General features: G+C 45.5%; 1 long non-coding RNA gene across 1 annotated transcript; it reads left to right on the top strand.

Annotated features, from left to right (window-relative positions):
* The first annotated feature begins 53,944 nt into the window (after positions 1–53,944).
* On the top strand, positions 53,945–140,351 carry LOC143809999 (uncharacterized). The gene is made up of 3 exons (XR_013222583.1): positions 53,945–53,961; positions 140,139–140,221; positions 140,295–140,351. It is a non-coding gene; the product is annotated as an uncharacterized LOC143809999 (long non-coding RNA).
* The last annotated feature ends 3,828 nt before the right edge of the window (positions 140,352–144,179 follow it).

Genomic DNA, 144,179 nt, shown 5'->3' with positions numbered 1-144,179 from the left:
CATTTTAAAAATTGAAAAATAAATAAAAATATACCTAAATTGTATTGCATATTTTAACAAATATTTAATAGGTTACAGTAGAGTAGGGCCTGGCCAAAAGTGTCTACCTTGTCTTTTTGGTGGCTTAAAAAATCTTTTGGCCAAAACAAAAGCTGCCGGCTAAATGTGTGATCTGGTGATGGGAACTGTCAATGTGTGATAGGTGAGAAGTGGAGATTTTCCAAGAGAGAGCGGTGGGACTGTGGACAGTTCGAGGGGTGGAGCGTGGAGGCGGGGCTGGGGTGGAGCCTGGGCAGAGTCTCAAGGGGGCCCCGAAAATTTTGCCAGTATGGGGCCCCAAAATTTCTAGTGGCAGCCCTGCTTGGATATGCGACACTCAGTGACCTCTGAAGCTTGGTCATAGCCAAAAGTTCCAACATAATGGGAACAGGATGTCCATTCTGAGGACTAGATGGTGAGCAGTGAGCAACAGAGGGGCAGGAACAGGTGAGCAGTGATGCAAGTTTAAATATTTTTTTAGTTCTTTACATCTTACATTCCTTATGCTTTGAGATATGGAGAGTAGTGTTGAGCATTCCGATACCGCAAGTATCGGGTATCGGCCGATACTTAGCGGTATCGGAATTCCGATACCGAGATCCGATACTTGCCGCGTATCGGATACCGGAATCGGAAGTTCCCAGGATTCAAACTGCACAAATTTGCACGAAATCAGCCAATGAGAATGATTCCAAGTGTGGGCACATCCTGTTCAGCATGGAGGGCATGAAACTACTGGCAAGGCTGTGATTGGCTGCTGAAATGATGTCATGATGCAGTTTAAAAGTCGCTGGCGCCATTTTGCGCTCACTCTGCTGTGAATTCAGTTAGTGACAGGACGCTGTTTGCTGACTGAGGGCCAGTTTAGAGATAGCGATTTGCTTCTTTGTGCTTTTCCAAGGCTAATTTAGCAACCGCTGTGTTCACCTACTAATCACCTTGCTTTTGCCTTGCAGCGCTGTTTTCACAGCGATCTGCAAGGTCTGTGTGTGTGTGTGTGTGTGAGTGCAGCCCACTCTCTAGTCTGTGTGCAGCCATAGGCCATCCATAGCTGGTTGTATTCAGTTCAGGGAGGGTGGTTCATTGCCTCATACTGTTCTATTTTTTTTTTTTTCAAGTAGTGTGGTCTGCTGCTCATTTTTTCTAATAATTCCTATTAGTGACTTTCCACCCGTATCCAGCTAACTTGTGGAAAAACAAGTTTTGTAGTCTGTGAGCAGCCATAGCCTGGTTGTATCCAGCTCAGGGTTGTTCACTGCGTCATACCGTAAAATCAATTTTCCTTTTGTTTTAAGTAGTGCAGGCTGCTGCACATTTTTTCAAAAAATTCCTATTAGTGTCTTTCCACCCGTATCCAGCTAACTTGTGGAAAAACACTACATAGGATAAAGTAGAGGAGGTTTTTTGGGCCTTGCAGCGCCGTTAACGGCTGTCTGCACGGTCTCCGTGTGACTGCAGCTCACCCTGTAGTCTGTGAGCAGCCATAGCCTGGTTGTATCCAGCTCAGGGTTCTTCACTGCGTCATACCGTAAAATCAATTTTCCTTTTGTTTTAAGTAGTGCAGGCTGCTGCACATTTTTTCAAAAAATTCCTATTACTGTCTTTCCACCCGTATCCAGCTAACTTGTGAAAAAACACTACATAGGATAAAGTAGAGGAGGTTTTTTGGGCCTTGAAGCACCGTTTACGGCTGTCTGCACGGTCTCCGTGTGACTGCAGCTCTCTCTGTTGTCAGTTCAGCCCCCAAAAAATAAATAAATAATAAAGTTCACCAAACACACCACTTTACATTTGTGTAGGCCACATTAGCTCATATTAAAGTCTAGTCCACACTTTAGAAAATTATTGTTTCCTATACCTGTTAGGACTTGGAGCTTTTCAGGAATAAGCACACAAAGCCGTTAGTACTTTTCTGCTTATCTTTATCAGTCAACCAAGATGAAGAAGGCAGGGAGTAAGGCACGTGGGCGTGGGCGCGGAGCAGGGAGAGGACGTGGGGATTCTGTGCCTGCTGCGGGCACCGGTGACTCCTCAGCACCCAGTTTCACCAGGGAACAGTCCTTCATGCGCAGCTTTGTCGCAGAGCGCCGTACACCGCTGCTGCGTGAAGACCAAATTGAAGCCGTTGTCGGATGGATGGCAGCTAACGCATCGACTTCAATTAGTGCCACATCCTCTCAGACACAGAGCACTGGAGAGCAGCCATCTGTCTCTTCACCACCTGCCAAATTGGCCAGGCAGACAGAGAGCCCAGGACAGGAGCCGTCTCTACTTCTGTTCTCTGAATCTCTTGGCTTGGAAACAGGGGGCCAGCCAAGCAGCACTGGAGAAATGGAAGAAGAGGCAGGGTGCAGTGATGCCCAACAGCTTTTTCTCTCTGAGTCTGAAGAGGCGGGTGGGCCAGTGCCTCCGGTCACCACATCGCAGGCCGCATCCGCTGATGATGACACTCAGGTGCCACTTTCTGGTGCGTGCTCTGCTGCTGAGACTACCCAGGAGGAGCAGTTGGTGGCAGAGGGTAGTGTAGATGATGAGGTCCTTGACCCATCGTGGCGTGAGGGACAGGAAGGTGGTGGGAGCAGCTCCGAGGAAGAGATTCCTAGGGCCAAAGAGGTAGAGGGAGGGGGAAGACTGCGCAGCCTGTAGCCTCCACTTTGGCACCCGTTAGGAGCATGTCTGTTCCAAAAGCCAAAAAGGGCGCTCCCAAGACTTGCAGTGTCTGGCCCTTTTTTGACACAGTTGCAGATGACATTTGCTATGTCAAATGCAAGGTGTGTCATCACAAAGTCAAAAGAGGTCGAAATGTCAGCAACCTCAATACCTCCAACATGTGGAAACATGTGCGCAACAGGCACGCGGCGGAGTTAGAAAAACACACTGAAGAGCTTGGCCAACCAACAGCGGCAGCTACCACCTCTTCAGCTCGTGTTGCCTCTTCCTCCAGCTCACACGCAGCTGGTTTGGCTTCCTCCCAGGATCGCCGTGGAAGAACCTCTGGCCCTGTTGTCCAGAGACCCGCTGTAATTCCACCCGCAGCACCACTTTCCCAGTCATCCACACACTCCCAGCCCAGTCTACCGCCATCGGTAGTACAGGCATGGGAGAAAAGGCGGCCTTTCTCGTCAAACCACCCACGAGCACAGGCTCTGACTGCAGGCATTGCCAAACTTCTGTCACTGGAAATGCTGTCATTCAGGCTGGTGGAGACTGACAGCTTCCGTGACTTGATGTCATTGGCAGTCCCACAGTACAATGTGCCCAGCCGCTTTTACTTCAGCAGGCAAGCTGTCCCTGCCCTGCACAAGCATGTGGAGGGACACATAAAACACGCGCTACTGAATGCCGTCAGTAGCAAGGTCCACCTCACCACCGATGCGTGGACCAGTCAACATGGACAGTGGCGATACCTTTCCCTCACTGCCCATTGGGTTAATGTTGTTGAGCCAGGTACAGATCGTGCGAGTGGCACAGGACGTGTCCTGCCCACTCCAAGGATTGCAGGAATCCATTCTGTACGCATTGACTCCTCCTCTTACACCAGTTCCTCAGAATCATCGCTGCAGGAGCCGTCACAGTCCACCTCCACATGGACCCGTGATGAACGTTTACCTGTTACGACCGACATGAGCACAGCCGTGGCCAAACGTCAACAGGCCGTCTTGAAATTAATTTCTTTGGGGAATCGAAGCCACACAGCGCAGGAGCTCTGGAATGCCATCAAGCAGGAGAGCGATGTGTGGTTTGTGCCAGCGAATCTCCAGCCAGGCATGGTAGTGTGTGATAATGGCCGAAATCTGGTGGCATCTCTGGGCCTCGGCAACCTCACTCACATCCCATGTCTGGCACATGTGCTCAATTTGGTCGTGCGGGACTATCCGGATCTTGATGCACTGCTGCACAAGGTCCGCCTAGAGTGTGCTCACTTGCGGCGTTCCAGCACGGAAAAAGCGCGCATTGCGGCTCTGCAGCGCCGACACCACCTGCCGGAACATCGCATCATATGTGACCTACCTACCAGGTGGAATTCCACGTTACATATGTGGGAGCGGTTGTGTGAGCAGCAGCAAGCTGTAATGGAGTACCAGCTGCATCAGGCGCAAAGAAGTCGCACTCCGCGCCGTTCAGACTTCACAACCACAGAGTGGGCCACTATGAAGGACGTCTGCCAGGTTTTGCGTCCCTTCGATTATTCCACGCGGATGGCGAGTGCAGATGATGCACTAGTCAGCATGACTGTCCCCCTTATCTGCCTGCTTGAAAAATCACTGCAAGCGCTAAGGGATGATGTTGTGGAAGAGGTGAAGGATGAGGATTCACCATTTCCATCATCTTCTGGACAGTCAGCGCCACGTGGTTCCTCACAAACGCGTAGGCAGGGGACACTTTGTGAGGAGGATGAGGAGGAGTCAATGGAGGAGGAAGACATCCGTCCAGAGGAGGGAGTTACACAATTGTCCAGTACTCAGTGTGTACAGCGAGGGTGGGGTGATGACGAGCGGGCAGAGATCACGCCTCCAGCAGGGGACAGCGTTTCTTGGCCAGTTGGCAGACTGCAGCACATGGTGTATTACATGCTGCAGTGCCTGAGAAACGACCGCCGCATCGCCCACATTCTCAACATGTCTGATTATTGGGTGTTCACCCTCCTCGATCCTCGCTACCGGGACAACGTAGAAAGCCTCATCACACCGTTGAACCGGGAGTGAAAAATGCGGGAGTACCAAGACACACTGGTGAATTCCATCATCTTCTCCATTCCAAGTGAGAGAAGTGCTGCTAGTGCATTACAAAGCAGCTCAGTGCGTCCAGGCAGTGGTGGAGGCTCTGCACAAAGAGGGAGCAGAAGCAGTGCCTCTGCCCAAGGCAAGACCAGTATAGCCCAACTGTGGCACAGTTTTCTGTGCCTGCCACAAAAGTCTACACCATCACAGACGGCTCCAGTCAGCAGGAGGCAACGGTTCCGTCAGATGGTGACAGACTACATGTCTTGCCCTCTTGCTGTACTCCCAGACGGCTCTTCACCTTTCAAGTTTTGGGTCTCAAAGCTGGATACATGGCCAGAGCTAAGCCAGTATGCATTGGAGGTGCTGGCTTGCCCTGCGGCTAGTGTATTATCGGAACGCGTCTTTAGTGCTGCAGGTGGTGTACTAACTGACCGTCGCATGCGACTATCCTCCGATAACGTTGACCGGCTTACTTTCCTGAAAATGAACAAGGCCTGGATCTCGCAGGAATTTGCCACTCCTCTTCCTGATTAAATAATTAGGTGACTGTCTGCGTTATCCAGGTATCCTGTTGTGTTCATCTTTCTACCACCTGAACTTAAATTCCTGGGCTCCAACACCGCCAGTTGAGGCTCAGAAGTGCCATCTGCACAGTCAAAACATACGACCCAGTGTTATTGGGTTTCAGTAACGTCAGCTGATCCCCAGCTGTGTAGCCGGCAATGTGTCCTGCGACCGCCACGCTGACACAACAACTGAAATGTAAGGGAACCTGTCCCCCCCCCCCAAGGCGTTTGTTACTGAAAGAGCCACCTTGTGCAGCAGTAATGATGCACAAGGAAAAGGTAGCTATTTTTATTTAGCTCCTTGCACACGCAGAACTTAACACTTATAAAATGTGTCCACTGATACCGTAAAACCGTCCCGGAGGTGGGACTTTCCTTCGTAATGTGACGCAGCACAGCCGTCATTCTTACCCCCCCGGCGCCGTGCGCCGGCTCCTCAGCGTTGTTTGATTCTGTCTTGAAGCCTGTGCTGTTATGTTATCCCTTGGCCAGGCACACTTAGCGCTGCCCCTCTTCTGACATCATTTGGTGTCAGGCTGGCTGCGCCTGTGCGGCCGCGCTGGACGAGAGCCCGCCTCGCAGTGTCTTCTGATTTAATCCCACTGCGGGCCTGAGATCCATGGACATGCGCAGTGCATATCTCAACCTCCGCCTCTCACTCATCTCCCTACGCCTTCTTCAGACTATGCGCCGTCAGCTGATCCCTAATAGCATGCCACGGCCGTGACGCCGCACAGTCTGAAGAAGCCGTAGGGAGGGGAGTGAGAGGCGAGGATATGCACTGCGCATGGCCACGGATCCCAGGCCCGCGGTGGTCTTACATTAGACGACACTGCGAGGCGGGCTCTCGGCCAGCGCGGCCGCACAGGCGCAGCCAGCCTGACACCAAATGATGTCAGAAGATGGGCAGCGCTAAGTGTGCCTGGCCAAGGGATAACATAACAGCACAGGCTTCGAGACAGAATCAAACAACGCTGAGGACCCTGGGCACGGCACCGGGGGGGGTAAGAATGACGGCTGTGCTGCGTCATATTACGAAGGAATGTCCCACCTCCGGGACGGTCTCACAGTATCAGGGGACACATTTTATAAGTGTTTAGTTCTGTGTTTGCAAGGAGCATAATGAAAAGAGCCACCTTTTCCTTTTGCATCCTTTGTGCTGCACAAGCTGGCTCTTTCAGCTACAAACGCCTTGGGGGGGGTTAAAGGTTCCCTTTAGACTTTCTCCAATCAGGCTTCGGCCTACACTGTGTTCCTCTGCTCCTCCTGCTGTCCCTGGGCTCCAACACCGCTAGTTGCCGTCCAGAAGTGCTGTCCGCACAGTCCCAACAGTCCCTCCTCTGTTATTGGGGTTCAGTAACGTCAGCTGTTCCCCAGCTGTGTGTGTGGCAATCCCTCCTATCTCCTCCACCTCCTCCTCCTGCTGCTGTCCCTGGGCTCCAACACCGCTAGTTGCCGTCCAGAAGTGCTGTCCGCACAGTCCCAACAGTCCCTCCTCTGTTATTGGGGTTCAGTAACGTCAGCTGTTCCCCAGCTGTGTGTGGCAATCCCTCCTATCTCCTCCACCTCCTCCTCCTGCTGCTGTCCCTGGGCTCCAACACCGCTAGTTGCCGTCCAGAAGTGCTGTCCGCACAGTCCCAACAGTCCCTCCTCTGTTATTGGGGTTCAGTAACATCAGCTGTTCCCCAGCTGTGTGTGTGGCAATCCCTACTATCTCCTCCACCTCCTCCTCCTGCTGCTGTCCCTGGGCTCCAACACCGCTAGTTGCCGTCCAGAAGTGCTGTCCGCACAGAGCCAAACACCTTGCCAATGTGTTAGTGGGGTTCAGTAATGCCTGCTGCTCCCCTGCTGTGTATACGGCAACGTGTCCTGCGACCGCCACGCAGGCACAACAAGTTAAATTTAAGGGAACCTGTCCCCCCCCCCCAGGCATTTGTTACTGAAGGAGACACCTTGTGCAGCAGTAATGATGCAAAGGGAAAAAGTGCCTCTTTTCGTGGTGCTCCTTGCACATGCTGAACCTAACACTTATGAAATGTGTTCCCTCACACGGTTAAACCGTCCGGTCGGTGGAACTTTCCTTTGTCATGTGACGCAGCACAGCCGTCATTCTTACCCCCTTGGCGCCGTGCGCCTCCTCCTCAGCGTTGTTTGAATCTGTCCCGGAGTCTGCGCTGTTATGTTATCCCTTGGCCAGGCACACTTAGCGCTGCCCGTCTTCTGACATCATTTGGTGTCAGGATGGCTGCGCCTGTGCGGCCGCGCTGGACGAGATCCCGCCTCGTAGTGTCTTCTGATTTAATCCCACTGCGGACCTGTGATCCATGGACATTAGCAGTGCATATCTTAACCTCCGCCTCTCACTCATCTCCCTACGCCTTCTTCAGACTGTGCGCTGTCAGCTGATCCCTAATAGCATGCCACGGCCGTGACACCGCACAGTCTGAAGAAGCCGTAGGGAGGGGAGTGAGAGGCGAGGATATGCACTGCTCATGCCCATGGATCACAGGTCCGCAGAGTGATTACATTAGATGACACAGCGAGGCGGGATCTTGCCCAGCGCGGCCGCACAGGCGTAGCCAGCCTGACACCAAATGATGTCAGAAGACGGGCAGCGCTAAGTGTGCCTGGCCAAGGGATAACATAACAGCGCAGACTCCGGGACAGATTCAAACAACGCTGAGGAGGAGGCGCACGGCACCAAGGGGGTAAGAATGACGGCTGTGCTGCGTCACATGACAAAGGAAAGTTCCACCGACCGGACGGTTTAACCGTGTGAGGGGACACATTTCAAAAGTGTTAGGTTCAGCATGTGCAAGGACCATCATTGAAAGAGCTAAGTTTACCTTTTCCAGCATTAGTGCTGTACAAGATGGCTCTTTCAGCTACAAACGCCTGGGGGGGTGGGGTTAAAGGTTCCCTTTCAACTTGCTCCAGTGCAGGCTGCGGCCTACACTCTGCTCTACCTGCAGAGCCCGGGCTCCAACACCGCTAGTTGCTGTCCGGAAGTGCTGGCTGCACAGAGAAAAACACCCGCCAATGTGTCAGTGGGGTTCAGCACCGCCAGCTGTTCCCCTGCTGTGTAGCCTGCAACGTGTCCTGCAACAGCCACGCAGACACAACAGACCCAAAGCTGCCGCCAGTGCAGGCTTTGGCCTACACTCTGCTCCCCCTGCTCCTCCTGCTGACCCTGGGCTCTAACAACGCCAGTTGGGGCCCAGATGTGCTAGCTGCACAGAGAAAAACACACGCCACTGTGTCAGTGGGGTTCAGCACCGCCAGCTGTTCCCCTGCTGTGTAGCCGGCAACGTGTCCTGCAACAGCCATGCAGACACAAGAAATGAAATTGAAGGGAACCTGTCCCCCCTCCCCCAGGCGTTTGTATGTTTTACAGCCACCTTGTACAGCGGTAATACTGCATGTGTGCAAGGTGGCTCATAAACTTATTCTCCTTGCACATGTGGAACTGAACACGTCAAAAATGTGTCCTCTGTGACCATTTAACTGTCCCGGAGGTGTGACTTTCCTTTCTAATGACACGCTGCAACCCCCTTGGTAGCGCTGCCCGTCTTCTGGCATCATTGTTTGGCTGGCTGCACCTCTACGGCCGCCCTGACCCACACAACGCCCCTCGGTGTCTTATTTATTTTGACTGCGAGGGTGTGATTGATGGGCATGAGCAGTGCATATGTTCGCCTGTCCCTCATCTCCTTCCGCCTTCTTCAGACTGTGCGGCTTCATGGCCGTGGCATGCGATAAGGGATCAGCTGACGCCGCACAGTCTGAAGCAGGTGTAAGGACCCGAGTGTGAGAGGCGAACATACAGTTAGGTCCATATATATTTGGACAGAGACAACATTTTTCTCATTTTGGTTATAGACATTACCACAATTAATTTTAAACAAAACAATTCAGATGCAGTTGAAGTTCAGACTTTTAGCTTGAGGGTATCCACATTAAAATTGGATGAAGGCTTTAGGAGTTTCAGCTCTTTAACATGTGCCACCCTGTTTTTAAAGGGACCAAAAGTAATTGGACAATTGACTCCAAGGCTATTTCATGGACAGGTGTGGGCAATCCCTTCATTATGTCATTCTCAATTAAGCAGATAAAAGGCCTGGAGTTGATTTGAGGTGTGGTGCTTGCATTTGGAAGGTTTTCCTATGAAGTAAACATGCGGTCAAAAGCGCTCTCCATGCAGGTGAAACAAGCCATCCTTAAAGGGAAACTGTCACCTGAATTTGGCGGGACCAGTTTTGGGTCATATGGGCGGGGTTTTCGGGTGTTTGATTCACCCTTTCCTTACCCGCTGGCTGCATGCTGGCCGCAATATTGGATTGAAGTTCATTCTGTGTCCTCCGGAGTACACGCCAGCGCAAGGCAATCTTGCCTTGCGCAGGCGTGTACTCCGGAGGACAGAGAATGAACTTCAATCCAATATTGCGGCCAGCATGCAGCCAGCGGGTAAGGAAAGGGTGAATCAAACACCTGAAAACCCCGCCCATATGACCCAAAACTGGTCCCGCCAAATTCAGGTGACAGGTTCCCTTTAAGCTCTGAAAACAGAAAAAACCCATCCGAGAAATTGCTACAATATTAGGAGTGGCAAAATGTACAGTTTGGTACATCCTGAGAAAGAAAGAAAGCACTGGTGATCTCATCAATGCAAAAAGACCTGGGCGCCCACGGAAGACAACAGTGGTGGATGATCGCAGAATAATCTCCATGGTGAAGAGAAACCCCTTCACAACAGCCAACCAAGTGAACAACACTCTCCAGGAGGTCGGCGTATCAATATCCAAATCTACCATAAAGAGAAGACTGCATGAAAGTAAATACAGAGGGTTCACTGCACGGTGCAAGCCACTCATAAGTGTCAAAAATAAAAAGGCTAGACTGGACTTTGCTATAAAACATCTAAAAAAGCCAGCACAGTTCTGGAAGAACATTCTATGGACAGATGAAACCAAGATCAACCTCTACCAGAATGATGGAAAGAGAAAAGTATGGTGAAGGCGTGGTCCAGCTCATGATCCAAAGCATACCACATCATATGTAAAACACAGCGGAGGCAGTGTGATGGCTTGGGCATGCATGGCTGCCAAGTGGCACTGGGTCACTAGTGTTTATTGATGATGTGACACAGGACAGAAGCAGCAGAATGAATTCTGAGGTATTCAGAACCATACTGTGTGCTCAGATCCAGCCAAATGCAGCCAAACTGATTGGTCGTCGTTTCATACTACAGATGGACAATGGCCATTAAAAAAAAAAAATTAAAAGAGCAACCTTTGACTTGTGCTGCTCTACTGCTGCATAAGGCGTGGCTCTTCTACTTTGTAACACCTGAGGGGGGGTTAAAGGTTACCTTTAAAATTGGTTCAATTAGGCTTCGGCCTACACTCTGCTCCCTCTCCTCCTGCTGACCCTGGGCTCTAACACCACCAGTTGGTGCCCAGTACTGCTAGCTGCAGAGAAAAACACCCGCCAATGTGTCAGTGGGGTTAAGCACTGCCAGCTGTTCCCCTGCTGTGTAGCCGGCATCGTGTCCTGCAAAAGCCACGCAGACACAAGAACTGAAATTGAAGGGAACCTGTCCCCCCTCCCCCAGGTGTTTGTATGTTTTACAGCCACCTTGTACAGCAGTAATGCTGCATGTGTGCAAGGTGGCTCATAAACTTATTCTCCTTGCACACGTGGAACGGAACACGTCTACAATGTGTCCCCTGAGACCATTAAAACGTCCCTGAGGTGTGACTTTCCTTTGTAATGACACGCAACAACCCCCTTGGTAGCGCAGCCCTTCTTCTGACATCATTGTTTGGCTGGCTGCGCCTCTGCGGCCGCCCTGCCCGACACAACGCCCCTCGGTGTCTTATTTATTTTGACTGCGAGGGTGTGATTGACGGGCACGAGCAGTGCATATCTTCGCCAGGCTGTCACTCAGCTCCTTCCGCCTTCTTCAGACTGTGCGGCTTCATGGTCGTGGCATGCGATAAGGGATCAGCTGACGCCGCACAGTCTGTAGCAGGTGTAAGGATACGAGCGAGAGGCGAACATATGTACTGCGCCAGGCCATAAATCCCAGCCCCGCAGTGTGAAACACTGTAAAGACACTGCGGGGCTGGGATTCATGGGCATCACGAACCACACCAGCCGACATGAAATGATGTCAGAAGACGGGCAGCGCATGGCCAAGGGATAACGCAACAACGCAGACTCCTGTACATCAAAATGCGATGCTCAGGAGGCCGCGCCAAGCACCAAGGTGGTATTTTTGCCAGCTGTGCTGCGTCTCATTACGAAGGGAACTCCCGCCTCCAAGACAGATTGACTGTATAAGGGCCAAAATGTTGTACGTGTTTCATTCAGCTTGTGCAAGAAACAAAATTAAAAGAGCAACCTTTGACTTGTGCAGCACTACTGCTGCATAAGATGTGGCTCTTCTGGTTTGTAACACCTGAGGGGGGGTTAAAGGTTACCTTTAAAATTGGTTCAATTAGGCTTCGGCCTATACTCTGCTCCCCCTGCAGATCCTGGGCTCTAACACCGCCAGTTGGTGCCCCGAAGTGCTGGCTGCACAGAGAAAAACACCCGCCAATGTGTCAGTGGGGTTCAGCACCGCCAGCTGTTCCCCTGCTGTGTAGCCGGCATCGTGTCCTGCAACAGCCACGCAGACACAAAGCTGCCGCCAGTGCAGGCTTCGGCCTACACTCTGCTCCCTCTCCTCCTGCTGACCCTGGGCTCTAACACCGCCAGTTGGTGCCCAGTACTGCTAGCTGCACAGAGAAAAACACCCGCCAATGTGTCAGTGGGGTTCAGCACTGCCAGCTGTTCCCCTGCTGTGTAGCCGGCATCGTGTCCTGCAAAAGCCACGCAGACACAAGAACTGAAATTGAAGGGAACCTGTCCCCCCTCCCCCAGGTGTTTGTATGTTTTACAGCCACCTTGTACAGCAGTAATGCTGCATGTGTGCAAGGTGGCTCATAAACTTATTCTCCTTGCACACGTGGAACGGAACACGTCTACAATGTGTCCCCTGAGACCATTAAAACGTCCCTGAGGTGTGACTTTCCTTTGTAATGACACGCAACAACCCCCTTGGTAGCGCAGCCCTTCTTCTGACATCATTGTTTGGCTGGCTGCGCCTCTGCGGCCGCCCTGCCCGACACAACGCCCCTCGGTGTCTTATTTATTTTGACTGCGAGGGTGTGATTGACGGGCATGAGCAGTGCATATCTTCGCCAGGCTGTCACTCAGCTCCTTCTGCCTTTTTCAGACTGTGCGGCTTCATGGTCGTGGCATGCGATAAGGGATCAGCTGACGCCGCACAGTCTGTAGCAGGTGTAAGGACACGAGCGAGAGGCGAACATATGTACTGCGCCAGGCCATGAATCCCAGCCCCGCAGTGTGAAACACTGTAAAGACACTGCGGGGCTGGGATTCATGGGCATCACGAACCGCACCAGCCGACATGAAATGATGTCAGAAGACGGGCAGCGCATGGCCAAGGGATAACGCAACAACGCAGACTCCTGTACATCAAAATGCGATGCTCAGGAGGCCGCACCAAGCACCAAGGTGGTATTTTTGCCAGCTGTGCTGCGTCTCATTACGAAGGGAACTCCCGCCTCCAAGACAGATTGACTGTATAAGGGCCAAAATGTTGTACGTGTTTCATTCAGCTTGTGCAAGGAACAAAATTAAAAGAGCAACCTTTGACTTGTGCAGCACTACTGCTACATAAGGCGTGGCTCTTCTAGTTTGTAACACCTGAGGGGGGGTTAAAGGTTACCTTTAAAATTGGTTCGATTAGGCTTCGGCCTACACTCTGCTCCCCCTGCAGATCCTGGGCTCTAACACCGCCAGTTGGTGCCCCTAAGTGCTGGCTGCACAGAGAAAAACACCCGCCAATGTGTCAGTGGGGTTCAGCACCGCCAGCTGTTCCCCTGCTGTGTAGCCGGCAACGTGTCCTGCAACAGCCACGCAGACACAACAGACCTACAAATGCCTCCAGTGCAGGCTTCGGCCTACACTCTGCTCCCCCTGCTGACCCTTTGCTCCAACACCGCTAGTTGGGGCTCTAGGAAGACAAGCTTGAATAGGTACCCATCCTGGTTCCAGCACCGTCAGCTGGTTCCGGGCAGAGCCTTTGGCTTAGGTGCCTCCTTCTGGGTATCCGAGTTCCACCAACGTCAGGTGGTCCTTGGTAGTGCTTTCAGGCACGGGTACCTCCTGCTTAGTAACCGGGTTCCAGTAACGTCAGCTGGTCCTCGGTAGTTCCATTGGCTTTTGGACCTTCGGCTACCCATCCGGGTTCCAGTACCGTCAGCTGGTTCTCGGCAGTGTCTTTTGCTCTTGTACCTTCTGCTCCCCATCCTGGTTCCATCAGCTGTTTCTCGGCATTTTCTCAGCCTTCTTGTACCTTCTGCTACATTTCCAAGTTCAAGACCCTAAAGACGACGACCCGGAAGACCACCCCTAAGATGACGACGACACCAGAGACGACAACCACTGAGATGAGGACGACAGTGGAGACGATGACCCTGAAGACCACCCCGATGACGACGACCCTGGAGACGACGACGACCTGGAAGACCGAGAAGCAGAAGAACAAGAGGCTGCAGAACAAAGAGCAGAAGAACATTAAGCATGAGACTAAATATCAGAGCAAAAGATATTATCTAAATTATAAGCAGAAGAAGACTAAGCAGTGTATGGGGGTGAGTCCGTTCCTCCTCGTGGTGCCCCTGGATAAAGCCTGATGCTGCAGGTCAAACTGAACGCGGACAAATGTAACTGTTTTGTGACAGGCAGAACGGAAGGTGTAATCTTCAAACTTTTATAGATAACAACTACGGGAATGCCTGTCACAAATAAGAATATGATGAAGAAGTTGAATATGAAGAAGATAATAGTAAAATAAAAAGAATATGAACAATGTAACAAAAAAATAATAGGTAGAAGATGAAGAAGAAGATGAATAAGGTGAAGAAGTTGATGTCAAAGAAGCTGACGATGAGGATAAGGGCTCATTTCCACTGGCGAGGAAAACGGACGAGTGCAATCCGATAAAAAATCGGATTGCACTCGGACCAATGTTATTCAATAGTTGTCTTTTCATTTGCGATTTTTTTTCTCAGCCGAAATCGGACTGAGAAAAAAATCTCAGCATGCTGCGATTTGCTGCGAGTCTCGGATGAGACTCGCCAATGCAAGTCAATGGGTGCGAGAAAAAAATCGCACAGCACTCGCACCATGCGAGTTCTGTCCGATTTTTAGGCACCGGTGTCCTTTGAAAAGCAGGTAATTCAGCGCGGTGTACAGTAAAATCACACTGACAGGTTAGAATAGAGTAGATATATACACATAGAATAGGTATATATACATATATATATGTCAGTGAGACACCTATATATGTATATTTATATTTAATGCAGCGCAAGATAGCATTAAAGCCGCTAATTCAATTGCCGGCTTTACATTTCTCCTTCCCAAACCCGACATGATATGAGACATGGTTTTCATACAGTAAACCATCTCATAGCCCCCTTTTTTTTGCATATTCCACACTACTAATGTTAGTAGTGTGTATGTGCAAAATTTGGCCGCTGTAGCTGCTCAAATAAAGGGTTAAATGGCGGAAAAAATTGGCGTGGGCTCCCGCGCAATTTTCTCCGCCAGAATGGTAAAGCCAGTGACTGAGGGCAGATATTAATAGCCAGGAGAGGGTCCATGGTTATTGGCCCCCCGTGGCTAAAAACGTCTGCCCTCAGCCACCCCAGAAAAGGCACATCTGGAAGATGCGCCTATTCTGGCACTTGGCCACTCTCTTCCCACTCCCTGTAGCGGTGGGATATGGGGTAATGAAGGGTTAATGCCACCTTGCTATTGGAAGGTGACATTAAGCCAGATTAATAATGGAGAGGCGTCAATTATGTCACCTATCCATTATTAATCCAATTGTTTGAAAGTGTTAAAAAACACACACACACATGATTTAAAAGTATTTTAATGAAATAAACACAGCGGTTGTTTTAATATTTTATTGCTCTCTCAATCCATTTTCAGACCCTCGCTTGGCAAAACAATAAACACACAATATACATACCTTCTGCTGACCCGTCACGTCCCACGAGGTAATCCATCTGTAGGGGTTAAAATAATTTACAAGCAGGAGCCCTGCAAAAGCAGCTGTGCTCGTGCTTGTAATTCCCCGGCGAATGAAGGAAATGTAGGTCATTGACCTACATTTCCTTCAGTCGCGGTGATGCGCCCCCTGGTGGATGTCCTCATATGACCTGGAGCGTGGGAAAAAGTCCAGGTCCAGGCGCATCACCGCGACTGAATGTAAGTATAGATCACTGCTTTCCTTTCAGCACCCGGGGATTACAGGCATGAGCGAGTGGTTTATCGCAGCTCATGCCTGTAATATAAGTTAACCCCTTCAGATGGATTACCTCGTGGGACGTGACAGTTCATCAGAGAGGGTATGTATATTGTGTGTTTATTGTTTTGCCAAGCGAGGGTCTGAAAATGGATTGAGAGAGCAATAAAATATTAAAACAACCGCTGTGTTTATTTCATTAAAATACTTTTTAATCGTGTGTGTGTGTTTTTTAACACTTTCAAACAATTGGATTAATAATGGATAGGTGACATAATTGACGCCTCTCCATTATTAATCTGGCTTAATGTCACCTTCCAATAGCAAGGTGGCATTAACCCTTCATTACCCCATATCCCACCGCTACACGGGAGTGGGAAGAGAGAGGCCAAGTGCCAGAATAGGCGCATCTTCCAGATGTGCCTTTTCTGGGGTGGCTGGGGGCAGATGTTTTTAGCCACGGGGGGGCCAATAACCATGGACCCTCTCCTGGCTATTAATATCTGCCCTCAGTCACTGGCTTTACCACTCTGGCGGAGAAAATTGCGCGGGAGCCCACGCCAATTTTTTCCGCAATTTAACCCTTTAATTTCATAGCTAGAGACCCCAAATTTGACACACACACACTAGTTACATTAGTGAAGAGGAATATGTAATAAAAGACGGGATATGAGATGGTTTACTGTGTGTAAACCATGTCTCATATCCTGTCGGGTTTGTGAAAGAGAAGGAAAAAGCCGGCAATTGAATTAGTGGCTTTTATGCTATCTAGCGCTGCATTAAAAATAAATATACATATATAGGTGTCTCGCTGACATATATATATGTATATATACCTATTCTATGTGTATATATCTTCTCTATTCTAACCTGTCAGTGTGATTTTACTGTACACAGAGCTGATTTGCCGTCTTTTCAAAGGACACCGGTGCGTAAAAATCGGACAGCAATACGGATGTCATACGGATGTCAGACGGATGTTGCGATAAAAAATCGCATGATACTCGCATGATTTTCCTCCGTTTTTTCGGTCCATTAATCGGACCGATTTGTCTCTCGCCAGTGGAAATGAGCCCTAATGAAGAAGAAAGTGTGGGAGAAGTAAAAAAGAAGGTGAAGGGCGTGGAAGTAGTGAAGCATCAATATCTGACAAAATAAAAAAAAAATTAACATAGTCAAAATCTTTCTAACGCCGAACTTCATAAAAAACAAAACAAAATCCTGCTATTCTATTAGATTGGGCTAAACCTCTGTGCCTTTAATGTCTCCGCCACGTCCCCCAATACATCCTACATTATTCTTAGTTGTTTTCCTTCATGTAGAATGAACCTACAAGTTAAGAAAGGGTTTATTTTAATTCCGATATTTTCGTCCCATTGACTTGCATTGGGATCGGGTATCGGATTAGATCCGATACTTTGACGGTATCGGCCGATACTTTCCGATACCGATACTTTCCGATATCGGAAGGTATCGCTCAACACTAATGGAGAGACTTGATAGCATAATAAGGGATGTTCAATTTGCGGAGAATAATTTAGCAGAAAATCAAATTTCCTAGGAAAATCCGTGCAATTTGACAAATATAAATTTTGTCAGGTCCACTCATCTCTACTATTTATCATATCTATAATTTAACACTAGAAAATTTGATTCAAGGAACAAGCCCACCACACTAGTATATATGCTCCCAAGCATCCCCTACATCTACAACAATATGTTGGGGAGTCTAGCCACATTTTCATATAACCTTTTTGTATCACTTAGGCCCACTTAACATGTATGCATTTCTGGTACGTGCGGTATAAGTTTTTTCATGGATACCACGCATACTTATTATAACCTATGCTGCTGTGCGCATGTGTGAGGGGCAGAGATGGAATGCCCACCAGGGCAGTGGGGTCTTAAAGGGTATGTCACGGTGGCTATGACCCGGTCCGTGGCCCTGGGTGCCCAATTAAAGGGGGAAGGTCTTTTAAAGGGGTTTTGGTATAAAGTCTATTTTCGTAACGCCAAGTGTGGTTCTCGGTCAGTAGGGACCAACGCCGCATAAAGGGGTCATCTGGGGTGATGGTATGGTGGCTGGATGGTGACGCTTCCCACAGGTGAAGCGGGGTCCCAAGGGCTTCCAAGCTGTGTGGCAAGGATGTTGTATGCTGACGAATAAGTGGAGGACACAAGTTGTAATGTCTTTACCTGGTTTACTGGTGGTAGTAGTCCACAGTCCAGGGTACCAGGCACAGGTGGTGATGTGGTCCGGCCGGCTTGGAGGCAAAGGTGACCCCTCTCCCAGGTGAGGTCCATAAGCCTTTCCTACTTGAGCTAAGATGGCGAGGCCCCTGCTGTTTGTAGCTTACTAGCAAGGTATCCTCTCTCTCCTGTCCTGGAACAGCTGCTTGCACAGTAGGCAGCTTGAGCCTTTTTATAGGGTCTCTACCATGACCCGGGCTCTTAGAGTACTGCTGTATCTCAGGCTTGGTGTGGGCAGTTAACGTATAGTTTAGTGTCCTCCGGTTCTATTATGTGTCTTAAAGTCCAACTAAAGCCTCATGCTCCCGGTGCCCGGTTTCTGCGCTTCGGCTCTGAGGGTGCCCGGTTAAAGTTCCCCCCTGAGCCCTTTGTCCACTCCTGTGCTCCATTCCTCAATGCTCCACTGCATACAGCAACCTTTCAGGTTCTCTTCCTTCCCAGGAGCTGCAGCTCAGTCCTGGCTGCATGGCTCCGCTGTCTGCCTCACAGACTTCCTTCTGTCTCCGTGTCTCTCTCAGACTGCTCTCCTTGGTCTCCCTGGACCAACTAACTAGCTCCTCCTCCAGACCTGGATACACAAAGCTGGGGAAGCTCCACTGAATTCGGGTCCTGAGCTCCCCCTCCTGGCCTGGAGTCAGAATGTGTTGCATGTGTGTGCTTACCTGGTAAAAAGAATCCTCTTTGCCTCCATGCATGATATCACCCTTCCTGAAAGGAAGGTAACATCACTGTAACATCCGGTAACCTGGGGTGTTACAGAGACAGGGCCGTAGTCATGGCTGAGAGCATATGCGTTAGCGTGCCCTGGTCTCCCTTCACATGAAAATAGTGTCCCAACTGCAGCATACCTTGCAATTCACCTTCTGTATAGTGTTGAGCGATACCTTCCGATATCCAAAAGTATCGGTATCGGATTGGATATCCAAAAAATATCGGATATCGCTGATATCGATACCCGATACCAATACAAGTCAATGGGACAGAAATATCGGAATGTAAATAAGCCCTTTCTGTGCTTCTACATCCTGTTCCGGAGGGGGGAAGAGTGTGGGCGGTGTGTGGGCGGACACTGTGCGTGTCTGTGTGTGCGGACGGGGTCTGTGCGGGCCTCTGTATCTGCTGCCGGTGGTCTGTGCGGGCCTCCCAGGGCTCTGTATGTGCTGCCGGTGGTCTGTGAGGGCCTGCCGGGGCTCTGTTTGTGCTGCCGGTGGTCTGTGCGGGCCTCCCGGGGCTCTGTGCGGGCTCCCGGTGGTCTGTGCGGGCCTCCCAGGGCTCTGTATGTGCTGCCGGTGGTCTGTGAGGGCCTGCCGGGGCTCTGTTTGTGCTGCCGGTGGTCTGTGCGGGCCTCCCGGGGCTCTGTGCGGGCTCCCGGTGGTCTGTGTGGGCCTCCCGGGGCTCTGTATGGGCTCCCGGTGGACTGTGCGGGCCTCCCGGGGCTCTGTATGGGCTCCCGGTGGTCTGTGTGGGCCTCCCGGGGCTCTGTATGGGCTCCCGGTGGTCTGTGCGGGCGTGCTGGGGCTCTGTATGGGCTCCCAGTGGTCTGTGCGGGCCTCCCGGGGCTTTGTATGGGCTCCCGGTGGTCTGTGCGGGCCTCCTGGGGCTCTGTATGGGCTCCCGGTGGTCTGTGTGGGCGTGCCGTGGCTTTGTATGGGCTGCCGGGGCTCTGTGCGGTGTGCAGGCATCGTCCGATGGGACTACAAGTCCCACCGGACGATGCCTGCTACAGTGACAGTGATTGACACATTAGCCAATGATGGGACAGTAGTAGTCCCATCATTCGGCTAATGTGTTGAATGTAAAAAAAAAAAAAAATACTACATACATGCTACATACATACTACATGCATACTACATGCATGATACATACATGCTACATACATGCTACATACAACATACTACATACATACTACATACATACTACATACATGCTACATACATACTACATACATACTACATGCTACATACATACTACATACATGCTACATACATACTACATGCTACATACTACATACATACTACATGCTACATGCATACTACATACATACTACATACATACTACATACAACATACATGCATTACATACATACTACATACATACATACATACAACATACATACTACATACATTACATACATACATACTACATACAATACATTCATACATTACATACAATACATACATACAGACATACAGTACATTAAACAGATTACATACTCACCATTACTTGTCACTTTGTTCCCCGAAGCCAGTGTCATCTGTAAAAAAGATTAAAATAACAAACAACCAATATATTCCCTGTCCGCAGAAATCCACGAGTGTCCCACGACGATCTCCCGTGGAGATCGGAGCATCAGCTGGTGCGACCGCTCTCCATGGGCTCCAGGAACACAATGACGGGAGGAAGGTATCCTTCTGCACTGTATTCCTCCGCCGCTGAAAAAAAATAGTCCCTAGTTTCACTTTATGCCATTGCTGTGTGAGAAATTTTCCCAGGCAGCAATTGCCATAAAGTGAGACTTTGAACTCAGGTAACCTCAGTGATACACTGCAGGAGCCATTGTCTCCTGTCAGTGTGTCACTGAGGGTCCTATAGAGCAGTGACATCACCCGATGTCACTGTTCTATAGGGGAGATCGTCGTGGGACACTCGTTATTAATTGGACTATGGCGGACAGGTAGTATACGGTTTATTATTTTATGTTTTTTTGCAGGCGGTGAAGTATGGTAAGTATGGTTAAATGAAGAATATTAAAATAATTTTTTCTTAATGTGTGTGTGTTTTATTAACCCTTTATTACTATTGGATTAATAATGGATAGGCGTCTTATTGACGCCTCTCCGTTATTAACCCGGCTTAATGTCACCTTACGATAGCAAGATGACATTAACCCCTTATTACCTCATATCCCACCGCTACACGGGAGTGGGAAGAGAGGGGCCAAGTGCCGGAATTGGCGCATCTTACAGATGCGCCATTTCCGGGGCGGCTGCGGACTGGTATTTGTAGCCGGGGGGGGGCCAATATCCATGGCCCCTCTCTAGGCTATGAATATCAGCCCGCAGCTGTCTGCATAGCCTTTCTGGATATAAAATATAGGGGGACCCCACATCATTTTTTTTAGGGTCCCCCTATTTTAATAGCCAGTAAAGGCTACGCAGACAGCTGTGGGCTGATATTCATAGTAGGCTACAAATATTGGCCCCCGGCCGTCGGCTTTCCCCCTCTGGCACAGAAAATTACGCGGGAGCCCACGCCGTTTTTTTCCATTTTTTTTTAAATTAAACTCTCATTGAGGCCTCTTTCACCCTTGTGTCGGTACGGGTCCGTTGCTATGCGTCGCGCCGACGTACCGACACACGTTGTGAAATTTGTGCACGTCGTGGGCAGCGGATGCAGTGTTTCAACGCATCCGCTGCCCATTCTGAAGTCCAGGGAGGATGAGGCAGAGTTTCGGCTGCGCATGCGCGGTAGAAAATGACGGACGCAACGGACAAAAAAACGTTCACTTGAACGTTTTTCATGCCGACAGTCCGCCAAAACACGACGGATCCGTTGCACGACGGACGCGACGTGTGGCCATCCGTCATGATCCATCGCTAATACAAGTCTATGGGTAAAAACCGCATCCTGTGAGCACATTTGCAGGATCCATTTTTTTCCGCCGGATCCATTTTTTTCCGCCGGATCCGTTTTTTCTCATTGTATTAGCGCCGGATTGTGCCTGATGGCCACACGTTTCATCCATTTTTTGCTGGATCCGTCAAAAAAGCTGTTTCTGCCTGACGGATAACACATACAGAGGAACGTTTTTTCTGTCCGGCGAAAACAAGCACAGCGACGGATCCGGCAAAAACGTATGAAACTGAGATGTGAAATGATGAATCCGGCCTCCGAATCCATTTTTTCATGCATGTTTCCATTCAAATCATACACATTTTCCGTTTATGGGACTTGTAGTCCCATCGGACGATGCCTGCACACACGCACAGACCCCCAGCAGCCCACACAGAGCCCCGGCACGCTGCACAGAGCCCCGGCATGCTCACAGAGCCCCACACAGAGCCCCGGCATGCTCACAGAGCCCCGCACAGAGCGCCGGCACGCCGCACAGAGCCCCGAGAGGCAGTACAGACCCCCCGGCAGTCACGCACAGACCACTCACAGTTCTGCACAGACCCTGCCCGCACAGAGACATGCAGTCTCCGCCCACGCACCGCCACACTCAATTATACTGCATTTTTGCACTGTGGGAACTTCCGATTCCGGTATCCGATATCGCAAAAATATCGGAACTCGGTATTGGAATTCCGATACAGCGAATATAGGCCGATACCCGATATTTGCAGTATCGGAATGCTCAACACTACTTCTGTACCATCGGGGTTCCCTCAGGCTGACTGAAGTATCACTGCTGTTGTTCCATTTAACTCCTTTACCCCCAAGGGTGGTTTGCACGTTAATGACCGGGCCAATTTTTATAATTTTGACCACTGTTCCTTTATGAGGTTATAACTCTGGAACGCTTCAACGGATCCCAGTGATTTTGACAGTGTTTTCTCATGACATATTGTACTTCATGATAGTGGTAAAACTTTATTGATATTACCTGCGTTTGTTTGTGAAAAAAATGTAAATTTGGCAAAAATTTTGAAAATTTCGCAATTTTCCAAATTTGAATTTTTATGCCCTGAAATCACAGAGTTATGTCACACAAAATACTTAATAAGTAACATTTCCCACATGTCTACTTTACATAAGCACAATTTTGGAACCAAAATTTTTTTTGTTAGGGAGTTATAAGGGTTAAAAGTTGACCAGAGATTTCTCATTTTTACAACACCATTTTTTTTTTAGGGACCACATCACATTTGAAGTCACTTTGAGGGGTCTATATGATAGAAAATACCCAAGTGTGACACCATTCTAAAAACTGCACCCCCAAGGGTGCTCAAAACCACATTCAAGAAGTTTATTAACCCTTCAGGTGTTTCACAGAAATTTTTGGAATGTTGAAAAAAAAATGAAAATTAACTTTTTTTCACAAAAAATGTACTTTAGCTCCAATTTGTTTTATTTTACCAAGAGTAACAGGAGAAATTGGACCCCAAAGGTTGTTGTACAATTTGTTCTGAGTATGCTGATACCCTATATGTGGGGGTAAATCACTGTTTGGGCACATGGCAGAGCTCAGAAGGGAAGGAGCGCCATTTGACTTTTCAATGCAAAATTGACTGGAATTGAGATAGTACGCCATGTCGCGTTTGGAGAGCCCCTGATGTGCCTAAACATTGAAACCCCCCACAAGTGACACCATTTTGGAAAGTAGACCCCTTAACGAACTTATCTAGATGTGTGATGAGCACTTTGACTCACCAAGTGCTTCACAGAAGTTGATAACGTAGAGCTGTAATAATAAAAAATCATATTTTTTCGCAAAAATGATATTTTCGCCCCCAATTTTTTATTTTCCCAAGGGTAACAGAAGAAATTGGACCCCAAAAGTTGTTGTGCAATTTGTTCTGAGTATGCTGATACCCCATATGTGGGGGTAAACCACTGTTTGGGTGCATGGCAGAGCTTTGAAGGGAAGGAGCGCCGTTTGACTTTCCAAGGCAAAATTGACTGGAATTGAGATGGGACGCCATGTCACGTTTGCAGAGCCCCTGATGTACCAAAACATTGAAACCCCCAAGTGACACCATTTTGGAAAGTAGACCCCCTAAGGAACTTATCTAGATGTGTGGTGAGCACTTTGAACCCCAAAGTGTTTCACTACAGTTTATAACGCAGAGCCGTGAAAATAAAAATTCTTTTTTTCTTCCACAAAAAATATTTTTAGCGCCCAGTTTTGTATTTTCCCAAGGGTAACAGGAGAAATTGGACCCCAAAAGTTGTTGTCCAATTTGTCCTGAGTATGCTCATAAGCCATATGTGGGAGAAAACTTCTGTTTGGGCGCATGGCAGAGCTTGGAAGGGAAGGAGCGCCGTTTGGAATGCAGACATAGATGCAATGGTCTGCAGGCGTCACATTGCGTTTGCAGAGCCCCTGATGTACCAAAACATTGAAACACCCACAAGTGACACCATTTTGGAAAGTAGACCCCCTGAGGAACTTATCTAGATGTGTTGTGAGAACTTTGAATCCCCAAGTGTTTCACTGCATTTTATAACGCAGAGCCGTGAAAATAAAAAAAAAAATTTCCACAAAAATTATTTTTTAGCCCCCAGTTCTGTATTTTCCCAAGGGTAACAGGAGAAATTGGACCCCAAAAGTTGTTGTCCAATTTGTACTGAGTACGCTGATACCTCATATGTTGGGGTGAGCGTGGCTGATCGCGCTGGTCGTACTATTCTGTCCATGGGAATTAGGGCCCACCCCACATGGACGGAATAGTACATCCAATGGTAGAAAGGGGTTAAAGACACAGGATCCATTTCAAACTTCAAAGGCAAAACTCTACTTTCATGTTTTTGCAGCACATCCATTTTCATAACAGTGTCAACAACAGATTCAACATTACACGTTTCTTCCTCTTTCCCAGTACTCTCCTCCTTGTCACACAGCACTTGACCGTGATGGAAAGGCATCAGCCCTTGCGATGATCTGCCACATGGTAAGCAACTTGCCCTTCGTTACTGTTGTGACTCCACTCCTTACTAACGCTGTCACTGCTTCTGATCTGCTGCTGTTCTGCTGATGATCTAACTAGCTGGCTCTGGATGGCTGGGCTTCCCTCTTAACGTTACGTGGTCACTGTGTGATTCCGGGCATTAAGCCCTTTGGGACTATCTGGGCACTCAGGCCCTCCTGAGCTGTTCAGCTCCCAGGCTCTCACTGCACTACAAGCAGGAACCTCTCTGTCTTATCCCACAGTGGCCCCTCCTATATTAACTATTTACTATATAGAACTCCCAAAGTATGTACACTATAATGCCCCATCTAGTGGCACAACTAAAGCACCTCACTTTCCCTAGTAATACTGTATAAATAGCAGAGCAAACATATTAAAACAATTGTACAATCAAGACATACATAAATACATGAAAGAAAGGGGTGGAACATCACACAGTCCCGGTACACCCCTTACACATGTCTGTTTTTACTGTGTGTCCATGAAAAACACATGGAGACATGTCCTTTTTTTTCTGGCAGCATGGATGACGAAGGCCAAATCTATGAGTCCGTGAATAACATGTACAGCACACTGATGCACACTGAAGCCAGCCATGTGCCGTCCGTATGCTGTACGTTGTTAACATTGCAAAGTATAGCAGAAGCTTTGTTATTTCATACTTTCTTTATCCATTCCGGATACCAGTTTTATCCACACGTGAGAAGTTAGCCTTAGAAATAATTTTATAAGTCAATCGTAAGGATGTGCCTCCATTGATTTTCTGATATTACTGACCCCAATTCTCAAATGCATTCTGATTCTGACACCTGGCACTTTTAACCCCGAAATGCTGCGCTCTAACACAATCGCATTCTGTAAGTCAACAGAGGGCTGACAGCCCCTCTTCCATTGGATCGGAGATCCCGTGGAGTGACGTGGGGTCCCGATTGTTGCCATGGTGACTTGCTGATCGTGCGCAGTGCATGATGAGCAAGTTTGTCTGTCAGTGCAGAGCTGACAGTTTCTATAACATGGAGATCAACCTGCAAAAAATAATCGTCCCATAGTGGGACAAAGTAAAAAAGTTATAAAAAAGGAAACTTTTTTAAAATAATTGTAAAAATATTAAAAAAAACAAAAATAATAATTAAAAAATCAAAAGTCATTGTATCTTTAAATAAATATTTAAAAGAAAAAAACAAAAAAACAATAAACGTACACATATTTGGTATCACTATGTCTGCAACGACCCGACCGATAAAACTTGCCCACTAGTTAACCCCATTAGTGAACATCATTAAAGAAATAAAAAACAAGGCAAAATCCAATGCTTCATCATCATACTGCCAAACAAAAAGTGGAATAAAATGTGATAAATAAATAAAAAGACAGATATAAATAAACAAGGTACCGCTGAAAATGACATTTTGTCCCGCAAAAAACAAGCCATCACACAGCTCCATCAGCGGAAAAATAAAAGTTATAGCTCTCACAATAAAGCGATACAAAAATATTTTATTTTTTGTATTAAAGCGCCCAAATATATATATACAGTGTGTATATATATATATATATATATATATATATATATATATATATATACAGTATATATATAAATTAGGTATAGCTGTAATCGTACTGACCTGAAGAATAATACTGCCTTATCAATTTTACCACACACGGAACGGCATAAACCCCCCCAAAAGAAATACCTGAATTGCTGGTTTTTGTTCCTTCTGCCTCACAAAAAAGCGATCAAAAACTGCATGTGCCCGAAAATGGTACCAGTAAAGACATCAACTTATACCGCAAAAACAAGCCATCACATGACTCTGTGGGCCAAAATATGGAAAAATTATAGTTCTCAAAATGTGGTGATGCAAAAACTTTTTTTTACAATAAAAAGCATCTTTTAGCGTGTGATAGCAGCCAAACATAAAAACTCGATATAAATCTGGTATTGCTGTAATCGCACCAACCCGAAGAATAAAGTCGCCTAATCACTTATACATCATGAGGAACGGCGTAAAAAATAAATAAAACCAATTCTTCACCTACTGTTCATTTTTTCATTCTGCCTCCCAAAGATCGCAGTAAGGCTCGGCGCACATTTATCCTGCACTCTGCGCTGAGCACTTGCACCGGGGTTTCCGTGTAAATCTCTGAAATATGTGATTCAGACAGAACCTCTGGCAGAAGATTCCCTATAATGAGGCACATGGAGGCACTGTGGATGCCATAGGACCTGTGATCCAACGGTGTCCGTCTTTTTTGGATTGCATAAAAGTGCAAGAGTTTTGAGCACTTCTGAAAAGAAGGACACCATTGAACAGGGCCAGATGGAGTCCAGAGTAACTCTGCTGCCCCATTATAGTGAATGGATCCCTTGAGAGTTTCATTTGAATCATGTTACTCAGAGATTTAGATGGAAACCCCATAGTAAGTGGTCAGCATAGAGCGATAAATGTGATCTGAAACGTTATGTAAAATGTTCCCAATAAAAGCTTCAACTCAATCCACAAAAAAGCAAGTCCTCACTCAGATCCATTATCTGTTAATGGTAGTACAAAGGCTCCAGAAAAGCAAAATGACTTCTCACCTGCCAAAGGAAATTCAGCAAATTCTGTGCCCCCCAAATCGAAATGCCTCCCTCCCTTTTGAGCCCACACAGTTTACCTAAACCACATATAATGTCCACGTTTGACATTTCTGAAGTGATGAGAGCCCGCCTAACTTACGGGTGCATTCCTTTAGAAGCACAGGCTGGGCATAACGTACTCGTGACTACAACATACTGAGCACTACAGGGGCAGTTAGCAATTTTCACTTGGCAACATTGATTACTACTTGTTTCTGGAAAATACCCATGGAGTCAAACACCTATAGATAAATTCCCCAAGAGGTATAACTTCCAAAATGGGGTCACTTGATGGGGGATTCTGCTCTTGTAGCAATTAGGGGCTCTGTATATGGAGTCCACAAACTCTTGTAGGAAAATCTGCGCTCCAGCAGGCAAATAACACTCCGTTCATCTGTTCCAAAATGTGATTTTATTATTTTCACAGCTCAACGTTATAAACTTCTGTGAAGCACCTGGGGGTTTAAGGTGCTTACCATGCATCTAAATACATTCATTGAGGGGTCTATTTTCCAAAATGGGGTCACTTGTGGGGGGTTTCCACTGTTTAGGCACATCAGGGGCTCTCCAAATGGGACATGATGTGCGCTAATGATGCCACAAAATTTTACATTCAAAAAGTCAAATGATGCTCCTTCCCTTCCGAGCCCTGCTGTGCGCCCAAACAGTAGTTTTCTCCCTCATATGGGCTATCTGCATACTCAGGAGAAATTGCACAACAATTGTATGCTGAAATTTCTCCTGTTTCCCTTATGAAAATGTAATATTTTGTGCTGAAAACATATTTGTGGTGAAAATTAGATTTTTTTTTATTTTTATGGCTCAACGTTATAAACTTCTGTGAAGCACCTGAGGATTCAATGTGCTCACCACACATCTACATCAGTTCCATGAGGGCTCTAGTTTCCAAAATGGTGTCACTTGTGGGGGATTTTCACTGTTTAGGCACATCAGGGGCTCTCCAAACGCGACATGGCATCCACTAAATTATTCCAGCAAATTTTGCACTAAAAAAATAAAACGGTGCTCCTTCCCTTCCAAGCTCTGCCATGCACTCAAACAGTGGTTTTCTCCCTCATATGGGGTATCGGTGTACTCAGGAGAAATTGCACAACAAATTTTTGGGTCCATTTTTTTCCTGTTACCCTTGTCAAAATGAAAAAAATTGGATCTGAAGTACATTTTTTAGGAAAAAAGTGAAATGCTTATTCCTTTTCCACATTCCAAAAATTCCTGTGAAGCACCTGAAGGGTTAATAAACTTCTCGAATGAGGTTTTGAGCACCTTGAGGGGTGCAGTTTTTAGAATGATGTCACTTTTGGGTATCTTCTATCATGTAGAACCCTCAAAGTGACTTCAAATGTGATGTGGTCCCTAAAAAAATGGTTTCGTAAAAATGAGAAATCACTGGTCAACTTTTAACCCTTATAATTTCCTAACGAAAAAGAATTTGGTTCCAAAACTGTGCTGATGTAAAGTAGACATGTGGGAAATGTTACTTATTAAGTATTTTGTGTGACATATCTCTAGATTTAAGGGTATGAAAATTCAAAGTTAGAAAATTGCAAAATTTTCAAACATTTTTGCCAAATTTCCATTTTTTTTTTCACAAATTAACACAAGTCATATCAAAGACATTCTATCACTATCATGAAGTACAATATGTCACAAAAAAACATTCTCAGAATCACCAGGATCCATTGAAGCGTTCCAGAGTTATTACCTCATAAAAGGACAGTGGTCAGAATTGTAAAAATTGGCCTGGTCATTAACTTGCAAACCATGGGTAAAGGGGTTAAAAAATTTAGTGCCCATGTGTTTATTAGCAGCACCTTGGGCCCACCAGAGAAAATCATTCTTGGGGCCCACTATGTAGCTACATAGAAATAGATACAGGACCTCCAATTGTGCGGTAAAAAGCGCTAATATCAGGGTATAATATAAGGTAGTTCATGTCTTAATTATGTAGCAAGGGTTGGGGTAGCCCCTTCACAGAATATAATTTAGCCCCCTCATAAAATATAACGCAGTCCCCTCTCATAGAATATAACGCAGCACCCCACAAAATATAATGCAACCCCCTCAGGTATAACGCAGTCCCTACCATAGAATATAATGCAGCACCCTCATAGGGTATAATACAGCCCCCTCATATAGTATAATGCAGCCACCACAGAATATAATGTAGTCAACTGTGAGAATGCAGCCCCACCACAGAATATAATGCAGCCCCCATAGAGTATACTGTAGCCACCTCACATAGTATGATGTAGCCCCCCATAATATAATGCAGTCCCCTGAGAATAATGCAGCCCCCCCACAGAATATAATGTAGCCCCCTCATAAAGTATAATGCAGCCCCTCTCCACCCCCATCATTGTCCTCATCACCACCTCCATCATTGCCTTCTCCCCCACCACTCCTATCATTCTCCTCAACCACCTCCATCACTGCCCATTCCACCACCTGCATCATTGCCTCCTCCCCCATCATCATTGTCCAATTCATCACCTCCATCATCACCTCCATCATTGCCTCCCCCCACCACCATCATTGCCCATCACCTCCATCATTGCCTCCCCCACCATCATTGCCCATCACTTCCATCATTGCCTCCTCCCACCACTATCATTGCCCATTTCATCACCTCCATCACTGCCTCCCACCACCACCATTGCCCATCACCTCCATCATTGCCTCCCCACCACCATCATTGCCCATCACCTCCATCATTGTCTTCCCTCCCACCATCATTGCCCATCACCTCCATCATTGTCTCCCCCCACCACCATCATTGCCCATCACCTCCATCATTGTCTCCCCCCACCAATATCATTGTCCTTCACCACACACACACACAGCTCACCGCAGCAGCAGCTCATCACACTCTCACACACTCTCACACACACACACACTCTCTCACACACACTCTCACACACACACTCACACACACACTCACACACTCTCACACACACACACTCTCTCTCACACACTCTCTCACACACACACTCTCACACACACACACTCTCTCACACACACTCTCACACACACACACACACACTCTCACACACACACACACACACACACTCTCTCACACACACACACTCTCTCACACACACTCTCACACACACACTCTCACACACACTCACACACTCTCTCACACACACACACACACTCACACACACTCTCACACACACGCACACGCACACAGCACACAGCACAGCTCACCTCCCCGCAGCAGCAGCTCATTCCAGCAGCCTCTTCCTCGCTGGAGTCCTAGAAGCTTTCTGAGACAGCAGCACGCTGGATGATGACATCATCCAGCTGGGCTGTCTCAGGCAGACAGGAAGCAGGATGCCGCTGCTCTGAGTCTGTGTACCTGCATATGTGTGTGTATGTGTGCGGTGCGCTGCTGTGTGTGTGTGTGTGTGAGTGTGTGTGTGGGTGGTGCGGCTTTACATGCGGGCAGTGTTAGCTGCTGCACCCTGCGGCTAACGCTGTCTGCTATTAAAGAGAAATGGTATTCACGCCTCTCCACGCCCATAGGGGCGTGGGGAAGCGTGAATATTCATTTGGCTTTAGCAGCGGGGCCAGGATTCTGTCTCCAGCTGCTGATACTGGAACAGGGTGGGCCCCCTTGACTCAGGGGCCCTATAGCCACTGGCAAGGGGCCCCTGGAGCAGTGGGGGCCCTAGGCAGCTGCTGGCCAGTATGCCAGCAGGTGTCAGTGCCTGGGCCCACCGAAGAATCCTCCGGTTCTCCGGTGGGCCAGTCCGAGCCTGATTAGCAGAATACTTTTCCTGCTATCCTATTCTATTTTGCATATAAATGGAGTAATTCCAATATTAGTATCCTATGTAGGTAAACCTACACTTTAAGTGTATAGTGTTTTTCTTGTAAGGTCTACATGGGTTATAAGCTCACCTGTTATCAGACTAATAATATTGCTAAGAAAGACAATGAGTTCAAAGTTAGAATTGTGTACACCTGGCCTAACATATAAAACACAGATACCATCTGAATAGAGAAATGATGTAGCTGGGATTTTGTTTCATAGATGTGGTTGAGTTCAAATTAACCAAGCAGCAGATCAGTAAGAACAATGGGTAACGAATCAGAAAGATGTCCGCTAATAATGGATGATAGACAATGTGACAATATGTTTTCACAACACCTGCATCCTACCACCATTAGAATTACTGCTGCAAGATCCAAACACCCAAACCACACTGTGCCCTCCACATCTTCTATTGTGGTCAATCTTAGACTGGAACACCTGCATACAGGTACGAAGAGGAGCACACAGAATTACTCAATAAAGTGTATATAAGGTGAGAGCAGTATCATCTCCAAAGCAAATTTTACTCATTATTAAAAAGCAAAACAAAAAAGGAGATAAAAAAAACTATAATAACTTAAAAGTGTACATTATATAACAATGAACAGGAAAAAATTATGCACTTTTACATGGTCAACCTTTCCTTTATTATTTAGCAGTCTCTGCCTTAGGCTGTAGTCACACTTACCGTATAAAAAATTGGTCCGATTTTGACGGCCGAGAATCGCACAAATGTACCCGAACAGTGATCCGTATGTAATCCATTTGCAATGTGAGGATGCGATTTCCTCACATATAGTAACAGTGTGACATACGTATGGCATCCGTATGCAATGCGATTTTAACATGAGGTTTTACATACAGCAGTTCTCTCTATGTAAAAGTTCATGTTAAAATCGCATTGTAAAATACAACTGTACACATCGCTTTAATACCAAATAATCTTCAAAACATATATAAATATATAACAATAAATATATATATTAGATAGATAGATTAAAAGACAGCTGATGCCGCATACAGTATAGAATAAAATAGGTTAAAATAGAATAGATGGAATAGAAAAGTACACATAGTATAGGTGTGTGTATATATATATATATATATATATATATATATATATATATATATATATATATATATATATATGTGTGTGTCAGTGACACACATATATATATCTTTATATTTCATAGAGAGATGAACTTTCCCATGCTCAAGAGTTCGTTTGAGTTCATGCCGGCAGGGAGGGCAGCTTCGATGATGTCACCGCTAGTCACTGAAGCTCCACTCCCAGCATTTCATTCATTCCCCAGTAGTTTACAGCCAGGGGTGGTCGCATTAGCACCGCTCCCGGTTGTAAACTGTATATACCCCAGATATGTATTACGGCATGGGACTGACTATACGACGAACAGGTATGGGTGTATTGTTGGTTTGATATTTTATCATTTATTACAAGAAATCAAGGGCTTCATTTGGAATGGCAGAAGAATAAAGATGGCAAAACTGTGTGGCCTTTCATTTCATTTAAATACTTTATTCTGCATGTGTGTGTGTTTATTTAACCCTTTACAAACTTTAGGATTAGTAAAGGATAGGTGTCTTATTGACAGCTCTTCATCACTAATGGGCTTAATGTCACCTTACAATACAAAGGTGACATTAACCCCTTATTACCCCATATGCCACTACTACAGGGCAGTGGGAAGAGAAAGGCTAAGAGCTAGAATTGACTTATCTTACAGATGTGCCTTTTCTGGGGTGTCTGGGGGCAGATGTTTTTAGCCAGTGGGAAGGGGGGGGGCAATAACCATGGTCCCTCTCTAGGCTATTAATATCTGCCCTCAGTCATTGGCTTTCCCATTCTGGCACAGAAAATTGCGTGGGAGCCCATGCCAGTTTTTTCCGTGAATACATTCCTTTATTAAATACATACAGGTCTCAAATTTTACACACACATACTACTAAGAGTAGTAGACACTGTCATCTATAAACCTAACTGTTCTGCAATGGTTTACTGTATGTAAACCATGTCTCCTATCCTGTCGGCTTCTGCAATTAGTTAACAAAAGCCGACAAATGAATTACTGGTTTTTCTGCTATCTATCTCTCTATCAAATATAAAGATAAATATATATATCTGTGTCACTGACATATACAGTACAGACCAAAAGTTTGGACACATCTCATTTAAAGATTTTTCTGTATTTTCAGGACTATGAAAATTGTACATTCACACTGAAGGCATAAAAACTATGAATTAACACATGTGGAATTATATACTTAACAAAACAGTGTGAAACAACTGAAATTATGTCTTATATTCTAGGTTCTTCAAAGTAGCCACCTTTTGCTTTGATGACTGCTTTGCACACTCTTGGCATTCTCTTGATGAGCTTCAAGAGGTAGTCACCGGGAATGGTTTTCACTTCACAGGTGTGCCCTGTCAGGTTTAATGAGTGGGAATTCTTGCCTTATAAATGGGGTTGGGAACTTGGGACCATCAGTTGTGTTGTGCAGAAGTCTGGTGGATACACAGCTGGTAGTCCTACTGAATAGACAGTTAGAATTTGTATTAAGGCAAGAAAAAAGCAGCTAAGTAAAGAAAAAGGAGTGGCCATCATTACTTCAAGAAATGAAGGTCAGTCAGTCTGAAACATTGGGAAAACTTTGAAAGTGTCCCCAAGTGCAGTGGCAAAAACCATCAAGCGCTACAAAGAAACTGGCTCACATGAGGACCGCCCCAGGAAAGGAAGACCAAGAGTCACCTCTGATTCTGAGGATAAGTTTATCCGAGTCACCAGCCACAGAAATCGCAGGTTAACAGCAGCTCAGATTAGAGACCAGGTCAATGCCACACAGAGTTCTAGCAGCAGACACATCTCTGCAACAACTGTTCAGAGGAGACTTTGTGCAGCAGGCCTTTATGGTAAAATAGCTGCTAGGAAACCACTGCTAAGGACAGGCAACAAGCAGAAGAGACTGGTTTGGGCTAAAGAACACAAGGAATGGACCTTAGACCAGTGGAAATATGTGCTTTGGTCTGATGAGTCCAAATTTGAGATCTTTGGTTCCAACCACCGTGTCTTTGTGCGACACAGAAAAGGTGAACGGATGGACTCTGCATGCCTGGTTCCCACCGTGAAGCATGGAGGAGGAGGTGTGATGGTGTGGGGGTGCTTTGCTGGTGACACTGTTGGGGATTTATTCAAAATTGAAGGCATACTGAACCAGCATGGCTACCACAGCATCTTTCAGCGGCATTCTATTCCATCCGGTTTGCGTTTAGTTGGACCATCATTTATTTTTCAACAGGACAATGACCCCAAACACACCTCCAGGCTGTGTAAGGGCTATTTGACCAAGAAGGAGAGTGATGCGGTGCTACGCCAGATGACCTGGCCTCCACAGTCACCAGACCTGAACCCAGTCGAGATGGTTTGGGGTGATCTGGACCGCTGTTGTGAATTTGGATTCTGGGCTCCCCCGGTGGCTACTGGTGGAATTGAACTGGTGTCTTCATCTTCTCTGTTCACCTGTTCCCATCAAGATGTGGGAGTCGCTATATAACCTTGCTGCTCTGTTAGTTGCTTGCCGGTCAACAATGTTATCAGAAGCCTCTCTGTGCTTGTTCCTGCTCCTAGACAACTACTAGATAAGTTGGACTCTTGTCCATGTTTGTTTTTGCATTTTTGTTCCAGTTCACAGCTGTAGTTTCGTTACTGTGTCTGGAAAGCTCTTGTGAACAGGAATTGCCACTCTGGTGTTATGAGTTAATGCCAGAGTTTTAAAGTAATTTCTGGATGGTGTTTTTGATAGGGTTTTCAGCTGACCATGAAAGTGTCCTTTCTGTCTTCTGCTATGTAGTAAGTGGACCTCAAATTTGCTAAACCTATTTTCATACTACGTTTGTTATTTCATCTCAACTCACCGCCAATACATGTGGGGGGCCTCTGTCTCCTTTCGGGGTATTTCTCTAGAGGTGAGCTAGGACTAATATTTTCCTCTGCTAGTTTTATTTAGTCCTCCGGCTGGTGCTGGGCATCTAGAATCAACGTAGGCATGCTACCCGGCCACTGCTAGTTGTGCGTTAGGTTTAGTTCATGGTCAGCTCAGTCCCCATCTTCCAAGAGCTAGTTCCTATATATGCTTATGCTATGTTCTCTTGCCATTGAGATCATGACAGTTTGACCGGCCCACAAAGTGTTAATTGTTTGGGCTGAAGCAGGAGAAAAAGAAGTGTTGAAGGGAAATTTTTTTTTTTTTTTTTTTTTTTCCCCCTCAGAGTTTTGCTGCCTAGCCCTTAATTGCTGTCTAGCTGCTTCTTACCTCCTCTTAACCCTTGAATGGCTCTGTGTCCACCTGTTTGTAATGGATCTTCAGAGTGTAACTGCAGGTTTGAATATTCTCGCCACGAAGGTACAAAATTTGCAAGATTTTGTTTGTCATGCACCTGTATCTGAGCCGAGAATTCCTTTGCCGGAATTTTTCTCGGGGAATAGATCCGGGTTTCAGAATTTTCGAAATAATTGCAAATTATTTTTGTCCCTGAAATCTCGCTCTGCCGGAGACCCTGCACAGCAGGTCAGGATTGTGATTTCCTTGCTCCGGGGCGACCCTCAAGACTGGGCTTTTTCATTGACACCAGGGGATCCTGCGTTGCTCAATGTGGATGCGTTTTTTCTGGCCTTGGGGTTGCTTTATGACGAACCTCATTTGGAGCTTCAGGCAGAAAAAACTTTGATGTCCCTATCTCAGGGGCAAGATGAAGCGGAAATTTACTGCCAAAGATTCCGTAAATGGTCTGTGCTTACTCAGTGGAATGAGTGCGCCCTGGCGGCGACTTTCAGAGAGGGTCTCTCTGATGCCATTAAGGATGTTATGGTGGGGTTCCCTGTGCCTGCGGGTCTGAATGAGTCCATGACAATGGCTATTCAGATCGATAGGCGTTTGCGGGAGCGCAAACCAGTGCACCATCTGGCGGTGTCCACTGAGAAGTCGCCAGAGAGTATGCAGTGTGATAGAATTCTGTCCCGAAGCGAGCGGCAGAATTTTAGACGGAAAAATGGGTTGTGTTTCTATTGTGGTGATTCTACTCATGTTATATCAGCATGCTCTAAGCGCACTAAAAAGCTTAGTAAATCTGTTTCCATTTGCACCTTACCGTCTAAATTTATTCTATCTGTGACCCTGATTTGCTCTTTGTCATCTATTACCACGGACGCCTATGTCGACTCTGGCGCCGCTTTGAGTCGTATGGATTGGTCCTTTGCCAAACGCTGTGGGTATGATTTAGAGCCTTTGGAGACTCCTATTCCTCTGAAGGGGATTGACTCCACCCCATTGGCTAATAATAAACCACAATACTGGACACAAGTAACTATGCGTATTAATCCGGATCACCAGGAGATTATTCGCTTTCTGGTGCTGTATAATCTACATGATGATTTGGTGCTAGGATTGCCTTGGCTGCAATCTCACAACCCAGTCCTCGACTGGAGAGCTATGTCTGTGTTGAGCTGGGGATGTAAGGGGGCTCATGGGGATGTACCTGTGGTTTCCATTTCATCATCCATTCCCTCTGAAATTCCTGAGTTCCTGTCTGACTATCGTGACCTCTTTGAAGAATCCAAGCTTGGTTCGTTACCTCCGCACCGAGAGTGCGATTGTGCCATAGATTTAATCCCGGGTAGTAAATACCCAAAGGGTCGTTTATTTAATCTGTCTGTGCCTGAACATGCTGCTATGCGAGAATATATAAAGGAGTCCTTGGAAAAGGGACATATTCGTCCATCGTCATCTCCCTTAGGAGCCGGTTTTTTCTTTGTGTCAAAAAAAGACGGCTCTTTGAGACCATGTATTGATTATCGGCTTTTGAATAAAATCACTGTTAAATATCAATACCCATTACCGTTGCTGACTGATTTGTTTGCTCGCATAAAGGGGGCCAAGTGGTTCTCTAAGATTGACCTTCGTGGGGCGTATAATTTGGTGCGAATCAGGCAGGGGGATGAGTGGAAAACCGCATTTAATACGCCCGAGGGCCACTTTGAGTATTTAGTGATGCCTTTTGGTCTTTCTAATGCTCCGTCAGTTTTCCAGTCCTTTATGCATGATATTTTTCGCGATTATTTGGATAAATTTATGATTGTGTATCTGGATGATATTTTGATTTTTTCGGATGACTGGGACTCTCATGTCCAGCAAGTCAGGAGGGTTTTTCAGGTTTTGCGGTCTAATTCTTTGTGTGTGAAGGGTTCTAAGTGTGTTTTTGGGGTACAGAGGATTTCCTTTTTGGGATATATTTTTTCCCCCTCTTCCATTGAAATGGATCCTGTCAAGGTTCAAGCTATTTGTGATTGGACGCAGCCCTCTTCTCTTAAGAGTCTTCAGAAATTTTTGGGCTTTGCTAACTTTTATCGTCGATTTATTGCTGGTTTTTCGGATATTGCTAAACCATTGACCGATTTGACTAAGAAGGGTGCTGATGTTGCTGATTGGTCCCCTGATGCTGTGGAGGCCTTTCGGGAGCTTAAGCGCCGTTTTTCCTCTGCCCCTGTGTTGCGTCAGCCTGATGTTGCTCTACCTTTTCAGGTTGAGGTCGACGCTTCTGAGATCGGAGCTGGGGCAGTGTTGTCGCAGAAAAGTTCTGACTGCTCCGTGATGAGGCCTTGTGCCTTCTTTTCCCGTAAATTTTCGCCCGCTGAGCGGAATTATGATGTTGGGAATCGGGAGCTTTTGGCCATGAAGTGGGCTTTTGAGGAGTGGCGCCATTGGCTTGAGGGGGCCAGACATCAGGTGGTGGTATTGACTGACCACAAAAATTTGATTTATCTTGAGACCGCCAGGCGCCTGAATCCTAGACAGGCGCGCTGGTCATTATTTTTCTCTCGGTTTAATTTTGTGGTGTCATACCTACCGGGTTCTAAGAATGTTAAGGCGGATGCCCTTTCTAGGAGTTTTGAGCCTGACTCGCCTGGTAACTCTGAGCCCACAGGTATCCTTAGGGATGGAGTGGTATTGTCAGCCGTTTCTCCAGACCTGCGGCGGGCCTTGCAGGAGTTTCAGGCGGATAGACCTGATCGTTGCCCACCTGATAAACTGTTTGTTCCTGATGATTGGACCAGTAGAGTCATCTCTGAGGTTCATTCTTCTGCGTTGGCAGGTCATCCTGGCATTTTTGGTACCAGGGATTTGGTGGCAAGGTCCTTCTGGTGGCCTTCCCTGTCACGAGATGTGCGAGGCTTTGTGCAGTCTTGTGACGTTTGTGCTCGGGCCAAGCCTTGTTGTTCTCGGGCTAGTGGATTATTGTTGCCCTTGCCTATTCCTAAGAGGCCTTGGACGCACATCTCGATGGATTTTATTTCAGATCTGCCTGTTTCTCAGAAGATGTCTGTCATCTGGGTGGTGTGTGACCGTTTTTCTAAGATGGTCCATTTGGTTCCTCTGCCCAAGTTGCCTTCTTCTTCCGAGTTGGTTCCTCTGTTTTTTCAAAATGTTGTTCGTTTGCATGGTATTCCTGAGAATATCGTTTCTGACAGAGGGACCCAATTCGTGTCTAGATTTTGGCGGGCATTCTGTGCTAGGATGGGCATAGATTTGTCTTTTTCGTCCGCTTTCCATCCTCAGACGAATGGCCAGACCGAGCGGATTAATCAGACCCTGGAGACATATCTGAGGTGTTTTGTGTCTGCTGACCAGGATGATTGGGTTGCTTTTTTGCCATTGGCGGAGTTCGCTCTCAATAATCGGGCCAGCTCTGCCACTTTGGTGTCCCCGTTTTTCTGTAATTCGGGGTTTCATCCTCGATTTTCCTCTGGTCAGGTGGAATCTTCGGATTGTCCTGGAGTGGATGCTGTGGTGGAGAGATTGCATCGGATCTGGGGGCAGGTGGTGGACAATTTGAGGTTGTCCCACGAGAAGACTCAGCTTTTTGCCAACCGCCACCGTCGTGTTGGTCCTCGGCTTTCTGTTGGGGATTTGGTGTGGTTGTCTTCTCGTTTTGTCCCTATGAGGGTCTCTTCTCCTAAGTTTAAGCCTCGGTTTATCGGCCCGTATAAGATATTGGAGATTCTTAACCCTGTTTCCTTCCGTTTGGACCTCCCTGCGTCCTTTTCTATTCATAACGTTTTTCATCGGTCATTATTGCGCAGGTATGAGGTACCGGTTGTGCCTTCCGTTGAGCCTCCTGTTCCGGTGTTGGTTGAGGGTGAGTTGGAGTACGTTGTGGAGAAAATCTTAGACTCTCGTGTTTCCAGACGGAGACTCCAGTATCTGGTCAAGTGGAAGGGATACGGCCAGGAGGATAATTCTTGGGTGAATGCATCTGATGTTCATGCCTCCGATCTGGTTCGTGCCTTTCATAGGGCCCATCCTGATCGCCCTGGTGGTTCTGGTGAGGGTTCGGTGCCCCCTCCTTGAGGGGGGGGTACTGTTGTGAATTTGGATTCTGGGCTCCCCCGGTGGCTACTGGTGGAATTGAACTGGTGTCTTCATCTTCTCTGTTCACCTGTTCCCATCAAGATGTGGGAGTCGCTATATAACCTTGCTGCTCTGTTAGTTGCTTGCCGGTCAACAATGTTATCAGAAGCCTCTCTGTGCTTGTTCCTGCTCCTAGACAACTACTAGATAAGTTGGACTCTTGTCCATGTTTGTTTTTGCATTTTTGTTCCAGTTCACAGCTGTAGTTTCGTTACTGTGTCTGGAAAGCTCTTGTGAACAGGAATTGCCACTCTGGTGTTATGAGTTAATGCCAGAGTTTTAAAGTAATTTCTGGATGGTGTTTTTGATAGGGTTTTCAGCTGACCATGAAAGTGTCCTTTCTGTCTTCTGCTATGTAGTAAGTGGACCTCAAATTTGCTAAACCTATTTTCATACTACGTTTGTTATTTCATCTCAACTCACCGCCAATACATGTGGGGGGCCTCTGTCTCCTTTCGGGGTATTTCTCTAGAGGTGAGCTAGGACTAATATTTTCCTCTGCTAGTTTTATTTAGTCCTCCGGCTGGTGCTGGGCATCTAGAATCAACGTAGGCATGCTACCCGGCCACTGCTAGTTGTGCGTTAGGTTTAGTTCATGGTCAGCTCAGTCCCCATCTTCCAAGAGCTAGTTCCTATATATGCTTATGCTATGTTCTCTTGCCATTGAGATCATGACAGACCGCAGAGTGAAGGCAAAAGGGCCAACAAGTGCAAAGCTTCTCTGGGAACTCCTTCAAGATTGTTGGAAGACCATTTCCGGTAACTACCTCTTGACTCCCATCTTCACAGGTCTCAGGAGATAGTATTTCCATTTTTTTGTACCAACCCCAAAAATTCTAAGGAAGGAAAACTTCATACACTGGATGTAAAGAGATGTCTGGTTGAGTACCTGTTAGTCACACTGGTTTGAAGAAAGGATAGGTCTTTGTTTCCTTTCGGGGACCTAGGAAAGGGCATAAGGCCTCAAAATTTACAAATAGCTAGATGAATTAGGGATGCCATCCATTCAGTCTAATCAGTGAGTGGGAATGTAATTCCAGAAGGGTTAAAGGCTCACTCTACAAGATCAGTGACAATCTCCTCGGTGGAAACGTCGGATGTTTCCATCGAACAGATTCGTAAGACAGCAACATGGTCTTCTCCTTCTACTTTCTATAGGCACTATAGGTTGGATCTGGCCTCTTCCTCTGATCTCGCCTATAATGAGGCAGATGGAGTCACTGTGGACGCAGTCTGGTCTATGATCCGGTGGCATCTGTCTGTTTAGGCGTGCATAAAAGCACGGTTGGCCACAATTTTGTGCACCTCAGAAGAGAAGGATACCACTGAGCAGAGGCCAGACAAAGTCCAGATTAACTCAAGCCACAAAAAAATGCAAGTCCACACTCAGGTCCGTCATCTCTTAATGGAAATATAGGGGGCATCCACATTACTGGTAGTACAAAGGCTCTGGAAATGTGCTATGGCTCCTCACCCCCCAAAAGGAGCAAATTCATCACTCCCAAATCTAAATGTCCCTCTCTTTTGAGTCCCACAGTGTGTTTAAATCAAATTTAGCATCTATGTGTTTGGCATTTATGTAGCGATCAAAGCCCACTTAATTTATGGGTGCGTGTCTCAAAAAGTATGAGCTGGGCAAACAATGTACTGGGCACTACAATGTACTGATCACTTCAATAGCAGATTTACAATTTTCATTCAGCAACATCCATTGCTGCTTGTTTCTGGAAAATACCCATGGAGTCAAATCATCAATACACCTGTAGATAAATTCCCAAAGGGGTATAATTTCCAAAATGGGGTCTCTGGAAGGGGGGGGGGGGGGGTATTTTGCTCTTCTAGCACTTAAGGGCTCTGTATATGGAGTCCGCAAACTTGGAAAATCTGTGCACCAGTAGGCAAATAGCACTCCATCCCTCTCGAGTCTCGCCGTATGGCTAAGCAGTACTATACAGCCACATATTGGGCATTTCCAAGTTCAGCAAAAATTGTGTGACAAATTTTCAAATTTTTACCTATTTTTCTTCACTGCCCAATGGTATAAAATTCTGTGACACAACCGTGGTCTAAACATGATCACTTCACCCTTACATGAATCCAGTGAGAGGTGCAGCTTGTAAAATAGTGTCAGTTATGGGGCTCTCCCAGTGGGTTATGGCACCTGCCAACCATAACAGTAAAATCTGCACTATAATATGGAATTCTTTCACTTCCGAGCTTTGCACTATGCCTCAAAGTACTTCTCGATTACATGTAGGGTAATGGCGCAATCAGGAGAATTTGCACAATCAACTGAGCTATCCATTTTTTCCTATTAGCCCTTATAAAAATTAAAAAAAAAATTTAGAGGTAAAAATCTATTCTTTCTTCACCGCCCAATGGTATAAATTTATTTGAGGTTTATGTGATGTCAACATGCTAACTGCACCCATAGATTAATTCATTGAGATGTGTAGTTTGTAAAATCATGTCACTTATGGGGGATTTCTCCTGTTCAGGCACCTCAGGGGCTCTGCCAATGTGACATGGCACCCACAAACTATTTCAGAAAAATCTGAAATCCTATATGGCGCTTCTTCCCTTCTGAGCTTTGCACTGTGCCTCAAAAGTAGTTTTTGACCACATACAGGGTTTCGGCATACTGAGGAGAAATTGCGCAAAAAAATTGAGGTTCATTTTCTCATGTTACCCTTGAAAAAAATGAGGCTAAAGTAAAATTTTGTGGAAAAAAAAGTAAAATGTTCATTTTTTTTTCTTCCACATTGCATTAATTCCTGTAAAGCATCTGAAGAGTTAATACATTTCTTGACCGTGATTGAGGACTTTGAGAGGTGCAGTTTTTAGAATGGTGTCACTTTTGGGTAGTTTCTGTCACACAGGTCCCCCAAAGTCACTTCTAATGTTAAGTGGTACCTAAAAAAAATAAATAAATGGTTTTGTAAATTTTGGCTTAAAAATCAACCTTTAACCCTTCTAACTTCCTAACAACAACAAAAAATATGTTTAAAAAATTGTGCTGATATAAAGTAGACATGTGGCAAGTGTTATTTATTAACTGTTTTGTGTCACATAACTCTCTGATTCTAGGGCATAAAGAAATACAAGTTTGAAAATTGCGAAAGTTTCTAAATTTTCACCAAGTTTCTGATAGTTTCTTAAATAAACGCAATTCATATCGAACAAATTTTACAACTATCATGTAGTACAACTTGTGATAACAAAACAGTCTCAGAATAAGTGGTATATGGTGAAGTGTTCCAGAGGTACTACCACATAAAATTACACTGGCCAGATTTTTTAAAAATGAGGCCCGGTCATTAACCTATGAAGTGGCTCAGTCCTTAAGTGTCATGTCGGACGCTGTTCAGACCAGGTCGTTTGACAGACAGCGGTAATTCCACTTTTGACCACTATGTGCTCATTGGCGTCGGCTAGATTTTATCTAGCTGGTCCGGGGTTAATTTACCTGATGCTCGGATTGGAAGCTGGGCCATGCCCATTGCCTTTAAATAGTTCTCCTGAACATTGGGCGTCGCCGATTATAGCTTCTGTCTTGTGCGTTGTTATCTCGGTCTGGAGTGGTGAGCTAGAAGTTGGAGTATCGTTGCTGGTGGTGTATTTCCCTTTGTCTTATTTACTCCTTCCTATATTTGTATTTATTTTGCCCTGCGCATTTATAGTGTATTCCTGAGTGACTGCGGCGTGGTGTATATTTTCCGTTATCCTTGTCAGTTCTAACTGTGGGTATTGGTGTATGATCTTTTCACTGGTTGGTGGGCGGTTGTTTCAGCCTAGGGTTGAAACAGGAGACAGGGCGAGGGTCGAGGCCTAGACATGCACACCATCAGTGTAAACTCTAGGTAGAGGGTCAGTCAGAATTTCCCTAGTCTGAGGGAAATTGCAGGGGCCCAGGTTATTAGCTCTTGCCCACCTAGTCTCCCCGTGACATTATAATCGGCCTTTAAAACAAAAAAAAAAAAGGGGGTTCCTTTTTTTTGTTGTTTTGTCATGGATCCCATGACTTCCATAACCCGCCAGTTGGAGGCGCTGTCCCTACAGGTCACTGAGTTGAGGGGGGCAGTGCAGCAACAGGGACTAGCAGTATCTAATGTGCAAGCTGGAGCGACAGGTAGAGTTGCTGAGCCTAAGTTTCCTTTGCCTGAAAAATTTGCTGGGGAACGCAGTAAATTTGTTTATTTCCGTGAAGCTTGCAAACTATATTTCCGTATGCGCCCGATCTCCTCAGGTAATGAGGCTCAGCGTGTGGGCCTGGTGTTGTCATTGTTAAGCGGGGATCCCCAAGCATGGGCGTTTTCTTTGCCATCTGATTCTGCTGCATTTGACTCTGTGGAGAGTTTTTTTTCCTTTCTTGGAAATATTTACGATGAGCCAGACAGAATGGCTCTAGCAGAATCTAAGATACGCACTATTCGCCAGGGGGAGCAAGTTGCAGAGGATTATTGTTCTGAATTTCATCGCTGGGTGATCGATACACAGTGGAATGATTCAGCGCTGCGGAGTCAGCTTATTCATGGGGTTTCTGGAAGGGTTAAAAAAGCCCTTCTGATGTACGAGACTCCTACTTCTCTAGATTCCGCTATGAGTCTGATTGTCCGCATTGATCGCCGTTTGCGTCAGGGGGAGCATGAGACACCGCCTATGGGAGAGGGTTTAGGTTCATGTGTGGTTGCTGCAGGTGAGCCCACGGAGCCTATGCAAATCACTGGGGTGTCACATGTGAAGCGTCGAGCCCCTGAGCTCAGGAAGCAGGGAGCCTGTTTTTACTGCGGTAAGACAGGTCATTTTATTAACATCTGTCCTCTACTGTCTAAGAAAGACGCAACGGCGGAAAACTTCTAAGCTCAGAGGGTGTGGAGGAGACCAATCTGAGCTTATGTATATCCTCCATGGTGGTTTCTCAATGCATGCTCCCTGCTAAGGTTATAATCGCTGGCAGTGAGCTGCCAATTACTGTGTTTGTGGATAGTGGTTCAGCCACAAATCTCATTGATGAGGAGTTTGCGCGCACAGCAGGTTTTAGGATTGAAAAACTGCCTCATCCAATCCGCGTGGTCACCATCAATGCTGCTCCTCTCTCACAGGGGGAGATTACTGAATTTGTGGCTGAGGTGAAACCCAACATTGGGGTTCTACATTCCGAGCAGGTTACATGTAAGGTGCTCAGGAATCTTCCTGCTCAGGTGGTTTTGGGTTTTCCATGGTTGTCTATGCACAACCCGGTAATTGACTGGAAAACTCAGGACATAATTCAGTGGAGCGAATTCTGCCAGGAGAATTGCCTGGCCACATGTGTGTCTGCTGTGACTTCAAGCGTTCCGGAGTCACTTCTGGATTTTGTGGATGTGTTCTCTGAGAAGGGTTGTTCAGAGTTGCCGCCACATTGCCCTATGACTGTACTATCAGATTTAAACCAGGGGCCAAATTACCTAAAGCAAGGATGTTTAACATCTCCGGTCCGGAGAGACAAGCATTAAAGGATTACATTGCTGAAAGTTTGAGCAAAGGGCACATCAGGCCTTCATCCTCGCCTGTGGCAGCAGGGTTCTTCTTCGTGAAGAAGAAAGATGGCGGATTACGCCCGTGTTTGGATTTCATGGAATTGAACCAGATTATGGTTCGTGATCCATACCCTATGCCACTAATACCAGATTTGTTCAACCAGGTGGCAGGTGCTAAGTGGTTTACCAAGCTTGACCTCAGGGGGCGCACAACCTCATAAGAGTCCGTCAAGGTGATGAGTGGAAGACGGCTTTTAATACCCCTGAGGGTCATTTTGAAAATTTGGTGATGCCATTTGGGTTGACTAACGCACCTGCAGTGTTCCAACATTTCATTAATGATGTGTTTTCGCATGTTTTGGGGAAATTCGTTATCGTGTACCTAGATGACATTCTCATATACTCATATATTCTTGCGACCGTGATACTCATTTAGATCATGTCAGGCAGGTGTTACAGCTTCTCAGAGAGAATAAGCTGTATGCTAAACTTGAGAAATGTGTATTTTCTGTTCAAGAGTTGCCTTTCTTGGGTTATATTGTGTCTGCTTCTGGTTTTAAAATGGACGCCGCTAAGGTGCAAGCGGTGCTGCATTGGGAACGGCCTGATAACCTGAAAGCACTTCAGCGGTTCCTTGGGTTTTCTAACTACTTTAGGAAATTTATCAAGGATTTTTCCATCATTGCTAAACCGCTAACTGACATGACTAAAAAGGGTACCAATTTCTCCGTTTGGCCTGAGGCTGTAGTGCGCGCATTTGAATTTCTTAAGAACAGTTTTGTTTCGGCCCCCATTCTTGTGCAGCCAGACGTGTCGAAGCCTTTTGTTGTGGAGGTCGATGCGTCTGAGGTTGGTGTGGGGGCGGTGCTGTCACAAGGCTCATCTTTGAGTGATTTGCGTCCATGCGCCTATTTCTCCAAGAAACTGTCGTCCGCCGAATTTAACTACGATATCGGCAACAGGGAGTTGTTGGCAATCAAGTTGGCCTTTGAGGAATGGCAACACTTCTTGGAGGGGTCTGTACATCAGGTTACTGTTATTACCGATCATAAGAATCTGCTGTATTTGGAGTCAGCCAAGCGTCTGTCCCCCAGGCAGGCTCGCTGGGCATTGTTTTTCACGCGGTTCAATTTTGTTGTCACTTACAGACCGGGGTCTAAAAACACTAAGGCGGATGCTCTATCCAAGTGTTTTCCGGGGGGAGAACCTCGGGAGGATCCAGTACCCATCCTCCAAAAGGGTGTTGTGGTTTCGGCTCTCACTACCGAGGTTGAGGCTGAGATTGCCGAGGCTCAGGAGGAGGTACCATCTGAGCTTCCCATCAACAAATCTTTTGTACCGCTTCATCTCCGCCTAAAGGTTTTGGCGGAGCATCATGATGCTGTCCTGGCTGGCCACCCAGGGGTTAGAGGTACCTTGGAGTTGGTGTCATGTTGGTTTTGGTGGCCCAAGATCCGACAGGACGTGTTCTCATACGTGTCAGCTTGTACCACGTGCGCTAGGGCTAAGACGCCCCGCTCCCGTCCTGTTGGCACACTACTTCCTATTGAGGTACCTAGTAAGCCATGGACGGAAATCTCCATGGATTTCATCACTGATTTGCCCTCCTCAGCTGGGAACACGGTCATCTTGGTGATTGTTGATCGGTTTTCAAAAATGTCGCACTTTGTGTCTTTGCCTACGTTGCCTAACGCTAAGACTCTGGCTCAGGTATTTGTGCAGGAGGTGGTCAGACTTCATGGGGTTCCGTCCGACATCGTGTCTGATAGGGGTACTCAGTTTGTGGCAAAATTTTGGAAAGCATTTTGCTCACGGCTGGGGATCAAGTTGTCTCATTCTTCGGCGTTTCATCCTCAGTCAAATGGTCAGACTGAGCGTATGAACCAAAATTTGGAACAGTACTTACGCTGCTTTGTCTCTGATAACCAGGAGGAGTGGTCTACCTTTCTTCCTTTGGCTGAGTTTGCCATCAATAATCACCGCCAGGAGTCGTCTGGGGAGTCTCCGTTTTTTTGTGTTTACGGGCTACATCCTCAGTTTTGTACTTTGAGTCAGAGGGGCTCTTCCGGCGTTCCGGAGGAGGACCAGTTAGGAGCACAATTGTCATCAGTCTGGAGGAGAGTTAAACAGCGCCTGTTGAGTGTGGGTGCTAGGTACAAACGTGTGGCTGACAGTAGGCGTGTGCCAGGTCCAGACCTGAGTGTGGATGACTGGGTGTGGTTATCCACAAAAAACATAAGACTCAAAATACCATCCCTTAAATTGGGTCCACGGTTTATTGGTCCATTTAGGGTCACCGCCGTCATTAACCCAGTAGCGTACCGATTGGAGCTTCCTACGGTGTATAAGATACACAACGTGTTCCATAGGTCTCTTTTAACCCCTTAACGACCTTTGACGCATACGCTGCGTCATGAAAGTCGGTGCCAAAACGACCTATGACGCAGCGTATGCGTCATGGAATGATCGCGTCCCTGCAGATCGGGTGAAGGGGTTAACTCCTATTTTACCCGATCTGCAGGGAGAGAGGGAGTGGTGCTTCAGCCCAGGGGGGGTGGCTTCACCCCCCCGTGGCTACGATCGCTCTGATTGGCTGTTGAAAGTGAAACTGCCAATCAGAGCGATTTGTAATATTTCACCTAAAAAACTGGTGAAATATTACAATCCAGCCATGGCCGATGCTGCAATAACATCGGCCATGGCTGGAAATACTAAAGTGCCCCCCCCACACCCACCGATCGCCCCCCCAGTGCTCCGTTAGTCCTCCGGTCCCCTCCGTCCGCCTGCCGGCTCCCCCGTCCTGCTGTCCGCTCCCTCCTTGCTCAGATCCCCCCCCCTGTGCTCCGATCACCCCCCCTGTGCTCCGATCCACCCCCCCACCACCCCTTCATACTTACCGATCCTCCCGGTGTCCGGCCGTCTCCTCCCTGGGCGCCGCCATCTTGGAAAATGGCGGGCGCATGCTCAGTGCGCCCGCCGAATCTGCCAGTCGGCAGATTCCTTACAGGTACATTTTGATCGCTGTGGTAGGTTCTATCACAGCGATCAAAATAAAAAAAATAATAAATAACCCCCCCCCCCTTTATCACCCCCATAGGGACAATAATAAAATAAAGAATTTTTTTTTTTTTTCCACTAGGGTTAGGGTTAGAACTAGGGTTAGAACTAGGGGTAGGGTTAGGGGTAGGGTTAGGGTTACGGGTAGGGTTAGGGGTAGGGTTATGGCATGTGCACACAGAGCGGATCGGCCGCGGATCCGCAGCGGATCGGCCGCGGATCCGCAGCGGATCCGCAGCGGATCGGCAGCGGATTGGCAGCGGATCGGCAGCGGATTGGCCGCGGATCCGCAGCGGATCGGCCGCGGATCCGCCGCGGATCCGCCGCGGATCGGCAGCGGATCGGCAGCGGATCGGCAGCGGATCGGCAGCGGATCCGCAGCGGATCCGCAGCGGATCGGCCGCGGATTGGCAGCGGATCCGCAGCGGATTGGCAGCGGATCCGCAGCGGATTGGCCGCGGATCCGCAGCGGATTGGCAGCGGATTGGCAGCGGATTGGCCGCGGATCCGCAGCGGATTGGCAGCGGATCCGCAGCGGATTGGCCGCGGATCCGCAGCGGATTGGCAGCGGATTGGCCGCGGATCCGCAGCGGATTGGCCGCTGCGAATTCGAAGCAGTTTTCCATCAGGTTTACAGTACCATGTACACCTAAGGAAAACCAAATCCGCTGTGCCCATGGTGCGGAAAATTCCATGCAGAAACGCTGCGTTGTATTTTCCGCAGCATGTCAATTCTTTGTGCGGATTCCGCAGCGTTTTACACCTGTTCCTCAATAGGAATCCGCAGGTGAAATCCGCACAAAAAAACACTGGAAATCTGCTGTAAATCCGCAGGTAAAACGCAGTGCCTTTTACCTGCAGATTTTTCAAAAATCGTGCGGAAAAATCTCACACGAATCCGCAACGTGGGCACATAGCCTTAGTGTTAGGGTTGGAATTAGAGTTAGGGTTGGAATTAGGGCTAGGGTTTGAAATAGGGTTAAGATTAGGCTTGTGGTTAGGGTTACGGATAGGGTTAGGGGTGTGTTGGGGTTACAGTTGTGGTTAGGGTTGGGATTAGGGTTACGGTTGGGATTAGGGTTAGGATTAGGGTTGGAATTAGGGTTACGGGTGTGTTGCGGTTAGGGTTGTGGTTAGGGGTGTGTTGGGGTTAGGGTTGTGATTAGGGTTATGGCTACAGTTGGGATTAGGATTAGGGGTGTGTTGGGGTTAGTGTTGAAGTTAGAATTGAGGGGTTTCCACTGTTTAGGCACATCAGGGGTCTCCAAACGCAACATGGCGCCACCATTGATTCCAGCCAATCTTGCGTTCAAAAAGTCAAATGGTGCTCCCGCCCTTCCAAGCCCCGACGTGCGCCCAAACAGTGGTTTACCCCCACATTTGGGGTACCAGCGTACTCAGGACAAACTGGGCAACAACTGTGGTGGTCCAATTTCTCCTGTTACCCTTGCAAAAATAAAAAATTACTTGCTAAAACATAATTTTTGAGGAAAGAACAATTATTTTTTATTTTCACGGCTCTGCGTTATAAACTTCTGTGAAGCACTTGGGGGTTGAAAGTGCTCACCACACATCTAGATAAGTTCCTTCGGGGGTCTAGTTTCCAAAATGGGGTCACTTGTGGGGTGTTTCTACTGTTTAGGCACATCAGGGGCTCTGCAAATGCAATGTGACGCCCGCAGACCATTCCATCAAAGTCTGCATTTCAAATGTCACTACTTCCCTTCCGAGCCCTGACGTGCGCCCAAACAGTGGTTTACCCCCACATATGGGGTATCAGCGTACTCACAACAAACTGGGCAACAAATATTGGGGTCCAAATTCTCCTGTTACCCTTGTGAAAATAAAAAATTGCTTGCTAAAACATCTTTTTTGAGGAATGAAAAATGATTTTTTATTTTCACGGCTCTGCGTTGTAAACTTCTGTGAAGCACTTGGGGGTTGAACGTGCTCACCACACATCTAGATAAGTTCCTTGGGGGGTCTAGTTTCCAAAATGGGGTCACTTGTGGGGGGTTTCTACTGTTTAGGCATATCAGGGGCTCTGCAAACGTAACATGATGCCCGCAGACCATTCCATCAAAGTCTGCATTCCAAAACGTCACTACTTCCCTTCCGAGCCCCGGCATGTGCCCAAACAGTGGTTTACCCCCACATATGGGGTATCAGCGTACTCAGGAGAAACTGGACAACAACTTTTGGGGTCCAATTTCTCCTGTTACTCTTGCAAAAATAAAAAATTCTGGGCTAAAAAAATATTTTTGAGGAAAGGAAACACATTTATTATTTTCACGGCTCTGCATTATAAACTTCTGTGAAGCACTTGGGGGTTCAAAGTGCTCACCACACATCTAGATAAGTTCCCTTGGGGGTCTAGTTTCCAAAATGGAGTCACTTGTGGGGAGTTCCTACTGTTTAGGCACATCAGGGGCTCTGCAAACGCAACATGATGCCCGCAGAGCATTCCATCAAAGTCTGCATTTCAAAATGTCACTACTTCCCTTCCGAACCCCGACGTGTGCCAAAACAGTGGTTTACCCCCACATATGGGGTATCAGCGTACTCAGGAGAAACTGGACAACAACTTTTGGGGTCCAATTTCTCCTGTTACTCTTGCAAAAATAAAAAAATTCTGGGCTAAAAAAATATTTTTGAGGAAAGGAAACACATTTTTTATTTTCACGGCTCTGCGTTATAAACTTCTGTGAAGCACTTGGGGGTTCAAAGTGCTCACCACACATCTAGATTAGTTCCTTGGGAGGTCTAGTTTCCAAAATGGGGTCACTTGTGCGGGAGCTCCAATGTTTAGGCACACAGGGGCTCTCCAAACGCGACATGGTGTCCGCTAATGATTGGAGCTAATTTTCCATTCAAAAAGCCAAATGGCGTGCCTTCCCTTCCGAGCCCTGCCGTGCGCCCAAACAGTGGTTTACCCCCACATATGGGGTATCATCGTACTCAGGACAAACTGGACAACAACATTTGGGATCCAATTTCTCCTATTACCCTTGGGAAAATAAAAAATTCTGGGCTAAAAATCATTTTTGAGGAAAGAAAAATTATTTTTTTATTTTCACGGCTCTGCGTTATAAACTTCTGTGAAGCACCTGGAGGTTATAAGTGCTCACTATGCATCTAGATAAGTTCCTTGGGGGGTCTAGTTTCCAAAATGGGGTCACTTGTAGGGGAGCTCCAATGTTTAGGCACACAGGGGCTCTCCAAACGCGACATGGTGTCCGCTAACGATTGGAGCTAATTTTCCATTCAAAAAGTCAAATGGCACGCCTCCCTTTCCGAGCCTTGCCGTGCACCCAAACAGTGGTTTACCCCCACATATGAGGTATCGGCATACTCAGGAGAAATTGCCCAACAAATTTTAGGATCCATTTTATCCTGTTGCCCATGTGAAAATGAAAGAATTGAGGCTAAAAGAAATTTTGTGTGAAAAAAAAGTACTTTTTCATTTTTGCGGATCAATTTGTGAAGCACCTGGGGGTTTAAAGTGCTCACTATGCCTCTAGATGAGTTCCTTGGGGGGTCTAGTTTCCAAAATGGGGTCACTTGTGGAGGAGCTCCAATGTTTAGGCACACAGGGGCTTTCCAAACGCGACATGGTGTCCGCTAACGATGGAGATAATTTTTCATTCAAAAAGTCAAATGGCGCTCCTTCCCTTCCGAGCCTTACCATGTGCCCAAACAGTGGTTTACCCCCACATGTGAGGTATTGGTGTACTCAGGAGAAATTGCCCAACAAAATTTAGGATCCATTTTATCCTGTTGCCCATGTGAAAATGAAAAAATTGAGGCTAAAATAATTTTTTTGTGAAAAAAAAGTACTTTTTCATTTTTTCGGATCAATTTGTGAAGCACCTGGGGGTTTAAAGTGCTCACTATGCTTCTAGATAAGTTCCTTGGGGGGTCTAGTTTCCAAAATGGGGTCACTTGTGGGGGAGCTCCAATGTTTAGGCACACAGGGGCTCTCCAAACGTGACATGGTGTGGGCTAAAGATTGGAGCCAATTTTTCATTCAAAAAGTCAAATGGCGCTCCTTCCCTTCCGAGCCCTGCCGTGCGCCCAAACAGTGGTTTACCCCCACATATGAGGTATCAGCGTACTCAGGACAAATTGGACAACAACGTCCGTGGTCCAGTTTCTCCTTTTACCGCTGGGAAAATAAAAAAATTGTTGCTAAAAGATCATTTTTGTGACTAAAAAGTTAAATGTTCATTTTTTACTTCCATGTTGCTTCTGCTGCTGTGAAACACCTGAAGGGTTAATAAACTTCTTGAATGTGGTTTTGAGCACCTTGAGGGGTGCAGTTTTTAGAATGGTGTCACTTTTGGGTATTTTCAGCCATATAGAACCCTCAAAATGACTTCAAATGTGAGGTGGTCCCTAAAAAAAATGGTTTTGTAAATTTTGTTGTAAAAATAAGAAATCACTGGTCAAATTTTAACCCTTATAACTTCCTAGCAAAAAAAAAAAATGTTTCCAAAATTGTGCTGATGTAAAGTAGACATGTGGGAAACGTTATTTATTAACTATTTTGTGTCACATAACTCTCTGGTTTAACAGAATAAAAATTCAAAATGTGAAAATTGCGAAATTTTCAAATTTTTTGCCAAATTTCCGTTTTTTTCACAAATAAACTCAGAAATTATCGACCTAAATTTACCACTAACATGAAGCCCAATATGTCACGAAAAAACAATCTCAGAATCGCTAGGATCCGTTGAAGCGTTCCTGAGTTATTACCTCATAAAGGGACACTGGTCAGAATTTCAAAAAACGGCAAGGTCATTAAGGCCAAAATAGGCTGGGTCATGAAGGGGTTAAAGAAGGTGGTGGGTTCTGTGGACACGGCGCCTATGCCACCTCCAGTCTTAGTGGATGGTAATTTGGAATTTGAAGTCTCCAAGGTGGTTGACTCTCGTGTAGTGCGCCGCACTTTACAGTACTTGGTACACTGGTGTGGTTATGGGCCTGAGGAGAGGTCCTGGGAACCAGCCTCGGACATTCATGCGGATCGGCTGGTCAGGTTTTTTCACCGTCGCAATCCGGACAAGCCGGGTCCTATAAGCCGTGAGGGCCCTGGGGTCCCTCGTAGAAGGTGGGGTACTGTCATGTCGGACGCTGTTCAGACCAGGTCGTTCGACAGACAGCGGTAATTCCGCTTTTGACCACTATGTGCTCATTTGCGTCGGCTAGATTTTATCTAGCTGGTCCGGGGTTAATTTACCTGATGCTCGGATTGGAAGCTGGGCCATGCCCATTGCCTTTAAATAGTTCTCCTGGAGTGGTGAGCTAGAAGTTGGAGTATCGTTGCTGGTGGTGTATTTCCCTTTGTCTTATTTACTCCTTCCTATATTTGTATTTATTTTGCCCTGCGCATTTATAGTGTATTCCTGAGTGACTGCGGCGTGGTGTATATTTTCCGTTATCCTTGTCTGTTCTAACTGTGGGTATTGGTGTATGATCTTTTCACTGGGTGGTGTGCGGTGGTTTCAGCCTAGGGTTGAAACAGGAGACAGGGCGAGGGTCGAGGCCTAGACATGCACACCATCAGTGTAAACTCTAGGTAGAGGGTGAGTCAGGATTTCCCCTAGTCTGAGGGAAATTGCAGGGGCCCGGCTTATTAGCTCTTGCCCACCTAGTCTCCCCGTGACATTAAGGGGTTAAGGTGTTATTGTTTAAATTATTGTAATAAACATTTGAGGTCTTCTTGTGCTTTGTAATCCAACTGATGCTAACAAGAGGTACCCTCCTTTATTCTGTAGGTTTCCTGTCCTTGAGGGGCGGATCCCCCCTCTCCATGGTACTGTCATGGATTCTGAAAAATCCCATTACCGTTAAGTATCTAGGTCTTTCATGTGTACTATTAAGTTATGAAATAAAAATTAAAGTGACAGTTATTCTTTAACAACCAATATCATAGGCATTTTAATGAACCTCTAAACCAATTTATTAACAAACCAATTTAAACAATTAGATGAAAGGCTTAAAACGTCGAAAGCTAATCCACAGATTCCAGCAATGCAGCTATATTTAGTACAGTGAAATATAGAAACAACAAGTTTGGATTTGACAAAAGTTTCCAAAAATATCAAGATCTGTTGTTTTTTTTGATAAATGACGTATGCACTGAATGAGTGCATAAAAAAATTAATACCCAGAAACAGATAACACAGTGCCCCTATGAGAGAGGATGAAACTGAGTAGATCTTCTGTTCCATATTGTTCGGTAGGAGCGTTATCCTGGGGTGTACAGCTGCACCATATGAATAGTGTCTTATACTGGGTAATGCATATCAGGTACATGAGGATGCATGTAACCTATATCACACTAGTCGAAATTACAGATTTATGAGGCAGTTTGAATAATCTTCCTCCTGAAATGTATTACTACTTGATACAGACTTACTACAGTTGAGAAATCAAAACTTGCAAACTAGGGGAATTATTCTTTTAATTTGTGCTTTCAACATTTCTGTGATAATGCTCTTCTCCACAGTGGAGGCAAATTTTTGGCATAGAGAGGGAAAAAACCCACATTACCTCCCTTATCATTCTTAATAAAGGAATTATTTAGATACCTATTGCTTGTGTAATAGGATATGTCTTCTGACTTTGCAGGGGGGTGCACTTCCTTTAAGATGAATGCAAATTGTGACTGGGGGCACTTAGTGCCTATACGTCATCATTTTTTATTTTGTTATATAATTACCAATTTCCTGTGTCGCCCTCTTTTGGGGCCCTGGTGAGGATTCCCTTCGCAAAATTTTTGTTGTTCATTGTGATCCTATGGCATAGGGATGCCTGGAATAAGGGGCTAGCAAAGAGTAAACACGCTCATTTGAGTGTTGCAGGAATAAACTGTGAGAGAGATCAGCGCATTAGGGTCTTATCCGATGGACACAAATTTCATTTAAGTGGTACACTTGTGGTTATGTCCTGAGGAGGAGGTCATTTGAACCTTGAAAGGTGTTGAATTAAACCACTTTTGTTTATTTGAACACCTTGACTCTTTAAGTATGTGCACACGTCAGGATTTCTTGCAGAAATTTCCTGAAGAAAACCGGAAATTTTCTGCAAGAAATCCGCATTTTTTTTTTTTTGCGTTTTTTCCCCATTTTTTTAGCGTTTTTTTTAGCATTTTGCAAGCGAAATTAGCTTGCAGAATGCTAAAGTTTTCCAAGCGATCTGTAGCATCTCTTGGAAAACTGACTGACAGGTTGGTCACACTTGTCAAACATAGTGTTTGACAAGTGTGACCAACTTTTTACTATAGATGCTGCCTATGCAGCATCAATAGTAAAAGATAGAATGTTTAAAAAAAATAAAAAAAATGGTTATACTCACCTGCAGACAGCCGATCTCCTCAGCGGCGTCCGTTCCTATAGATGGTGTGTGTGTGCAGGACCTTCGATGACGTCGCGGTCACGTGAGCGGTCACATGAGCAGTCACGCGACCAATTACAAGACCGCGACGTCATCGCAGGTCCTTCACACACACCATCTATAGGAATGGAAGTGGCAGCATGCACCGCTGAGAGGCGGGAAGACTCCGGGGCCATCGAAGGTGAGTATATCACTATTTTTTATTTTAATTCTTTCTTTTTTACCAATTATATGGTGCCCAGTCCGTGGAGGAGAGTCTCCTCTCCTCCACCCTGGGTACCAACCGCACATAATCTGCTTACTTCCCGCATGGTGTGCATAGCCCCATGCGGAAAGTAAGCAGATCAATGCATTCCTAGGTGTGCGGAATCCCCGCAATTCCGCAAATTTAATGAACATGCTGCTTTTTTTTCCGCGATGCGATTTTTTCGCGGAAAAAAATGCAACTTTTGCACAAGAAATGCGGAATACACTGTAAATAATAGGAGGCATATGTAAGCGTTTTTTTTGCTTTTTTTTGCGTTTTTATCACGTTTTTATAGCGAAAAAATGCGAAAAAAACGCGAAAAATACTGAACTTGTGCATATGGCCTAACATTATCGGCAGCGCAGACTAAATCCACAAAATCCTCTATCTTGCCATCTGAGTGTTGCGACATAGGAGAGGTGCTAAAGGGCTGTATTTTATGGGGATAGCCCCATCTCTTATGTTTACCTCACATAGTGCTGTGAGTGTGGACTTGCCGCCCTGATGTGATGTTTGCATGTCCCTGCCAGTCAATGCATTCCATCCACCACAAACAATGTTCATGTTCCCGGAAGTGACGTCACTGCAAGCATGAAGGGTGGCAATTTTGATGTAAAGCAGCGCGATGCCTGACACTGCCACACAGTTGTCTTGAGGGAACGGCAAGCAGTGGTATGGTGCTGGGATGGTTGGATTAATTGAACAAGACTCCCCTGAAGAATATTTTTCCAGAGGAAATGCATTGGGAGCAGCTCACATCGCATCTAGTAGCAATAGTAACACTTGCGGGGTCATGTGAGATCCAGCTATCTAACTCCGGAGCTTCATTTTTGTCACGAACGGACATGACTTAGCTTACTTAGCTTTCACTCCCATGTTGCCAGGCCACGACGATGTGGGGCATGCATCCCAGGAGGTAATAGAATGTGGTCCCACTGGACCACAAAGGGGAACCCGGTCCTACGTGGACTAGGGAAGGGCAACGACCGGGGTCTGTGGTAGCTGAGCATGTGGGCAAGGTGGTGACATGCAGGACTAGATGACACTGCACTACTTCAAGTAAGAAGAAAGATAAAGTTTACTACATAAAATCATCATACAGAACACAAGACATAACAATGCTAGGCTTACGATTCTGCACATCAAGCAGGGGTGATCATCACAGGACAGCAGATGTCAGATTATGGCAAAAGGTCATCACGGGTTGATGCCGTCCAGGGTCATCTGGCACAGGCATATCAGGAGAATCTCTCTCTCAGGCCTCAGGCGTAGCACAGGCACAACAGGAGAACATCAGACACCGCCCTCGGAGAGACATCATCACTGGATGGACCCAAGGGAACAGGCCGGACATCAGGACACAAGCAAAACACAGACAGCACAGATCCAGGAACACCGACATGTAAGCTCAATACATCGGCTGGTCAGATCCAGGACACACAGGCAGAGTCGTCACCGAGGAACACGAGTAGACTGGAGACTCCCCAGAAACACAGAGGAGGACCACAGACTGGATATCTGGATACAGGCTGGACATCTAGGACAAAGGCAGGACATCTGGACTCTGGACAACAGACACGGCTCCAGGCAGGGAATGTGAGGACACAGGCAGGACATCAGAGACACCGACAGAAGATCAGGGAAGACTCCAGGCACCAGACGACAGTAATCAGGCTCCAGGAACCAGGCAGCGGTCATCGGGCTCCAGGAACAAGGCAGCGGTTGTCAGGCTCCAGGCACCAGGCAGTGGTCGTCAGGCTCCATTCACCAGGCAGCGGTTGTCAGGTTCCGAAGAATGGACACGGCCTAGAAAGGAACTCAAGTGGTATGGTGCAAGCATCGCAGCATCAGACTGGAGCTGGACGGAGCTAGAACCGCATAGTAGGCTGAGCACAGCGTAGTAGAAGCTCCGCAGGAATACCGTACTCCATCTTCAGAAGACGAACACAGGTTTATTTTCAAGACACAGGTTACAGGACACTCACAGTCACTGGATACATTGTTCAAGACACAGAAGGACTTCAACAATATCACACACCAGGAATCCAAATTCAAGGCAAGGACTTTGGTACAAACACCTAGACAGGATGGGTCAAGGGACAAAGACATCAGCTTTCCTAGAACTGATAGCAGGCAGAACAGGAGCTGAAGACCAGGCAGACCAAGAGTAACATGGAGGACCAAACACACAAGGCTAGGTTCAGAAACCTAATGAGAAGCTCTGGCACAGGCATATCAGGAGAACCTCTCTTTCAGGCCTCAAGCGTAGCACAGGCACAGCAGGAGAACATCAGATACTGCCCTCGGAGAGAGGTCATCACGGGATGGACCCCAAGGAATAGGCCGGACATCGGGACACAAGCAAAACACGTACAGCACGGATCCAGGAACACCGAAACGGAAGCTCAAAGTCATGCAGCAGCAGTAGGGGACCTTGCAACCCGTGGATAGCTTCCACTGTGGCAGCCAGGGACACGCACATGCGGATGGTCGTGCAGCAGAGCAAAGACATTACAACACATGTACGACTATGCAGCAGAGTAGGGAACTGAGAAGCATAAGGTAACAGTCTACAGTATCCCAGCTGACTAGGGGGAAGGGAGCAAAGGGTAAAAGCACAGACATGCAGAGTAACGCCGGGGAAACAAGGTACAAACACACCGGCGTTGAAATTTTGATTGAGAGTGTTCCAATCATTTATTTATATATAATTGAGAATGACTATGTACTCTCACCCTTTGACAGGAGTATTTATATTGCACGACTGACCTACATAGTCATAGTGGGTGTGTTCATCACGATATATGTTGGTCAGTGAAATGGATGTAGCACTTACAGGATTTTGTATTTTTGATTTGTAGGTGATGTGATTATTGCACTGTCTTTGCACTTTAAGTCAGGCAGGACTAAATTTAGGTATCAGTTTTGTAGGTTTATTTGATCATAGAGTAAAAGTTAAGTTTTAGGTTACCTTACCTCACTTGCTACAGTATTTTGACATATAGGTGGTTTCAATACATTACCCATTGCTATTATTAATTACATATTGTCTATATTAAAAGTACAGACAGACAAAAAGAAAACATGGACATTTTACTGATGACCATACCCTACAAACTCTGGAACCAGTAGTGGTAACCATCAAAAGTCAATGAATCTGGAAGTGACTGTTAGTAGAAATGTGTTACAAATTACAAATATAATTCAACATATTTGTTTATATGTAAACCAATTGTTATAAATGACGAGGGTTACTCATAGGTATTTTACTAAGTCACCATCACTGCTCAGATTTTTGACTGTTTCTAGACCACTAAGGGTATGTGTCCACGTTCAGGATTGCATCAGGATTTGGTCAGGATTTTACATCAGTATTTGTAAGCCAAAACCAGGAGTGGGTGATAAATACAGAAGTGGTGCATATGTTTCTATTATACTTTTCCTCTAATTGTTCCACTGCTGGTTTTGGCTTACAAATACTGAGGTAAAATCCTGACCAAATCCTGATGCAATCCTGAACGTGGACACATACCCTAAGCGAAGTATGCTGTGAGTGGCGTAAATAAGTTTAACGTACACAGTGTCACAATGATTCCATAAGGATGGAACAGGTGCTGCACGTGTGGGTGGTCAAAGGAAGGAGAAACTCACCATGCTGTCAATTATCAGCATTAGCCTTGAAGTCCTAATTAGTTCTGTTTGTGCAGTGTCTCAATTACTTCCAGTCCTGCTCTTGGCTACAATAAGTTTCTGGACCACTTATGGCAGGAGCATAGGCTTTAATGCACACTGATAAAGCAGTTAGGTCTTAATGACTAATATCTTTCACATTGGACTCCAATTTACTCACTTGGGAATCCTATCATTTTGGGATTCCTACTGTTCTCTTTTCCTGCCTTTTAAGAGTAAATAGAAAAGTTATCTTCCCATTCTACTTGTTAGTAATGTACTATGAAATAAAGCCACTGAATCCATTAGTGTTAACTGTTTAATATAATCTATTCCTTCTACTTCATGCACACAATGTACTGTAATATAGAAGAATTCCATGGCAAGCCATACCGTGTGATAAGTCATCATCAAGCCCTACAGGTTAAAAAAAAATTCTTCTCTATGGTATACTGTATATTGTTTGTGGTATCCAAATGTAAGTGCAGTTTTAACACTTTCCTATAAAGTAAAATAAAGTATGACAACCTTTACGTGACCAGATGATGCCAAATAGACTTTTTTACCTTATGCTATATATCTAAACACATAATCTGATGAGCACACTGAGCATAATGGGAACAGAGACTTAGGGCTTACTTAGATGCTCGTTCGTCAGGTGTGATGATTTTTAACAGGCTTAAAGCACCATTTTTTTATTTTAGTGCTGGAGTGGTGCCACTAATGTAAGTTGACTACCCCCAGTATTATACTTACCAGCAGACATCTTTTATCTACACCACTCCAGGCATCGCTCCAATGTTTGCTGGGCAAGTCAGAAGTCACAAATCAATGTAAGTCTACAGGTCAGGCTAAGGCTCTCAGACTTACATTTAGAGCTTGTGACCAATACCTCTGACTTCTGGTCAGTTAGAAGTTGTGGTCACAAGATAACACAATGGGAATGGAGCTGGAAAAAGCAGAAGATGGCGGCTGGTAAGTATAATACTAGGGTCAGAGAACTTACATTAGTGACACCACTCCAGTGCTGAAATAATTAAAAAATTGTTGGAGTGGTGCTTTAAAAATCATTGTTATCAGCAGTGTCGACTGATGAAGTGCTGAAGACCACATGACATTCTATGCGCACTTATTTGTACGTAGTACATTGAACAATCAGTCTAAAGAGGTCATTAAAAAACTGATTTAGGCTAGTTTCACACTTGCATAGGGAAGAGCCGCGGAGGGCTGCGTAGTTCCTCCATTAAGCCCCGCCCACTGCCGCACCTCTTCCATTCAGCTTCCCTTAGTCGGCATGTGTCCTGCGTACCTATCTTTAACATTGGGTACGCAGGCCATGCAAATGTATGCGGATGCCTCTGCATGCGTCGTTTTGACGCTGCGTCAAACTGTGCCGAACGCAACTGTTAGGGCTAGCGGAACGCACCAAATAATTAGGAAGATGGTATAAGGTGCGTTTGCAGCCCTGGGTCCACCGTGCAGAGACGGAACCTGCTGCTCAGTAATGACAGACTATATGGCGGTATAATGTTGATACACACACGGGTTAGCTTTACCCGGTTAGAAGGAAGCGAACCCTGTTGCGTCACAGGGCCGCAGTACCGCACAAAGAGCGCAAGCAAGGAGTAAGAGAACTCTATCCCAACACTCGGAAAGAGTTCCTCTAGACCTCTTGCGCTCGACACCTCTACTGGGGTGTCAGAGTTAAATAGAAACAATAATTAAATGTACAAGAGTGCGTGCAATGCCGCTCTGGCGGACGCCACTAACCACCCAGACTTGGGTCAGGAAAGCGCTCTATTAGCTCACTGCACCACACTGGCGGTCACTGCAATCAGACGCAGTATCGTGTGTTAGGTGCAGGTAGCCCTGTCGGGCACTAGATAGCAAGCATCCACCATTCGCAAGCAGTCAACAACTCTAGGAAGGGGCATGATTAAAGAGCGACAGTCACGCATCTACACACACACTTTTTCAAGCAGCCATGCAATCCTTTTATAGCAGCAGTGCTACGGGACATTCCAGATGGTACAATAGGAGCCGCAACAGGACCTGAGCATGTGACCCCTGACCTCCAATGGGAGGTCGTCCCGTGGGCATGCTCAGTATGGGAATAGCAGGACTTAGTCCCAGAAAGACCTGCTCGCTGATGATTAGTGCTGGCTATTAAGGCAGAGCCTGGAAGGGCAGCAGTAACCAGTCGCACAGTATCAGCTTGAGCCTGACACTGGGACCGACGTCTCCGCTGAGCAGGCTCCACTGTGGCTGGAGAAGAATGGGAGACCGCAGCGGAGATTGTTCGAGATTCCCCCTGTGTAGAGGCGGGAACTTGACACCTAACATTACCCCCCTTCCTTGGACCTCGCTACGCTCAAAGGCAGCAATGAGCTGCGGAGCTCGAATGTGCTCAGCAGGCTCCCAGGACCTGTCCTCTGGGCCATAACCCTTCCAATCCACCAAATAAAATGTTTTACCACCTTACACCCCAAGATAGTGTTCACCTTGTAATCGTCCGTAGTCGAACCCGATGTCCCAGCAGATGACTCGGAAAACCGGGACATGTGTACGGGCTTTAAGAGGGACACATGAAAGGTGTCGGTGATACTGTACCTAGGCATGGAGGAAGGGCCAGATGGTAGACCACAGGGTTAACCTGTTCCAGGACCTTGAAGGGACCCAAGTAGCGAGGTACAAACTTAGTGGACTCAACTCGCAGCCTGATGTAATGGGTGGAGAGCCACACTAAATCACCAGGAGCAAAGGTCGGAGCGGGGAGCTGTTGTGCTTCGACGGATGACCTCATTCTCTCCTTGGAGGCCCGGATGGCATCCTGAGTGCGGTCCCAAATGTCCCATGCCTCCACAGCCCAATTTGCCACCCTGGAGTCGGCGGAAGACACAGGCATAGGCACAGGAACCCGCGGATGCTGACCGTAGTTAAGGAGGAATGGGGTCTGCCCAGTGGAGTCGGCTACGGCGTTGTTCAGCGCAAACTCCGCCCATGGTAGCAAGGATGCCCAGTCATCCTGCCTGCCTGAAACAAAATGTTGCAGATATGTGACCATGGTCTGGTTGGCCCTCTCTACCAACCCATTCGTCTCGGGATGGTATGCTGAAGAGAGATTCAACTCGATGCTGAGTAGACGACAAAACTCTCTCCAGAACCGAGACGCAAACTGGGGACCCCAATCACTGACAATTCCAGTCCAGCATACTATAAAATGTGTTTTATAAACAAAGCTGCCAGGGCCCATGCAGAAGGTAGCCGTGGAAGCGGCACCAAGTGCACCATTTTAGAAAAATGGTCGGTGATTACCCAAATGATGGTGCAGCCACGGGACTTGGGTAAGCCTACCACAAAGTCCATCCCGACCATCTCCCAGGGCTTGTAACCCAGCTGACCATTGTTGAGAAGACTTATTCTTGGCGCAGGATACTAAGGAAATCCTGAAAACATGACCTGTTGGTGGCTCTTGAGGACCGGAGTTGGGGAACACTGGTCTAGAGAGACCAGAGAGAGCAGATGTCGAGTAGAGACAGGAAAGGAGCAGAGGAGAGATTTAGGGCTAAGGGAGACTGCGAGTGGGCCTCCTGTGAGCCAGAGCGCGGAGACCAGGTACCGGGAGCCCAAGGCTGTGGGGAGCTGCAAACCCCATAGCAGAACCAGAGGGCATAGGACTATACGTATACTGCCCATATTAAGCCTGCGGTACAGCAGCATTCAGGAGCCTGGAGTCACCGAGCAGAGACCCCAGAAAGAATGGCTCAAGCTGCCTATCATACAGGCACCATCACAGGACAGAAAAAGGACCAGGAACTTGTTAGGACACTTCAGGCAGCAAGGGACTTATAGTGAGCGCACAGTGGAAAGTTCCCAACCTGACTTGCCAAGGGGACTTCACTTGTTTCCGGGCTGCATTGACTCCTTATGTACCTGTTGCCGGTACCCTGGACTGAGGCCTGTTACAACTTCAGTAAACCGGTAAAGACTGCAACGCTGTGTCCTTTACTCATTTACCGGCTTACACTATCATCGCCATACACCTTAATAGCCCTGGGGACCCCGCTTCACCTGTGGGAAGCATCACCATCCAGCCGCCACACCATCACCCCAGAGGACCCTTTTAAGCGTCATCAGTCCCTACTGACCAAGAACCAAAGATGGCGTCGCGAAAATAGACTTTCGCAATACCCCTTAAAAGACCGTCCCCCTTTAATTGAGTCCCAGGGCCACAGACCGGGTCGCAGCCACTGTGACATCCCCTTTAAGAGCGGCCAGATCCGGTACTGAGTATCCCCATTGCCCTGGTGAGCGACTCAACTTTGGCGTCGTGAACAGGATATCGTGCTCTGGCATCGCCAGGTACTGTGTGCCAGAGACTGTGACAGTTTGTTTGAAAACCGCCATTGCCGTGTCGCGTGGAGCACGAGGGGAAAAGGAGGCGTACCTTCATGGGCAGAGCTAACCGAAAAGAGCACAAAGAAGAAATCAGGTGCCGCGCTGCCAGGAACGCCGGAAGTGAAGACGCCGTGCAGCAGAGTCAGAAGTGAGGACGCCACAAAGTGCTGGACGGAGGACCGGGAAGCGCAAAACGGCACGAGAGGAACCACTGCAGACTGCGCACCGGAGGAACCGATACAGATTCTGGAGGAGAGACCCCAGCTTCCACAAGGTTAGCACAGGGAAAAAGCCATGTCTGTCCCGGCGGGGAGGATTGGCGGCGGTCGCAGCCGCAGGCGCCATGGTACCCCCAGGCCCCGCAGCGGACGCACCTGCAGGTCCAGTGATGCCCCCAGGCCCCGTACCGCCACCAGGTCCCGCAATGACGGCAGCTCCAATAAGCCGGCCGGACTCCGCCACAGCTACAGCACCCATAATGCCGCTGTCCATGCCATATATTCCTGGAGCGGCCTGGTTCCCACAATATTCCGGAGAGTCCCATAGATTAAGTGACTTTAAGTAAAGACTCTGCAGCCTATTTGAGGTCTATCCCCTGACCGAGCATCAAAAGGTAAGCATATTAACTGGCCAACTGATTGGCGTGGCCCTAAGAGAGGTAAAATCCTGGCTAGATATGGAAAAAGGGACTGTGCAGCAGAACTTTGCCAAACTTAAAATCACCTTTGACACCCGCACTGCTGCAGAAATCAAAATTAAGTTTTTCGGGTGCAAGCAAAGAACACAGGATAGCATACGGGACTATGCCCTTAATCTGCAAGAGGCACTACGGGACATTAAACAGGTTGATCCCAACAGCATGCAGGATGGAGACAAGCTCTTAAAGGAGCAGTTCATTGAGGGACTCCTGTCCAGCACCCACAGGACCCAGCTACGCTTCCTGGCCTTGCAAAACCCTGACCTGGACTTTGCACAATTTAAAGACAGGGCCATCCGGGTGCTGCACGATCCTCGGCCCAGCCGCACAGTGCCCCCTAGGCATCCAGCGGTGAGCCAAGTACATTGGAGGACGACCTGTCCTCCCCATTGTGATCGACGGCATCCCGATGAACGCTTTGTTGGACACTGATTCTCAGGTGACGACTATGTCTTACATTCTCTATAAACGTTATTGGCCTGACACAGACATTACCCATGGCCCAGATAGTGATTTGACAATAGTAGCCAGTAATGGTCAGCTTTTGCCACAGGTGGGGTACAAGGAGGTCACCATTAAGGTGGGGCGGGTAGAATTAAAGGCCCAAGGAATGGTGATTGTTGATATTGACCGACGCGAATGTAACCCTATGATGACCATTGGAACTAATGTCATTGAAAATTGTCTTGCAGAGGTTATTGTCTTGTTATAACAGGTGGCTGTAACTGCTGGTTCCAGTGAGCCCTGGTGCAGAGACAACAGGTAGAACTGTCTGGTGGAGAAATTGGATGTGTCACAGTGAGTAATCCGATCCCCATTGCAATACCCCCAGGAGTGAAATGTTAATATGGTGTTGGGCAGCAATAGGCCTCAAAGGTAAAGACTACCAGGCCCTGGTAGAACCTGTGTATTCTGATAGTAGGCCCACAATCCTGAGAGCCAGAGGGGTGGTTGAAGTCCGCAAGGGGAGGGTACCAGTACGTGTCCTCAACTGTGGAGACAAAGAGGTCCACCTAACCAGATATGCCACACTTGCCAAACTGTTTACTGTTAATAATAATGCAATACAGGAAATAGAACCCTTGGTCCCATTAATCGGATGGAGGACAATGGCTCTGCAGGACAATTGGATGATTGGTGTCAGAAATTACACGTGGGCACTAACTCTACTCCACCACACCAAAAACAGGGCGCTTACCGGGTGGTACATGAGTATGAGCGGGTATTCAGCAAGCACCCACTAGATTTTGGGCAGTTAAAGGGGGTTCAACATCATATACCCACGGGAAGTCATCCTCTTATTAGAGAGATGTACCGGCCAGTACCACCAGCTCACTACCAGTGTGCCAAAAGTATGTTACAAGAGATGAAAGAGGCTGGGGTAATTCGAGATAGTTGTAGCCCCTGGGCAGCTCCACTAGTCCTCGTCAGGAAAAGGATGGTACAATGAGAATGTGTGTTGATTACAGGCAGATAAACCACATAAGGATGCATACCCATTGCCCAGAATCAAAGAGTCATTAGCTGCTTTAAAATCTTCTAACTACTTTTCCACATTGGATCTCAACAGTGGGTACTGGCAGGTTCCCGTGGCAGAGGCGGATAAAGAAAAGACAGCCTTCACAACACTGATGGGTCTCTCTGAATTCAACTACATGCCGTTTGGACTGTGCAACGCACCAGGAACATTCCAGAGGATGATGGAGTGCTGTTTCAGGCACAAGAATTTCAAAACTGTCTTGTTGTACCTGGACGATGTCATCCATTGCCTGGCATCCATGTAATCAGTCCTTGTCTGGTTGCTCTTGTCTACTGGTCCTGATTTTTGCAACATAAGCTAAGTCCTGCTTTCTTGTTTTTTTTTGTTTATTTGTATTATTCTGTTTTTGTCCAGCTTGTTCATAATGTGATTCCTGATTTTGCTGGAAGCTCTTAGGGCGCTGATATTCTCCCCCCATACCGTTAGTCGGTACGGGGGTTCTTGGATATTCAGCGTGGATATTTTGGTAGGGTTTTTCGCTGACCACATAAGTCCGCTTTCTATACTTCTGCTATTATTTAGTGGGCCTCTCTTTGCTGAATCTAGTTCATACTTACGTTTGTCCTTTCCTCTTACCTCACCGTTATTATTTGTTGGGGGCCTGTATCTACTTTGGGGTATCTTTCTCTGGAGGCAAGTGAGGTCTGTATTTCCTCTGAAAGGGTTAGTTAGATCTCCGGCTGGCGCGAGACGTCTAGAACCAACGTAGGCACGTTCCCCGGCTGCTATTATTTGTGGGCTAGGATCAGGTATGTGGTCAGCTCAGTTACCACCTCCCTAAGAGCTAGTTTTTATGTTTGCAGACTTTGCTGAAGACCCTGCTATCCTCTGCCATTAGGATCACAACAGTATGCCAGGCCACTGAATAGTTAATGCATTGCAGAAGTGGGATTAAAAGAAAAGAAAGAAGTTCTGAGTTTTTTTTTTTTTTTTTTCTTCCTTCCCCTTTACCTCTGAATGGCTTGAAACTCTGCTGCAGACATGAATGTGCAAACTCTGATTACTAGTGTGGATCAGCTTGCTGCTCGTGTGCAGGACATTCAGGATTTTGTAATTGGCAGTCCTATGTCAGAGCCTAAGATTCCTATTCCTGAGCTGTTCTCTGGAGATCGATTTAAATTTAGGAATTTTAGGAATAATTGTAAATTGTTTCTATCTTTGAGACCTCGTTCGTCTGGAGATTCAGCTCAGCAAGTTAAAATTGTTATCTCCTTCTTGCGGGGCGACCCTCAGGATTGGGCTTTCTCATTGGCGCCAGGAGATCCGGCATTGGCGAATATTGATGCGTTTTTTCTGGCGCTCGGATTGCTTTATGAGGAGCCCAATCTTGAAATTCAGGCAGAGAAGGCTTTGCTGGCTATTTCTCAGGGCCAGGATGAAGCCGAAGTGTATTGCCAAAAATTTCGGAAATGGTCCGTGCTTACTCAGTGGAATGAGTGTGCTCTGGCCGCAAATTTCAGAAATGGCCTTTCTGAAACCATTAAGAATGTGATGGTGGGCTTTCCCATTCCTACAAGTCTGAATGATTCTATGACGCTGGCCATTCAGATTGATCGGCGTTTGCGGGAGCGCAAATCCGCTAAACCTTTGGCGGTGTTGTCTGAACAGACGCCTGATTTAATGCAATGTGATAGAATTCAGACTAGAACTGAACGGCAAAATCACAGATGTCAGAATGGGTTGTGTTTTTACTGTGGTGATTCTACACATGTTATATCAGCATGCTCTAAACGCCTAACAAAGTTTGTTAGTCTTGTCGCCGTTGGTAACTTGCAGCCTAAATTTATTTTGTCTGTGACTTTAATTTGCTCATTGTCTTCCTACCCTGTTATGGTGTTTGTGGATTCAGGCGCTGCCCTGAGTCTTATGGACTTGTCGTTTGCCAGGCGCTGTGGTTTTGTCCTGGAGCCTTTAGAAAATCCTATTCCTCTTAGAGGAATTGATGCTACGCCTTTGGCAGAGAATAAACCGCAGTATTGGACACAAGTGACCATGTGCATGACTCCTGAACATCGGGAGGTGATTCGTTTTCTTGTTCTGCATAAAATGCATGATTTGGTCGTTTTGGGTCTGCCATGGTTACAGGCTCATAATCCTGTTTTGGATTGGAGGGCTATGTCTGTGTCAAGTTGGGGTTGTCAGGGAATTCATTGCGATTCCCCGTCGGTGTCTATTGCTTCCTCCACTCCTTCAGAAGTTCCTGAGTTTTTGCTTGACTATCAGGATGTGTTCAGTGAGTCCAGGTCCAGTGCTCTTCCTCCTCATAGGGACTGTGACTGCGCTATAGATTTGATTCCTGGTAGCAAGTTTCCTAAGGGACGATTATTTAATCTGTCGGTACCTGAGCATGCTGCGATGCGTTCTTATGTAAAGGAGTCTTTGGAGAAAGGACATATTCGTCCATCCTCTTCCCCTCTTGGTGCGGGATTCTTTTTTGTGGCCAAGAAAGACGGATCTTTGAGACCTTGTATAGACTATTGGCTTCTGAATAAAATCACGGTTAAATTTCAGTACCCTCTGCCACTATTGTCGGACTTGTTTGCTCGGATTAAGGGTGCCTGTTGGTTCACCAAGATAGATCTTCGTGGTGCGTACAACCTTGTGCGCATTAGGCAGGGAGATGAATGGAAAACTGCATTTAATACGCCCGAAGGTCATTTTGAGTACTTGGTGATGCCTTTTGGGCTCTCTAATGCCCCTTCAGTGTTTCAATCCTTTATGCATGACATCTTCCGGAAGTATCTAGAAAAATTTGTGATTGTTTATCTGGATGACATTTTAGTTTTTTCTGATGATTGGGATTCTCATGTAAAGCAGGTCAGGATGGTGTTTCAGGTTTTGCGTGATAATGCTTTGTTTGTGAAGGGCTCAAAGTGTCTCTTTGGAGTGCAGAAGGTTTCCTTTTTGGGTTTTATCTTTTCCCCTTATGCTGTGGAGATGGACCCAGTCAAGGTCCGAGCTATTCATGATTGGACTCAACCCACGTCTGTTAAGAGTCTTCAGAAGTTTTTGGGTTTTGCTAATTTCTACCGTCGTTTTATTGCTAACTTTTCTAGCGTTGTTAAACCTCTGACGGATATGACCAAGAAAGGTTCTGATGTCGCTAATTGGGCTCCTGCGGCCATTGAGGCCTTCCGGGAGCTGAAGCGCCAGTTTACTTCGGCGCCTGTTTTGTGCCAGCCTGATGTCTCACTTCCCTTTCAGGTTGAAGTGAATGCTTCTGAGATTGGTGCAGGAGCTGTTTTGTCGCAGAGAGGCTCTGGTTCCTCTATGATGAAACCATGTGCTTTCTTTTCCATGAAGTTTTCGCCGGCTGAGCGGAACTATGATGTTGGTAATCGGGAGTTGTTGGCCATGAAGTGGGCATTTGAGGAGTGGCGTCATTGGCTCGAGGGAGCTAAGCATCGTGTGGTGGTCTTGACTGATCACAAGAACCTGATGTATCTCGAGTCTGCTAAACGCCTGAATCCTAGACAGGCTCGTTGGTCATTGTTTTTCTCCCGTTTTGACTTTGTGGTCTCATACCTGCCTGGTTCGAAAAATGTGAAGGCTGATGCTCTCTCTAGGAGCTTTGTGCCTGATTCTCCTGGAGTCTCAGCGCCCGCTGGTATTCTTAAAGAGGGAGTGATTTTGTCAGCCATTTCTCCTGATTTGCGACGTGTGTTGCAGAGATTGCAGGCTGGTAGACCTGACTCTTGCCCACCTGATAGACTGTTTGTTCCTGATAAATGGACCAGCAGAGTTATTTCCGAGGTTCATTCCTCAGTGTTGGCAGGGCATCCTGGGATTTTTGGTACCAGAGATTTGGTGGCTAGGTCCTTTTGGTGGCCTTCCTTGTCACGGGATGTGCGTGCTTTTGTGCAGTCCTGTGGGACTTGTGCTCGGGCTAAGCCTTGCTGTTCTCGTGCCAGCGGGTTGCTTTTGCCCTTGCCCGTCCCGAAGAGGCCTTGGACACACATTTCCATGGATTTCATTTCAGATCTTCCGGTGTCTCAGGGAATGTCTGTCATCTGGGTGGTGTGTGATCGTTTTTCCAAGATGGTCCATTTGGTGCCCTTGCCTAAGTTGCCTTCCTCTTCCGATCTGGTTCCTTTGTTTTTTCAGAATGTGGTTCGTTTGCACGGCATTCCTGAGAATATCGTGTCTGACAGAGGATCCCAGTTTGTGTCCAGATTCTGGCGATCTTTTTGTGCTAAGATGGGCATTGATCTGTCGTTCTCGTCTGCCTTTCATCCTCAGACTAATGGCCAAACGGAGCGAACTAATCAGACGCTGGAGGCTTATTTGAGATGTTTTGTTTCTGCGGATCAGGATGATTGGGTGACCTTCTTGCCATTGGCTGAGTTTGCCCTCAATAAGCGGGCTAGTTCCGCTACTTTGGTTTCGCCATTTTTCTGCAACTCTGGTTTTCATCCTCGTTTCTCCTCGGGTCATGTTGAGCCTTCTGACTGTCCTGGGGTGGATTCTGTGGTTGATAGGTTGCAGCGGACTTAGAATCATGTGGTGGACAACTTGAAGTTGTCACAGGAGAAGGCTCAGCGTTTTGCCAACCGCCGCCGCTGTGTGGGTCCCCGACTTCGTGTTGGGGATTTGGTTTGGTTATCTTCTCGGTTTGTCCCTCTGAAGGTTTCCTCTCCTAAGTTTAAGCCTCGCTTTATTGGTCCTTATAGAATTTTGGAGGTCCTTAATCCGGTGTCTTTTCGTTTGGATCTTCCTGCGTCGTTTGCCATTCACAATGTGTTCCATAGGTCTTTGTTGCGGCGGTACATTGTGCCTGTGGTTCCTGCTGTTGACCCTCCTGCTCCGGTCTTGGTTGAGGGCGAGTTGGAGTATGTGGTGAAGATCTTAGATTCTCGTCTCTCTAGACGGAGGCTTCAGTATCTGGTCAAATGGAAGGGCTATGGTCAGGAGGATAATTCCTGGGTGGTCGCCTCTGATGTTCATGCGGCCGATTTGGTTCGTGCCTTTCACGCTGCCCATCCTGATCGCCCTGGTGGTCGTGGTGAGGGTTCGGTGACCCCTCCTTAAAGGGGGGGTACTGTTATGAACTATACTTTTGGGGCTCCCTCTTGTGGTCACTCGCGGTATGGCTCTTGGATCTCTTTCCCCAGGTTGGTAGTCACCTGCTTCGTTAAGACTCTGGGTGTTTCTATTTAAACTTCCTGGAGTCTTAGTCCATTGCCTGGCATCCATGTAATCAGTCCTTGTCTGGTTGCTCTTGTCTACTGGTCCTGATTTTTGCAACATAAGCTAAGTCCTGCTTTCTTGTTTTTTTTTGTTTATTTGTATTATTCTGTTTTTGTCCAGCTTGTTCATAATGTGATTCCTGATTTTGCTGGAAGCTCTTAGGGCGCTGATATTCTCCCCCCATACCGTTAGTCGGTACGGGGGTTCTTGGATATTCAGCGTGGATATTTTGGTAGGGTTTTTTGCTGACCACATAGGTCCGCTTTCTATACTTCTGCTATTATTTAGTGGGCCTCTCTTTGCTGAATCTAGTTCATACTTACGTTTGTCCTTTCCTCTTACCTCACCGTTATTATTTGTTGGGGGCCTGTATCTACTTTGGGGTATCTTTCTCTGGAGGCAAGTGAGGTCTGTATTTTCTCTGAAAGGGTTAGTTAGATCTCCGGCTGGCGCGAGACGTCTAGAACCAACGTAGGCACGTTCCCCGGCTGCTATTATTTGTGGGCTAGGATCAGGTATGTGGTCAGCTCAGTTACCACCTCCCTAAGAGCTAGTTTTTATGTTTGCAGACTTTGCTGAAGACCCTGCTATCCTCTGCCATTAGGATCACAACAGGTCACTAGCAATCCCTGTACTGCGTAGGTCTACCCGTAGTACCAGAGGCCAAATCCCAGCTCGTTACAAGGACTAAAAAGGTCAATAACTGCTATTACCTATTTAAAATGTGTGTATATACTTGTTACAAGTTTAACATGGACAATAGGGTAATGGACAGTGGATTACCCAAAAACTGTATTTGTACATAGTTGGCACCCTCAAGGTGCACCCTGGGTCTACCCACTTGGCCGGCGTGGGTAGGGCCTTGTTTCTTCACAGACCTGAAGCAGAAAACAGTCTGTCGTGGCCGAACCCCGGGTCAGGATACACCTTGTAGCCTGCACAAAACCTACGTTGGGGGTTTATGACGGGTTCCTCGCTTTGGTACTGTTTTATATGAACAAGGACACCCTGTTATAAGACCAGATGCACATTTATAAATTTGTTTGCATTGTTCAAGCCAAAAGTGTCTCCCGTAAGGGGAGAGTAAGTTTAAACCTGTTTTATGTATTTCAAAATGTTTTGCACTATGTAACCTGTTGTTTATGCTTCCTTTTCCCAGTCCAGGAGTACTGGATTTAACGGGGGGGAATGTGGCACCCCAGGGGTTCTGGTACCACAGTAGTGCTGCCTTCATCTTGGGGAGCTATGCCTGGAAACAAGAGGGATCTCTTTGGTAGGTAAATCACACACACAACAACTTCTGAATCCAGGCCAGGATTCCTGGTTTTAGGGCAACTTCCCTGAATAAAGATCCTGGTCTGGATGAGGAGTCAGACAGTTGGTCCAGAGAGACCAGAGAGAGCAGACGTCGAGTAGAGACACGAAAGGAGCAGAGGAGAGATTTAGGGCTAAGGGAGGCTGTGAGTGGGCCTCCCGTGAGCCAGAGAATGGAGACCGGTTACCGGGAGCCCCAGGCTGTGGGGAGCTGCAAGCCCCATAGCAGAACCGAAGTGCATAGGACTATACGTATACTGCCCGTATTAAGCCTGTGGTATGGCAGCATTCTGGAGCCTGGAGTCACCGTGCAGAGACCCCAGAAAGAACGGCTCTAGCTGCCTATCATACAGGCACTGTCCCAGGACAACAAAAAGAACCAGGACCTTGTTAGGACACTTCAGGCAGCAAGTGGAAGGCTCCCAACCTGACTTGCCAAGGGGATTTCACTTGTTTCCGGGCTGGCTGGACTCCTTAGTTACCTGTTGCTGGTACCCTGGACTGAGGCCTGTTACAACTTCAGTAAACCAGGTAAAGACTGCTACGCTGTGTTCTTTACTCATTCACCGGCATACACCATCATCGCCATACACCTTAGGAGCCCTGGGGACCCCGCTTCACCTGTGGGAAGCATCACCATCCAGCCGCTATACCATCACCCCAGAGGACCCCTTTAAGCGGCGTCAGTCCCTACTGACCGAGAACCACAGGTGGCGTCACGAAAATGGACTGTCGCAATACTCCTTAAAAGACCGTCCCCCTTTAGTTGAGTCCCAGGGCCACGGACCGGTTCGCAGCCACCGTGACATCCCCTTTAAGAGCGACCGGACCCCGTACCGAGTATCCCCATTGCCCAGGTAGGCGACTCATATCATGCCACAGCGATTTTTATGTCTCCACAGTACATTTTCCCGAACACACAGTATGATTCCCCCACAGACCTCTCCCCCAAAAACACCACTACATAAAAAATACACACACAGCTCTACTACATGAAAACTAATAGACAGAGTTCTGCTACATCAAAGTCACATAGCTCTACTACATCAACACACATAGCTCTGCTATACCAACACACACAGCTATGCTACATAGACATATATGCACCGAGCTCTGCTACAATACACAAATGCACACGCAGCTGTTACATTAACACACTATAAAATGTACGCATACACTATATACACTACACTATATATACTGTATACATTCACATTTTATACTGCATACTTATACACACTATGCGCCATATACAGCTCTGTCAAAAATTAAGAGACCACCATATCAAAACCCTGTCATGGGCAGCCCAATCTCCAGACCTGAACCCCATTGAAAACCTCTGGAATGTAATCAAGATGATGATGGATAGTCACAAGCCATCAAAGAAAGAAGAGCTGCTTAAATTTTTGCGCCAGAAGCAGTGTCAAAGACTGGTGGAAAGCATGCCAAGACGCATGAAAGCTGTGATTAAAAAATCATGGTTATTCCACAAAATATTGATTTCTGAACTCTTCCTGAGTTAACCCCTTAATCCGATATGACGTACTATCCTGTCGAGGTGGGGTGGGCCTTAATTCCCACCGACGGGATAGTACGTCATAGCGATCGGCCGCGCTCAAGGGGGGAGCGCGGCCGATCGCGGCCGGGTGTCAGCTGCCTATCGCAGCTGACATCCGGCACTATGTGCCAGGAGTGGTCACGGACCGCCCCCGGCACAATAACCCCCGGCACACCGCGATCAAACATGATCGCAGTGTACCGACGGTATAGGGAAGCATCGCGCAGGGAGGGGGCTCCCTGCGTGCTTCCCTGAGACGATCGGTACAAGGCGATGTACTCACCTTGTACCGAGCATCTCCTCCCTGCAGTCCCCGGATCCAAAATGGCCGCGGGGCTGCATCCGGGTCCTGCAGGGTGTACTTCCGGGTGCTGTGCAGGCGCTGGTAAGCCTGCAGCGATGTGAGTGAGATCGCCAATCTGATAGAGTGCTATGCAAACTGTCAGATCGGCGATCTGTGATGTCCCCTCCTGGGACAAATTAAAAAAGTTAAAAAAAAATTTCCACATGTGTAAAAAAAAAAATAAAAAAAATTCCTAAATAAAGAAGGAAAAAAAAATATTATTCCCATAAATACATTTCTTTATCTAAAAAAAAACAAAAATAACAATAAAAGTACACATATTTAGTATCGCCGTGTCCGTAACGATCCAACATATAAGACTGTCCCACTAGTTAACCCCTTCAGTGAACACCGTAAGAAAAAAAAAAACGAGCCAAAAAACAACGCTTTATTATCATACCGCAGAACAAAAAGTGGAATAACACGCGATCAAAAAGATGGATATAAATAACCATGGTACCGCTGAAAATGTCACCTTGTCCCGCAAAAAAACGAGCCGCCATATAGCATCATAAGCAAAAAAATAAAAACGTTATAGTCCTCAGAATAAAGAGATGGCAAAATAATTATTTTTTCTATAAAATAGCTTTTATCGTATAAAAGCGCCAAAACATTAAAAAATTATATAAATGAGATATCACTGTAATCGTACTGACCCGACGAATAAAACTGCTTTATCAATTTTACCAAACGTGGAACGGTATAAACGCCTCCCCCAAAAGAAATTCATGAATAGCTGGTTTTTGGTCATTCTGCCTCACAAAAATCGGACTAAAAAGTGATCAAAAACTGTCACATGTCCGAAAATGTTACCAATAAAAACGTCAACTCGTCCCGCAAAAAAACAAGACCTCACATGACTCTGTGGACCAAAATACGGAAAAATTATAGGTCTCAAAATGTGGAGATGCAAAAACGTTTTTGCTATAAAAAGCGTCTTTTAGTGTGTGACAGCTGCCAATCATAAAAATCCGATATAAAAAGCGCTATAAAAGTAAATCAAACCCCCCTTCATCACCCCCTTAGTTAGGGAAAAATAATAAAATTAAAAAAATGTATTTATTTCCATTTTCCCATTAGGGCTAGGGTTAGGGTCAGGGCTAGGGTTAGGGCTAGGGTTAGGGCTATGGTTAGTGCTAGGGTTATGGCTAGGGCTAGGGTTAGTGCAAGCGTTAGGGTTAGGGCTAGGGTTATGGCTAGGGTTGGGGCTAGGGTTGGAGCTAAAGTTAGGGTTGGGGCTAAAGTTAGGGATAGTGTTGGGGCTAAAGTTAGGGTTGGGGCTAAAGTTAGGGTTAGGGTTTGGATTACATTTACGGTTGGGATTAGGGTTGGGATTAGAATTAGGGGTGTGTCAGGGTTAGGGGTGTGGTTAGGGTTACAGTTGGGATTAGGGTTAGGGGTGTGTTTGGATTAGAGTTTCAGGTAGAATTGGGGAGTTTCCACTGTTCAGGCACATCAGGGGCTCTCCAAACGCGACATGGCGTCCGATCTCAATTCCATACAATTCTGCGTTGAAAAAGTAAAACAGTGCTCCTTTCCTTCCGAGCTCTCCCGTGTGCCCAAACAGGTGTTTACCCCAACATATGGGGCATCAGCATACTCGGGACAAATTGGACAACAACTTTTGGGGTCAAAGTTCTCTTGTTATCCTTGGGAAAATAAAAATTTGGGGGGCTAAAAATCATTTTTGTGAAAAAAAAATAATTTTTATTTTCACGGCTCTGCGTTATAAACTGTAGTGAAACACTTGGGGGTTCAAAGTTCTCAGAACACATCTAGATAAGTTCCTTGGGGGGTCTAGTTTCCAATATGGGGTCACTTGTGGGGGGGTTGTACTGTTTGGGTACATCAGGGGCTCTGCAAATGCAACGTGACGCCTGCAGACCAATCCATCTAAGTCTGCATTCCAAATGGCACTCCTTCCCTTCCGAGCTCTGCCATGCGCCCAAACAGTGGTTACCCCCCACATATGGGGTATCAGCGTACTCAGGACAAATTGGACAACAACTTTTGGTGTCCAATTTCTCCTGTTACCCTTGGGAAAATAAAAAACTGGGGGCTAAAAAATTATTTTTGTGGAAAAAAAAAGAATTCTTATTTTCACGGCTCTGCGTTATAAACTGTAGTGAAACACTTGGGGGTTCAAAGCTCTCAAAACACATCTAGATAAGTTCCATAGGGGGTCTACTTTCCAAAATGGTGTCACTTGTGGGGGCTTTTAATGTTTAGGCACATCAGGGGCTCTCCAAACGCGACATGGTGTCCCATCTCAATTCCAGTCAATTTTGCATTGAAAAGTAAAATGGCGCTCCTTCCCTTCCGAGCTCTGCTATGCGCCCAAACAGTGGTTTACCCCCACATATGGGGTATCGTTGTACTCAGGACAAATTGCACAACAACTTTTGTGGTCTAATTTCTTCTCTTACCCTTGGGAAAATAAAAAATTGGGGGCGAAAAGATCATTTTTGTGAAAAAATATGATTTTTTATTTTTACGGCTCTGCATTATAAACTTCTGTGAAGCACTTGGTGGGTCAAAGTGCTCACCACACATCTAGATAAGTTCCTTAGGGGGTCTACTTTCCAAAATGGTGTCACTTGTCCGGGGTTTCAATGTTTAGGCACATCAGGGGCTCTCCAAACGCAACATGGTGTCCCATATAAATTCCAGTCAATTTTGCATTGAAAAGTCAAATGGCGCTCCTTTCCTTCCGAGCTCTGCCATGCGCCCAAACAGTGGTTTACCCCCACATATGTGGTATCATCGTACTCAGGACAAATTGTACAACAACTTTTGGGGTCCATTTTCTCCTGTTACCCTTGGTAAAATAAAACAAATTGGAGCTGAAATATATTTTGTGTGAAAAAAAGTTAAATGTTCATTTTTATTTAAACATTCCAAAAATTCCTGTGAAACACTTGAAGGGTTAATAAACTTCTTGAAAGTGGTTTTGAGCACCTTGAGGGGTGCAGTTTTTAGAATGGTGTCACACTTGGGTATTTTCTATCATATAGACCCCTCAAAATGACTTCAAATGAGATGTTGTCCCTAAAAAAAAATGGTGTGGCAAAAATGAGAAATTTCTGGTCAACTTTTAACCCTTATAACTCCCTAACAAAAAAAAATTTTGGTTTCAAAATTGTGCTGATGTAAAGTAGACATGTGGGAAATGTTACTTATTAAGTATTTTGCGTGATATATCTCTGTGATTTAAGGGCATAAACATTTAAAGTTGGAAAATTGTGAAATTTTCAAAATTTTCGCCAAATTTCCATTTTTTTCACAAATAAACACAAGTTATATCGAATAAATGTTACCACTAACATGAAGTACAATGTCTCACGAGAAAACTTTGTCAGAATCGCCAAGATCCGTTGAAGCATTCCAGAGTTATAACCTCATAAAGGGACAGTGGTCAGAATTGTAAAAATTGGCCCAGTCATTAACCTTCAAACCACCCTCGGGGCTTAAGGGGTTAAAACATTAGTATTGTTGTTTCTAAATGATTATGAACTTGTTTTCTTTGCATTATTTGAGGTCTGAAAGCACTGGGTTTTTTTTTATTTTGACCATTTCTCCTTTTCAGAAAAAAAATACAAAATGTATTACTTGGAAATTCCGAGACATGTTGTCAGTAGTTTGTAGAATAAATGAACAATTTTACATTTTACTCAAAAATATACCTATAAAGAGAAAAATCAGACAAACTGAACATTTTGCAGTGGTCTCTTAATTTTTGCCAGAGCTGTATATACACACACCAAATACATACACAGAATTCATACATACTATATTCTATGCACATACCCCTTATAATGTACACACACACACTATACTTTACACATACTTTATATACTGTTTATATAGATTGTGTATACTGTATATATAAACACACAATATTTTATATATACACACATACACTATATACAATATATACACACAAAAACACTATATACTGTATATACAGACGCACACACCTTGCCTTTGTCCTGCTCCTCTTCCTCTCAGCCACTCATGTGGCCTGAGAATGTCATGTGACCTAAAGTTCTCTTTACAGAGACAGATCAGTGACGAAAGGAGCTGTCGGCTCCCTGCTCCACAGTTCTATATATTCAGTTGTATCTCTGTCCACATGTCACAGATGCGGCTAAAGTTGGGACATACCCCTGACCTCCCGGGACAGTGAGACAACCTTTAACTCCTTAAACTCTGGACAGTGATATAGGATGTGATTCTAATATGGCCGCAAAGATGAGGTCTAAAGATAATTAAACAAATTACCGTATATCAGAATGCAGAATACTTATATTCTTCCCCTCCAAAATACAGAAGAGAATATGCAGCTAATCTTTTTATTGCTTCAATTAATTAAAAATGAAAATATGGTGCACCTATGTATCTCCCTGGTATCATAGCACAATTATCATACATCTCATCTCTCTTTTCTTTAACATGTATTTAGCAAGTTACCAAGAAATCTGATTCAGATGGATGAAAATATGAGTGCAGGATCATTCTACACTGTACTTGTTATCATGGAGACACAAAGGTCTGAAATAGGGCATTTATGGCCCCATAACATTAGGAATTTGTATGATCAACAGAAGAGAGCATTTTGAATGCAATCACCTGATCCTTTTAATGTGTTTGATAGTGGTTTACTTTCCTCTCCCAGACAGAACACGTGCACGTGGATGAGCCAAGCATGCAAATATATGCTGAGGTCAGGAGAGATTGCTGTTAGGCCTGAAGCTATTTGATGAAATTGGCCACTGCTAGACATAAACTTATAGACAAATAGCAAAGTTGCTTCATTTTTTTTAAATAAGGTAAATTGGAACAACATAAATGGCTGCAAAGGCGACATCCTGAAAGATTATGTCCAGTTGGGGTCTTCCACTTCAAAATCAGATTCAGTGGGCTGTGATTTCCCACTCTGCATCCGGAATCCTGCATCCTGTAAGTACGAGTTCAACTTTTGCTAGAAAGTTGGGTCCTTTTAGGGAATATTAGGGAGTGTTCTGTGTACTTTTGATAATAAGTTATATTTATAAAAATCAATCTGCGTATTCCCATATTTTTATTAAATAAAAAACGCAGCCCCAGATTGGTGATAGATAACCATATATTTATTTATACAGCAATCTATTTTTAGAGATTATTTGTTGATTATAGATTTCTTGCCCTGATTGTTATGACGCAAAAAATGTAAAACAAATAAAAATGTAGGTATATGTTTTCGGTTGCAAAATTTCCTTTGGATGATTTGGTTTTAAGATTGGGACGCAAATAGCAAGTCATTATGCTAACACAATTAAAATAATGAGAGCAAAAGATTAAAGTATACATCAAGCCACTTTCTCATTTAATGCATTTTTTCAGCATCACTATTTCATACTGATAAAAGAAATGTAACAAATAACTTAAATAACAAAATAAAAAAGTGGCACAGTTATGTATGTGCACGTTAGAACTCTGAATTATAAGGTTTCCCTTCTACAGAATGGATGAATTACTCCATTAAGACATGAAATGATATAATCCTCATCCAGGGAGTCAGAAGTAGTGTTTGTTTAAGGTGCGAGTCAGTTATGTTAATCCTCGCCCCATTTGTGTTTCTTATAGAAGTGCACACCATATAAACTTCTTATATTGTACGAGGGGAGGATTCTGCCTTTGGTACGTTAGATAGACGGACATCGAGGACAGATGGAACCTGCTTGGGGAATGAAAGATTTGTTTCTGCCATTTATGATAATGAGTGAGAAGTCATTTTTAAAGGCTTTGGACTACATTGTTTAATGAAGCTACATTAAATGCATTGTCCCTAGGAGTTCATGAAAGACTCTATTTGGAGTTGGCCCCTTTCAGAACCAATTCTCAGTCACATGAATAGAAACAATACATTGGGCTTTGTGTGAGTAAAAGGGAACGCCTTCCACCATTTTCTATATACATCTTTTCAGTTACGATTTTCTGGGCTGTAAAGCTCAATGATTAGTCTAATAGTTAATGAGGTCCCTATGTAATCTGACCCTTAGAGCCTAGCCTGAATCTCTATCCTTCTGGTTCCTAATCTGGATGACAATTCTTCTTTAAGGGCAAAAATTCTTAACTAAAGGCTTATCCTAACATTAGTATTACCAAACCCTCTTGGTGAAATGCTAGGGAATCAGTCAGTGGGTTTTTATACCTCCAAACTAATCTTTTCTGTGAGTTGCTCCCCTGCTCGAGATCTTACTCAAGCACCATCACTGCCGAAAGCAGCACGTGTAGTAAAGTCCTGATGATAGACTATTGATCTGTAGATGCGCCACCCTATGAATGATGACACTCCAATAAGATCTTGGTTGGGTTATGAGGTCACACTGTAGAGTGACCTATCAGTCACTTATAGGAGACTTCTGGTGGTCAGTTAAAGGGGGTGAGAAGCTGGAGAGCGGTAAGTACAGGGCCAAGCCTTGTGCACTTGCAGCACATCCGCATACAAATTTTCAGAGGGATTTTTATAAAATGGAGACACTGACTTATTACACAAAGGTTTGGACATAATCAACATTACACGAACTTTACATAAATAGCTGTAGACGTGCACTTTTCCAACATGACAATGATCCAGACCTCACATGTAAAGCCACTGTTGCATTTCCGAAGGAAGAGCAGGATGAAAGTAATTCAGTGGCCAAGTGTCTCCTGATCTGAACCCACCCGAACACGTATGGAGAATTCTGAAGAGACAAATCGATCATTGCTCTCCTTCTAGCCTCTAAAAGAGGTCGTCCTTGAAGAATGGAAGAAGATAGATTTTGCAATATGTCACCAACTTGTTCATTCCATGCCCCAATATCCACAGTTTTAAGCGTGCCCTAAAAATGCATTTCTACAGAATGGCCTACCGCCTCAACACATTAACCTAACTATCCCTGTGTTGCCCATTCAAAATTGTAACCAGGATCCTTGTATCATGTTCTCACACGCTTTATGCATTTAATAGCCTTCTGTGTCTGTTCTTTTACACATTCTGGTTGGTAACCGGCTCATGCAGCATTACATGAACACCAGATTTCTTACATTATGGTTGGTCAGAGCAATGAAAGCAATTGTTACCATCCACCTTTCGTGTCCCCCTTATTTTCTCATAGTTTGTAAGCTTGTGAGCAGGGCCCTCATTCCTCTTGGTATCTGTTGATTTATGTGATTATTGTTATGCTGTAATGTCTTTTATTGTCTGTACAAGTCCCCTCTAAAATGTAAAGTGCTACAGAATATGTTGGCGCTATAGAAATAAAATTATTATTATAATTACTATTAGAAGACTTGGTGCTACCCTTAAAAATCATGGACTAATCATCAACTAATTTGAGTAAAACTGAAGATTTTGTCATGAAAGTTATATGACTAACTGCAGTTATGTGTTAGGCTACTTTCACACTAGCGTTTTTTGTCCTCCGTCGCAATGCATCGTTTTGGAGAAAAAATTCATCCTGCAAAAGTGCTTGCAGGATGCGTTTTTTCTCCATTGACTTGCATTAGCGACGCATTGCGACGGATTGCCACACGTCGCATCCGTTGTGCGACGGATGCATCGTGCTTTGGCAGACCGTCGGCACAAAAAAATGCTACATGTAACTTTTTTTGTGCCGACGGTCCGCCATTTCCGACTGCGCATGCGCGGCCGGAACTCCGCCCCCTCCTCCCCGCACCTCACAATGGGGCAGCGGATGCGTTTAAAAACAGCATCCCCTGCACCCGTTGTGCACTGCAAACAACACTAGCGTCGGTACGTCGGCCTGACGCACTTCGTCGGGCCGAGTACGACGCTAGTGTGAAAGTAGCCTTAAAAAAAATGTTCTATGAAATCCAGTCTTGTCAAAATTTTGGAAATTGTTATTGTATTCAATGAGATTTTAGCTGCAATCTTACTTTTCATAAGGGGTGGGCTCATTTATGCTGAGAACTGTATATATATATATATATATATATATATATATATATATATATATATAATATATTTATGTATACATATATGTGTGTATATTAGGACAACATGGTGGCTTGCCAAGCACAACATCATTCACATGGGTTTCCTCCAGGTTCTCTGATTTCCTCCTATACTCTAAAGACGTACTGATAGGAAATTTAGATTGTGAGTCCCAATAGGTACAGTGATGATAATACATAACCAAAATCCACTAGTGGACTCGCCACCTCAAGAAACAATGCTATTTAACAAAACACCACACTAATTGTAGGTGAAAACGAGGCATAGGCAGATATTAAAAAATATATACTTTATTTAAACACCAGTAAAATATCAAGACAAGGACATTCAAAAAAAGCACTGATGGCAGGCAGAGCTAAAATGTAATATTAGATACATGATACAGATTACATGACTAAGTTACTTTTATATCCACAGTATATTATGATGAGAAATGGTGTGCCTAATAGTATATCCTGCATACATAGACTATTGCATTAGTCATGATGCGGGTTTTTGATATTTACTTGGCAGTATTATAATATGGTACTTTTTTTCTAGTGGTTTTATTTATCTAATATTACATTTTAGCTCTGCCTGCCATCAGTGCTTTTTTTGAATGTCCTTGTCTTGATATTTTACTGGTGTTTAAATAAAGTATATATTTTTTAATATCTGCCTATGCCTCGTTTTCACCTACAATTAGTGTGGTGTTTTGTTAAATAACAGTGATGATAATGTCTGTAAAGCAATATATGCAAAGCAATAAAATATATATGTATATATATATATGTTACTGTAAAAGTCAGAAGGACGGTAAAACTTAGGATTTACCGGTCAATCTGGACATTCACCGAGGCCGTCTGTAAAAGCTCAAAATGAAAAGTAAAATTGGACTTTTACCGGTGAAGTCTTGGTAAATGTTAACATTTATCAACAGCGTTGGTAAAAGTCAGATGTATTTCATATAAACGAACGATTTTGGACTTTTACCTGGGCTATTTAGTAAATCTTTACATTTACCAGCATGTGTTGGTAAAAGTAACTTTGAGTCACAGAATTCTGACTCTGACCAGCAGATGACGGTGGTAAAAGTTAACTAAACGCAATTTCCGACTCTGATGAAGGCCTTAATCGTTAGAAATATTTTTATTCTTCAAAATGCAAATGAACAAAGACAAATGGGAAAATGCAAATAGAAAACATTTATGTTGCAAAATACTTCTCAAAAATGATAAATTAACGCAAATACAAGAATAACGCAACTTCAAAACTATTTTATTACACCCTTCTCAGCTACATATTCCAAGAAGCCGTGGTAAATGTGCACATTTACCAACTGCGCTTGGTCAAAGTCAGATGTTCCATCTTCACACCAGATATTTCTGACTTTTACCAACGCTGTTGAGAAAAGTTAACATTTACCAAGACTTCACCGGTAAAAGTCCAATTTTACTTTTCATTTTGAGCTTTTACCGACGGCCTCGGTGAATGTCCAGATTGACCGGTAAATCCTAGGTTTTACTGTCCTTCTGACTTTTACAGTAACATATACATTAATTTCTATTTCCTTTTATCACTAATAATTTTATATATTGGTCAAACTAGAGTAGGCTTGTATATATGCAGTATATACTGGATGTAATAGCTAGCCTATGGTTATTTAACCAATCTATAATATTATTTACCTTAAATACCTTATTTTAATGTATGTATTTGCTGTTCTATAGTATACTTAAATTTTTATATGGATCCATATAATTAGTGATACAATGAAATCAAAATGAGCCACATAATGGACATAAGTCTCCTATAGAGAGGTGAACAATTCTGTAAGCTCTGCGTATGCCGTGCATTCTAATTAAGTTATCATATCAACCATCTCTCAGTGGTCCAGTCACTTTGGTCAATAAGGAAAATTTGCAGACAAATTTCCATCAGCAGGACATTAGAGCTTTCCTGGGATGCTGGATAAAGGGCACCTGTAACCTCTCTCCAACCTCCCACCTCTCTCATGCTGAGAGATCACTGCCGTCCCGCACCACGCTGCTTCCATACACTAACACTACCCTGGGAACTGCAAGACAGCTCTGAATAGGGAGTCAATTATTGGTCTCAAGATAAATCATGACATGTAAGAAGACAATATAGCTATCTGTCTTGGATTGATACTGTGGCTTCTATAAACTGACAGCCCCCCTCAGATGCTGTGAATAATGAATACTGGCACCAAGTGACCACACAAGGACAAATACCAACATTATCTTATGGGTGAGACATTATTGCATTCAGCTGATATTACCAGTATTCCATACAACTTATTATATAACTTTCTTTTTGAAATTTAAATAAAACTTTGTATTACACAAGGATCATGTTCAAGGCGAAACCTTTTAAGCAGTGTATTACTATTTTTAATGTCCAAAATCTTTCAACTAAATACGTGGTATGAAGAATACTTTATTGTCCTGAAATCTGAGGTTTGATCAAACCTGACATTCCTAAAATAAAGAGAAAATTTTCTTGCTGCAGGGGCTTTGTTACTCGACGTTGATCATTCCTACTAAAGCTATAACAGTCTTTTATTAATGAGCCCATTATAGGGTTTACAGAAATGCAGAAAGTATTTGCATATTATCAATTTGATTACAATTATTCATCTAGGGTAGTTGGCAGGGTGCTAACAAAAAATCCTCTTCACCACTGCGGTTACCTATTTTTCCTGATGATGTACAACTAACCACCGAAAATTCTATACCATTTATTCCAACTGAATTAGTTATTCTTTCACTCATCAGTGCAGCAAAGTCTTCTCACGTCATCACTTACATAAAAACTGGCTTCTTATTTAAGGATAGTGAGCAGAGAGATGCTTGACTAGAAGCGGATCTATCACCAGATTTTATAATACAAACTGAGAACATTATTGCAGTGTATTTGAAACACTGCCAATTTTGCAAGTTTTCCCACCTACAAAGAATGCAGAGATCTGTAATTTTTATCGTAGGTACACTTCAACTGTGAGAAACACAATCTTAACCCCTTGCTGACATCGGACGGCATAGTACGTCCGATGTCAGCTCCCCTGCTTTGATGCACGGCTCCGCGGTGAGCCCGCATCAAAGCCGGGATATGTCAGCTGTTTTGAACAGCTGACATGTGCCCGCAATAGCGTGATTCACCCGCCGCTATTAACTAGTTAAATGCCGCTGTCAAACGCAGACAGCGGCATTTAACTACCGCATCCGGCCAGGCGGCCGGAAATGACGTCATCGCCGACCCCCGTCACATGATCGGGGGTCGGCAATGTGTCAGGACAGTAACCATAGAGGTCCTTGAGACCTCTATGGTTACTGATCGCCGGTAGCTGTGAGCGCCCCCCTGTGGTCGGCGCTCACAGCACACCTGATTTTCTGCTACATAGCAGCAAACAGCAGATCGCTGCTATGTAGCAGAGGCGATCGTGCTGTGCCTGCTTCTAGCCTCCCATGGAGGCTATTGAAGCATGGCAAAAGTTAAAAAAAAAGTTAAAAAAATGTGAAAAAAATAAAAAAAATATAAAAGTTTAAATCACCCCCCTTTCGCCCCAATCAAAATAAATCAATAAAAAAAAATCAAACCTACACATATTTGATATCGCCACATTCAGAATCGCCCGATCTATCAATAAAAAAAAGCATTAACCTGATCGCTAAATGGCGTAACGAGAAAAAAATCGAAACACCAGAATTACGTTTTTTTGGTCGCCGCGACATTGCATTAAAATGCAATAACGGGCGATCAAAAGAACGTATCTGCACCGAATTGGAATCATTAAAAATGCCAGCTCAGCACGCAAAAAATAAGCCCTCAACCGACCCCAGATCATGAAAAATGGAGATGCTACGAGTATCGGAAAATGGCGCAATTTTTTTTTTTTTTTTTTTAGCAAAGTTTGGAATTTTTTTTCACCACATAGGTAAAAAATAACCTAGTCATGTTAGGTGTCTATGAACTCGTAATGACCTGGAGAATCATAATGGCAGGTCAGGTTTTAGCATTTAGTGAACCTAGCAAAAAAGCCAAGCAAAAAACAAGTGTGGGATTGCACTTTTTTTGCAATTTCACCGCACTTGGAATTTTTTCCCCGTTTTCTAGTACACGACATGGTAAAACCAATGATGTCGTTCAAAAGTACAACTTGTCCCACAAAAAATAAGCCCTCACATGGCCAAATTGACAGAAAAACAAAAAAGTTATGTCTCTGGGAAGGAGGGGAGTGAAAAACAAACACGGAAAAATGAAAAATCCCACGGTCATGAAGGGGTTAAAAAAACTCCAGAAAATCACATTGTATGAATTTTACATAAATAACTTGAATTTGATTGTATACAATAGAAAAACTGAACTTAATATTTGTTAGATAAACCTTTGTTTGTAATTACAGAGGTCAGACATTTCCTGTAGTTCTTGACCAAGTTTGTAAACACTGCAGCAGGGATTTGGGCCCACTCCTCCATTCAGATCTTCTCCAGATCTTTCAAGTTTTTGGGCTGTTGCTGGGCAACATTGAGTTTCAGCTCCCTCCAAAGATTTTCAATTGGGTTCAGATCTGGAGACTGGCTAGCCCACTCCAGGACCTTGAAATGCTTCTTACGGAGCCACTCCTCAGTTGACCTGTCTGTGTGTTTCAGTTCATCGTCATGCTGGAAAACCCAGCCTTGACCCATCTTCAATGCTCTTACTGAGGGAAGGAGGTTGTTGGCCAAAATCTCATGATACATGACCACATCTATCCTTCCTTTAATATGGTGCAGACATCCTGTCCCCTTTGCAGAAAAGCACCCCCAAAGTATGATGTTTCCCCCACCATGCTTCATAGTTGGGACGGTGTTCTTGGGGTTGTATTCATCCTTCTTCTTCCTTCAAAATGACTAGTGAAGTTGAAACCAAAAAGTTCTATTTTGGTCTCACTTGACCAGATGACCTTCTCCCTTGCTTCTTCTGGATGTTGCAGATGGCCGTTGGTGAACTTCAAACAGGCCTGGACATGTGCTGGTGTGAGTAGGGGGACCTTTCGTGCCCTGTGGGATTTTAATCCATGATAGCGTAGTGTGTTACTAACAGTAATGTTTCAAACTGTGGTCCTAGCTCTATTCAGGTCATTGACTAGATCCTCCCGTGTAGTTCTTGGCTGATTCCTGACCTTTCTCAGAATCATCCTTACCACACAAGGTGATATTTTGCATGGCACCCAGACTGAGATAGGTTGACAGTCATCTTGTGTTTCTTCCATTTTCTAATAATTGTGCCAAACAATTGTTTCCTTCTCACCAAGCTGCTTGCCTATTGTCCTGTAGCCCATCCCAGCCTTATGCAGGTCTACAATTTTGTCCATGGTGTCCTTAGACAGTTCTTTGGTCTTGGCCATGGTGGAGAGGTGGGAGTGTGATTGATGGAGTGGGTGGACGAGTGTTTTTTTTATACAGGTAATGAGTCCAAACAGGTGCAATTAATAGAAGAAAAACTAACAGGTCTATGAAAGCCAGAATACTTGCTGATTGGTAGGTCATCAAATATTTAATTCAAGCAATAAAATGCAATTTCATTATATAAAAATTTACAATGTCATTTTCTGGTTTTTATTTTTATATTCTGTCTCTCACACTTGAAGTGTACTTACGATAAAAATTACAGACCTCTCCATTCTATGTAAGTGGGAAAACTTGCGAAATCGGCAGTATATCAACTACTTATTTTCCCTACTGTAGATGTATTATGCAGATTAAGCCTAATGAGGCTGCCTGCTATACTTACTTTGAAAATAATTTCCAGAGTGGCTGTATAATCTTTTTTTAGACTAACATGAGCCCATTTACATTTAAAAGAGACCTAAGTTGACCTAGTAAAGAAATGTACGTTTTTGTTAAAAGGAGTGGGCCACTTTACCTTTAGTTTACAAAACATGTCAAGAACATGATGCTTGAGGAGCAAGAGAGAGGTTAACTTTTGGATGTCCAAGATGCTATATAGAAACAGTGGTTCCATGAATAGAGATATACTTCATGTGGTCTTTAATTAAGCATTTTGGGTCTGTACCGGACCCTTTCTCAAGTAAAACTACTTACTACATGGTATTATCATTATTATTATTATACCGCCCCATTTATTCCGTGGCCAATGACCACACTACGCTGAATGTGCCTGCCCTCGTCAGATCGCAAATTTATTCCGTGGCGCTTTACATGTGAGGAGGGGTATACATAATAAAAACAAGTACAATAATCTTAAACAATACAAGTCACAACTGGTACAGGAGGAGAGAGGACCCTGCCCGCGAGGGCTCACAATCTACATGGTATGTAGCTTTATGGTATGCACATTACATACAAAGCACTACATAGCATGTAGTTTTATTTGGTGTTGTGCCACATACAAACAAATAAGGTGAGCGCCTTTCTCACTCTTTTCTGGTTTTGTAGCTCTTAATACATAACTATTATAATTATTATTATTTATTACTATTATTATAGCGCCATTTATTCCTTGGTGCTTGACTTGTGAATACAGGTTCTCCTCTTGCACTTGTTAGTGAGGCCTCCTTTGCCGACTCCACAGTTCTCTCCATAAAACGGATGCTGGTGGAGAAGCATGTGCCCAGACCTGTCCATCAGCCTTCGACATCTTTTACATCTAAAAAGTTTTCCAGTTGGGCAAGACTTATGACAGCTGTGGTCCCATGCTTCTCCATCCAGTGCCATTATGATAACAGGAGAGCAGTGCAGTCTGTGAGGAAAGCTTGACCAAGACTGTGTTCACACATTGCGTTTTTTTTTTTTTTTTTTTTGCAGCACTTCTTCATACAAATTAATTGCTTTTAAAGGCACCAGGAAAAGCTCTTAGATTTCAGCACTCTCATGCACCCGCTTGTTTTTCTTCACTGAATTTGAGAACTGAAGCATTTTTGAAATCTGCAGCATGTCAATTCTTAAAAGTGTTTTCGCAGAATTTTTTCACCCATAGAAAACAGTAAGCAATAAATGCAATGTGTTTTATATTTTTAAGCTTTTTTTAAAATTTTTCTAAACCTAACTTTATTAAACAGGTACTGTAGACAAAATGCACATTTAATACGCATCCGAAAACGCTGAAAAAAATGCATAAAACTATGTGAAAATGCTGAAAAGTGGACATTTTGAATGCAGTATTTTTACTGCTAAGGCCAGGTTCACCTTTGCGTTTGGGGGCTTTGCGGTGTGCTGCATACGTTCTCTGTTAAGCCCCGCCTACTTCTGCATGCGTCCTGCGTACCTATCTTTAACATTGGGTACGCAGGACATGCGGATGTATGCAGATGCATCGTTTTGACACGCCCGCCATCCGCACAAAACGCAACTTGTTGCGTTCCCCTGCAGTCAGCGGGCACATCAAAACAACACCTCGCATACATCCGCATGTCCTGCGTACCCAATGTTAAAGATAGGTACACAGGACGCATGCAGAAGTATGCAAAAGTAGGCGGGGCTTAACAGAGGACGTATGCAGCCCACCACAAAGGCCTCGAATGCTAATGTGAACTTAGCAGGTATTGGCTGTAGAAAAAAACACACAGCAAAATAGCCAAAACGTGTGAACCCAGCCTGATTCGCGCAGGAGAAGAACCTGATATATTGGTAAATGCAACAAAATTTTATCCTGAATATATTTTGTAAAATCAAAATAAAGTGTTCAACTCCATCAACTGAATATTTACATTTCCTTACTAAGTCAATTCAGGCCAGATGCACATGAAACAATGGTGTAAAATGTGTCTGCAGCCAATACTATGTGTGAAACAATGGAGAAAAAGATATTTCTGCTCTGTGTGTTTTAGCTTACTGCATGTTTTTCATTTTCAGCACTATCTTGCCATGCTGTTTTGTGTTTTTTTCTTTTTTAAATGAATGCAATAGCAAAAAACACCATAATATATATTTTTTTATATTTTTCTAAATGAAATTAGGGATTAAAAAATGAAGTGAATGATTATTTTGCTACCACCTTACAGTTCCTTTGGCACTAAGCCCATAATTTTTTTCTGTGCACAAATGAGTTGTATATGAGTTTGGCGGCAGATAGAAACAAAAGCTCAGGTAGGGACCTCAGCGTGAGTGTGACCTTTCACACAAGTGGACGCACAAGCCGTCTGCAGTGGATAAAGCACAATGGAGGCTGAAGCTGGTCAGTGCAGTGACCCTGCCAGCAACAGCTACCTGCTGCTCGCTACAAAGAGATGGAGTTCCACAGTCTGCTTCCCGAGATAAAAAAAGGACCAGTATAATAATGGGATCTCTACTGCTGCTCTCTTCATACAGCTGACTCAACCCTTCAGAATAAAAAGCTCTTGGATAATAAAGAAATAACAGACCAGGAATAAAGGCCTTTAGAAGACATCTTAACCTAGTGATGAAAAAAAATGTCAACATCTGTGGAGCTTTCTATACAAACAAATGAAACCTCTAATGAATACATCCTCCCAACAGCATTCAAAGAAGGGGTGCTTTTTATTTAGGTGGATGGTTTCTGATGCGTGTGCCCTCTTCTCTTTAAACACCCTTGAACCAAACACTAATGTTCACCCAGTGCTCTATTAAGGAATCAAGAGGAAGATGAATAGCTTATTAGGGTATCTCACTATAAAAGTTCAGAAACACAGCGACTTAGCCTACATGGCGGCACACTGATGTCAAGAGAAAGAGCCATCTGAAAAACATAAACTACATTGTAACAAGACTTCCTTGTTATACGTCCCGGTGAGCCCTCGAGAGGCTCAATGGATGTAATCCTCTTAACGCTAACATTAACATGGTTTTACAAAACACAGAAATATAACACAAATGTAACAGTCAATTCCCTGAAATTGTCGACACAGAGACTAAAGTTCTTTATGTGGGAGCACAGCTAGAATCAGATGTTCGGTAGGGATGGTGTTAAATATCAACCAATCTGTTAAAGCCAACTGATGAAAAGCTGCGTATTTCAATTCAATTCCATTATTTTGGGGGATAATCTTTATATAAAGGTATTCTTCTGCCACTACGGAGACCTTGTTCAACAAAATCATCTAGAAGTTTCATCCTGTACACAAGCCTTATCTAATGCTAATCCAAAAATAGTACAAAACGTGGTTGTTTATATGACATATCTATCTAATGTTCTCAGGCTTAATGGGGCTGTCCGGGACTTCAGAAAAGATGGCCTATCCTTAGCACAGGTCATCTATGTGTGAATGGAGGGGTGTGATGCCCAATATCTCCACCAATCAGCTGTTCCCAGTTTTGGTGGTGGCTGCTCAGTTGCAGAGCTTCCCATCACAGCTCCGTCTAAAGAATAGTGGCCAATGTCAGTTACTACACATCTACCCACTATTAATTTGAATTGGAGGCGGATGTGCAGAACCCGCCCATGCTCACTATGCGGTTGACGGAGCTGTGCTGTGTTGTTCTGGCTGCTGCTGACACTGGGAGCAGATGTTTGGTGGGTGCCAAGTGTCGCACCCCTGTAAACAGGTAGCAGGATGCAGTGACGGACAGGAGGCAGAGCAAGGGTTACCAAGTATAACAGTTTTAATGTCACAGGGGGTAATCTCCTCGCAGGGAGGTGCAGGGTTAAACAAAAGATGAAACAGTTCAAATTGCAAAAGGATATGCAGAGTTCAAGAAGAAAGAATCAGGTAAAGGCAATTCCGGTGAATACGGTTAACAAGTCGGTAGTCACTCAGACGACGAAGTCCATAGTGCCAACAATGGTAAGCATGGGGTCTTTTCTAGTGGGCTCCTGTAGACAACAGTGCCTCGTCTTCTGGTGTAGCGGTCGGTCTCTGCTTTGAACAGCTGACATGTGCCACTAACAGCTGCAGGTGGAATCATGATCCAATCAATCTCTGACAGAGGCATTTAACGCATACTTCCAGCAAGGGTGCCGGAAATCCCGCCCATTGGTGACCCCGTCACGTGATCGCGGGTCACCGATGGGACAGCATTCCAACCAGAGGTCTCCAGCAGACCTCTATGGTTGTCATTGCCAGATTGCTATGCGCAAGCAAGTGAGCAATTCTGCTACATACAGTATGTAGCAGAGGCAATCGGATTGTGGCAGCTTCTAGTCTCCCATGGAGACTATTGAAGCATGTTAAAAGTGCAAAAAGAAGTTTTTAAAAATATTAAATAAAAAACTCACCCCTCTTTCATCCCATTCAAGATAAAACAATAAAAAAAAAACATGTACATATTTGGTATCGCTGTATTCAGAAGCTATCAATATAAAAAAAGAATTAATTGCTAAACGGCATAATGAGAAAAAAGACAAAACACTAGGATTGCATTATTTTTTGGTGCCCGCAACATTGCATTAAAATGCAATAACGGGTGATCAAAAGATCGTATCTACACCAAAATTGTATCATTAAAAATGTCAGCTCAGCACGCAAAAAAATAAGCCCTCACCCAACCTGAGATCACGAAAAATGGAGACTCTACTGGTATCGGAAAATGGCATAATTTTTTTTAACAAATTTTGGAATTTTTTTCCCAACTTAAATTAAAAAGCTAGACATATCTGGTGTCTATGAACTCGTAGTGACCTGGAGAATCATAATGGCAGGTCACTTTTAGCATTAAGTGAACATGGTAAAAACACAACTGTGGGATTGCACTTTTTTTTGCAATTTCAGCACACTTGGAATTTCCTCCCATTTTCCAGAATATGATATGTTAAAACCAATGGTGTCTTTCAAAATTACAACTCGTCCTGCAAAAAACAAGCCCTCAAATGGCCATTTTGACAAAAAAATAAAAAGTTATGGCTCTGGGAAGAAGGGGAGCAAAAAATGAAAATGCAAAACCAAAAATACCTAAGGTCATTAATGGGTTAAAAAAAGTAATAAAATTTTTACGCCGAGACCGTGTTCACACATAGCATAAATGCTGCGTTTTTTCTACTGCTTTTTTTTTCTGCAGGTGTTTGCACCACACGATGCAATAACAATCATCTCTGATTATTGTGTATTTGTTCTGTTTCTTTATGCATGTTTTATGCATATTTGATGCATTTTTATTGTAGATGTAAATCAGCATTTTTAATGCTTTTTTAACCTCTTCACCACCTTGCAATTTACTTTTTCTACATTTTCGTTTTTTGCTCTTCTTCTTCCCAGAGTCATAACTTTTTTATTTTTCCATCGATATAGCCATATGAGGGCTTGTTTTTTATGGCACAACCTGTACTTTTGAATGACATAATTGGTTTTACCATATAGTGTACTAGAAAACAAGAAAAAAAAATCCAAGTGTGTTTGAATTGCAGAAAAAGTGCAATTTCACAATTGTTTTTAAGATTTTTTATTTACCATGTGCACTAACTGCTAAAGATGACCTGCCATAATAATTATTCAGGTCATTACAAGTTTACAGATTGCAAACCTGTATAGGTTATTTTTTATTTAAGTAGTCAAAAAAGTTTAGAAATTTGTAAAAAAAACAAATTATGCCATTTTCCGAGACCTGTTGCGTTATTATATTTTGGGATCTGGGGCTGAGTAAGGGCTTATTTTTTTATTTTTCCGTCCCCATAGCCATTTGAGGGGCTTGTTTTTTTGCAGGACGAGTTGTACTTTTTAATTACACCTTTCATATCATCTTCCGATACACTGGAAAGTGTGAATTCCAAGTGTGTTGAAATTACAAAAAAGTGCAATTCCACAATTGTTTCTTTTTACTTACCATGTTAACTACATGGAAAAAATGAGCTAGCAATATGATTCTCCAGGTCAGTACCAAATATGTATATATATTTTTTATTTAATTGATGAAAATTTTTGGGAAATTTGCAAAAAAAAGCTTTTTACCTTTGCCTCCATTTTCCGAGACCTGTTTTCAATTGTCAAGATATTGGACTGTGTGATGACTTATTTTTTTGTGCCCTTCACTGACATTTTTAGGGATACCATTTTGGGTCATGTGACGGGGTCATGCGATGGGGTCATCATAAACCTGAACTAGATTATTCCAGAAAAATAGTTGCTGTGTGAAACTATAACCTGTCAAACATCCATTGATCTAGTCAATTTACCCTTCAGTTCAGTATATAGTATACAGTGTATAGTGTCAGTGTATAGGTAACACTGACTCACCAGTGATGTCTCTAGGTGAAGTCCTTTATCTTTCATCCAGCACAGACCGCCATAACTTCGTCCAGCCAGGACTTGTCTCTGCAGGAAATAACAGTTATCTCGATCTCCGCTTGTAGAACACATTACTTAATTTTTCCCAACTTCTACATTACACCACATGAAGAAAAAGAGACGACATAGTGTCACTCTACAAAGTAACAGGACCGCCCCCCCCCCCATTTAAAACAGTGTCCTCAAAAAATAAAATAAATACATCACTGCAGTTATAATATCCCTTAATTAGCCCCTATGGTAATAATAATATCCCCCATCCTGGCCTCCTGTATCTCATTCCTGGCTCCTGCCATATGTTCTCCCATCCTGCCCTCATGAGTATCCATCCTGCCCCATCAGTCTCCATCGTATCCATCCTGCCCCATGATCCTGCATGATCTGTCTCCAATCCTGCCCCATGTCTTTCATTCTGCCCTATGTCTCCAATCATGCCCCGTATCTACATTCTGCCATGTCTCCAGTCCTGCCCCCAGTGTGTCCAGCATCTCTGCCCCCAGTGTCCAGCATCTCTGCCCCAATGTGTCCAGCATCTCTGCCCCCAATGTGTCCAGTGTTATGAACTGGTGACCTAGGAGCAGCATGGACGAGCTCTGGAGTAGGTGGCCTCTATACTGACCGCAGACCCTGAACTTAACACATCAACTAGAAGTAGCCGTGGGATGTTCCTGTCACTCCCTAGACACCTCGTCACGGCCGGAGGACTAATTACACCTAAAGAAAGAAACAGGAATACTATCTTGCCTCAGAGAAAATCCCCAAAGGAAAGGCAGCCCCCCACAAATATTGACTGTGAGAGGAGAGGGAAATTACAAACGCAGACTGAAAACAGAATTTAGCAAAGGAGGCCACGCTACCTAGAAAGAAAAGACAGGAAAGAGTACTGTGCGGTCAGTATAAAAAATACTACAAAATCCACCACAGAGAATACAAAAATCTCCACACCTAACTAAAGGCATGGAGGGTAACTCTGTGACTCCAGAGCTTCCAACTTGGCTGAGTAAATCTTAACACAGACAAAGCTGGACAAGAAAAAACATAGCAATTCACAGAACTATTAAGTCCACAGCATGTGGACTGCAAAACAGAGCCAGGACTTATCTTTGATAATTTGGACAATCCAGAAGGAGAAACCAAGCAGAGATGTGGATCCCTAGAAAACAATGGACAACTGGCACTCAATAAAGGAAAGAGCCAGACTAAATAGCCCCGTCCAAAGTGGAAGCAGCTGATGACTGTTGTTAAGGACAAACAGCAGCACTACCACTTATAACCACCGGAGGGAGCCTAAGAGCAGAACCCACAACAGAATTCACAACAGTCCAGCATCTCTGCCCCCAATGTGTTCAGCATCTCTGCCCCCAGTGTGTCCAGCATCTCTGCCCCCAATATGTCCAGCATCTCTGCCCCCAATGTGTCCAGCATCTCTGCCCCCAATGTGTCCAGCATCTCTGCCCCCAATGTGTCCAGCATCTCTGCCCCCAATGTGTCCAGCATCCTGCCCCCAATGTGTCCAGTATCCTGCCCCCAATGTGTCCAGCATCCTGCCCTCAATGTGTCCAGCATCCTGCCCCCAGTGTGTCCAGCATCCTGCCCCCAGTGTGTCCAGCATCCTGCCCCCAATGTGTCCAGCATCCTGCCCCCAGTGTGTCCAGCATCCTGCCCCCAGTGTGACCAGCATGTTGCCCCAGTGTCTACAGCTTATTGCCCCCAGTGTGTCCAGCATTCTGCCCCAGTGTGTCCAGCATATTGCCCCCAGTGTGTCCAGCAATCTGCCCCAGCGTGTCCAGCATATTGCCCCTAAAATGTCCAGCAGGTTGCCCCCAGTGTGTCCACCATGTTGCCCCCAGTGTGTCCACCATGTTGCCCCCAGTGTGTCCACCATGTTGGCCCCAGTGTGTCCAGCAATCTGCCCCAGTATGTCCAGCATATTACCCCAGTGTGTCTAGCAATCTGCCCCAGTGTCTGACTCAAGCATATTGCCCCCAGTGTGTCCAGCAATCTGCCCCAGTGTGTCCAGCAATCTGCCCCAGTGTCTCCAGCATTGCCCCCAGTGTGTCCAGCAATCTGCCCCAGTGTCTCCAACATTGCCCCCAGTGTGTCCAGCAATCTGCCCCAGTGTGTCCAGCATATTACCCCCGTATGTCCAGCAATCTGCCCCAGTATGTCCAGCATATTGCCCCAGTGTGTCCAACAATCTGCCCCTGTGTCTGACTCCAGCATATTGCCCCCAGTGTGTCCAGCAATCTGCCCCAGTGTCTCCAGCATTGCCCCCAGTGTATCCAGCAATCTGCCCCAGTGTGTCCAGCATATTACCCCCAGTGTGTCCAGCAATCTGCCCCAGTATGTCCAGCATATTGCCTCAGTGTGTCCAGCAATCTGCCCCAGTGTGTCCAGCATTGCCCCCAGTGTGTCCAGCAATCTGCCCCGGTGTGTCCAGCATTGCCCCCAGTGTGTCCAGCAATCTTCCCCAGTGTCTCCAGCATTGCCCCCAGTGTGTCCAGCAATCTGCCCCAGTGTGTCCAGCATTGCCCCCAGTGTGTCCAGCAATCTGCCCCAGTGGGTCCAGCATATTGACCCCAGACAGTGTCCAGCATTCTCGCCTGGGCCCTCCGGATGGCCGTTCGCAAAAAAAGCAAAAAAAAAACGAGTTCTCCTCACCTGACCTGCGCTCCAGCGGTGCACTCGCACAGCGCGCACTCGCAGGCGATTGACAATGACATCAGACGCCGGCGACGTGTGCGCTGCGCCTGCGGCCGACTTCAGCTGCCAGCCTCCAATTGGCTGGCGGCTGTTGTTAACTATTGACGTGCAGGCGCGCGCCTGCATGTCAATAGGTGAAACTGCCGCAGCACCGGTAGGGGCCCGGTGAGCAGATGAGACGGGGCCCGATGCGGGCCCCCTCTCTGCCCATCGGGCCCATACGCGTCAGGACAGTATTGCCCTGATGGCGGCGGGCAACCTGAGCGGTAGCCCAGGGCCCAGTGGAGTGGGGGGGCCCTGGGCTACCGCCCAGATTGACCCTATTATAATCCGCCCCTGTACGTCATATGTTGTGAAGGGATTGAGAGAGATTTCACAGTCACCACCTGCAGAATCCCATACAAATTCTTTACTTCTTTTCCAACCCATCTTTCGGATCTAATATTGGAGATACAAGGAGTGCTGAGAAAAGATGAGGATGCTCATACTGCTGTCCAATCTGTCCACCCTGCCCATCTGATCTAATACTGAAGATACCATGAGTAGTGTTGAGCGATACCTTCCGATATCGGAAAGTATCGGTATCGGAAAGTATCGGCCGATACCGTCAAAGTATCGGATCTAATCCGATACCGATACCCGATCCCAATGCAAGTCAATGGGACAAAAATATCGGAATTAAAATAAACCCTTTCTTTCCTTGTAGGTTAATTCTACATGAAGGAAAACAACTAAGAATAATGTAGGATGTATTGGGGGAGGTGGCGGAGACATTAAAGGCACAGAGGTTTAGCCCAAACAAATAGAATAGCAGGTTTTTTTTTTTTTTTTTATGACGTTCGGCGTTAGAAAGATTTTGACTATGTTATTTTTTTTTTTATTTTGTCAGATATTGATGTTTCACTACTTCCACGCCCTTCACCTTCTTTTTTACTTCTCCCACACTTTCTTCTTCATTATCCTCATCATCAGCTTCTTTGACATCAACTATCTTCACCTTATTCATCTTCTTCTTCTTCTACCTCTAATTTTTTTTTTTTACATTGTTCATATTCTTTTTATTTAACTATCATCTTCTTCATATTCAACTTCTTCATCATATTCTTATTTGTGACAGGCATTCCCGTAGTTGTTATCTATAAAAGTTTGAAGATTACACCTTCCGTTCTGCCTGTCACAAAAGAGTTACATTTGTCCGCGTTCAGTTTGGCCTGCAGCATCAGGCTTTATCCAGGGGCACCACGAGGAGGAACGGACTCACCCCCATACACTGCTTAGTCTTGTTCTGCTTATAATTTAGATAATATCTTTTGCTCTGATATTTAGTGTTATGCTTAATGTTCTTCTGCTCTTTGTTCTGCAGCCTCTTGTTCTTCTGCTTCTCGGTCTCCCATGTCGTCGTCGTCTCCAGGGTCGTCGTCTCCAGGGTCGTCGTCTCCAGGGTCGTCGTCTCCGGGGTCGTCGTCATCGGGGTGGTCTTCAGGGTCATCGTCTCCAGGGTCGTCATCATCTCAGTGGTCGTCGTCTCTGGTGTCGTCGTCATCTTAGGGGTGGTCTTCCGGGTCGTCGTCTTTAGGGTCTTGAACTTGGAAATGTAGCAGAAGGTACAAGAAGGCTGAGAAAATGCCGAGAAACAGCTGATGGAACTGGAACTCGGATGGCTACCCGAAGGTCCAAGAGCCAATGGAACTACCGAGGACCAGCTGACGTTACTGGAACCCGGTTACTAAGCAGGAGGTACCCGTGCCTGAAAGCACTACCAAGGACCACCTGACGTTGGTGGAACTCGGATACCCAGAAGGAGGCACCTAAGCCAAAGGCTCTGCCCGGAACCAGCTGACGGTACTGGAACCAGGATGGGGAGCAGAAGGTACAAGAGCAAAAGACACTGCCGAGAACCAGCTGACGGTACTGGAACCTGGATGGGTAGCCGAAGGTCCAAGAGCCAATGGAACTACCGAGGACCAGCTGACGTTACTGGAACCTGGTTACTAAGCAGGAGGTACCCGTGCCTGAAAGCACTACCAAGGACCACCTGACGTTGGTGGAACTCGGATACCCAGAAGGAGGCACCTAAGCCAAAGGCTCTGCCCGGAACCAGCTGACGGTGCTGGAACCAGGATGGGGACCTATTCAATAGTGTTGAGCATTCCGATGCTGCAAGTATCGGGTATCGGCCGATACTTGCTGTATCGGAATTCCGATACCGGGATTCCGATACTCTTGTGGTATCGGGTATCGGGTATCGCAACAACATTAATGTTAAAATGTGTAAAAGAGAGAATTAAAATAAAAAATATCGCTATACTCACCTGTCCGACGCAGCCGGGACTTCAGCGAGGGAACCGGCAGTGTTGTTTGTTTAAAATTCGCGCTATTACTTGGTTACGTGAATTCCCGGCTTGTGATTGGTCAGGTCGGCCATGTTGCCGGGACGCGGACCAATCACAGCAAGCCGTGACGAAATTACGTCACGGCTTGCTGTGATTGGTCCGCGTCCCGGCAATATGGCCGCCCTGACCAATCACAAGCCGTGACGTCACGGGAGGCTGGACACGCGCCCATTTTAAAATGAGCGCGTCCAGCCTCCCGGCTTGTGATTGGTTGACCGCGGCGCAACCAATCACAAGCCGCGACGTCACGGGAGGCTGGACACGCGCCCATTTTAAAATGAGCGCGTGTCCAGCCTCCCGTGACGTCACGGCTTGTGATTGGTCAGGGCGGCCATATTGCCGGGACGCGGACCAATCACAGCAAGCCGTGACGTAATTTCGTCACGGCTTGCTGTGATTGGTCCGCGTCCCGGCAACATGGCCGACCTGACCAATCACAAGCCGGGAATTCACGTAACCAAGTAATAGCGCGAATTTTAAACAAACAACGCTGCCGGTTCCCTCGCTGAAGTCCCGGCTGCGTCGGACAGGTGAGTATAGCGATATTTTTTATTTTAATTCTTTCTTTTACACATTTATATGGTTCCCAGGGCCTGAAGGAGAGTTTCCTCTCCTTCAGACCCTGGGAACCATCAGGAATACCGTCCGATACCTGAGTCCCATTGACTTGTATTGGTATCGGGTATCGGTATCGGATTGGATCCGATACTTTGCCGGTATCGGCCGATACTTTCCGATACCGATACTTTCAAGTATCGGACGGTATCGCTCAACACTACTATTCAAGCTTATCTTCCTAGAGCCCCAACTAGCGGTGTTGGAGCAAAGGGTCAGCAGGGGGAGCAGAGTGTAGGCCGAAGCCTGCACTGGCGGCAGCTTTGTGTCTGCGTGGCTGTTGCAGGACACATTGCCGGCTACACAGCAGGGGAACAGCTGGCGGTGCTGAACCCCACTGACACATTGGCGAGGTGTTTTTCTCTGTGCAGCCAGCACTTCGGGGCACCAACTGGCGGTGTTGGAGCCAAGGGACAGGAGGGGGAGCAGAGTGTAGGCCGAAGCCTAATTGAACCAATTTTAAAGCTAACCTTTAACCCCCCCTCAGGTGTTACAAACTAGAAGAGCCACGCCTTATGCAGCAGTAGTGCTGCACAAGTAAAAGGTTGCTCTTTTAATTTTGTTCCTTGCACAAGCTGAAGGAAACACGTACAACATTTTGGCCCTTATACAGTCAATCTGTCTTGGAGGCGGGAGTTCCCTTCGTAATGAGACGCAGCACAGCTGGCAAAAATACCACCTTGGTGCGGCCTCCTGAGCATCGCATTTTGAAGTACAGGAGTCTGCGTTGTTGCGTTATCCCTTGGCCATGCGCTGCCCGTCTTCTGACATCATTTCATGTCGGCTGGTGCGGTTCGCGATGCCCATGAATCCCAGCCCCGCAGTGTCTTTACAGTGTTTCACACTGCGGGGCTGGGATTCATGGCCTGGCGCAGTACATATGTTCGCCTCTCGCTCGTGTCCTTACACCTGCTACAGACTGTGCGGCGTCAGTTGATCCCTTATCGCATGCCACGGCCATGAAGCCGCACAGTCTGAAGAAGGCGGAAGGAAATGAGTGACAGCCTGGCGAAGATATGCACTGCTCATGCCCGTCAATCACACCCTCGCAGTCAAAATAAATAAGACACCGAGGGGCGTTGTGTTGGGCAGGGCGGCCGCAGAGGCGCAGCCAGCCAAACAATGATGTCAGAAGAAGGGCTGTGCTACCAAGGGGGTCGTTGCGTGTCATTACAAGGGAAAGTCACACCTCAGGGACGTTTTAATGGTCTCAGGGGACACATTGTAGACGTGTTCTGTTCCACGTGTGCAAGGAGAATAAGTTTATGAGCCACCTTGCACACATGCAGCATTACTGCTGTACAAGGTGGCAGTAAAACATACAAACACCTGGCGGTGGGGCGACAGGATCCCTTCAATTTCAGTTCTTGTGTCTGCGTGGCTTTTGCAGGACACGATGCCGGCTACACAGCAGGGGAACAGCTGGCGGTGCTGAACCCCACTGACACATTGGCTGGTGTTTTTCTCTGTGCAGCTAGCAGTACCGGGCACCAACTGGCGGTGTTAGAGCCCAGGGTCAGCAGGAGGAGAGGGAGCAGAGTGTAGGCCGAAGCCTGCACTGGCGGCAGCTTTGTGTCTGCGTGGCTGTTGCAGGACACGTTGCCGGCTACACAGCAGGGGAACAGCTGGCGGTGCTGAACCCCACTGACACATTGGCGAGGTGTTTTTCTCTGTGCAGCCAGCACTTCGGGGCACCAACTGGCGGTGTTGGAGCCCAGGGACAGGAGGGGGAGCAGAGTGTAGGCCGAAGCCTAATTGAACCAATTTTAAAGGTAACCTTTAACCCCCCCTCAGGTGTTACAAACTAGAAGAGCCACGCCTTATGCAGCAGTAGTGCTGCACAAGTCAAAGGTTGCTCTTTTAATTTTGTTCCTTGCACAAGCTGAAGGAAACACGTACAACATTTTGGCCCTTATACAGTCAATCTGTCTTGGAGGCGGGAGTACCCTTCGTAATGAGACGCAGCACAGCTGGCAAAAATACCACCTTGGTGCGGCCTCCTGAGCATCGCATTTTGAAGTACAGGAGTCTGCGTTGTTGCATTATCCCTTGGCCATGCGCTGCCCGTCTTCTGACATCATTTCATGTCAGCTGGTGCGGTTCGCGATGCCCATGAATCCCAGCCCCGCAGTGTCTTTACAGTGTTTCACACTGCGGGGCTGGGATTCATGGCCTGGCGCAGTACATATGTTCGCCTCTCGCTCGTGTCCTTACACCTGCTACAGACTGTGCGGCGTCAGCTGATCCCTTATCGCATGCCACGGCCATGAAGCCGCACAGTCTGAAGAAGGCGGAAGGAGATGAGTGACAGCCTGGCGAAGATATGCACTGCTCATGCCCGTCAATCACACCCTCGCAGTCAAAATAAATAAGACACCGAGGGGCGTTGTGTCGGGCAGGGCGGCCGCAGAGGCGCAGCCAGCCAAACAATGATGTCAGAAGAAGGGCTGTGCTACCAAGGGGGTCGTTGCGTGTCATTACAAAGGAAAGTCACACCTCAGGGATGTTTTAATGGTCTCAGGGGACACATTGTAGACGTGTTCTGTTCCACGTGTGCAAGGAGAATAAGTTTATGAGCCACCTTGCACACATGCAGCATTACTGCTGTACAAGGTGGCAGTAAAACATACAAACACCTGGGGGTGGGGCGACAGGATCCCTTCAATTTCAGTTCTTGTGTCTGCGTGGCTTTTGCAGGACACGATGCCGGCTACACAGCAGGGGAACAGCTGGCGGTGCTGAACCCCACTGACACATTGGCTGGTGTTTTTCTCTGTGCAGCTAGCACATCTGGGCCCCAACTGGCGGTGTTAGAGCCCAGGGTCAGCAGGAGGAGGAGAGGGAGCAGAGTGTAGGCCGAAGCCTGCACTGGCGGCAGCTTTGGGTCTGTTGTGCCTGCGTGGCTGTTGCAGGACACGTTGCCGGCTGCACAGCAGGGGAACAGCTGGCGTTGCTGAACCCCACTGACACTTTGGCTGGTGTTTTTCTCTGTGCAGCTAGCACATCTGGGCCCCAACTGGCGGTGTTAGAGCCCAGGGTCAGCAGGAGGAGGAGAGGGAGCGGAGTGTAGGCCGAAGCCTAATTGAACCAATTTCAAAGGTAACCTTAAACCCCCCCTCAAGTGTTCCAAACTAGAAGAGCCACAGCTTATGCAGCAGTAGTGCTGCACAAGTCAAAGGTTGCTCTTTTAATTTTTCTCCTTGCACACGCTGAATGAAACACGTATAACATTTAGCCCTTTATACAGTCAAACTGTGTTGGAGGCGAGAGTTCCCTTGGTAATGAGACGCAGCACAGATGTCAAGAATCCCACCATGGTGCTGGGCGCAGCCTCCTGAGCGTTGTTATTTGCTGTACAGGAGTCTGCGCTGTCGTGTTATCCCTTGGCCTTGCGCTGTTAGCGCTGCCCATCTTCTGACATCATTTCATGTCGGCCGTTGCGGTTTGCGATGACCATGAATCCCAGCCCCGCAGTGTCTTTACATAGTTAAAACACTGCGGGGCTGGGATTCATGGCCTGGCGCAGTACATATGTTCGCCTCTCACACTCGGGTCTTTACACCCGCTTCACACTGTGCGGCGTCAGCTGATCCCTTATCGCATGCCACGGCCACGAAGCCGCACAGTCTGAAGAAGGCGGAAGGAGATGAGGGACAGGCGAACTTATGCACTGCTCATGCCCATCAATCACACCATCGCAGTCCAAATAAATAAGACACCGAGGGGCGTTGTGTGGGTCAGGGCGGCCGCAGAGGCGCAGGCAGCCAAACAATGATGCCAGAAGACGGGCAGCGCTATCAAGGGAGTTGCAGCGTGTCATTACAAAGGAAAGTCACACCTCTGGGACGGTTAAATGGTCACACAGATGAGACATTTTAGACGTGTTTTCAGTTCCACATGTGCGAGGAGAATAAGTTTATGAGCCACCTTGCACACATGCAGCATTACTGCTGTACAAGGTGGCTGGAAAACATACAAACGCCTGGGGGAGGGGGGACAGGTTCCCTTCAATTTCAGTTCTTGTGTCTGCGTGGCTTTTGCAGGACACGATGCCGGCTACACAGCAGGGGAACAGCTGGCGGTGCTGAACCCCACTGACACTTTGGCTGGTGTTTTTCTCTGTGCAGCTAGCAGTACCGGGCACCAACTGGCGGTGTTAGAGCCCAGGGTCAGCAGGAGGAGAGGGAGCAGAGTGTAGGCCGAAGCCTGCACTGGCGGCAGCTTTGGGTCTGTTGTGCCTGCGTGGCTGTTGCAGGACACGTTGCCGGCTGCACAGCAGGGGAACAGCTGGCGTTGCTGAACCCCACTGACACTTTGGCTGGTGTTTTTCTCTGTGCAGCTAGCACATCTGGGCCCCAACTGGCGGTGTTAGAGCCCAGGGTCAGCAGGAGGAGGACAGGGGGAGCGGAGTGTAGGCCAAAGCCTAATTGAACCAATTTCAAAGGTAACCTTTAACCCCCCCTCAGGTGTTCCAAACTAGAAGAGCCACAGCTTATGCAGCAGTAGTGCTGCACAAGTCAAAGGTTGCTCTTTTAATTTTGCTCCTTTCACACGCTGAAAGGAACACGTATAACATTTAGGCCCTTACACAGTCAAACTGATTTTGAGGCGTGAGTTCCCTTCATAAAGAGACGCAGTACAGCTGGCAAAAATGCCACCTTGGTGCTTTGCACGGCCTCCTGAACATCGTTATTTGTTGCACAAGAGTCTGCGCTGTCGTGTTATCCCTTTGCCTTGCGCTGTTAGCGCTGCCCATCTTCTAACATCATTTAATGTCGGCCGTTGCGGTTTGCGATGACCACGAATCCCAGCCCCGCAGTGTCTTAACATTGTTAAAACACTGCGGGGCTGGGATTCATGGCCTGGCGCAGTACATATGTTCGCCTCTCTCTTGGGTTCTTACACCCGCTTCAGACTATGCGGCGTCAGCTGATCCCTTATTGCACGGCCATGAAGACGCACAGTCCAAAGAAGGCGGAAGGAGATGAGGGACAGGCGAAGAAATGCACGGTTCATGCCCATCAATCACACCCTCGCAGTCCAAATAAATAAGACACCGAGGGGCGTTGTGTGGGGCAAGGCGGCCGCAGAGGCGCAGGCAGCCAAACAATGATGCCAGAAGACGGGCAGCGCTACCAAGGAGCTTGTTGCGTGTCAATACAAAGGAAAATCACACCTGAGGGACGTTTTAATGGTCGCAGAGGACTCATTTTAGACGTGTTCAGTTCAACATGGGCAAGGAGAATAAGTTTCTGAGCCACCTTGCACACATGCAGCATTACTGCCGTACAAGGTGGCTGTAAAACATAGAAACACCTGGGGGAGGGGGGACAGGTTTCCTTCAATTTCAGTTCTTGTGTCTGCGTGGCTTTTGCAGGACACGATGCCGGCTACACAGCAGGGGAACAGCTGGCGGTGCTGAACCCCACTGACACATTGGCTGGTGTTTTTCTCTGTGCAGCTAGCACATCTGGGCCCCAACTGGCGGTGTTAGAGCCCAGGGTCAGCAGGAGGAGAGGGAGCAGAGTGTAGGCCGAAGCCTGCACTGGCGGCAGCTTTGGGTCTGTTGTGCCTGCGTGGCTGTTGCAGGACACGTTGCCGGCTGCACAGCAGGGGAACAGCTGGCGTTGCTGAACCCCACTGACACTTTGGCTGGTGTTTTTCTCTGTGCAGCTAGCACATCTGGGCCCCAACTGGCGGTGTTAGAGCCCAGGGTCAGCAGGAGGAGGAGAGGGAGCAGAGTGTAGGCCGAAGCCTGCACTGGAGCAAGTTGAAAGGGAACCTTTAACCCCCCCCCCCAGGCGTTTGTAGCTGAAAGAGCCATCGTGTACAGAACTAATGCTGGAAAAGGTAAACTTAGCTCTTTTAGTTATGGTCCTTGCACATGCTGAACCTAACACTTATGAAAAGTGTCCCCTCCTACCGTGATACCGTCCGGTAGGTGGAACTTTCCTTTGTGATGTGAAGCTGCACAGCCGTCATTCTCACCCCCTTGGCGCCGTGCGCCGCCTCCTCAGCGTTGTTTGAGTCAGTCCCGGAGCCTGCGCTGTTAGGTTAGCCCTTGGCCATGCACACATTTTGCGCTGCCCATCTTCTGACATCATTTGGTGTCAGACTGGCTGCGCCTGTGCGGCTGCACTGGCCGAGATCCCGCCTCGCAGTGTCGTCTAATATAATCCCACCGCGGGCCTGGGATCCGTGGCCATGCGCAGTGCATATCCTCGCCTCTCACTCCCCTCCCTACGGCTTCTTCAGACTGTGCGGTGTCACGGCCGTGGCATGCTATTAGGGACCAGCTGACACCGCACAGTCTGAAGAAGCTGTAGGGAGATGAGTGAGAGGTGGAGGCTCAGATATGCACTGCGCATGTCCATGGATCTCAGGCCCCCAGTGGGATTAAATCAGAAGACACTACGAGGCGGGATCTCGTCCAGCGCGGCCGCACAGGCTCAGCCAGCCTGACACCAAATGATGTCAGAAGACGGGCAGCGCAAAATGTGTGCATGGCCAAGGGCTAACCTAACAGCGCAGGCTCTGGGACTGACTCAAACAACGCTGAGGAGGTGGCGCACGGCGCCAAGGGGGTAAGAATGACGGCTGTGCTGCTTCACATCACAAAGGAAAGTTCCACCTACCGGACGGTATCACGGTAGGAGGGGACACATTTCATAAGTGTTAGGTTCAGCATGTGCAAGGAGCACCACGAAAAGAGGCACTTTTTCCCTTTGCATCATTACCGCTGCAAAAGGTGGCTCCTTCAGTAACAAACGCCTGGGGGGGGGGACAGGTTCCCTTAAATTTAACTTGTTGTGCCTGCGTGGCGGTCGCAGTACACGTTGCCGTATACACAGCAGGGGAACAGCTGGCGGTGCTGAACCCCACTAACACATTGGCGAGGTGTTTGGCTCTGTGCGGACAGCACTTCTGGACAGCAACTAGCGGTGTTGGAGCCCAGGGACAGGAGGAGGAGGAGGAGGAGGTGGGGGAGATAGGAGGGATTGCCACACACACAGCTGGGGAACAGCTGACATTACTGAACCCCAATAACAGAGGAGGGACTGTTGACTGTGCGTACAGCACTTCTGGACAGCAACTAGCGGTGTTGGAGCGCAGGGACAGGAGGAGGAGGAGGAGGTGGGGGAGATAGGAGGGATTGCCACACACACAGCAGGGGAACAGCTGACATTACTGAACCCCAATAACAGAGGAGTGACTGTTGACTGTGCGTACAGCACTTCTGGACAGCAACTAGCGGTGTTGGAGCCCAGGGACAGGAGGAGGAGGAGGAGGTGGTGGAGGAGATAGGAGGGATTGCCACACACACAGCTGGGGAACAGCTGACATTACTGAACCCCAATAACAGAGGAGTGACTGTTGACTGTGCGTACAGCACTTCTGGACAGCAACTAGCGGTGTTGGAACCCAGGGACAGGAGGAGGAGGAGGAGGTGGTGGAGGAGATAGGAGAGATTGCCACACACACAGCTGGGGAACAGCTGACATTACTGAACCCCAATAACAGAGGAGTGACTGTTGACTGTGCGTACAGCACTTCTGGACAGCAACTAGCGGTGTTGGAGCCCAGGGCCAGGATCAGGAGGAGGTGGGGGAGGAGATAGGAGGGATTGCCACACACACAGCAGGGGAACAGCTGACATTACTGAACCCCAATAACAGAGGAGGGACTGTTGACTGTGCGTACAGCACTTCTGGACAGCAACTAGCGGTGTTGGAGCCCAGGGACAGGAGGAGGAGGAGGAGGTGGGGGAGATAGGAGGGATTGCCACACACACAGCAGGGGAACAGCTGACGTTACTGAACCCCAATAACAGAGGAGGGACTGTTGACTGTGCGTACAGCACTTCTGGACAGCAACTAGCGGTGTTGGAGCCCAGGGACAGGAGGAGGAGGAGGAGGTGGGGGAGATAGGAGGGATTGCCACACACACAGCAGGGGAACAGCTGACGTTACTGAACCCCAATAACAGAGGAGGGACTGTTGGGACTGTGCGTACAGCACTACCAGGCAACAACTAGCGGTGTTGGAGCCCAGGGACAGCAGGAGAAGCAGAGGAACACAATGTAGGCTGAAGCCTGATTGGAGAAAGTCGAAAGGGAACCTTTAACCCCCCCCCAAGGCGTTTGTAGCCGAAAGAGCCAGCTTGTGCAGCACAAAAGATGCAAAAGGAAAAGGTGGCTCTTTTCATTATGCTCCTTGCAAACACAGAACTAAACACTTATAAAATGTGTCCCCTGAAACCGTGAGACCGTCCCGGAGGTGGGACTTTCCTTCGTAATATGACGCAGCACAGCTGTCATTCCTACCCCCTTGGCGCCGTGCTCCGGCTCCTCAGCGTTGTTTGAATCTGTCACGGAGCCTGCGCCGTTATGTTATCCCTTGGCCAGGCACACTTAGCGCTGCCCATCTTCTGACATCATTTGGTGTCAGGCTGGCTGCGCCTCTGCGGCCACGCTGGACGAGATCCCGCCTCGCAGTGTCGTCTAATGTAATCCCACCGCGGGCCTGGGATCCGCAGTGCATATCCTCGCCTCTCACTCCCCTCCCTACGGCTTCTTCAGACTGTGCGGCGTCACGGCCGTGGCATGCTATTAGGGATCAGCTGACGGCGCACAGTCTGAAGAAGGCGTAGGGAGATGAGTGAGAGGCGGAGGTTCAGATATGCACTGCACATGTCCATGGATCTCAGGCCCCCAGTGGGATGAAATCAGAAGACAATGCGAGGCGGGCTCTCGGCCAGCACGGCCGCACAGGCGCAGCCAGCCTGACACCAAATGATGTCAGAAGATGGGCAGCGCTAAGTGTGCCTGGCCAAGGGATAACATAACAGCGCAGGCTCTGGGACAGATTTAAACAATGCTGAGGAGCCGGGGCACGGCGCCAAGGGGGTAGGAATGACAGCTGTGCTGCGTCATATTACGAAGGAAAGTCCCACCTCCTGGACGGTTTTACGGTATCAGTGGACACATTTTATAAGTGTTAAGTTCTGCGTGTGCAAGGAGCTAAACAAAAATAGCTACCTTTTCCTTGTGCAGCATTACTGCTGCACAAGGTGGCTCTATCAGTAACAAACGCCTTGGGGGGGGGACAGGTTCCCTTACATTTCAGTTGTTGTGTCAGCGTGGCGGTCGCAGGACACATTGCCGGCTGCACAGCTGGGGATCAGCTGACGTTACTGAAACCCAATAACACTGGGTCGTATGTTTTGACTGTGCAGACGGCACTTCTGAGCCTCAACTGGCGGTGTTGGAGCCCAGGAATTTAAGTTCAGGTGGTAGAAAGATGAACACAACAGGAGACCTGGATAACGTAGACAGTCACCTAATTATTTAATCAGGAAGAGGAGTGGCAAATTCCTGCGAGATCCAGGCCTTGTTCATTTTCAGGAAAGTAAGCCGGTCAACGTTATCGGAGGATAGTCGCATGGGACGGTCAGTTAGTACACCACCTGCAGCACTAAAGACGCGTTCCGATAATACACTAGCCGCAGGGCAAGCCAGCACCTCCAATGCATACTGGCTTAGCTCTGGCCATGTATCCAGCTTTGAGACCCAAAACTTGAAAGGTGAAGAGCCGTCTGGGAGTACAGCAAGAGGGCAAGACATGTAGTCTGTCACCATCTGACGGAACCGTTGCCTCCTGCTGACTGGAGCCGTCTGTGATGGTGTTGACTTTTGTGGCGGGCACAGAAAACTGTGCCACAGTTGGGCCATACTGCTCTTGCCTTGGGCAGAGGCACTGCTTCTGCTCCCTGTTTGTGCAGAGCCTCCACCACTGCCTGGACGCACTGAGCTGCTTTGTAATGCACTAGCAGCACTTCTCTCACTTGGAATGGAGAAGATGATGGAATTCACCAGTGTGTCTTGGTACTCCCGCATTTTTCGCTCCCGGTTCAACGGTGTGATGAGGCTGTCTACGTTGTCCCGGTAGCGAGGATCGAATAGGGTGAACACCCAATATTCAGACATGTTGAGAATGTGGGCGATGCGGCGGTCGTTTCTCAGGCACTGCAGCATGTAATCTACCATGTGCTGCAGACTGCCAACTGCCCAAGAAACGCTGTCCCCTGCTGGAGGCGTGATCTCTGCCCGCTCGTCATCACCCCACCCTCGCTGTACACACTGAGTACTGGACAATTGTGTAACTCCCTCCTCTGGACGGATGTCTTCCTCCTCCATTGACTCCTCCTCATCCTCCTCACAAACTGTCCCCTGCCTACGCGTTTGTGAGGAACCACGTGGCGCTGACTGTCCAGAAGATGATGGAAATGTTGAATCCTCATCCTCCACCTCTTCCACAACATCATCCCTTAGCGCTTGCAGTGATTTTTCAAGCAGGCAGATAAGGGGGACAGTCATGCTGACTAGTGCATCATCTGCACTCGCCATCCGCGTGGAATAATCGAAGGGACGCAAAACCTGGCAGACGTCATTCATAGTGGCCCACTCTGTGGTTGTGAAGTCTGAACGGCGCGGAGTGCGACTTCTTTGCGCCTGATGCAGCTGGTACTCCATTACAGCTTGCTGCTGCTCACACAACCGCTCCAACATATGTAACGTGGAATTCCACCTGGTAGGTAGGTCACATATGATGCGATGTTCCGGCAGGTGGTGTCGGCGCTGCAGAGCCGCAATGCGCGCTTTTGCCGTGCTGGAACGCCACAAGTGAGCACACTCTAGGCGGACCTTGTGCAGCAGTGCATCAAGATCCGGATAGTCCCTCAAAAAACTCTGCACGACCAAATTGAGCACATGTGCCAGACATGGGATGTGAGTGAGGTTGCCGAGGCCCAGAGCTGCCACCAGATTTCGGCCATTATCACACACTACCATGCCTGGCTGGAGATTCGCTGGCACAAACCACACATCGCTCTCCTGCTTGATGGCATTCCAGAGCTCCTGCGCTGTGTGGCTTCGATTCCCCAAAGAAATTAATTTCAAGACGGCCTGTTGACGTTTGGCCACGGCTGTGCTCATGTCGGTCGTAACAGGTAAACGTTCATCACGGGTCCATGTGGAGGTGGACTGTGACGGCTCCTGCAGCGATGATTCTGAGGAACTGGTGTAAGAGGAGGAGTCAATGCGTACAGAATGGATTCCTGCAATCCTTGGAGTGGGCAGGACACGTCCTGCGCCACTCGCACGATCTGTACCCGGCTCAACGACATTAACCCAATGGGCAGTGAGGGAAAGGTATCGCCCCTGTCCATGTTGACTGGTCCACGCATCGGTGGTGAGGTGGACCTTGCTACTGACGGCATTCAGTAGCGCGTGTTTTATGTGTCCCTCCACATGCTTGTGCAGGGCAGGGACGGCTTGCCTGCTGAAGTAAAAGCGGCTGGGCACATTGTACTGTGGGACTGCCAATGACATCAAGTCACGGAAGCTGTCAGTCTCCACCAGCCTGAATGACAGCATTTCCAGTGACAGAAGTTTGGCAATGCCTGCAGTCAGAGCCTGTGCTCGTGGGTGGTTTGACGAGAAAGGCCGCCTTTTCTCCCATGCCTGTACTACCGATGGCTGTACACTGGGCTGGGAGTGTGTGGGTGACTGGGAAAGTGGTGCTGCGGGTGGAATTACAGCGGGTCTCTGGACAACAGGGCCAGAGGCTCTTCCACGGCGATCTTGGGAGGAAGCCGAACCAGCTGCGTGTGAGCTGGATTAAGAGGCAACACGAGCTGAAGAGGTGGTAGCTGCCGCTGTTGGTTGGCCTAGCTCTTCAGTGTGTTTTTCTAACAACGCCGCGTGCCTGGTCCGCACATGTTTCCACATGTTGGAGGTATTGAGGCTGCTGACATTTCGACCTCTTTTGACTTTGTGATGACACACCTTGCATTTGACATAGCAAATGTCATCTGCAACTGTGTCAAAAAAGGCCCAGGCACTGCAAGTCTTGGGAGCGCCCTTTTTGGCTTTTGGAAGAGACATGCTCCTAACGGGTGCCAAAGCGGAGGCTGCAGGATCCGCAGTCTTCCCCCTCCCTCTCCCTCTTTGGGCCGTACGGGGAATCTCTTCCTCAGAGCTGCTCCCACCACCTTCCTGTCCCTCACGCCAAGATGGGTCAAGGACCTCATCATCTACACTACCCTCTGCCCCCAACTGCTCCTCCTGGGTAGTCTCAGCAGCAGAGCACGCACCAGAAAGTGGCACCTGAGTGTCATCATCAGCGGATGCGGCCTGCGATGTGGTGACCGGAAGCACTGGCCCACCCGCCTCTTCAGAGGAAGAGAGAAAAAGCTGTTGGGCATCACTGCACCCTGCCTCTTCTTCCATTTCTCCAATGCTGCTTGGCTGGCCCCCTGTTTCCAAGCCAAGAGATTCAGAGAACAGAAGTAGAGACGGCTCCTGTCCTGGGCTCTCTGTCTGCCTGGGCAATTTGGCAGGTGGTGAAGAGACAGATGGCTACTCTCCAGTGCTCTGTGTCTGAGAGGATGTGGTACTAATTGAAGTTGATGCATTAGCTGCCATCCATCCGACAACGGCTTCAATTTGTTCTTCACGCAGCAGCGGTGTACGGCGCTCTGCGACAAAGCTGCGCATGAAGGACTGTTCCCTGGTGAAAGTGGGTGCTGATGAGTCACCGGTGCCCGCAGCAGGCACAGAATCCCCACGTCCTCTCCCTGCTCCGCGCCCACGCCCACGTGCCTTACTCACTGCCTTCTTCATCTTGGTTGACTGATAAAGATAAGCAGAAAAGTACTAACGGCTTTGTGTGCTTATTCCTGAACAACTCCTAACAGGTATAAGAAACACTAATTTTATAAAGTGTGGACTAGACTTTAATATGAGCTAATGTGGCCTACACAAATGTTAAGTGATGTCACTGGTGTGTTTGGTGAACTTTATTATTTATTTATTTTTTGGGGACTGAACTGACAACAGAGAGAGCTGCAGTCACACGGAGACCGTGCAGACAGCCGTAAACGGCGCTGCAAGGCCCAAAAACCCTCCTCTACGTTATCCTATGTAGTGTTTTTCCACAAGTTAGCTGGAGACGGGTGGAAAGACACTAATAGGAATTTTTTGAAAAAATGTGCAGCAGCCTGCACTACTTAAAACAAAAGGAAAATTGATTTTACGGTATGACGCAGTGAAGAACCCTGAGCTGGAGACAACCAGGCTATGGCTGCTCACAGACTACAGGGCGAGCTGCAGTCACACGGAGACCGTGCAGACAGCCGTAAACGGCGCTGCAAGGCCCAAAAACCCTCCTCTACGTTATCCTATGTAGTGTTTTTCCACAAGTTAGCTGGAGACGGGTGGAAAGACACTAATAGGAATTTTTTGAAAAAATGTGCAGCAGCCTGCACTACTTAAAACAAAAGGAAAATTGATTTTACGGTATGACGCAGTGAAGAACCCTGAGCTGGAGACAACCAGGCTATGGCTGCTCACAGACTACAGGGCGAGCTGCAGTCACACGGAGACCGTGCAGACAGCCGTAAACGGCGCTGCAAGGCCCAAAAACCCTCCTCTACTTTATCCTATGTAGTGTTTTTCCACAAGTTAGCTGGAGACGGGTGGAAAGACACTAATAGGAATTTTTGGAAAAAATGAGCAGCAGACTACACTACTTGAAAAAAAAAAAAAAACAGTATGAGGCAATGAACCACCCTCCCTGAACTGAATACAACCAGCTATGGATGGCCTATGGCTGCACTCAGACTAGAGAGTGGGCTGCACTCACACACACACACACACACACACACACACAGACCTTGCAGATCGCTGTGAAAACAGCGCTACAAGGCAAAAGCAAGGTGAATAGTAGGTGAACACAGCGGTTGCTAAATTAGCCTTTGAAAAGCACAAAGAAGCAAATCGCTATCTCTAAACTGGCCCTCAGTCAGCAAACAGCGTCCTGTCACTAACTGAATTCACAGCAGAGTGAGCGCAAAATGGCGCCAGCGACTTTTAAACTGCATCATGACATCATTTCAGCAGCCAATCACAGCCATGCCAGTAGTTTCATGCCCTCCATGCTGAACAGGATGTGCCCACACTTGGAATCATTCTCATTGGCTGAATTTGTGCAGTTTGAATCTGGGAACTTCCGATTCCGGTATCCGTTACGCCGCAAGTATCGGATCTCGGTATCGGAATTCCGATACCGCTAAGTATCGGCCGATACCCGATACTTGCGGTATCGGAATGCTCAACACTAACCATGAGTTCTGAGATAAGAAGTGGCTACTCACCCTATTGTCAACATTGTCTTTCTGGTTTAATAATGGAGATGCAAGGTATTCAAGCTCACACTGTTGATAGTCTTGTCTTTCTGATCTAATATTGGAGATACTAGGCGTGTGGACATAAGATGGTGATACCAGGGGAGCTGAGTTAATAAGCGGTTGGTCACACTGCTGTTAACCTTGCTTTTCTGATCTAATACTAGAGTTACAAGGTTGCCTAGATAAGAAAAGGCTGCTCACACTGCTGTCCATCATGTTGTTCTTCTCTAATATTGTAGATAATAGAGGTGCTGAGGTACAAAGAGGCTATTGCACTGCTGTCCACACCATCTTTCTGATCTAATCCTGGTGATACAAGGGGTGCTGAGGAAAGAAGAGACTGCTCACACTGCTTTCCATCATGTTGTTCTCCTCTAATACTGTAGATAATAGAGGTGTTGAGGTAAGAAGAGGCTATTGTACTACTGTCCACCCCGTCTTTCTGATCTAATCCTGGTGATACAAGGGGTGCTGAGGAAAGAAGAGACTGCTCACACTGCTGTCCATGATATCTTTCATATCTAATACTGGTGATACTAGAGGAGCTATGGTAAGAAGAGACTGGTTACACTGCTCCCCACTCTGTCTTTTTTGTTTTTTCTAATCCTAGGTATCTTGCGGTAACATAAGCCCATGCTAATAGGCACCTGTCCTAACAATTTAGCGCATATTTCTGTCAGTGAAACAAGACAGCATCCATTTTAATTCTATAGTGACTACCTTCCTAGGCAAAACAATTGTTCTTCACTAATTAAAGGTATTTAGACATGCATTGACAATGACATTTCCTTTAGCTATTTATGTTTTTCTATTTCCGGAGAAGCACTTTAAGCTGTAAAAGTGAGCAGGGCACAGCCCAGTTTTGAGAGCACTGCACACCTCCAGATGTATGGAGGGGATATTTTTGAATCCCTCCAGGCAAGAATGTCATTCAGTAGCAATCCGCCACTTTCCTCTTTTTGGCATTGACACAAGCTACTCTTTGTGTGTCTGTGAAAGAAGACAATTTCCTATTGAAAAGCAAGATTTCCAACAGATTTCTCTGCATGATAACAAGTTCATGAATGTTATAATATTAAGGAAAATGTCACCAAAATGCTAAAACGAGTTAAGACTGGTTTGTGATTAGCTACTTTCTTAGCAAGTATTCCTTACAAACAAAGTAAAATGTATATCCGTATAATATTAAAAAAGGTGTAAAATTATGTGGGACTCTATAGCCTTGTAAACGCATCCATTTTAGGGTAAGTGTACATGGCATATGTATTTCATAACAATTTAATGAGAATACATTGTAGTCTACAAATTTATAATATTTATTATTAAAGTAAACTTTAATTCTGGCACCCTGAACAATCAGCTGACTGTACTGATGGGCACTGACACTGACACATTGGAACTGTTACAACTTCATACATTGCACTTGAATGGAAGAGGAAAGCTATAGTACGACTGACAGCCACTACACAGTGTGCAGAGCTGCCAGTTTTGGGGCACATCAGCCCTTTCAATTGTGTGATCGGCAGAGGTGAGAGGAGGTGGACTGCTATCAATCTGAATCTGATATTGATTATCTTCCCTAAGAAGTGGTTGTAATTATGTCCTGGAAAAAAAAACTTTGGTGATTTCCCAAAAGAGTCTAAGATAATATACTATTATATACGGTGGGGAAAATAAGTATTACAGTAGATACACTGCAATTTAGCAAGTTTTTCCAGCTACCAAGAACGGAGAGGTCTGCAATTTTCATCATAGGTACACTTCATCTGTGACAGAATCTAAATATAAAAATCACATACACACGATCACATTGTATGATTTTTACATAATTAATTTGCATCTTATTGCATGACATAAGTATTTGATCATCTACCAACCAGCAAGAATTCTGGCTCTCACAGACCTGTTAGTTTTTCTTTCAGAAGCCCTCGTACTCTGCACTCTTTACCTGTATTAATTGCACCTACTTGAACTCATTAACTGTATAAAAGACACTTATCCACACACCCAATGAATCACACTCCAACCTCTCCACCATGGCCAAGACCAAAGAGCTGTTTAAGGAAACCAGGGACCAAATGACAAAATTTCAGACTTGCATAAGGTTGGCATGGGCTTCATGACAATCGGCACGCAGCTTGGTGAGAAGGCAACAACTATTGGCACAAATATTAGAAAATGGAAGAAATACAAGATGACTGTCAATCTTCCTCAGTCTGGGGTTCCATGCATGGTCTCGCCTTGTGGGGTAAGGATGATTAGGAGAAAAGGTCAGGAATCAGCCGAAAATTACACAGGAGGACCTGGTCAATGACCTAAAGAGAGCTGGAACCACAGTCTCAAACATTACCATTAGTGACATACTACTCCAGGCCTGTTTCAAGTTCACCAATTACCATCTGGATGATACAGAGGAGGCATGAGAGAGGGTCATATAGTCACATGAGACCAAAATAGAACTTTTTGGTACCAACTCCATGTGTTTGGAGGAAAAAAAGAATGAGTACAGCTCCAAGAACACCATCTCAACTTTGAAGCATTTTAGGGGAAACCTCATACTTTGGGGGTGCTTTTCTGCAAAGTAGACAGGACGAAGGGAGGATGCATGGGGTCATGTATCGCAAAATTTTGGCCAATCACCTCCTTCCCTAACTAGGACCATTGAAGATGGGTCATGGCTGGGTCTTCCAGCATGACCATGAAACACAGTCAGTTGACAGGCAACTAAGGAGTGGCTCTGTAAGAAGCATTTCAACTTGCGATGTCCTGGAGTGGCCTAGCCAGTTTCCAAGCCTGAACCCAATAAAAAATCTTTGGGGGGAGCTGAAACTCAATGTTTTCCAGCGCCAGCCCCTAAAACCTGGAAGATCAGGAGAGAATCTGTATGGAGGAGGGGGCCAAAATCCCTGCTGCAGTGTGTGAAAACTTTGAGTATGTCAGTTTTCTCTTATTTTGTAAAAACAATTGCTGTCTGAGTAGTGCTATTTATATGTTTTGCAGCATCCTGACCTAGAGACTTGGGAAACTGTGGTGTGGCATAGGCATTTAGACAAGTAACTGTGCATAGTTTCTGCCACATGTGGAACTGGAGCTATGTGGTTGTTAGAAGTATGACCTGCCAGCATATTGGCTTGCATGTGGACGTCTGTGTAATGAGTCTTCTGAGAAGCAGGGCCCTGGCACGTTATGGTGTATGAAGATGGCTTAAAATAAGGAATTAGCAATGCATTGTATTGATCTTGAATGCAGGAAGCTATAGAAGGTTATATTTTCTAGTGTTTTGGAGAAATGCCTGTACTGTCAGGAACAATTGGAGCAATCAATGGTTCACTATTCTAGCTTAGCACGTAATCTCTTGACTAGGTGAGGGTCTTCTGCATCCATTTCACTTAAACTGATGCTGTCTTTTTCTCCAGGACCTTTGACTTTGAAATAGCTATGGCATGCTCACATTACTTCTCTAGAGCCCTATTTCTGCCATTTACATGCTGCTTCAGCTGCTGCATTCAGTTTTATCTCAGTTTTCTTTTGCACAAAGGCAGCTCGTATCTTAATAGCCTCTATTTCTGCAAATGCTTTTTTAAGCTTCTTGCTGAGTGTTAAATATTTTTTGAAGAACATGACTTAGTTGATCAATTTGACTTCTTTGTGAATATAGAATTCTAGTAGTGGCCCATGAGAAGCAGGCTGAGAGATAGTGGTGTTGGGATTCAGCCATTTTAGCCATAATTTTGACACATTGCAAGAAAATTCATGTTTCATACATTCAAGGCTCTCTCTAATTGTCCATGCAGACTTGGTAGAGCATTTAACCTCACTGAGATCCATATTTTCTTCATCTAATTGTGGACCTTGCAAAGACTGTGCAGCTTTCTTTTTAGACATGACAACTGACTGGCAGGATGAACCTATATTGAGAATGCAGGCTTTCTCTCAGTATCTATGCTGAGGGAGACTGAGTTGTGATTGCTTTACATTATATGAGTCGCCCCGCCAGGGCCGTGGGGTACTCGGTACCGGGTCCTGCTGTTTCACAGGGGGATATCTCGGTGGCAACCCGGTCCGTGGCCCTGGGCGCCCATTTAAAAGGGGAAGGTCTTTAAAGGGAATAAAGTTTATGTTCATGGCGCCACCTGTGGTATTCGGTCAGTGGGGACCAACGCTGCTTTAAGGGGTCCTCTGGGGTGATGTTATGACAGCTAGATGGTTGTAATAATTATAGGGGATAACTCAGGAGACTCTTTGCGTGGAACAAGACAACTACAGGACACAGTTTTATAAGTGGTAAAGTCTATATTATCACACGGTGATTCAAACAGCTGCAGAGAGAAACTCAAGTGCACAACACTTGGTGTAAATATTAAACGCAGCTTAGCAGTCTATAGGAAACTTCAGAGGAAAATGCAATCAAGCAGAAAGTCTATGAAGCACAGTTATTCTTGAGGATACTTGACAAGAATAAATCCTTGACTTAGTCCAAACACAGATAGATAAGCTTATAAGGCAGTTCAAATCATATCTTAGCTCAACCAGGGAGGCTTGGTTAATAGTCTCAGGTTTTTGCAGAGCAGAAACAGCTTACATGTCCAGCAAATGCAGATGGAAGTAAACATGAGCAGCAGATGAAGAAGGATTACTGGAACTGGTGTATGCAGCAGGAACTCAGAGCAGAGTAGCAGGATCACCACACAGGTTCACAGGAGCAGGTATAAAGCCAGGGAGTAATCAGAGGTCAGGGGCTGGATGCAAGGCAGAATACTCTAGCACAGACTGAAGGCTGGGGTGGAGTTTTATAGCAGGAAGACACAGTGCACATGAGACCAAAGACGCCATCTTGGAAAAAGGCAGTAATGCACAAAAGGTAAAAAATGTTCAGAGTCCTGACAATGGTATAACTTCCCACAGGTGAAGTATATCCCCAGGGCTCCTGGTGTGTAGATGGCGGATGGTGAAAGGCGCAGTAAACAATGAGGACACAGGTTTGCAGTCTCTTTACCTTGTTTACTGTCGACTTCAGGCAGCCACAGTCCAGAGCACTGGATCACAGGGCAGATAGGGTCTGGCCAGCTTGAAGGCAAGATAGGAGTCCCCTTATCCAGGTGGAAATCAAAGCCTTCCTCTAGCGCCGTGGTGTTGTAGTCCCTTACTGCCTAGGGCTTCCCATAAGGTCCTCACAGATGCTATTTCTCTCTCTCTCTCCCCTGGATAGGATAGGACATAACCCATATGACTGGTGGCTTGAGGCTGTATATAGGGACTCTAGCATGCCCCGGCCTCTGAGGGGTGCCACCGTGCCTCCTGGGTGTTAGGTCGGACAGGTGATGTGGAGTTCAGCTGTCCTGCCGGTCTCTGATGTAAGTCATAGAGGTCCTTACAACCTTCGTGTTCCGGCTACGGGTCTTTGCGCCTCAGAAGGAGGCAGCCTGCTTGGGGCTGGTCTCCCTTTAGTATTCTCTCATGTGCTTTGCTCTCCTGCACGCTCTCTGCAATGTATTCGGCTTTCTTAATGTCTCGTTCCAGGAGCTGCTGCACTGCGGCTACAGAGCTCCGTAAACCCTCTGCTGCCTCAGACTGATCCAGTCTGTTTCCTGGCAAGAACTCACTGACTTTCCCTACAGACCACCAGTTATATACTGTATATATGGGGAGTCACCTAGTAAGTAGGATCAAAAGCTCTCCCTGGTGGCCTGGAGTGTGAATGTGTTGCATGTTGGTGGTACTTGGTTACAGTTATCCCTTCTTGCCTTCAAGCGTAACATCACTCTCCCCATGAGGAAAGCAATGCTACTGTGACAACCAGGACCTGGGGCGCCACATATACACTAATGATTTTTTCTTCTGTTGTGAGCAGACCTTCTATTGTCTGCTTCTGTATCTCTACTAGCTTTACAGATATACAGCTCTGGCAAAAATTTAAAAATTTAGAGACCACTGCAAAATTTTCAGTTTGTCTGATTTTTCTCTTTATAGGTATATTTTTGAGTAAAATGGAAATTGTTCTTTTATTCTATAAACTACTGACAACATGTCTCCGAAGTTCCAAGCTATAAATTTTGTATTTATTTTCTGAAAATGAGAAATGGTCAAAATAACAAAAAAATGCATTGCTTGCAGACCTCAAATAATGCAAAAAAACAAGTTCATAATCATTTAGAAACAACAATACTAATGTTTTAACTCAGGAAGAGTTCAGAAATCAATATTTTGTGGAATAACCATGATTTTTAATCACAGCTTTCATTCGTCTTGGCATGCTTTCCACCAGTCTTTCACATTGCTTTTGGGTGACCTTATGCCACTCCTGGTACAAAAATGTAAGCAGTTCTTCTTTGTTTTTTAGCTTGTGACTATCCATCTTCCTCTTGATTACATTCCAAAGGTTTTCAATGGGGTTCAGGTCTGGAGATTGGGCTGGGCATTACACGGATTTGATGTGATGGTCCTTCATCCTCACCTTGATTGACCTAGCTGTGTGGTATGGCGCATTATCCTGCTGGAAAAACCAGTCCTCAGAGTTGGGTAACATTGCCTGAGCTGAAGGAATCAATTGTTTTTCCAGGATAACCTTGTATGCAGCTTGATTTATACATCATTCGCAAAGATTAACCTGCCCAATTCCAGCCTTGCTGAAGCATCCCCAGATCCTCCACCAAGTTTCACAGTGGGTGCAAGACACTATGACTTGTACGACTCTCCAGATCTCTGTCTAACCATTAGATTACCAGGTGTTGGGCAAAGCTGAAAATTAGACTCATCCGAGAAGATTACCTTACTCACGTCCTCTATGGTCCAATCCTTACGGTCATTGGCAAACTTCAGCCTGGCTCTCCTTTGCTTCTAATTGACGAAAGGCTTTTTTCTAGCTTTACATGACTTGTGTTCTGCCTCTATGAGCCTGTTACGAACTGTTCTTGCCCTGCACTTCACCCCAGCTGCCATTTAACATTCCTTTACAGTAGTAGGTCACTTTATGTCATCCTGCAGTTGCTGAGTGACATTCGAATAAGATGTCAGTCATCCCGGTCAGTGGAGAGCCGTTTTCGCCCTCTGCCATTCTGTAGCTTTGTTGTCCCCAATGTCTGCTGCTTGACCTTGTTGTAATGGACTGCCGTCTTAGAAATTGTAAGGATGGAGGCAACATAAGGCTCACTATGTCCCACTGCTAGTAAAGCCAGAATTAAACCCTTCTTTTCCTCACTCAAGACTTTTCAACTCCTTTGGCATGGTTAAAAGTTATTTTTTCATTCCTATTACTTTTGGGATATTACTAGCACTAGTTTTGCAATCCAGCTTGTCCTATTGCTGAGGATTGTGAACACCACAGCAGTGTTTTTTACACTTTCCTTCATTAAATACGATTTGGTTCAGGTGATCACCTGATCAGAAGCACATTAAGTAGAATGAGGTGTACTCTGGTTGGAATTCAACTGACACTGGAATGGAATGGCTGCCAGACAAGTAGAGAAGCAGATTTTTTATAAAACTGTGCAGTAGTCTCTTAATTTTTGCCAGAGCTGTATCTGCCAGATATCTTTTCACTATTCTGACTCCATAACTAGGTTGCAAGTGTGGGGCTCTTTAGACTCTTTAGTGATTCTATGGATGTCTGTGTTATGCTAACTCGACTGCAGAGGCATGTACAGTATGAAGATTCCAGAAGAAGTTTATTCTCAGATTAAATTATTGTAGTGTGCACAATAGTAACAGCAGTAGCTGCAACAGGGATGTAAGGTGTTTGAACGTTAGCCGCTGGTGGCTGACAAGCACAGAGGAGGAAGAAGGGAGGGTTTATTGACTTCACAGATTGACCACAGGAAGAGATACAGGACAAACTCCAAAAAGCAAATCTGATTGCATAGCTGTATAACAACAACAGCAACAACAACAACAATACAATGATAATGCAATGCTGTATGATTCCCAGTTTTGGGACATGACAGACATTGAACATCGAAAAGAAAAATAAATTCAAAAATCATGTTTTGCCAACTTAATATATACAGTGCTGTGCAAATTAATTGGGATAAAGCATTTTTTAAGTTAAATCGTAAGTTGGTTACCAGTCAGTGATTCAAACCAGTTTTAATATATAATAAATAAATCTTGGTCAACTAGCCAGTGGAAAAAGGTAATTTTCAGTGATGAAACCCATCTTTTTGTTCAAAGGTACAGAGCAAGTGTTGTTAGAAGAAGCAAAAATGAACCATTGCGAGCCGATCATAGTCAACAAACTGTAAAACACCCTCAAAAACAGATGTTTTGGGGCTTTTTTACAGCTGATGGTACAGGGAGCTTTTTTCCTGTTGATGGTATGATGAATTCATCCAAATACATAGACATTTTAAAATGTTTTATTGTGCCATTCATGCGTAAATTTGAAGGGACATTCCAACAAGATTTGGTTCCATGCCACAATTCCAAGTGTGTGAAGAAATTCCTGGAAGAAAATAAAGTAAAAGTGCTGCACTGGCCTGGCAATTCACCAGACTTAAATCCTATAGAAAATTTGTGGAGCATTGTGAAGAGAAGTCTTGGCAAAATGGACTGTACAACAAAAGAACGCATGATAAACAGTGCCATACAAGTGTGGTTCCATGATGAAGAATTGAATAATTTATGCAAAAACTTGGTAGAATCAATGCCAAAATGCATTGAAAATCTCATATCTGCTAAAGGAGGACATATTTCTTACAAAAATTAGTATGTAACAGTGCATTATAACATTTTATTATTAAATATTCAAAAATATGTGTTTTTTTGCTTTGTCCCAATTAATTTGCACAGCATTGTATATATTGTGACAAGGTCACTTGAAAAGTACTGGAGGGGAGATATGTTTTTACTGAGGTTATTACCTTCAGTGTTATGATCCTGGATGTTTGCTACAGCATGTTGTATACTGAGGGGTTAATCGGCCATATTAAGGGCTAGGTTTTTGTGGACACCTAATCTCCACTCCAGGATGTGGACCAGAAGGTAAATAGCCAGCCTTCTGAATCAATCTGTGTTTGGTCTCTCTGGAGCATGAGAGCTCCAGAGTTGTGTTCTGTGATAAGGAAAGCTGAAGCTTGTTGTGTTTTTTCCTGAGCGCACTTTGCCATACTTTATGTTTTTGTTTTCCCTTATGCCACAAAGACCATGTTTATTTTGCAAACTAACACTAAAATACCACATCCTAGATAACAATGAATTAAATATTTCAGCTGCAAATCTTACATTACAAAGTGGAAAGTGTTGAGAACAATAAAACATAAAAATGATCAATGTAAATCAAAATTAATATCCCATTGAGGTCTAGAGTTGGAATGATGCTCAAAATGAAAGTGGAAAATCGGAAAATCAATTTACAGGCTGAACCAAATTCAGTGGAAATGCCGAGTCACGACAAGGAAATTATGCTCAGTAGTGTGTGCGGCCTCCACGTGCCTGTATGACTTCCCTACAATGCCAGGGCATGCTCTTGATGAGGCAGTGGATGCTCTCCTGAAAGATCTCCTCCCAGACCTGGATTGAAGCATCAGTCAACTCCTGGACAGTCTGCAGTGCAACTGCAGTGTTGGTGGATGGAATGAGACTTGCACCAGCGACCCCATTCCGTCGCATCTCCTCCAGTCCCTTTCCCCGGCTGTCACCTCTCACCTAACAAAAATATTCAACCTTTCCCTCACTTCCGGTATTTTTCCCTCCTCATTTAAGCATGCCATCATACATCCACTACTTAAAAAGCCCTCCCTCGATCAAAATTGTGCCGCTAATTATAGACCTGTCTCTAATCTTCCCTTCATCTCTAAACTCCTGGAACGCCTGGTCCACTCCCGTCTTACCCGCTATCTCTCAGATAATTCTCTTCTCGACCCTCTTCAATCTGGTTTCCGCTCTTTACACTCTACTGAAACTGCCCTCACTAAAGTCTCTAATGACCTACTAACAGCTAAATCTAATGGTCACTATTCCATGCTAATTCTCTTGGATCTCTCCGCAGCATTCGACACTGTGGATCATCAGCTCCTCCTCACTATGCTCCGCTCCATCGGCCTCAAGGACACCGTTCTCTCTTGGTTCTCCTCCTATCTCTCTGGCCGATCCTTCACTGTTTGTTTTGCTGGTTCCTCCTCCTCTCACCTTCCCCTTACTGTTGGGGTTCCTCAAGGATCAGTCCTAGGCCCCCTCCTCTTCTCTTTGTATACTGCCCCTATTGGACAAACAATCAGTAGATTTGGTTTCCAGTACCATCTCTATGCTGACGACACCCAATTATATACCTCTTCTCCTGTTATCACGCCGACCTTTTTAGAAAACACCAGTGATTGTCTTACCGCTGTCTCTAACATCATGTCCTCCCTCTATCTGAAACTGAACCTGTCAAAAACTGAACTCCTCGTGTTCTCTCCCTCTACAAACCTACCTTTGCCCGACATTGCCATCTCTGTGTGCGGTTCCACCATTACTCCAAAGCAACATGCCCGCTGCCTTGGAGTCATCCTTGATTCCGAGCTTTCATTCACCCCTCACATCCGATCACTGGCTCGCTCTTCTTATCTGCATCTCAAAAACATTTCCAGAATTCGCCCTTTTCTTACTTTCGACTCTGCAAAAACTCTTACTGTCTCACTTATTCATTCTCGTCTGGACTATTGTAACTCTCTACTAATTGGCCTACCTTTTACCAGACTCTCCCCGCTCCAATCTGTCCTGAATGCTGCTGCCAGGATCATATTCCTCGCCAACCGTTACACCGATGCCTCTACCTTGTGCCAGTCATTACACTGGCTACCCATCCAATCCAGAATCCAGTACAAAACTACTACCCTCATCCACAAAGCACTCCATGGCTCAGCACCACCCTACATCTCCTCTCTGGTCTCAGTCTACCAACCTACCCGTGCCCTCCGCTCTGCTAATGACCTCAGGTTAGCATCCTCAATAATCAGAACCTCCCACTCCCGTCTCCAAGACTTTACACGTGCGGCGCCGATTCTTTGGAATGCACTACCTAGGTTAATACAATTAATCCCCAATCCCCACAGTTTTAAGCGTGCACTAAAAACTCATTTGTTCAGATTGGCCTACCGCCTCAACGCATTAATCTAATTATCCCTGTGTGGCCTATTAATAAAAAACAACAACATAATCACGTTCCTCCATCATGTTCTCATACACTTTATGCAGTTAATAGCCTCTGTGTCTGTACTGTTACATACTTAGGCAGTTAACTGGTTCATGCAGCTTTATATGAACACCCGAGCCTTACACTATGGCTGGTCCAAATAACTAAAGCAATTGTTACCATCCACCTCTTGTGTCTCCCCTTTTCCTCATAGATTGTAAGCTTGCGAGCAGCAGGGCCCTCTTTCCTCCTGGTATCTGTTTTGAACTGTGATTTCTGTTATGCTGTAATGTCTGTTGTCTGTATAAGTCCCCTCTATAAGTTGTAAAGCGCTGCGGAATATGTTGGCGCTATATAAATAAAATTATTATTATTATTATTATTAATGAGACATAATGTCCCAGATGTGATTGATTGGATTCAGGTCTGGGGAACGGAGGAGCCAGTCCATAGCATCAATGCCTTCGTCACACAGGAACTGATGACACAATTCAGCCACATGTGGCCTAGCATTGTTATACATCAGAAGAAACCCAGGACCCACTGCACCTGCATATCGTCTTACAATAGGTCTGATGATATCATCCGCGTACCTACTTCCAGTCAGGGTACTTCTAGCTAGCACATGGAGGGCTGTGCGGCCCTCCAAAAAAATGGTTCCCCACACCATTACTGACCCACTGCCACACTGGTCTTGCTGGAGGATGTTCCAGGTAGCAGAAAGTTCTCCACAGTGTCTCCATATTCTGAAGTGTCTGTCACATGTGCTCATTATGAATCTGGCAATGGAGCAGGATGCAGCGAGGGAGCGCCGGGAAGGTAAGTGTAATGGTTTGTTTTTTTTAATCTTTTCTGATGGAGCTATGCATACCAGGATAAGGAAAGGATGGGACCATTCATATCATGATAAGGATGGGGCCATGCATACCAGGACTGGGATGGGGGTCAATTATAGGATGCTGAAAAGAAATTAATAAACATTGCCCTCCACGCCCATGGGGGTGGAATGCAGTGAAAATTCATTTCTCTTTAGCAGCAGGAACAGGAGTTAGCCGCAGCTGTCTGCTCCTGCCTCTGTGACCCACTGCTCCGCCGATGCTGCTCCCCACTTCCCCACCACAGCCAGAGCCGGTATGTCAGTACTATAAGACACACCCCCATTTTCCTCCACATTTTGGGAGGAAAAAAGTGCGTCTTATAGTCTGAAAAATATGGTATTTTTTATTTTCCCATAGTATTCCTGAAAATAATAAACCAATATTAACCGTCCCAAAGACCAATGTCGCCTCTCCAACAACAGGACAGGAGTGGTACTGTGCAGTGTCTATATACAGAACAGGAAAAGTGGTAATGAGCAGTGTATGTACATGTAGCGCCCCCACTGCCGCAGGGCCGAGGGGTACCCGGTACCGGGCCTCTGAGTCTCTGCTCTGGGGTTGTCACGGTGGTTAGGCCCGATCCGTGACCCTGCCGAGGGGCGCACAGTGAAAGATGAGACGGGTGTAGATGGTGGTGGTGAGGTTGTAGTGGTGCGGTGCAGTAAATAGCGAGGACACCAGGTTGCAGTCTCTTTACCTCTTTACTGAAGATCTCTGGGTCCTCAGTCCAGAAAACGGTTCACCAGGCTGCGCAAGTCCGGCCGGTCCAATGGCACCTCCAGAGTTCTCTTCACAGGTGGAAATCTGCGCCTTCCTTCTAGCGCTATGTGTTGTGGTCCTTCCCTGCTGTGCTTACGGAAAGTCCCCACAACTGTTGTGTCTGTTTCTTAAGTTCCCTCACAACTCGATTAGATGATGTTCTGCTAATCCTCCGTCCCTCCCTGTTGTTCTGGTTGGGACGGCACCCGTTTGACGGGTAGGCTCGGAGCTCTTCCGGGACCCTAGAGTCGCCCCTCTCCACAAGTTGCCCCCCAAGACTGCATAGGTGATTAAAGTTAGACAGCCCGCCTTAGACTGACTGTCCTGCCGCTGTTTGGAGTATTGCTTGAAGCTGAATGTTATGATACTCCCTCGGCGTTCCGGCCACCGGTAGTGCGCCTCAGTAGGATGTTGCTTCGGTCTTACAGCACGACTCCTACTGGTATTTCTCCTTTTGCGTGATCTCGTTTCTCATTCAGCACAATCTATCTCGCTTCTAGTCCTTCCTTGGGCACCGCCGCTACCCGGAGCAGGCACGGTCCCGTTACATTCGTTCAAGTTGCCAAGCCTCTGTCAGGATCCCGCCCCTGACAGAGACCCTACTGTATCTTCCCCTACAACACCCTCTGCCACAAGGTGTTGCCTGGTTCCAACCCAGTCAGCTTTCTGATCTAACTTCCTGCCTGACCCCCAGTTTACCCACTATGGTGGGGAGTGGCCTAGTGAATAGAACCCTTAGCTCCCCCCGGAGGCCCGACTGTGAAATGTATTGGTGTCTGTGATACCTGATCAGATGAACTCCTTCAGTGCCATCAGACGTACCATAGCTCCCCTTAGTGGCGGAGCCACAGTACTGCAACGACCAGGACTCTGGGGCGCTGCATACACAGGACAGGAGGAATGGTACTGTGCAGTGTACATATACAGGACAGGAAAAGTGGTACTGAGCAGTGTATCTATACAGGACAGGAAAAATGGTACTGAGCAGCAGGACTGCCACTAGGAATTTCGGGGGCCCCATACTGGCAAAATTTTTGGGCCCCCTTAAGACTCTGCCCAGGCTCCACCCCAGCTCCGCCTCCACCCTTCGAACCTTCCACAGTCTCACCGATCACTCTTGTAAAAACTCAACTTCTCCATCACGTCCTCATCAATCAGATATTAAGAGTTCCCATCAAACAGCAGATCACATATGTAGCCAGCATATTACCATCACATAGTGACCTATAATACCACATACAAGTGACAAATGCTGTCACACCATGACCAGACCACATATTACCACCATATAGTGACCAAATTATACCACATACGAGGAACAAATACTCCCACACCATGACCAGACCACATATTACCACCACATAGTAACTGAATACTACAATACTGATCATAAATTAAAAAAACACAATACTGAGTGACATTATACACAGGAACACTGTATTAACTGTCAGTGTACAGGTAATACAGTGATCACCAGTGACATTATACACAGAAGCTCTGTACATAGTATACAGTATCAGTGTACAGGTAATACAGTGATCACCGGTGACATTATACACGGGAGCTCTGTATATATTGTACAGGCAATACAGTGATCACCAGTAACATTACACAAAGGACCTCTGTATACAGTGTCAGTGTACAGATAATATAGTGATCACTGGTGACATTATACACAGGAACTCTGTACATAGTAAACAGTGTATAGTGTCAGTGTACAGGTAACACACTGACTCACCAGTGACATCTGTAGCTGAAGCCCTTCATCTTTGCTTTTCTTTTTCATGCAGCGCAGACCGCCATCACTTCTTCCAGGACTCATCTCTGCATAAAATACCACAGTTACCTAGAGCACGGCTTCCAGAGCACATTCCCCTCTTTTTTCCCTTTCTTCTACAGTGCACATCTGAATACAGATATGCACAAATCATTAATACATAATTGGTTATTATGCAACCCACCATTCCAAATATAAATTATAATCCGCCACTGAGCCCCTTAAAGCTATACATAGCCACTTTCCCCACCTTATAAATATATAAATTAATTAGCATCGGTACTCTTTCCCCCAATTCATTACCAGTCACTGCATATGTGACACCCCAGGGTCCTTGTTGTCACAGTGGCATTGCTTTCCTCACAGGGAGAGTGGTGTCACGCTTGGAAGTGAAGGATGATCATCTTTATCAGGTAAATCAGGTAATCACAAGCATACATGTTCACACTCCACGCCAGAAGGGGGAGCTCTTCTTCAGGGGACTTCTATATATATATATATATATATATATATATATATATATATATATTCTGGTCTGGAGGGAAAGTCAGTCAGTTCCTGTCAGAGAGACAGAGAGGAGAGAGAGCAGTCAGAAGGACTTAAGGGACCGTGCAGCCAGAGGTGCTGCAGCTCCTGGAGAAAGAGAACACAGAGAAAAGAACACATTGTAGAGAGCATGCAGGAGAGCAAAGCACATGAGAGTGACAACTGGGGAGAATAGCTGCGACTGGGCTACCTGCCTACAGAGCGCAGATTCCAGTAGCCGGAAGACCGAGGTCCAATGATTATTGTGTTTTCTGGCAGAGATTTCTTACATGTAAGTTTTTAGAGTGGAGAAAACGTTTTGCATGCATGACTTTTTTTTCTCTCTCCATTCTAAAATAAGAGAACCAAGACAAACTCCGTAATAATCACTGAATCCCTCTGCTTCCATTTGCTAAACAGGCTGCCAGTCACCTAATGAGAAAAATGCTTGTTCGTTGAGTGATCAATGCTTAAAAATAATCATTCTCAGGAGCCCATCTTCCTATGTAAACATCAATGTTTTTTTTATTCATTTGGACACTAATGTCCTGATGAGAACAATGGCTACCTCTGCGCACAGAACGATCTTTTACTGATCGATTTGCTCATGGGAAGTACGCTGTGCCTGTCTACACAAGATATAAAATGAATGTTGATTGGCAGCCGGTTAGCCCTGCATATCGTACAGTGTAAACCCACCTTACTTTGCGGCTGATATTATGATCTCACCTTGGTGGAGCTTGTACATTTAAAAAACACAAAGAAGTTATCAGAGTTGCTGCTCCTCTGAGCCATAGACTGTAATGGTCAGACATAGTACACCTATACTTATGTTTGACTTTCTCTATGCTGTGTGTACATGTCTGTTAAAAAATAGAGTAAAGCAGGGTATATATCACACACTTAAAAAAACAACATATATTTGGCATAAGGATGGTTGAACATAAGCATATCTATACTACATGAGTTTATTATATTCTTTAGCTTTGAATATGTTTTTTGTGTTAGTTTCTCACGTATTCAGTTGGCTGATACCAAGATTGTAATGTAGAGAATCCTTTATTCTAAATTCATACCGTGTATTTATATGTATCAGGTTGCCTACAAACAAGGGTATATACTATATATAAATTATATGCTGCATTATGAGGAATTTTTTGTGTATTTTGTTTTACAATGGTGGTGACTACAATTTTCTTTTGTGTTTATTACACCTTAAAGTTGTTGTCCGGGACATTTATAGGTTTTCACAATGACTCCAACATGTGGAATCGTAAGTGTGTAATATACTGTTAAGATACTGTTATTTTCATATTCTCCATGTTCGTCTCATGACTGCCCCACATACAATGTACACACAGCCAAACGTGCCAGCTGCTTTTGTTCCTGCTTTTTACAATGGTCTCAATTGAGAGAAGCAGAAGAGAAAGAGGATGGCATGTGATCATAAGCATGCAAACCGTATATATCAAGCAGTCATGTGATGAGCGCAGTATGAAAACAACAGTATTCTAACAGCTTTCTAACATAACATCAGAATATATTTTGGGGGTAAAAATTAAATTTCCAAGAGTATTTAAAATAACAAAAAAGTAGCGTGTAAAAGGGGCGCATTAAATACATTTAGTCAAGTATTCACAATTTTTGTCAATGGAACGTGTTGTTTGGAAGTCCACCCCCTCCTCATGTCATTACATCGCACTCACTCTGCAAAGCTGTGTAGAGCTTCATAATCATAACACACGCGGCAGATACTGAAGTAACTGGGGAATGAGGAGAGGTGAGTATTTTTTTTTAAATCAGTAAGTACATTGTGGGTCCATTATACTATTTGCAGGGCTATGTGGGGGGCCTTTATTCTGTTTGGAGAGCTAAGTGTGGGCCATTATACTATTTAGAGGGCTATGTGGGGGCCATTATGTGTTGTGTTATTTCTTGATGAATTTTGATATCCACATAACCCCATGAACAGAGTAAAAAAGAGGACCTTTTCCGAGGTCAAAATTAGCCAGTTTTTGTTCTTATTTTATTCTTGCTGCTCCTCTGAGTATTACTTTGTTTTATTACCGTATATACTCGAGTATAAGCCGACCCGAGTATAAGCCGACTCCCCTAATTTTGCCACAAAAAACTGGGAAAACTTATTGACTTGAGTATAAGCCTAGGGTGGGAAATGCAGCAGCTACCGGTAAATTTCAAAAATAAAAATAGATATATAAATGCGCCATACAATTCATTATTGCCCCATAGATGCTCCATACAATTCATTATTGCCCCATAGATGCTCCATACAATTCATTATTGCCCCATAGATGCTCCATACAATTCATTATTGCCCCATAGATGTCCATACAATTCATTATTGCCAAATAGATGCTCCATACAATTCATTATTGCCCCATAGATGCTCCATACAATTCATTATTGTCCCATAGATGCTCCATACAATTCATTATTGCCCCATAGATGCTCCATACAATTCATTATTGCCCCATAGATGCTCCATACAATTCATTATTGCCCCATAGATGCTCCATACAATTCATTATTGCCCCATAGATGCTCCATACAATTCATTATTGCCCCATAGATGTCCATACAATTCATTATTGCCAAATAGATGCTCCATACAATTCATTATTGCCCCATAGATGCTCCATACAATTCATTATTGTCCCATAGATGCTCCATACAATTCATTATTGCCCCATAGATGCTCCATACAATTCATTATTGCCCCATAGATGCTCCATACAATTCATTATTGCCCCATAGATGCTCCATACAATTCATTATTGCCCCATAGATGCTCCAAATAAAACTGTGCCACATTTAATGCTGCTGCTGTAATAAAAAAAAAAGTGACATACTCACCTCTCTTGCTGCCTGCTGCTCCTCGGCGTCCCGTCTCTCCGCACTGACTGTTCAGGCAGAGGGTGGCGCGCACACTAGTACGTCATCGCGCCCTCTGACCTCAACAGTCACAGCAAGAGGACGGGAAGACAGAACGGCGCCCGGCGTGTGGAACGAGGGAAGGTAAATATGAAATACTTACCTGCTCCGGCGCGGTCCCTGGCTCCTTCTCCTGGACAGATGGTCTCCGGGCACGGCAGCTTCTAACTCTGTCAGTGGTCACTAGTACCGCTCATTACAAGGAATGAATATGCGGCTCCACCCCTATGGGGTGGAGTCCATATTCATTACTTTAATGAGCGGTACCATGTGACCGCTGAACAGAGGAAGAGCTGCGGCACCCGAAGACCGTGGGACATGCGGGGACCACGTCAGGAACACCAGGAGTAGGTGAGTATGTGACAGCCTCTCTCCCCCTCACCCGCCGCCGACCATGACTCGAGTATAACCCGCGAGGGGCACTTTCAGCCCCAAAATTTGGGCTGAAAATCTCAGCTTATACTCGAGTATATACGGTATATATATAAAAAAAATCTGCTATACAGTTTCAGAACTATGTGGCCTTTTATTTAGTGCACATGATATGTAAATGTTATGGTCTTTACCAATGGGGCGTTACTGAAGGGTAAATCAGTGGATCATCCTATGAGCAACACCCCCTTGGTACAGACCATTACAATTATCATGTTGGATGTACTAAATATAAAGGCCTATATCTCTGGAACCATATGACAGATTTTAAATAAGAAAAGAGCTTAATATTCAGTGAAGCATCAGACACAAAATTGGAGCAAAATATGGTCACTTTTAACATACATGCGCTGAAAACAACACCCTGCCTAAAGTGAAGCATGGCGGTGATTCAGTGCTGCTTTACTCCTTCTGACATTGGAAAAGACCATATACAGTTTCCTATTTTAGTAATGCAGATGTAATACCGCTGATCTGTGTGGCATCTGATTTTTTTTTTCTGCACACAACCATGAATAGGTGAGTATCATCCAAAATATAAAAGAGACTAGTCCATGCTGCAATTTTTTCCACAAGGAAATTCCATGTAAAAAAAATGGTCATCAGAACAACTTTATCGGTCTGTGAGTTGTCTTTTTTTTCTGTAAACACTGAGGATCAAACATACGCTCACGTGAACTTAGCAATATAAGAAGCAATACTGTTTTTTATATTTTTTGGGAATTGCAAATAATACAGCCCTTTCAAATATTTAAAGTGGTTTCAAAATGAAGCTTTACATAGGAAATGTGTAATGTGTATTCTAGTGAACATTTCAGAGAATGTAATAAACATTTCAGAGAATGTTTTTGGTTGTTCATTTACACATATATCGTTAAAACTTTTTGTTTTAGGTTCTCTGAACCATGTATGAATAGAAAATCTCTGAAGCAGCTGAGTGATTATCTGTTATGGGTAAAAGAGTGGAAAATCATTGTCTTGTTGAAGCCCTGGTAATTAGGCCTAGTGGCAGCTTTTCCAAGTCTTAAGTGTGGTTCATTCTTGGCTAATCAAGCATAGGTCTGAGATGCCCCTAATTTACAGGGATGGCCTTGGCTTTCTTTTATAAAAATAATGATTAGTATTCACCTTTCCTCTAACAATAGAACACACTAGTGACATGATTTGGAGGCCAAAACTGCAATGACCTGCTCCATTTGCCATAGCTTCACGTAACTGGATGTACATAATCCTATAAATCTATTATATATATATATATATATATATATATATATATATATATATATATATATATATATATATTTATTTATTTAATTGTTCTTTATGATATCTTGATAGTAATTGGTCTTATCATTTAAAAAAATTAATTCAATTAAAAATGTAGTTAAAAAAGGGAATGGTTCATAAAGAAAGATTCTGCCTCAATCTCAAAATGCATGTGCACCATCTTTACTATTTGTTTATTTGTTTTATTGCTGAGTACTCTTTACTCTTATTTCATTATAAAAAAGCACACATGTAGTGGCGCAGATTAGATAGCCTACTAATATAGCTAAAAGTCACATTTTTCTAGGTTTCTCTTCATATCTACATTGGCTGCTTCAAATCCGACTGTTCCCATTATAGTCAGTGGTGTCTGTGAGACTCAGCTGGTGTCCAGAGGTGCAGCACTTTTATTAGTTTTGTTGTTCTGCTTCTATGATCTAGAACAACTGAATTAAAAAGTTTGAATGTAAACAAAGCCAATAAAGAATAAAGAACATAAAGAATAGAGGATAAACAATAGAACATTTGATATGTCATAAATGAATAGTCTGTGGGGGATCATGACTGGACAGGAGAATGGGGGTGTTGGTCAAAACTTAAAAATGTAAAAACACGCTTGCAAAAAATTATCGAAATACAGTATAGGTTTTCCAAGAGAAATTTTTATGAAGATCACTCCTGATCAGAGGTGCACATAAAATTCATGGAGTTCCATAGAAATTTTTTTTATTTGGCCACCTTCTAAAAAAATATACATATACTTTTGGCATAGTAGGGAGGGTCATATTTCCAAACTGGAGGGAGACATGTATTGCGGCGCATACAAAATTATTATTTCACTATTGAAACCCCTTAGAGTTCTTACCCAGGAAACTCCTTTCATGGGCATTATAGTATTTGATGCTCTCAAAAATGCCTCTACCCACACCAGAGTATAATAACACCACACCTGTCAGTATGATGTCCCCATTCAATATGATGCTCCCAAAGCCCTTAATCAGTATGATACCCCCTCACAGTATCATTATCTCTGAAACCCCCACACAGTATGAAGGCCCCACAGTATGATGCTCCCGCATCCCCTGAGTATGATGTTCTCACAGCCCCCCACCTCACACAGTATCATGTTGTCCACAGCTCGCTGCACAGTATGATTGACCTTCAGTATAATGCTACCACAGCCCCTCAGTATGATGCTCCCATAGCCCCCACTCAGTATGATGGCCCCACTCAGTATGATGCCCCCACAGCCATCACTCAGAATGATAACTCCACAGAGTATGATTGCCCCTTAGTATGAATTCCCATAGCCCCCACTCAGTATGATCACCCCCTCAGTATGATAACAATACCCCCTCACAGCCACACAGTATCATGATGATCACAGCACCCTGCAAACTCTGATTTCCCCTAAATAAGATGCTTCCTCTACCCCTTACTCAGTGTGATTCTCCCTCACAGTCTGTCGCCCCATTCAGTATGATGGCCCTCAATGCCAGCTCAACACTCATTATGATGGCCTCAAATGCCAACCCTCCCACTTAGCATCTCAGCATGACACTGCCCAATTCCAATCCCTTACTCTGTATGATGGCCCCTACAGCCTGCCCCCACTCAGTATGATAGCCTCCCAACCCCCACTCAAATTGAGTCAGTATGGTGGACTCACAGCTCCCCACTCAGAATGATATCCTCTAGTGCCCCATTCATTATGATATCCCCACAGTATGAGAGTCCTCACAGCTACTGACATAAAAAAATTAATCTTACTTATCTCGCCCCGTTACTCCAGTATACTGCTCCGGTCTGTGCACTGTGAGTGCTGAGGCTTCGCCCTAAATGCAACATATAGTGATGTCATAGCGCCTGCAGTGGAAGTCTCAGACTAACAGGAGCATGCTGAATGGTGGATCAGAGAGCCTTTGGTCTTTGGCTCCCTGATTCTATTCACCGGTATCCGCTTTAACAGTATGAGCACTATAACGGCCGACTACCAGGCTGCATTGGGTGTTACACCACTGCTCCTGATCAAAAGTTTTCTCTGAAGGATTTTTTATTTTGTTATATCAATGTATATTGGATATTTTCTTTGAGATGACCGCTGCTCTATATGGCTAGAAAAAAGCAACACACTTATTATAGTTTGCTGCATTTTGAAGGGGAAAAAAAGCACAAAAAAATCCATATTGACTTCCAGCAAACACCCAACTATAGTGAAAAAATAGCAAAAAGGAAAAATTGTACAATGATGCAATTTTGTCCTACAAATGCGCTGTGTGCAATTCCAAAACCCAAGCATTTGATCGTTGATGGTGTTGTATGTCATTATGTCAAAAATATCATGAAACCTGCAACTTTTAAAACATGATATAACCAAGGTCAGCTATTATATTGACCAAATATCAACCCCCCAAAAATGACTCAACCAATAACCTTTATTTTCTTCAATAATATGTTTGTGGATGATATTCTGCAACTCCTCAATACAAATGAAGACACAAAAATTAGTGAATAAAGAAAATTCAAATTTCTGGCATTTTGATTCATTTTTCTCACCACAAAAGTCATCGTTTCGCTGATTAATAGTTTATGTTTTGATAAATTGGACTTTTATGAATGCAGTGACACCAAATCTATTTATTTTTTTAATTTTGTAATTTCTTTATTTTCAATAGGGGAAAGTAATTCTACTTACCATAGTATAGTAATATACTATTGCAGTATATAATGAAAATCTCTGTCTCATTTCAACCTCAGCATATACAGTAGCTCAGCATCAGAGGAGTACCAAGATGGTGTTGACGGGGATCTCCTGCTGCCATAGTTTCCAATCGGCACCTTGACGGGAGCCCGCAATCACGAGCAGCCGCATATGATCCATTTAAATACCGATGTCAGTGGTTGACAACTGTATTTAAATGGTTAACAGCTGTGGCCGGAGCCCATCATTGACCACCCTTAAACTGTTATAGACTATATTGCCATTCATAGTCCCATATTTTCACTTTGACAAACATAATTTATATGTATGTATTTATTTATATTGCTTCTGCTGTATTTTGCTTTCTTTAATTCTTTGACCAATTAGGTTTAAATAGTTTTGTATACTGTTTTTTGTCTCTTTGTTTTAATCCCAGTCTGAGGAAGGTCTGAGTTTAAAGACCGAAGTGTCACAACACAAGACATTGGGATTATCTATCTTTAATAAACTTATTGCAACAAAAAGTAGAGTGCCAGGATTTTTTGATGTCTTAAGAATCAGGAGCGGTATCCTTCTCTATGCACCTTTAGAACAGAGTGACGTGTATCTCATCCTTGTCCGTAAGAGACAGATGCCAGCTATGCAATACAGTCGGTATCTGCTGTGTTGGGAAAGAGCTAATTTTCTGAGCCTCCTCCACACGTGATCACCCCCAAAACCACATACATGTACGTGATATTGCTTTAAAAACCTAAAGAAGAAAAAACATGGCAGACTTGCTTCTTTCTTTATACACCCTCCAAAAAAAAAGGTTTATAATAATTTATATACACCCCAAAATGTTTCTATTAAAAAATGCGGCTCATCCTATAAAAGAAACACAGTTACATGGATGGAAAAATAAAGTTGTGGATCTTGAAATACAAACAGAGCATTTTTTTTCCATGATATATAGTTTTATTCTGCCAAAGTAGTAAAACATTATACCCTGATATAAAAGTCTGCTAAAATACTGAGTAAAATCATTCGTTTTAGCAAGTTGCACTTTTGCCTTCCCTATACTTGCCCTCTTTGACCCAGAAGCATTAGATTTCAAAGACATTCAGCAAAAGACTAAATCTTCTTTTATTGATTTTCTTGGTCTTTGTTGAAAACTAGGATGCGCTTTCTATGTAATGACCAAACACGTCTTCACTTGACCTATAAATGCATTACAAACGTTCTTGGGTGCATAGATTTACATTTTGGAGCCAATTAGGGAAAAATGAAACACCATACACATGAATGGATTAAAGCTATCAGTTCAATGTTATGATAGTGGGGTATTTCAGTACTGGGGCTTACATTTAATACCACATCTACAAACTCTACTATGAGTGTGATTATTTTACAGCGGTAAGCAGAGATAAATGATTTCTGGTGTGGCGGTGAAAGTAAATACTTTTCCCTATGTTACTTCAGTAGCTGCCAGGAGTCTTGCACTGGGAATAGCTAAAAGGCCATAATGTTTGGGAGACCCTTCAGTCGGCTTAGTTAGCTGGTGGGTGTAATCCTACCCAGGCTTAGTGGAGTTGTGTTGAGTGACAGAGTTCAGCTAGTGAAAAAAGAAGATCTTCCTTTAAGACTAAACAAGCAAAGAATGGCTGGCTGCCTCCTCTGCCTGCGGGTGCTCATTACCTGATACCTAAATCCTTTTTATCATAGTGTTAAAAGATAAACAAGGGCTTGTGGAAAGGTTTGTGCTTCGGGGCTGAAGTGCTGACTGAGGGCAGGAGGTCAGCTATAAGCCAGGTGAGCACGTGTAGACTCTTCTGCTTCCATCTACCTGCGAAAGCATCTAGAGGTCTACTGGAAGTGATTTGTGTTGAGGGCTTTTCCCCTTTCCTGCATAGAAGGAAGAATTTGAACTCCCATGCCACTCATTTGAACCTGCTACTGATATGCCACTCGTTTTCAGGCATACCATACGTTCAGTGGCACAAGGACCTTGCAAGAATATGGTCGATTAGCTTGCTAAAATCTTTCTCCAATAACTATTGATGTATACTTATTGCAATTATACCATAGATATTAAAAAACAGTGTAGACATACTGCACTTATTTATAAGGCTGAATTCACACTAGAATTTTGTCTTTCTGTTCTGTTATGTATGCAAATTGCCTCTTCAGAGAGGGAGAGAACTTGAACTCTAATGACACCTATTGGATATAGCAATCCAACTTGCCACATCACTTAGGATAACACCCAAACCAAAATCTCAATTTGCAGACACAGTGTTTCGGGGTGCCACCCCTCGTCAGTGCAAAGTATGTGATCTGATTTGGCTGTATGAGATTCTGTTTTGGCTTTTATCCTAAGTCATATGGCAAGGTTCGTTAAAGAAGCACTACCATCAAAGTTTTTATCCTCTCAATATATTGCAGTCATCATATTACATAGCACTGTGTACTTACAATTGCTCATTTTGACTTTCTAGACAGTAAATTCTTCTTTTATTTATCATTCCCCTCTTCAACTGTGGACTCAGCTGCTCCCTCCTCCCCGTCAGGGACTTTTGCAGTGACTCATTACTAATACGGAGAAAATTGACCTCCTGTTTCTACATAGAGCTTAGAAGGATTCAGCTAGTCAGTTTTTAGTCATGTGTTGTCATAGAAGTAATAGAAAAGAGAAGAATTAGCTGGGTAGAAGGGCAAAATGAGCAACTGTAAGTACACAGTGCTGTATAATATGATGATTACAATATATTAAAAGGATTTAAATTTTGATGCGAGTGCTTCTCTAAAGAGTAGATATTGACTTTTAGGATTGCTACTTCCAATAGGTAGCACTCAGCTTCAAGTCCTCTTCCTCTCTGAAGAAGAAATTTGTATATGTAATTTCCCGGGGGAGCATTGCATGGCTTATAAGGCTCCTTACACTGGCATGCCAGGCATGTAACGCTACACAAGTAGAAATGCTACCACTTAGATCCCTGTTCTGTTATAGGAGCACAGAGACACAATTGCAAAGGACAGATCAGTCTAGTGACACACACTAACGGCACAAGACCAGTGCAACGGATTATAATTGGGTCTGTTTAATTTTTGTTCAGAGGTCCATCATTGTAACAGAATCTTCTGCTTTCTCTTCTTGTAGAAATGACGGGTTTCTGCTCCAAGAGATACATTGTCACTTCCAAGGGCCACTTCCATTGATACTTCCAAGGGCCACAATAAATCGTAAGGGGGTATTATCTTTTGAGAATTTTTTAGCTTATCAAAAGTACATGACATTCATTTCTAAGAGTTGCAGGTTCTACCAGGACTCCCACAGATCTGGAGAATAGAGGTGCTCCAATCAATACGCTAGAGAGAAGAAGACCCTGAACACATTGAAAATGCTCCATTGAAGGCTATGGGTGTTCTAGCAGTTGGCTGCATTTCACACTTCCATCAGAATAGAATAGTGAGAGTTGGGTGCATACGCAGCCACTACAGTTAGGCAGCATTCAGGTGGGTGTATTTCACAGTCCATTTACAGAACGTAATGACCAGAATGCCCTTGTGTCCATAAAGTTGTAAGTTAAGAGACTCAGGAAGGTTGGAAGACCCAAGATCCATTGTGGCTTGTGTATAGACCATTAAACACGCCGGTGTGAAACTGGCTTTATTTATATATACCTTTCTGTACAAGGGTCAAAGAATCCTAATCTCTTGATGTTTTTTGGGACCCAGATATGGTTACACAGTGCTTCATCTGTGCTTGCCCATCCCTGCTCCTGAGCGGTGTGCTACTCTTCTTCCCTCTGACGTGGTAACTACAGTATATACAAAAGAAAACCAAAGACAGAAACATAATGATTGAATACCCTGCAGTAAACAAATAAATAGCATAGTGCATGAAAATAATATAGGGCACTTAGTTAACATGTTTTTTTATTTAAAAAAATGCCAAAGCCATTCCACCACATCATGGTGACCCTAACTGGGACAGTCAGATCTCTAATATTAAAATCCTTACCGCTTGTCAAGTGACATGCATGTGGATAAGGGCTGAGAAGGACTGGGCCCAGCAAGTAGACACACAGCCATGGGGAACTAAATCAATATAATGCTCAGCTCAAAGAAAAGGCAGCATATACAGAAGGATGGGTACTGCACAAAATGGCATAGAAGGTCCCCCTCATCGCAGATTGTATGCCCCTGTAGTATAGCCACCTAATAAAGGCTCTGATGCAAATTTGAGCATAGGTAAAGACATTTAGATCATTTAGAAAGAACATCTGCAACGAGAAAGCAAATTGGGTAATGAATTTACATGATAAAATATTTACTGCAGCATTAAAATCTTTTCAATATACTAATCCCAATAATGTGTCGACAAATCTTTTCTTTCCTACTAGTCCACAAGCAGCAAGGCTCAACTTGCTATTGAAAAAGATTGAGACTGCTCGTCCTGTTTATTTGCAGAGTATCAGCATGACCTGGCACAACGTTTCAAGGCTTCCACGAGCACCTGACATCCCAATAACATTGTGCCAACTTGTAATGATACTCTGCACTTAAGCTTTGATCTTCCAAGCTCGCAGTCTGATTTTAAATATGCTACATTAAAAGACACAGGCAAAAAGGATTCTACCTTATCTGATACCCAATAATCAGATAATGTATAATAAAGATTACCAATATCGAGTCCCCCACATACTCAGAATCTCCACATCTGCATATTACAGCAGTCTGAGATGATAGATTATACATTTCATCTCTTAAAATCATAATTCTTGTTAATCGCTTACTGTATAGATTGGAGAACCCCGTCGATTAGGATTATTGACTCTTGTGTTAGGGTACTGTCACACAGTACCATTTTGATCGCTACGACGGTACGATTCATGACGTTCTAGCGATATCGTTACGATATCGCAGTGTCTGACACGCAGCAGCGATCAGGGATCCTGCTGAGAATCGTACGTCGTAGCAGATCGTGTGGAACTTTCTTTCGTCGCTTGATCACCCGCTGACATCGCTGGATCGTTGTGTGTGACAGCGATCCAGCGATGTGTTCGCTTGTAACCAGGGTAAACATCGGGTAACTAAGCGCAGGGCCGCGCTTAGTAACCCGATGTTTACCGTGGTTACCAGCGTAAACGTAAAAAAAACAAACAGTACATACTCACATTCCGGTGTCAGTCCTCCAGCGTCTCAGCTTCTCTCCACTGTGTGAGCGTCTGCCAGCCGGAAAGCGAGCACAGCGGTGACGTCTGACGTCACCGCTGTGCTTGCCGGCTATGGCGCTTACACAGTGGAGAGAAGCAGAACGCCGGGGACAGACACCGGAATGTAAGTATGTACTGTTTGTTTTTTTTATTACTTTTACGCTGGTAACCACGGTAAACATCGGGTTACTAAGCGCGGCCCTGCGCTTAGTTACCCGATGTTTACCCTGGTTACCGGGGACTTCGGCATCGCTCCAGCGCCGTGATTGCAACGTGTGACCGCAGTCTACGACGCTGGAGCGATATTCATACGATCGCTGCGACGTCACGGATCGTGCCGTCGTAGCGATCAAAATGGTACTGTGTGACAGTACCCTTAGACTTTGGTGGCCTCGGGACGGGGTTTTGGAACATGGTTTAGTTGTGAAAGGTGGAAAGTAATTTGCCACAAGGAGGAGATAACAAATTATCAGTTGTCAGTGAAATGTTATCTGTGGTTGTCATCACTCCTGTCATCAGTTCTTAAGTGAACCTTTCATCCAGCAAGCGAAAATTCTATAAAAAGGTATTTATTTCCTAAAAATCTCATTTGCTATAGTATGATCAGTGAACAGCAGGGATGTAGTTACCATAGCGTTTCTAGTGGAATTAAAACGTGGGATCAGATTGTTTGAGAAATGCCCTCATTGTCCTTTTCCTTTCTCCTAAATTGTTCTTCCTGTGGACTTATTTTCACCATTAGTAAACAGTCCTTTAGAAAGAACCCATCCACAATCCTGCCATGTTTGTTTTAGTAAATGTTTTTTCCCTCAAGGAATAATTAGTTATGACCCTTAGGTTACAAGCTCTCAAGCTGGGTGCGATCTTGTCAGATAAATACAATATTATAGCACCTAACCTTGGTGGTTATATAACAGATTGATGGTTCAGATCTTGATGGTAAAGTTAAGGCACAAAACTTGGTGGTTACTAAAGATAACTGAATATTTTGAAATTCGAATTCTCTGACTGCCATATTTTCCCTCAAAATTTAATTTGTTTCAAATAAATTTGCGTGAATTTCAGTACTGAAAAGCTGTATTTGCTTGCAAAATACATTTGGGGGAGAGGAGAGAAGCAGAGAATCTCGCTGCCATAAGATCTTACACCTTACAGGCAAACAAGAGATGATCTTGCTGACTATAAGAGCTAACACTTTACAGGAGAGAGAGGACCTCACTAATCATAAGAACTTACACCTTATTGGCGAGAAAGAGAGGACCCTGCTGACAATAAGCGCTTAGGGTACTGTCACACAGTGCCATTTTGATCGCTACGACGGCACGATCCGTGACGTCGCAGCGATCGTATGATTATCGCTCCAGCGTCGTAGACTGCGGTCACACGTTGCAATCACGGCGCTGGAGCGATGCCGAAGTCCCCGGGTAACCAGGGTAAACATCGGGTTACTAAGCGCAGGGCCGCGCTTAGTAACCCAATGTTTACCCTGGTTACCAGCGTAAACGTAAAAAAAACAAACAGTACATACTTACATTCGGGTGTCTGTCCCCCGGCGTCTCAGCTTCTCTGCACTGTGTAAGCACAGCGGCCGGAAAGCACAGCGGTGACGTCAGACGTCACCGCTGTGCTCGCTTTCTGGCTGGCCGGCGCTCACAGTGCAGAGAAGCTGAGACGCCGGAGGACAGACACCGGAATGTGAGTATGTACTGTTTGTTTTTTTTACGTTTACGCTGGTAACCACGGTAAACATCGGGTTACTAAGCGCGGCCCTGCGCTTAGTTACCCGATGTTTACCCTGGTTACAAGCGAACACATCGCTGGATCGCTGTCACACACAACGATCCAGCGATGTCAGCGGGTGATCAAGCGACGAAAGAAAGTTCCAAACGATCTGCTACGACGTACGATTCTCAGCAGGGTCCCTGATCGCTGCTGCGTGTCAGACACTGCGATATCGTATGGATATCGCTAGAACGTCACGA

This window comes from Ranitomeya variabilis, chromosome 2 (assembly GCF_051348905.1).
Source record: "Ranitomeya variabilis isolate aRanVar5 chromosome 2, aRanVar5.hap1, whole genome shotgun sequence".
Classification (NCBI taxonomy): Eukaryota; Metazoa; Chordata; class Amphibia; order Anura; family Dendrobatidae; genus Ranitomeya; species Ranitomeya variabilis.
This window is presented reverse-complemented; position numbering and strand designations above follow the sequence as displayed.